This window comes from Sceloporus occidentalis, unplaced genomic scaffold (genome assembly GCF_023333645.1).
Source record: "Sceloporus occidentalis isolate IW3139 unplaced genomic scaffold, rSceOcc1.0.p SCAF_2, whole genome shotgun sequence".
Classification (NCBI taxonomy): domain Eukaryota; kingdom Metazoa; phylum Chordata; class Lepidosauria; order Squamata; family Phrynosomatidae; genus Sceloporus; species Sceloporus occidentalis.
The window spans coordinates 273,055,937-273,169,454 of NW_028316982.1; the positions used below are offsets into that span (position 1 = coordinate 273,055,937).

Here is a 113,518-nt window from a genome sequence, read left to right on the forward strand (position 1 = left end):
GGGTCTTCAAGGGAGAGATTGAGGACAGAAGAGGGTATCTCTCCCCCAGGAGGAAAGGAGTAGGTGCTGGCCTTCCCTATGGGGAGGTAGAAGGGTCCTGGACTTTGCCAACCCTACTTCAAGGGAATCTGGGACTGTGGGGATGTGTGGGAGGGACCATAACTCAATGATAACAAGACAAGACACATCCCTTTCATGCGCCCCCTCCAACATGCACATGTGGATGGTGCAGCACATGGAGGGCATCAGGGAGCACCCCTTATTCTTTCTCCTCCCCCCACATCCCACATCTATCCCTGCAGGCCCTTGCAAAAAGGCAAGAGAGTTGGGACCCCCAAATAAAGGGGCATGCAGCACCTGGGGTGCAGTCGGAGTTTAGGGCATCCCCACAGATGGGGCAGGGTGGGGTGTGGGGGCTTCTCAGGGGGGCCCGACACTGCTGACGGTGGTGTAGCTAAACTTGGAGAGGGAGGGGCCAGTGGCGGTGAGCTCCTCATCGTGGGGACGGTGGCGCGGGCGTCCGGTGGGGCAAGCCCCCCGGGGGCAGCAGGCGAAGGTGGCGGCAAAGGCCTTGCGGAACCGCTTGTTCATGAAGCAGTAGATGAAGGGGTTGACGCAGGCAGAAGTGTAGGAGAACAGGTGGATGAAGGAGATAGGGGTGCCGGTCAGGGCGCGCTGGGCCGCCTCTGCATCAAAGGCCCGCCAGGTATTGGCCCCATAGATGGGCAGCCAGCAGACAAAGAAGACCACCACAATCACCACCAGCATGCGGATCACTCGCTTCTTGGCCAGCAGCTTGGCCTCCGAGCTGTTGATCCGGGCCCGATCCTGCTTGGTGCCCTGCTCCCCTGGCGATGGCATTGGTGTTGGCGTTACCACTGACAGCTCCACGGCCCCCCCTGCGGGGTTGGGCCCCTGGATGTAGCAGCCATCCCCTTCCTCTTCCACACAAGGCTCCAGGGGCTCTGTGCCTCCGTTGTGCTGAGCTGAGTAAGAGAAGTAAAACTTCTTGTGAATAGGGGGTGTCACTGTGCAGCCCCCCACTCTCCAGCACAGATGGAGGGGGAAACAGCTCTAAAACAGCAGTTAAATCAGAGGGTAGGGAAAATGTCCACTTATACCCCCAAAAGACCCTGCAACATCTCCTCTATTTTAAAAAATAGTCATTTCAGACAGTTTTTTAAAACCCCAGATGGCTCTCAAAGAGCTAGAATAGGCTGCAAAACAATACTCCAATACCCCTAAGTCTGCAAAAGAAAATGGGCTGAAAATATAGTGGGCCCTTGGAATCTGCTGGGGTTTGGTTCCCAGACTTGCCGTGGATACCAAAATCCATGAATAATAAAGTCCCATTAAATACATGGGGTATTACTACTACTACTACTACTACTACTATTACTACAATGACCCTTGGTATCTGCTAGAGTTTGATTCCAGGACCTCCTGTGGATAACAAAATCCATGGATGCGCAAGTCCCATTAAATACAATGGGGTATTACTACTACTACTACTACTACTACTACTACTACGGCCCTTGGTATCTGCCAAAGTTTGGTTCCAGGATCTCCAATGGATACTAAAATCCATGGACGCTCAAGTCCCATCATATACAATGAGGTACTATTACAACTACTACTACTACTACAATGGCCCCTTGATATCCTCAAGGGTTTGGATCCAGGACCTCCTGTGGATACCAAAATCTGTGGATGTTCAAGTCCCATTAAACACAATGGCAGAGTAAAATGGTGTCCCTTATAGAAAATGGCAAAATCAAAGTTTGCTTTTGGGAATGTATATATTTTAAAATATTTTCAAGCCACTGATGCCTGAATGCGTGGATAATAATTCTGTGGATCTGGAGGTAGAAGTGTAGAAGCAGAAGTGCCTTTTAATGGAAGCAATGGACCCCCACATCTGAATTCAGCCCCCTTCCCTCCAGTGCCCGCCTCGCAAGGGCGCTTGTCCCTCTACATAGGCCACAGATAATGCAGCGTGACCAATACCTTCTGCCTTGGCAACAGCACATGGCAAAAATTCAAAGCAATTACTTCTTTATCTATATCTTGATTTGCTCCTAGTGTCGGACTCGCAGCAGCTTACAACATACAATTAAATCAGGATACGCCAGGAATCAGTCACAATAGGAAACACAGACAGCTGTCCAGCAGAACTGCCTTAATAGCTCCCAGGTTAATTTTCTCAGCTTTCTCCATCTCCCAAAGTTTCTCCTAACTCTTAGGAATTTATCACACAAAGGAGATCGGGAGTTTATCCCAGGAAAATCATGTAATTATGCGTAACGATTTCACACGACGTCACACAAAACCCGTCATTAAACTGATCACAAAGAAGCATTAATGCACATCTTTTTACTTTCAGGATTCTGGCGACAATGCATTTCCAATATCGCTTTATTTGCGATAAATCATTCGCACAATTATTCGCCGTTTCCACTTCATTTGTGGGATGCTTTAAATGCGCTTTAATCTCTCTTTAATGTTGAAATCTGCCCCAGTGTGATAAACCCCATAGTTAAAATAGTTCCCCTTGCTGGTTTCTAATTCTGCTGGCCAGAATGAGAGGGAGCAAGATAATTAAGAGGTGATATGATAGCCTTGTTTAAGTACTGGAAGGAATGTCACATTGAGGATGGAGCAAGATTGTTTTCTGCTGCTCCAGAGAAGAGAACCCAGAGCAATGGATGCAAGCTCCAGGAAAAGAGATTCCACCTGAACATTAGGAAGAACTTCCTGAGAGTAAGAGCTGTTTGACAATGGAACAAACTCTCTCAGAGAGCAGTGGAGTCTCAATTTCTTTTTCCCAATGCCCAGATTCCTTAAAGCTGACACACAATCTGACCTGCCAATGTCCTTGTCAAAATGGGGCAGCCACAGCTGGACATGATAGCCCCTCGTGCAGAATGCCAAGTGGGACTATTTTGTCCTGTGACCAAGGACACACCAGGGACCCTGTTATTAACAAAGTCCCAAGGTTAGAGTTGTGGATCAGGACTGGAAAGATCAAGTTTATGTCCTCACTGTGCCATGGAGCTGACTGGTAGCCTTGGGCTACACTCTCTCTTCTCTTGGCCCAAGCTTATAGAATCCTAGAGTTGGAAAAGGCCACAAAGGCCATCCACTCCAACCCCATTCTGCCATGCAGGAAGACACAATCAAAGCACAAAGATTGTTGTTAATTTGAGAACTGAGTGGAGAGAGCTGTGTATTCCATCTTGTTCTCAATGGAGGAAAGGTAGGACTAGAAATCATCAGTCAATAAGTAATGCAATTCTCTCCTAGTTTGTGTTATGTCTCCTCTCAACCCCCATCCAAGTCATTCCTAAAAATGCTCGACAACAGAGATCCACATACCAAGATGGATGGCTCTCCCTGCAAGACCCTGGCCAGTCTGAGGCACAAACTCCCTCACTGGGAACCAGTAGCTCAGCCACCTGAGGATCATCTCCCAAGCACCCACATTTGCCCATACAAACCCCTTATGTAGAACCATCAAAGGCTCCAGTCAGATCCAGTATCTGATGCCCACAAGAGGAAATGCCACAAACCCAGAGCGAGACGCCCCTGGCCTCTGCTTTGCCCCACAGTGGCCTTGTGGGCCTATGGCTGAGATCAGGACCCATGATCAAACTTGCCTGCCCTCCTTCCCCACAAACCAGGCTCCTCTTTCCCCATGCTTCCCAGATACATACCTTTGGCCTCCCGGGTGAGGTCCATCTCAAACTGGATGCCCCGGTAGAGCTCACGAGAAATGAGTCCATAGGCCACGATCATGACCAGGCCGGGAATAAGGAAGAGAGTGACCATCAGCAGCACGTACCTGGTGATGGTAGAAGAGAGAGACAGGTAAGGAGCCAGAAGGAAATGCCCTCCTCCAAATGCCCTTTGTGCCCAGCTACCTCCTTGTGGGCATCACCTCTCCTTGCCAGCACCAGACCCCTTGACCTAAGCCCAGTCCCTTCTGCCCAGACCACTATGTCATGACAGGGGATACTAGGGACCAGGATGCCCCCATCCTGCCCTCTTCCACAAGTTTCAACATGGCTCCATTTGGACCAGAGAAAGCCTATCTGAGGAAGGCACCTACTGGCCCTGGCCTGTAACGTCACCCTCTTGTATTCTGTTTATTGATTTCTGGCTGCATTTCATAAGTCGCCATATTCAAGCACCTTTGAGGCTCACTGAGGGGAGGACATTTCTCTAGCAGAAGCTTTCGTGGGCTCCAGGCTCCTTCGTCAGAGCCGACACTTGTTTAGGTTGACATGGGCTTGAGTCTGCGAAGGCTTAGGTCGGAAATTGCTTCTTCCCTGGGAGTCTCAAAGGCACTACTGGTCTCCTTCATGTTGTCATTTTGTAACCAGATGTCGAAGCTTACGTAACTGGGAGAGGGACTTGGAGACAGCTGAAATTAAACTAGTTCTGCAATGTTTTGAACAAGATGTGTGTGTATGTATACATGCACAAGCCTGCCCTTCCATACACACAGTTGCAATAATGTTCCTTGATTCGTGTTTGAACACTGCATTTGGTGGTCCCTATGTAGACTTGCTTGCAGCTGCATGGTATTCTGTAAACTCCTGCGCCTGTGAGAGGGTCTCTCCTGTCCTTCGCTGAGCTCAGCATTTGCTGGGCATCCAACTCAGACATCAGAGGGGCTGCCAGGCCCAGAAAAACCCAGAGCAGTGAAGACAAATAACCACCAGTTGTTTTAACCATACCATACATCAAACAAGTCACAGACAGAATAGGGAAAATGGTGAGGAAACACAACCTCCAAATGGTATACAAACCGACCAAGAAATCCAGCAAATCCTGCGCTCAGCGAAGGACAGGAGAGATCTTCTCTCGGCCGCAGTTTACCGCATTCGGTGCAGCTGCGCACACGTCTACATAGGGATCACCAAACACAACGTCCAAATACGAATCAATGAACACGAGAGACACTGCAGACTGGGTCAGCCAAAAAAACCAGCCCTAGCAGAACACATTATAAACCATCAGGGGCATTAAATGTTGTCCAAAAACACAGAAATTCTGACGATGCCAACAACTATCAGGTCAGAATGCACAGGGAAGCCACTGAAATCCACAAACACCAAGACAATTTCAACAGGAAAGAAGGAACCCTGAAAGTGAACAAAGTTTGGCTCCCAGTCCTGAAAAACACCAAAATCAAGACCCAGTAAATGCAAATGAAAAACCACCCAGGGTCAGGGGTTTTCCCAGCAAACAATGGATCTCTAATTAAACAGACACTAATTCTCTTTGCATATCCTCCCACCCTGAGGCCTCACCATTCAGCAACAGAACATTATACAGATCAACATGGAAATCACTCCTCCCAACCTAGAGTCACACAGTGTATGTGTGTGTGTGTGTGTGCGCGCACACACATACACCCCACTCACATCCATGCCAGCATTCTCTGAAGATGCCAGCCACAGATGCTGGTAAAACGCCAGGAACAGACTCTTTTAGAATGTGGCCACATAATCCTAAAAACCCACAAAAACCTATGGATGCCAGCCTTGAAAGCCTTTGACTTCACATTGGAAGCCCCTCTTCTTCTCTGGTTGGGAACAGAGCTCTGATCTTTCAGGTAGAGCAACTGGGAGAGACCTGATTTCAGACACCCCTGCACACCCTAGAAGATCTGAACTGGATCTTCCTACAACACCCGAGTATTGTGGGAAGACTGGTTGAATCTTGGGGGTCTCTTCCAGTTCTGTGGCCCAGGAGTGTCTCCCTCCCCATGATCCCCAGATGGTTTAAATGCCATTGCCTCCCTCCCTCCCTCCCTGTGCCACAACTCCACCCCACAATGTGGGACAAGAAAGGCTTTGATTCCTGCTTACCCAAGTCCCCAATGACATTTAGACCAGCTATGGATCAATGGGAGGGAGACAGTTCTAGAGCTGCAGAGATGGAAGGGACCCCTAAGGGCCATCTATCCAACTGCCCTAACATGCAGGAATCCATGGCTAAAACACTCTTCAGAGGGGCACCATCCAACCTCTGCTTGGAAAACTGTACATACTGAAAGAGAGCCCAGCACTCCTCTTGGGTAGTCTCCTCAGTCAAACAACCCTTGCTATGCGGATGCCCTCCCTAATGTTTTGTTAGAATCTCTTTTCTTGTAAATATGCATCTGTTGGCTCACATCCTACTTTCTGGAGCAGCAAAAAAAATCCTGGATTGAAAGGTTTGAAAAATGTCCCTGCCAGCTGGGCTGGTTGAAGCAACAAGCTACAAATCCCAGAACGTAAATTGATAGCAATATATTAATAAACAACAATTGAAATGCAGTGGGACCTTGGCGGGGTCTGGTTTCAGGTCCTTCTTGGATACCAGAATCCGTGGATGCTCAAGTCCCATTATAAAGACTTGCACAGTCAAATGGTGTCCTTTCTACAAAATAGAATTGGAATTTGTATCTTTTTGGAATATTTTGAAGCCATGGATGAATGTTGAATCCATGGATATGAGGGGCTGACTGTATGCAGTGTTAAATATCAAAACGTAGTGTGTGGGGAGGTGGGGGGCTTTTTTAAGGCAAGGGTGGGTAGGCTGATAAACTGCCACAATCCCGTCTTGCACACTTTTGCCCCAGTTTTGTGGAAGAGAATGATGGCAACCCTAGGCCTGCCCCTCGGACTGAGCACCCAGAAAGTGGACCCAGCCAGGAAAGAAGCAAGAAGAAATAGCAATAGCATTTACATTTCTATACTGCTTCATAGTGAACTGCACTCTCTAAGCCCTTTACAATCTCTAAACCAATTGCCCCCAACAGCTGGGTACTTATCTTCCTGAACTATGAAAGGATGGAAGGCTGAGTTAGCCTTGGAGCCCTGGGATCCCACTGCCCCCTCTGAAGCCCACCCAACTCCCCCATTAGTCTGCAGCTAGTGGATTTACCAGCAGACTGTTGTTGCTCCTTATCATCACCATCAACCCTGGCAACCCCGACTCCCGTTGCAAAATACCAAGACAGAGACTGCAAAGAGGCGGGTGGGGATGGGTGGGAGTCCCCCCCACCTCCGCACACAGTGTTTCATCCTGAAGCTGCCCACTGAGCGGCATCACAGAGGTAGGCGTCAGGCTGGCATGATCTGAAGATGGCTCCGTTCTGCACATGCAGGAAGCCACTGCAAAGCCTGACAGAGCCTGTGGGGGTGAACGAAAGAAGGGGTGTCCTCCCCCAACATTGTCCCTGGCAGGCACCCAATGCTTGGCACCCAAAAACCAAGCACGGCTCTCCTTAGGAACGCCTTCATCTCCAGGCGCAAGTGGCAAGATGTCAGCCTGCTGAAGAGACGGAGAGTTAATTAGATGCCTGCATCAGTATTAATTGTCTTTGGCATCAATATTCATGCTCTTTGGCATTTGGACAGCTTGCATTGTGCCACATTGCCCTACTGTGGCCAGAGCCGCAGGAGCTGCATTGGGGTAGAAGGACCTCAAGTCCCTCCCAGTATCCAGGAGGCATTTCCAAAAACATTTGCAAGTCTGGAGATGAGGGGTCCGTCTGAGAAGACAGGAGATCAGTGCTAGGTGGACTCAAAATCATGGAGTTGGAAGAGATCTCCAAAGGCCATCCAGTTCAACCCCATTCTGCCATAAAGGAATACACAATCCAAGCATCCCTGACAGATGGCCATCCGACCTCTGCTTAAAAACCTCCAAAGGAGGAGACTCCACCGCCCCCGAGGGAGCGTCTTCTACTCTGAAACGCTCTTACCATCAGGAAGTTCTTCCTAATGTTTAGGCAGAATCTCTTTTTGTTGGAAAATCATTGCCTTCTCTCTCCCCCTCCTCAAATAGATAGGATTTTCCTGCATGCATCTCTACTGTCTTCTATCTCTATTTGCATGTCATTTGGTCCTGCTAAATTCCAGGGGCAATAAATGCCTTTGTAAGTTGGTAAACAGATCATGGGATCTAAGTAACTTCCTTAGGAAGGTCTCACCAGAATAGATCTCTCCTGCTTCCCTTCGGTCTCTCCATCACCATGCATTGCTCTCTCAACTTGCCTCCAAAAGATGGTGAGATACAAACTCCTTCTTTTACCTGAACTATTCACTAGATAGGTGAGGATGTAGCTTCCATGGATATGGAGATTTAAGCCATTAGTAAAGTTTTGTTTTTAAACTACAAGCTATTTGTGTCAGCCTCAGTCCTTAGAGAAGCATCTTAAGGCAAAAGACCCTTTCTGCTGCTCTGCTGATTCTAAAGCAAGACCCTCACAGCCTTGGCTTTGATAGTTGTGATATTTTTGTTTCCTTACCAAGGGCTGAAGCTTTGGGAAACTTGAATTCCCCTACACTTTTCCTGTAGTTTCAACCCATTGTTCTGGGTCCTATTCTCTGCAGCACCAGAAAGCAAGCTTGCTCCATCTTCAACATGGTATCCCTTCCAATATTTAATCAGGGCTCTCATATTGCCAGGATAGCCAGGGTGGCATAGTGATTTGGGTGCTGGGCTAGGACTCAAATCCTGGCTCAGCCATGGAAACACACTGGGTGGCCTTGGGCAAGTCACACTCTCTCAGCCTCAGAGGATGGCATTGACAAAGCCCCTCTGAAGAAACTTGCCAAGAAAGCCTTATGATAGGTTCACCACCATGGGGTCACCCTAAGTTGGAAATGACTTGAAGGCACACAACAACAACAACATCATACCATGTTGAGGATGGAACAAGCTTGTTTTCTGCTGCTCCAGAGAATAGGACATGGAGGAATGGATGGAAGCTACAGAAAAAGAGAATCCACCTCAACATTAGGAAGAACTTCCTGACAGTAAGAGCTGTTCAAGAGTGGAACACAATCCCTCTGAAAGTGGTGGAATCGTCCTCTTTGGAGGTTTTTAAGTAGAGTCTGGATGGCCATGTGTCCCAGGGAGGGCTTAGATTATGTCTTCCTGCATGGCCCAAGAGGGTTTGATCAGATGGCCCCTGAGGTGTCATCCAGCTCTATGATTCTATGATATCACCTCCTTTTCCCTATGCTAAACCTACCCATCTGCCTAGCCTAGGGTCCTAGTCTATAAGAACTCTTGGGGCAGAGGCCCTCTATAACACTAGAAATTGCCTTGTATTCTGATGTACAGTAAACTCACATGTGCACACACACAAACCTGCACACTGGCACTCAAGGCCCCTCTTCCCCCACCCCAGATTTGGCCTCCCCCTTCCCACCCCACCACCCCAAACCCCAAACTCACCAGGCCTGCCGGATGTGGCTCCCAGGCCAACGGGGAGTGCATTGGAAAATGCCTGGGTGGTTGGGCACAGAGAAGATAGTGCTGTAGACTGGGTAGGGCAGCATGAGGAGGGCCGAGAGTAGCCAGGTTGCAGCAATGACGCGGTAAGCGTGGGAACGTGTCTGCCACACGCGGGACTTGAGGGGATTGCAGATTGCATTGTAGCGCTCAATGGCAATGGCCACCAGGCTGAAGGTGGAGACGCTCACCGACATCCCTGCAGGGTGGGACAAGCGGGAGGAGGAGTGAAACCGCAAACAGAGATCCCTTAACAGAGACAGACTCAACCCCCAAAAGGAAGCACCCCTAACATCTTTGGTGGCAGGGCCTGGTAAAGTTCCTTTTCTTGGGCTGCAACCCTTCCAAGTCTCCAGACAGCATGGCCACCATCCCTAGAGGATGCTGGAAGATGCAGTCTAAATACAAAGAGGTTTGCTGGGTTCAGAACTGCAAGAAATAACCTCCTTTAGTTGTTTGTTAGAGCCAGTGTGGCATAGCAGTTTGAGCATTGGACTATGACTCGGGAGACAATGGTTCGATTCCCAGCTCCCCCATGAAACCCACTGGTTGACCCTGGGTAAGTGACACTCTCTCAGCCTCAAGGGAAGGCAATGACGAAACCCCTCCAAAGAAACTTGCCAAGAAAACACCTTAGAACTGCCATAACTCAAAAACAACTTGAAGGCATACAGCAACAACAAAAAGTTATTTATTAGAACCAGTTACTAGGTTTGAGTGATTCTGGAGACCAAGGTTCAATTCCCAAGTGGGCCATGAAAACCCACTGGGTGACCTTGGGCAAGTTGCATACTCTCAGCCTCAGGGGAAGGTGATGGTAAACCTCCACCGAACACATCTTGTCAAGGAAACCCATGATAGAGCGACCATAAGTCAGGAACAACTTGAAGGCATGCAACATCAACAAAGGTATTTATTTCTTAACAGGTTGAGCCCTAAAAGACCCCTTGCCAGGTAGCCAAAAAAGAAACAAAGAAGGGGACCCCATGGCTCTCGCCTTCCCATGACCGGCAGAAATCCCATGGGGGAACAACATACCCATGAGGTAGGACATGGTCTTGCAGATGACCTTCCCAAAGATGAAGGTGCGCATGACGTTGGGGATGAAGGTGAAGGGCATGCAGAAGAGGGCCAGCATCAGATCGCTCAGGGCCAGGGAGAGCAAGAAGGAATTGGTGACGGTGCGCAGGCGCCTGTTGAGCACCAAAACCACGATTATCAGGGTATTCCCAAAGACACTCAGGAGGAAGATGACTGAGTAGAGCAGGATCCGCACCGTCAGGTCCAAGTCTGCGCAGAAGATGGAGATCAGAAAGAGGAGGAAGAGAAAGAGGCATCACAAAACCCCTTCCCCTTTGGGACTGGGACCCTTTGGGTTTTGGTTGCCACAACACTAGAGTTTTCTTGCAGGCGGGCTCTGGAAAAACCTTGTTGGCCTCCTCTCCTTTGGTATGGGGAGTATCCGGGTTTGGGCACCTTGACTTTATATATTTCCCTGCTCCACCTGGTCTTGGGCACTGCAGTCCAAGGTTGTCCTGGGGGTTTCCTAAAAGAATCCTAGCGTGGGAGAGGACCCCCAGAGGCCATCCATTCCAATGTTCCTGTTCTGCCATGCCATGCCTTGCCATGCCACCTCTACCTGCAAGTCTCAGGCCTCCTGCCTCCTATGGCAGAATGGGGCTGGAATGGATGGCCCTTGGGAGTGCCCTCCAGCTCTAGGATTCTATAATTCTATGAGGGAACACCCAGAAAAACCCCACATTTTCATAGACTCCTAGAGCTGGAAGGGACCTCCAGGGGTCATTTATTCCAACCCCCTTGTGCCCTGCAGGAAGACACCATCCAAGCCCTGATCAGGATGGGTTTTATTGGAGAACAGCTGTGGACAGGCAAGGGGACCGCTCTCTCCCACCTTTTAGGGGCCGCTTTTCTCCATCCCACCCCCCAATGTTTCCCCTCCCTGTGCCAGGACCTTCCCTGGCATCTGACTGCCAACCCACGCTTGCCACCGCCACCACCATGGAATTCCCTCTGGTTCCAGGAATTGTACAGCATGCTAACAAGGACATGTGCCCCCTTCATAGCCAATCCCACTGCCACTGAGCCCCTTGGCAGTTGTACCTCCCTCCCAACAACATACACATACCTTCCCTGTCTCCCTCCATCCAGAAGTCCTGCTGCTGCCCCTCCATGCCAAAGTGCCCAGGTGTGCCTTTCTCCCTTTCTCCCTGGGAAATGCCCGTGCTGTTTGTCCAGAGATAAGGGCCCCGTCACTCCCTGCTCCTCCGTTCAGCCGGGTGACGGTCAGAGATGGGAACGGAAATCCCTGGGGGAGGGTGGCACACACAGAGGGCAAGGCTGGCACTGGGCACCTCACGTCCACCAAGGGGACAAGTTGGAGCATTTCCAGAGGAAGGCCACCAAAATGGTAAAGGGTGTGGAAACCACAAAACCCTCTGAGGAGAGACTAAGGGAGCTAGGGATGTTTAGCCTGTAGAAGAGAAGGTTACAAGGTGATATGATAGCCCTGTTTTAATATTTGAAGGGATGTCACATTGAGGAGGGAGCAAGCTTGTTTTCTGCTGCTCCAGAGAACAGGAGATGGAGCAAGTGAGATTCTACCTTAACATTAGGAGGAACTTCTTAACAGTAAGAGCTGTTGGATAGGGAAACACTCCCCCAGAGAGTGGTGGAATCTGGAGATTTTAAAGAAGAGGACTGGATGGCCCTTGTGGTCTCTTCCAACTCTATGATTCTATGATTCCACCAGCAAAAAGTGATCATAGAGTTGGAAGGGACCCCAAGGGAAATCCTTGCTGCCTTCCTGTCCTTTGGGGTGGGGGTGTTTCAGTTTGGCCCCCTGACATTGATTCATTTCCCTACTCGACCTGGTCTTGGGTGCTGCAGCCCAGGGTTTTCCTGGGGGTTCCCTCATAGAGCCCAGTCCAACCCACCTCTGCCATGTAGGAAGACACCATCAAAACATCCCCCAAAAGATGGGCTGGCCCTTGGGGGTCTCTTTGATGATCCTATGAAATGCAATGGGGGTGTTGGGTGGGCTTCAGTGATGGTGGTGGGTTTCATCCTGCTCTCCTCGTGGCTCTAGGTGCAAAATCCAGGGGCAGGTCAGCAGATGGGCTCAAATGGGGGGGGGGGGGTTGCATTGTCCTCCATCTTGAGGTGGTCAGTTGACACAAGGGGGGAGGGCAGCAAATACATTCTGCTCCCAGAAATGGACCCCAGCAATGTTGCTTTCAGACCCTCCTTCCACTTCAGGAGGCTTGGGGTGTGGGGCAGGCTGCTCTGTATGTTTTTCCTACCTGATTATTTTTTGGAGGGGGGTAGGGGATGCTGTTGCCATGGCTCCCCCTCCCCAATATATATGGGCGTGGCCAGTTAGTTGCCCCAAACCCAGTGGTCAAAAGCCAGTGAAGACTTTCTTCTTAAGGGTAGTGCCTTCCCAGAGATGTGGGTGCTGAGCATGTGCTTCCAAGGAAGAGGGTCTATGAAGTATGATCACAGGAACTTATAGTTGGAAGAGACCCCAAGGATCATCCAGCCCAACCCCCCTTTGGTCATGCAGGAATTCACAGTCAAGGCACGCACACACACATACACCAGAGATGGGCTGGATTTGGGCTTGGACTGGATGGCCCTTGGGGGTCTCTTCTGACTCTGGAATTCTAGAAAACCCCCCCCCCCGGGTCCTCTACTACTCTTATGGAGAGGGAAGAAGAGGATGGTCCAAGACCCCTTTGCTCCCTGATGGATGGATGGAAGGAAGGAAGGAAGGAAAAAAGGAAGGAAAGGAAGGAAAGGAGGGAGGGAGGGACGGACGGAGGAAAGAAGGAAGGAAGGAAGGGAGGAAGGAAAGGAGGGAGGGAGGAAAAAAGGAAGGGAGAAAGGAGGAAGGAAGGGAAGGGAATAGGCGGAGGAAGGAAGGAAGGAAGGAAGGAAGGGTCCCATCCTCCAGCTAGACGCCTCCCTGCCAGGTTCTCCCTGCCCGCTGTGCCCTCTGTGCCAGGACCCGCCTGCCCTGCCCTCAGCCTTCCCAAACCCTCCCCCTTTGCCCCCCTGGAAGGCCCCCCACTCCATAGCCCCCTCTCCAGAGGAAGGGCTCAGGGAGGGGGCAACCGGGTGGGTGGGCTGGATACTATTACACCCCCCCCCCCAAAAAGGGACGTGTCTTTGGGGTGAAATGGGACCCCAAAGGCTCCCAATAGATCCCTCCCTCCCCCGACCCCGCTCCCCAAGCCCCAGCGGGAGGGCCCTGGGGGCGCTCTGTGCATGCTCAGAGGCTGCAGAGGGGGGTCCCTGGAGGGTCTTGGGGCCCGGGGAGGGGGAGAGTCCCAGGGAAGAGTGGGGCAGGGATCCCCCCTGCTTTGTCCCTCTCTGACCTCGGGCTCCTCGTGGGGCTCCTCTTCGGGAAGGGTCGCAGGCGGCCCCGGCCCCCGTCCCGTTCCAGGGGGGTCCGGCGGAGGAGGAGGCGTTGGAGGGGCGGCAGAGCCCCAGGGAGGCGTTCAAGGGCCGAGCAGCCTCCATCGCCAGCCCCGGCTCCGATCAGCACCACCAGCAGCAGCAGCAGCAGCCCCGGGCTCCCCTCCGCCTCCGCTGCTGCCTCCGCGGCTGCCTCTGCCGCCCATCCCCAGCCAAGCGCTCCCTCGCCCGCCCGCCCGCCTTGCCTTGCCTTGCCTTCCTCCGCCAGCAGCCCAACGCTGGCCAGCTCCAGCGGAGCAGCGACCCCTGGCGGTGGCCGCAGGGATTGCCCTGGCTGACCGCTCCTACAGCCAGGGCTCGCCAGCCGCAAGCAGCACCAGCAGCAGCAGGAACTCTGCACATGCGCCGGAGGAAGGCCGACAGCCAGTCCTACACTACACTGCGCTTTATCTTAGCTGAAGCCCCCCCATAGGATCCTATTGTTGGAAGAGACTCCCTGTCAAGGTCCATCCAGCCCAAACCCATTCATTCTGCCATGCACTATCCCAGCTTCTCGGTGCACTTAAGTAACTAGCGAGCAACTTGCAGCTTCATTTGTAGAATCATAGAATCCTAGAGTTGGGAGAGCCCCCAATGGCCATCCAGTCCAACCCCCTTCTGCCATGCAGGAAGACACCATCAAAGGACCATCCAGCCTCTGTTTAAAGACCCCCAAAGAAGGAGACACCTCAAAATCTCCAAAAAAGCATGTTCCATTGTCAGCCCTTACTGTGAAGAAGTTGTTCCTAATGTTGAGGTGGAATCTCTTTTCCTGCAGCTTGCCTCCGTTGCCCCATCTCCTATTCTCTGGAGCAGCAGAAAACAAGCTTGCTCCCTCCTCAATATGACACCCCTTCAAAAACTTAAACAGGGCTATCATATCACCTCTTAACCTTCTCTACTCCAGGCTAAACATACCCAGCACACTAAGTTGCTCCTCATAGGGCTTTATGGTTTCAAGACCCTTCACCATTGTAGTTGCCTTCCTCTGGACACCCTCCAGCTTGTCCACATCCTTTTTGAATTGTGGGGCCCAGAACTGGACACACTATTATTCCATGTGAGGCCTGGCCAAAGCAGAATAGAGTGGCACTATTACTTCCCTTGATCTAGACACTATGCTCCTACTGATGCAATAAGGAATTGCATTTGTTTTTCTAGCTGCCGCATCACATTGTTGGCTCATGTTCAATTTGTGGTCTCCTTATGGCTCCTAGGACTCCTAGATCTCTTTCACATGGACTGTTGCCAAGTCAGGTGTCTCTCATTTTATATGTGTGCATTTCATTTTTACTGGCCAAATGTAGTATCCTACATTTCTCCATGCAGAAAGTCATTTTGTTAGTTTTAGCCCAGCTTTCTAATCTGTTAAGGTCATATATCTTCTGGGAACAGGGTGAAGGGAGCAGTGCTCGGCTTTGGCTGAGCTTCACATTTCCTGGGCTCCTATCCAGAGAGCCTCTGAATGTCAGCAGAATTTGGGTCTCCCTTGCCTCCAGGAACACCAGGCACTTCCCTTGAGAATCCCCCCCTGAGCATGTGCAGAGTGGCTTTCTCTCACAGGGATGGGCTCCAAGGCTGGCACCAAAAGGCAACTTTGGCAGTGGACGGGGGATCCCTTCTGGAGCAGCCCAAATTCAGGGGTGACTGGGCAGGTCAGAGGGTGGAAGGGGCTTCCCAGAGGGATCCCAGTGGCCTCCAAAGAGGCCTCTGCCCCTCTAGTTTCCCTCCTGTGGGAGAACTGCGTCTCCCAGCAGCACCTGGCTGGAGAAGGTATGCCATGTTTGCTGGCCAAGGGATTGGCTTGCTCACCTGTGTTGAAACAGGTGCCGCTGTTTACCTGGCAAAGGTGGGGGGCACGTTGTGTGCACTGTGGGGCTGCCCACCAGGAAGGAAAGGGGGCCCAAGCATCCCTGTCTTGCAGCCCCCTCCACTGACCTCTGCCCCAGCCTCCCTACTTCACTTCTGGTTCTGGTTCTCTCTACCTTTGAAGGTACACTCTGGCCCTCCAGGTAGCCTTGCACAGCTGCTCCCATCAGCCTGCTAGCCAGCATGTAGCCAGTGGGGTGAGGGATGCTGGGAACTGGAGTCCAGCAACAACTGGAGGGGGAGGTACTACTCTTCAGGTGGGGCAAAGGAGAGTGAAGGGGAGACACCCCAGAGAAGTATGATGTGGAGAACCAGGTGGAGAGTTTTTGTTCTTCAAGGCAGAAGGGCACCAAAGGGGTCACAACCCCTTGAAGCTGAATGCAGCTTCAGGGGGTTGTGACCCCTTTGGTGTGGTGTCCTTCTGCCTTGAAGAACAAAAACTCTCCACCTGGTTCTCCACATCATGCAGGTGTGAAGAATGCAGGTCAGTTTGTAAGGAAGGGCTCTTTTGCACATGGTTATTGTTAACCTATGGAACTCTCTGCCACAGGATCTGGCAGGGGCTGCTTGGGCAAAACAATGAGGTGCACCTGGCATTGGCTGGGTCCATTCCCAAAAGGGGGCTCAGGGGGCCTCCTGTTTCCCAACCCAACTCTGGTGCTTTAAAAACCTCATGAATCTTGGCAATTGTGCCTTAACCCACTCCTGTTTTCCCTAGATGAGAAAGCTCTCCCCTTGGATCAAGGGAAGTAATAGCACCACTCTATTCTGCTTTGGTCAGGCCCCACCTGGACTATTGTGTCCAGTTCTGGGTACCACAATTTAAAAAGGATGTTGAGTAACAGGGACGTAGCCAGGATTTTAGGAAGAGGGGGTCCAGACTAAGTGCCACCATTATAATGGGGCTTGGGCGCGGCAGCGCAGCAGCACTCACCATTCATTTTTCTAATGGAAGGGGGGTCCGGACCCCAAGACCCCCCCCCTCCGCTACATCCCTGTGAGTAACTGGAGCCATGTGTCCAAAGGAGGGTGACTAAAATGGTGAAGGGTCTGGAAACCATAAAGCCCTATGAGGAAAGACTTAGGGAGCTGGGGATGTTTAGCCTGGAGAAGAGAAGGTTAAGAGGTGATATGATAGCCCTGTTTAAGAATTTGAAGGGATGTCATACTGAGGAGGGAGCAAGCTTGTTTTCTGCTGCTTCAGAGAATAAAATACGGAGCAATGGATGCAAGCTCTAGGAAAAGAGATTCCACCTCAACATTAGGAGAAACTTCCTGACAGTAAGGGCTGTTTGACTGTGGAAGATGATGCCTTCAAGTGTGTTGGAGTTTCCTTCTTTGGAGGCTGTTTTTAAGCAGAGGCTGGATGGCAATCTGTTGGGGATGCTTTGATTGAGAGTTCCTGCATGGCAGAATGGGGGTGGCCCTTGATGTCTCTTCCAACTCTGATTCTAAATACACACACAAACACTGACACACACACACACACATGAGCTAACAAAATGAATGAATGAATGAGATTTTATTTATATACCGCCGTTCCTTCGATCACGGCGGTTTACAAGATACTAATAAAATACAATACAGTACAAAACAAATTACAAATAAAAATTAAAACAGCAAAAATCCCCCATATTAAAACCGTACAATACAATACAATACAATACAACACAGCTGTAGTAAATCTTCAGAGATTGGTGCGACTTCCTTAAACCTTGGCTGGAGTCCCATCATTGCCCTCCATAGATCACAGGGATTATACTGGTCTATGGGGTGATCTCATTGTGGTGGGAGCCTTGTTTTTCTCCTTTGCTGGAGCCAACTGGTCTGGGGCCAGATGTCCACTGTGGGGGCATTCTTAGGTCACTCACCATTCACTCTCCTCAATGTCTCTTTTAATATTAATGGATGACGAAAAACAGACTAAAACTGAATCTGGATAAGACGGAGGTACTCACTGTCGGGACCCCTAATCCAGGCAGAGGAATATGTCAACCGGTCCTGGATGCGGTCACACTCCCCATAAAGGACTGTGTTCGCAGTTTGGAAGTGCTCCTTGACTTGTTGCTCCAGATGTCAAATCATGTAAATGGGACGGTCAGGAGTGCTTGCTATTGTTGATATTTTGGGTGACGAACCTTGCCCATGATTCCGGTCTGGTGCCAAATGGATGAAGATGCCGGTTATCTCTCCAACAGAGCGAAACTCCAAATACAAGCTTTCAGCTTGCTGGAACAATGCCTGGAGAAACAACTGCTGAATCAAAGAATCACTCTCCATCAGTTCACTCCTTAGAGGGCTTTATTGCTATGTTTCAAATAAACACAAGCTAGTCACTACTTTACAAAAAACCCTTACCGACACACCACGCTATCTCCAAACTCCCACAACCCACCAGAACAGCGTTTTCCTTATATACAGTATTACCATGAGGCAACCACTAAGTCCAGCCTCTTCTATACAAGTTGCTGTGCACCATAGACACCAATCCCTCTTCAGACTGAAGACATAGCCTATTGACATTTAGTCCTGCTCAGTTGACTTTGAGCATCCAGTTGCTGCTCTGGACTCCAGCTTCTGCAGCCATTGCCACATCTGAACATTTTCACCTTCAATATACTAACAGCTATCAGCTCCGGCTGATACGCCAGCTGCGTCCTTTCCTGGAACTGGAAGACTTGGAAACGGTGATACATGTGCTGGTAACCACACGACTCGACTTCTACAGTGCGCTCTATATGGGGCTACCCTTGTGCCTAGTCTGGAAGCTTCAGCTAGTTCAAAATATGGCAGCCAGATTAGCCACCGGAAAAAACAGAGGTGACCACATAACACCTATTTTAAAATTTCTCCACTGGCTGCCCATTAGTTTCGGGGCACAGTACAAGGTGTTGGTGATAACCTTTAAAGCCCTTCATGGCTTGGATCCAACCTACTTGAGGGATCGCTTTCTTCCATACAATCCACCCTGTGCGCTTAGGTCCTCTGGGAAGAACCTATGACAACCAATAAAGACGAGATTGGCAGCATTCACCCAGAGGACCTTTTCATCCGCCGCTCTCAAACGACAGAATGGGCTGTCGGAGAAAATCCGAAACATCACCAATCTTGACAGCTTTAAAAAGGCTATTAAGACGGATCTCTTCTGACAGGCCTTTTCTTTGCCACCTGCTGTTGATATAGACTATCTCTCCCAGGATGCCCATCTCTCTGTTGTTTGATGGCTTGTTTAATTAATTTAGACACTATTTTATTATTGTTTGTGGATTACCAGACGAAGACTCAGGCAGCCTTCCAAAGGGGAACGGAACGGAACGCAAAACCAATCCCTTTTTATTTATTCGTCCTTAGAGCGGAACAATCAACCCCTGGCACCCAGTCCCTCTCCATTAACAACGTCATTAGAGCAAATGCAGCCACGCAGGTGCATTATCAAATGAACTATAAATAATCTCCCCTCCACGTCTCTCCATATATAATGTCTCTTCTTAATTTGCCCTGTTTCTGTAGTGTATTAATAGACGCTAGCCAAAAATGAGAGCCAGCGTGGCGTAGTGGTTTGAGCGCTGGATTGTGACTCTGGAGACCAGGTTTTGGTTCCCAGCTCAGCCATGAAAACCTTGGGAAAGCCACACTCTCTCAGCCTTCAGGGGAAGGCAACGGCAAACAATCTCTGAACAAATCTTGCCATGAAAATCCCATGACCTTAGGGTTGTCATAAGGCCTTCAAAGCACACAATAGGGGTACTTTCAAAACGGAACCAGGCTTATGTATCTGGGGGGCTTTTGTATCATGCCAGCCCAGGACTTGTTTACCCTGCCACCCCCTTTTACACCAGCCCTGACTCCTCAGTCCCCAACTTTGTATGACCTACAAACCTCCAAATTTGTGGGTGGCCTATTTTGGGAGGCTTTGACAAAAAATTTGACGGCTTACCTGCCAGGGATGTTTTAGCTGAGGATGTCCTGCAATGGCAGGGAGGTGGCTTCCATGGTGTGTGCAAAGTGTTTTTGGCTCATAGGGGATGGTGAGGGGCATCTGGTTCAGTCCCATTCTGCCATACAGGAATATACTATGAAAGCATTCCTGAAAGATGCCCCTTTGAGCCAACCCATTCCATAGAAGGATAGATTCTATTGTAAAACTGCTCTTTGTTGTTGTGTGCCTTCAAGTCATCTCTGATTTATGGCAACCCTAAGGCAAACCTATTGTGGGGTTTTCTAGGCAAGTGTCTTCAGAGCAGGTTTGCCGTTGTCTTCCCCTGAGGCTGATAAAGTGTGCCTTGCCCAAGGTCACCCAGCGGGTTTCATGGCTGAGCTGGGAGTTGAACCTTGGTCTCCAGAGTTTTAGTCCAGCACTGAAACCACTGTTCCAGTGGGCATAGCTAACTAGAGGCCTGAAAGACAGTAAGCTTGGCTTCACTCAAGTGATTTCAGCGGAGCCCAAGGCTCAAGGATCGCAAGCTTGGAGCAGGCTGCTCGACAAGCAAGGTATCAGGTTTGGAACTCAAAGCTCAACAAGCCCACTGGAGGGTTGGAAGTGGGGTCCTTTTATACCCCTAAACATAACCTCAGGCTATGGCAGCCTGGCGAACAAAGGCTTGATGACTTTATCTTTGTCTAAGCTGAAACTTACACAATGGATACACAAAGAAGAGGTCTGGCACTTTTCAGGAGGGGACAAATATCTCGATAGCTGAGCCGTTAACCTAATCACTGGCTTTCAAAAGGAGGAAGCTCTGCTGTTGTCTTCCTGCTTTGGGGCAACCTGCGAAACTAGTAGGGCAACTCCCAAAACTGCTTGCTGAAAGGGGTCAGTCAGGGGTCATAGATTCAGATCGCATGGCACCCAAAATTTATATAAAACCAAACTTGGTAACACCATGGAGCAGCAGAGGGGAAGCTTGCTCCATGGTCTTCCTCCTGGCCAGCCACATGTGCCACAAGCAGCAAAGCGGCACATGCAAGTTGTTTGTGCCAGTTTTGACAGTGGGGGTAAAGGAAGTGGGGATGAAGCTCTCCTTCAGAACCAAGGAGTACCCATCCAGGTGAAGGCGCTTCAGTATCCACCTGGAACACAACCGGGTGGAGAAATTGAATTTTCAGAGACAAAATGCTACAAGGGGATCCAGCCCAACCCCATTCTGCCATGCAAGAAAACACTTCACGCATGCCTGGAAGATGTGATGGAAGATTTCAACATTCTCTCTTGCCCTTCTCGGATAGCTAGGATTTTCCTGTATGCAAACTGTTTTCTCCCCTCATTCAAACATGACATTTGTTCATAGAATCATAGGATCCTAGAGTTGGGAGAGACCCCAAGGGCCATCCAGTCCAACCCTATTCTGCCATGCAGGAAATTTCAGTCAAAGTTGGTGCAAGGGGGAGAGAAAGAGAAGGACAAGCCATTTGCTGATCAGAGGGGGCATCTATATGGGGCTGGGGTGGGGTGGGAAAAGGCAGTCATCATCCTGGCCTCCTCTCCACATTTATGCCCATCTCCTCTCCGCCTTCCCTCCTTGCAAAAAGCACCAAGTTGGGCAGAGAGTGCAGAACTGGAACTCTGCACAGGAGAAATGGCTTGCCTCAGCTTCCTGTTACCAAAGTCTCCTCTGGATTTCTGCTCCATTTGCAAAATTGGATGTTCCTCTGGCTCCCTTCCAAGCAGCACACCAGGGAAAGGGAAGCGTGACTTCTGGGACCTTCTGGGAACTTCGTCCCCTTGCTCATCTCGGCCCCCAGGGATCCAGGCCTCAGGACAGAAAGTGGGGGGCTTGGTATCCACTGGGGTTTAGGTCCAGGACCACCCCGCCCCCATGGGTACCAAATCTGTGGATGCTCAAGTCCCATTAAAATTTGTTGTTGTGTGCCTTCAAGTTGTTTTGGACTTATGATGTCTCAGGGGTTTTTCTTGACAAGATTTCTTCACAGGAGGTTTGCCATTGCCTTCTCCTGAGGCTGAGAGAGTGTGACCTGCCCAATGTCACCAGTGGATTTCCATGGCAAAGCAGGGAATTGAACCCAGAGTCCAGCACTCAAACCATTATGCCATGCTGGCTCTCCCCACAGAATATAATGGTACCCCTTATATAAAATGGCAAAATCAACTTTTGCTGTTTGGATTATACATTTTAAAAAATATTTTCAACCCATGGACGTTTGAATCTATAGATGCAGAATCCATGGATACAGAAGGACAACTGTATTTATTAAAATAGAATAATAGAATCACAGAGTTGGAAAAGACTCCAAAGGCTATCCAGTCCAACCCCCTTCTTCTGCCATGCAGGAACTCTCAATCAAAGCATCCCCGACAGATGGCCATCCAGCTTCTGTTTGAAGACCTTCAAGGAAAGAGACTCCATGACACTCCAAGGGAATGTGTTCCACTGTTGAACAGCTCTTACTGTTCCTCTTAATGTTAAGGTGGAATCTTCCTGTAGTTTAAATCCTTTGTTCCATGTTCTAGTCTCTGGAGCAGCAGAAAACAAGCTTGCTTCATCCTCAATATGACATCCCTTCAAGTATTTAAACAGGGCTCTCATATCACCTCTTAACCTTCTCTTCTCCAGGCTAAACATACCGAGCTCCCTCTCCTTAGAGGGCTTCATGGTTTCCAGACCTTTCACCGTTTTGGTCGCCCTCCTCTGTACACACTCCAACTTGCCCACATCCAGAATAGAGTGGGACTATTACCTCCTTCGATCTAAACATTGTATTTTTATTCATGCAGCCTAGAATCACATTGGCTTTTTTAGCTGCCGCATCACACTGTTGACTCTTGTTCAACTTGTGGTTTACTAGGAATCCTAGATCCCTTTCACATGTAGTCTTGTTAAGCCCGATTTCTCCCTTCCATCTTGCCTCTATGCATTTCATTTTTTCTTCCTAAGTGCAGTACCTTACATTTCTCTCTGTTGGAATTCATTTCGTTTGGGACATTTAAACAGGGCTCTCATATCACCCCTTAACCATCTTTTCTCCAGGCTAAACATACTCAGCTCCTTAAGTCTTTCCTCATAAGGCATGGTTTTCAAACCCTTCACCATTTTGGTGGCTCTCCTTTGGACACGCTCCTGTTTTTCAGCATCCATTTTGAATTGTGATGCCCAGAATTGGACACAGGATTATTCTGAGTGAGGCCTGACCAAAGCAGAAAAGAGTGGCATTAATACTTGCATGCTACTCTGCATCTAATTTAAGTGCAGCATGCAATAAAACTGACTATTTTTTAAAAGTGCACAAAAATATGTTGTTAAAAGGCTAAAAATGTTATTTAACACTTATTAACAAGTTAAAAAAAGAGAGTAAAACTGGTTAAAATAGTTTTCAGTGATCTGAAACCATGCACGTTTTAGTGTGGATTTGTGTCAAACCACTCCAAGGGTGAAGTCAAAGGCTTTCATGGCCAGCAGTTTTTTGTGGGTTTTTCGGGGGGCTATGTGGCCGTGTTCTAGAAGACTTTCTTCCTGATGTTTTGCCAGCATCTGTGGCTGGCATCTTTAGAGCATCTCAAGATGCCAGCCACAGATGCCGGTGAAATGTCAGGAATAAACTCTTCTAGAACATGGCCACATAGCCCCCCGAAAAACCCACCAAAAACACTACATAGGTGTTGTGAACGCTGCCATTTGGCACAAAAACCTATGGAGTGGTTTGACACAAATTATGAAAATGAATGTTAAAATCCTGACGTAACATTCTTAATACATTTTCAGGCTGCAAAGTAATTTGTTTTTTACTTCAGCCCCTTGCTGGGCAGATGCCAGTGCCAAGTGGGAGTTTTGGTGCCAACTGGCCGTGCGCGAGGGGAAGGTGTTCCAGGCATGAGGTGCCTCAGCAGAGAAGGCCCTCTCTCATGTCCTCCCACAGCCTGTTTTTGCACATATTTGTTCTGCATAAAAGACCTAATGGGATCTCTGCCCCCCCCCCACCCCCCCACCAGCCCAACTGGCTCACCTCCTTCTGCCTTCCAAACTTAAGCCAGGAGAAGGCCGGCTGATTCCAACAGGCAAGAGAGCGCTCCCTGATCGACTCTCCTGGTGAAATTATTGTGACTACTATGCACTCAGCTTTTTACAGTTTGTGTCCAAATTCTTTATTGACATCCTTAATGCATTTGCAGGCTGCAAAGTAGATCCCTGGAGCCCCTGGAGTGGGAGAGCGGGGTGCATTTGCTCTTGGCTGCAGTTGGGGCTTGGGCTCAAGGACATCCTTGGCAATGGGGTGCATTGGTCAGGAAGGCCTTGGTGGGGCAGATTGGGGAGGGGCAGATGCTAAAAACCGCCTGTATTGCCAGTCCCTCAGCATCTGCCCTGCAAGGAGCTGCTCTTTGGTACTCCAAGCAATCCAGGGTACATCTGGATCAAGCACAGGGAGGAGCTCATCTCCACCTGCTTCTTCAGATCTCTTTCCCCTCCTCCCTTGAAACATTGCAATGCGATTCTAGGCTGCATCAATTGGAATATAGTTTCTACTAGCGATAGTACCACTGTATTCTGCTTTGGTCAGGCCTCACTGGAATACTGGTCCAGTACATACTGCCAAAATGCAGCAGTCTGGGGCCGATTTTAGGATTTGGGATTGCAGAGCAACCGCATGGTTCTGAGCTCTACCACACGGCAGTGGCGGCGCCATCATGGCGTGGTCCTGTCCACGTGGGGTCCGCTATGATGATGCAAGCACGATGTTGTGTCCGCAGGTTGCGACGCCGCGCTTGCGTCATCAAAGTGCAACAGTGTGCCAATGGTGCGCTCATGGTATCTGCTGCACACACCAAAAAAGAACCCGCTTTTAGCGGAGGGAGGCTGCTGCGGCATCCCTCAGCAGCAAAAATGGGCGCTTCCACTCTGCGCTTTCGGGGCGGTCTGCTGAGCCCCACTTTGTCCATTTATGGGCACTAGAATTCAGAAAAATGATGATGAGAAGCTGGAGCATGTCCAAAGAAGAGCAACCAAAATGCTGAAGGATCTGGAAACCATACTTTATGAGGAGCCAGTTAGGGAGCTGGGTATGTTTAGCCTGGAGAAGAGAAGATTAAGAGGTGATATGATAGCCCTGTTTAAAAGGAGTGTCATATAGAGGATGGAGCAAGCTTGTTTTCTGATGCTCCAGAGAATAGGACACAGAGCAATGGATTCAAGCTACAGGAAAAGAGATGCCACCTCAATCTGAGGAAGAGCTTCATGAGGGCAAGAGATCTTTGTCAATGAGAGAGGCTGCTGCCAGGAATGGTGGTGTCATAATAATAATAATAATAATAATAATAATAATAATAATAATAATAATAGGATTTATTTATATGCCACCCAATCACTGGGAATCCGGGCGGTTTACAACAGAAGGGATAATAGACGGTTCCCTGCCCTCAGGCTTACAATCTAAAAAGACAGGACACAAAAGGAGAAGGGAATGGTGGGAGGGGAGGGGATCAGGTCCAGCATTCTTCTCTCCCTCGGAGGCCTGGACCAAGGCAGATGGACTGGAGGGAGGGCTTGGCTTCTTGGAGCTAGCCTGCCTCTCTCTCCCTTGAGATGGAGGATGAAGGGAGGGCTTGTCTTCTTCCAGGCAGGCCTCTTGGAGCTAGCCTGCCTCTCTCCCCCTCAAGATGGAGGATGAAGGGAGGGCTTGGGTGGAGTCTTCCTGCATGGCAGAATGGGGTTGGATTGGATGGCCCTTTGGAGTCCCTTCAACTTTAGGATTTTCTGTGTTCTTTCATGGCAGAAGGAGGTTGGAGCCTGCTCAGAAGACCCACAACTATGCATTTTGCCCTGCTTTTCTGAGGATGCAAGGGAGCAAAAATAATTCCCCTCTGTGCTTGTCTTGGGGTAACCTGTTGCGGGGAGGAAGATGCATCTAAAAATGCATAATGCAAGGCTTCCCCCTTCAGAATGTATGCAAACTTTCAATTCTGCTGTCTCAAGCACTTTCCCTGGGGAGAAGATGCCTTTGATCAGCAGAGAAGGGTGGAGAGGAATGAGTGAAGCTCATAGAATCCTAGAGTTGGAAGGTATCCCCAAGGACCATCCAATCCAACCCATTAGTGTCAAAAGGGGAGGTGTGGGGGTGCAGAGGTGTGGGGGGTGCAGACCGGTGACACCCGGTTAGCGTCCCCAGTCCCTGCCCCACACGGGTTTACTTTAGAGTAAAGCCACATGGACCAGGGATGGGAGTGCACAGGACAGGGGGAAGGCCTCTTTGGACTCGCCCCTGCAGGGCCATCCATTCCAACCCCCTTCTGCCATGTAGGAAAACACAACCCAAGCCTCCCTGGGACAGGTGGCCATCCACCATCTTTTTTAAAACCTCCAAAAATATATATATGCCACCACTTTCTGAGGCAACAGCATTTTCCACTGTTAAACAGCCCTTAGTGTCCCGAGGTTCTTCCTAATGTTGAGGCGGAATCTCTTTCCTGTAGTTTGCATCCATTGCTGTGTCTCCTAGTCTCTGGAGCATCAGAAAACAAGCTTGCTCCCTCCTCAACGTGACATCTCTTCAAATATTAAAACAGGGCCATCATATCAGCTCTTAACCTTCCCTTCTCCAGGCTAAACATCCCCAGCTCCCTAAGTCTCTCCTCATAAGACATGGTTTCTAGATCCTTCACCATTTTAATTACCCTCCTCTGGACACATTCCAGCTTCTGAATATCCTTTATGAATTGTGGTGCTGAGAACTGGACATAGAATTATTCCAGGTGAGGCATGACCAAAGCAGAACAGAATGGCACTATGACTTCCCTTGATCAAGATACTATACTTCTATCGATGCAACTTTGAATCACATTGGCCTTTTTAGCTGCTGCATCACACTGTTGACTCATGTTAAACTTGTGGTGTACTAGGACTCCTAGATCTCTTTCACACAAATAAGTCTCCTTAAGCCAGGTGTCCCCCATCCTATATCTATGCATCTCAGTTTTCTCCCTAAGTGTAGTACCACATCCTTCTTGGTGATGCCCAGAAGTAGACACAGGATCCCAGGTGAGGTCTGACGAAAGCAGACTAGAATCGGACTATTACTTCCCTCGATCAAGGAAGGTTTGCCCTTGCCTTCCTCCAAGGCTGAGAAGGTGTTAGTGTCAGTCTCCCTCCTTGAGGGCTGGCAATCTGTCAGGCGTGGAACATGGCTCCTTTGCCCGCTGCTTGGCCTCCCTGTTCTCACCTCCCCCCCCTTCTAGGCTTCCCCATTTCGGCTGGATGATCATTAGGAAGGAGGCAGGAGAAGGAGCTGGGCGCTCTTGCCCAGAATTAATGAGGCGGCTGCCTCCAAAGCTCTGCCTCACTGAACAAAGCCAACCCCGGTGGGAGGCCATGGCCTCTTGCTTGGCAGGCCTGCAGATTTCTGCAGGTGCGGCTCCTGTCATCACACTTCCAGGCTGTGGACTCGGGAGGAAAGTTGCATTGGCACCCCACACACATAGACTTCTGCAAAATGGCTCAAGGAATGGGGACTTTGTCCTGACCACTGGCTGTCCTACTCTGCAGGAGCGAGGAGGCATTAAAGGAGAGCAGGCAGATTAGGGGATGTCAGGATCGATGGGAAGGGTGTCCATGAAAGAGTCATGTCAGAGCGAGAGATGCACCCCGCAACAGGCAAAGTGCTGGCAGGGCTTCCTCGAGAGACCTAAGGAGTGCCGGGTTGTTCTACACCTGCATCAGCTGGAGTATTGAAACTGCCTCCCACTTTCCCATGCAAAGCAGGCTCAGGGTTGTGAGGGACACTGCAGGACTGGGTCAGCCAGAAAAAACAGCAGAAGCAGAAGACATTACAAACCATCCTGGGCATAAAATGCTGTTTGAAAACACTGAAATTCTGGACCATGCCAACAACTATCAGGTCAGAATGCACAGGGAAGCCATTGAAATCCACAAACACCTGGATAACTTTAACTAGAAAGAAGGAACCCTGAAAGTAAACAGTGTCTGGCTGCCAGTCCTGAAAAACAGCAAATTCAGACCCAGCAAATGCCAATTAAAAACACCTAAAGTCAGGGAGATTCCCAGCAGACAATGGATCTCTTATTAAAGAAACACAAATCCTCTTTGCATATCTTCCCACCTGGAGGCCTTGCCATTCAACAACAGAACAAGACACCCATTAACATGGAAATTGCTCCTCCCAACCCAGGGTCACACAGAGTGTGTGTGTATGTATGTATGTACACACACACACACTAATCTCTTCCATGCCAGCATTCTCTGAAGATGCCTGCCACAGATGCTGGCAAAATGTCAGGAATAAACTCTTCTAGACCCGAAAAACCCACAAAAACCTATGGATGCCGGCCATGAAAGCCTTCGACTTCACTCTCAGGGTTGCTGCTGCTGTTTTGGGTCTTCAAATCATTTCCAATTTATGGCAACCCTATCACAAGATTTCCTTGGCAAGAGTTGTTCAGAGGAGGTTTGCCATTGCCTTCCCTGGAGGCTTAGAGAGTGTGACCCGCCCAAGGGGTTTCACCCAGTGGGTTTCATGGATGAGCAGCAGGGAACCAACCCTAGTCTTCAGAGTTGTAGCCCAACGCTCAAACCATTATGCCAAGCTGGTCCTAAGGTGAACCTATCATGGGGTTTTCTTGGCAAGTTTCTTCAGAGGGGTTTCCCATTGCCATCCTCTGTGACTTGCCCAAGGTCAACCAGGGCATTCCATGGCAGAACAGGGATGTGAACTTTGGTCTCCAGAGTCATTGTCCAACGCTTAAACCACTATGCCACATTGGCGTTCAGAGTAGAGAAAGGCATAAGAGGTGAGGAAACACCCAATATTAAAACAACAGGAGGTTCAACTGGGGCCACACACTCCCCACCAGGAAGAAAGGGATAAAACAGCATCTACTGAATGGAAGCCAACCTGGGCCCAAGAAGGTCATCAAATCATAGAGTTGGAAGAGATCACAAGGGCCATCCAGTCCAACCCCATCCTGCCATGCAGGAACTCTCAATCCAAGCATCCCTGAATGATGGCCATCCAGCCTCTGTTTAAAGACCTCCAAAGAAGGAGACTCCACCATACTCCATCTGTTGGGGATGCTTTGACTGAGAGTTCCTGCATGGCAGAATAGGGTTGGCTGGATGGCCCTTGGGAGTCTATGATTCTATGAAAATGCTGAACAGATGGTGTGAGTGGAGTGAAGCTCAGTGGGAAGAGAAAGAAGAGGCTCCAGGATTTTTAAAAACAAAAATCACATTTCAAATTTCAAAGTTTAATTTTAAATTAATTTTTAAAAATTAATTTTTTAAAAAAATCACATTTTTCACTTCAACCTCATGAAACTATGTATATGTAAATACATTTATTCTGTGTGTATGATACCATAATTTAAAGGTATATGTTTAATTTTCCTAATTGTTTCTATCACAACTATTACCATTACAGTCAGTGATATAGATGGGAATGATGATTTATGAGTAAATTAGTACAAAAAACAAGTACTAAGGATTCTGTATGGGTGTGACACTGGAGGAGGTCAGTGGGGGTGTATGTCGCCATGCGTTACCGCACCGGGTGACACCAACCTTAGTGACGCCACTGCCATGCGTAATGCAAGAGAGAGGGCTAATGTGCAGACCTAACCCCTGTTCCTGTGTGTGGAGGGCAAAGTCTACCCCACCCCAAAAGCCCAGGAGGAGGACCTGGCCTGGTCTGGAGGAGGCTTTGCTTTGCTTTGGTCCAGTCCCTCCCGGCCATTGGACTAGGGCTGTGTGCTGTCCAGCTGAGCCCTGAGCTGGGCTCTCTGCCTGCTTTGCCCACAGGCTCACTTTGCAGCTGCTCCGCCACCATGTTTGGGAGCAGATCGAGTCCCAGAAGCCTCCTCGTTCCCCATACGCACTCAGCATCCCCATCGGCTGGGTCTGTGGGGCTCAGAGAGGCCCCACCCAAGCCAGCCTAATCCCAGGCTGTGAACAGGACCATCAAGACAGCTGTGCCTTTGAGCATGCGAGGAGTGCTTTTTCCCACCAGGTCTGTGTTACCCTTCTCATATTTGATACCAATTTAATATTAAAAGGGATGCTAAGGTGGGTAGCCAGAGGCACTCCCAATGCAGAGATTTGGCCATACAGTATTTAGAAATTCAGTTGGGTGTGAGTCCAGGAGGAAGCAAGAGCACCATGGCAAAGAGGTCACCCAAAACATCAGCCTAATCCCTTTTGCTATGGAGGGCGATGCTGGGAGTCTGACCTGAGAAAGTGCTTGTGAAAACAGAGACAAAGGGCTTTTCCCCAGCAGCAGCAGGAGTTTTGCCTTGTTTGAGATATTCAACCCAAACATTGTCCAAACATTTCCTCAATCTCACGACCGTTTGTCTCTCCTGGGAGCCACATTTAGCAGTCAGATAATCCATTCATTCCGGAATATGATTTTGGGTATAGAACCATAGACTCATATATAGAGCTTGAAGAGAACTCAAAGGCCATCCAGTCCAACTCCATTCTGCCATGCAGGAATACACCATCCAAGCACCCCTGACAGATGGCTATCCAGCCTCTCTTTTAAAACCTCCAAAGAAGAAAGCTCCACCAGAGTCTTCACTGCTGAACAGCTCTCACTGTCTGGAAGTTCTTCCTAATGTTGAAGTGGAATCTCTTTTCCTGTAGTTTGAACCCATTGCTCCGTGTCCTGTTTTTTGGGGCAGCAGAAAACAAGCTTGCTCCATCCTCAGTATGACAGTCCTTCAAATAAAATGCATGTTGGCCTGGAAGGCCCTTGTGGTCTCTTCCAACTCTATGATTCTATGAAAGAGGTAGCTGTGTTGGCCATTCAGTAAATTCAAACAAACATCCACCAAATATTGATACCTTTATTGGCCGACTGAAATGCGCAATATACTTATTGCAAGCTTTTGAAGCTCCACTGGCTCCTCCATCAGGCCAAGATGTTACATCCCAAAAAGGAGAAAAATTGGAGATGTTAGTCAGATGCCTGCATTTTGTTGTTTCTCTCCTTAGTTAAAATGGTACTTTAGCAGGCTGCTAAATTTCTTTTCAGGAAATTTATAGTTCATTTGCATCTCAACAGGGGCTCCTCTTTTGCAGACCCCTTCATAGGGCTATCATATCACCTCTTAACCTTCTCTTCTCCAGGCTAAACATACCCAGCTCCCTAAGTCTTTCCTCGTAAGGCATGGTTTCCAGTTTGGTTGCCCGTCCTTTGGACATACTCCAGCTTGCCCACATCCTTTCTGAATTGTGTTGCCCAGAACTGGACACAATATTATTCCAGGTGAGGCCTGACCAAAGCAGAATAGAGTGGCACTATGGCTTCCCTTGATCTAGATATTATACTGTGTGTGTGTGTGTGTGTGTGTGTGTGTGTGTAGTCACTACTTACACACTAGCAATTTGGATCTAGTCTGAAGCAGGACAGATCCTCAGTTCGACCTCTACAAGATCCCTCAAAAAGCCGTCCGTCCCACTTGCCTCTGCAGCCATGGACTCCCCTCCATTCTGGCTGCCCCTCAGTTGGAGCCAAGCTTTAGGATCAGTACAGTATTCTCATTAGCAAGGCCTCCGCTATTCCCCTTCCTCCCCCCGCTTTGCTTCATTAGTCCTTGGATGCGTGTGCGTCTGTGAATGCATGCGTGCGTTGATTCTTTTATTAATAAACCTACACAACCTATTTGGAGTTGCCTCTGGAGTGCTGTGTGATTTGGAACTGATATACACATGGAAAAGATCCCAGGCTGAATGCCAAAGGTATAATTTAATTCAGCTAAATTAATTCCCCTATTAAATATGATTTGTGGGTGCCTTCCTGGGAGCATAGAAGTTTGGGTAATAGTCTTCTTGCACTTTGGAGAGTAGGGACCAGTCTTCTCATCTTTGTCTTGCTCTCTTGGCTCCTGCAACCTGTTTTCCTGCAGTATATGGGGCACCACTGCATTGGGAGGGGGGTGCTCTGGGTTTTTTTTGGGGGGGAGGAGGATCCAGAAATTCCTCAGATTATCTTCCCCACCCCCACCTGGTGCAGTTTTGAGCCCCCCCCCCCTCCACTGGTTCCCAGCATGTAAAGGTCCAAGAAGAAAGGACTAGACCTCACCCCAGACCCTGCACCCCTCTCTGTCTGGAAGAAGAAAGAAAATAAAGGTTTGAGGACACCAGACCTGTCTGACACCCCCATCGCCCCCCCCCCCCACCACTTGCTCAGGCTCCCTTACAGATTTATTGAAATTCCAAATGCCTGGTAAGTAAATAAAAGTAAATGGATTTCCTGTAGCAACTCACAAGCACATAACTTGATTTCTCCAAGTAAGAAGCCTGGAAGCTTTCCAGCAGAGAAACTTGGCAGGGTAGAATCATAGAATCATAGTACCATAAAGTTAGAAGAGACCCCAAGGGCCATCCAGTCCAGCCCTATTCTGCCATGCAGGAACTCTCCATCAAAGCATCCTGGACAGATGGCCATTCAGCCTCTGCTTAAAGGCCTCCAAAGGAGACTCCACTACTCTCCGAGGGAGAGTCTTCCACTCTTGAATGGCTCTTACTGTCAAAAAGTTCCTCCTAATGTTAAGGTAGAATCTCTTTCCCTGTAGCTTCCATCCATTGCTGCATTGTGTCATATTCTCTGGAGCAGCAGAAAACAAGCTTGCTCCTTCCTCAAAGTGACAGCTTGATGAGACAATTGAAAATTAGCAGGGGACTAGCACCCAGAAAGAAAGAACATTAGAGGGAGGAGACCCCAGGGCGGTTGCTAGGTTCCTGAAAGCCTCCTTCTCCAATGACTGCACTAGCTGGGGATGATAGGAGATGTGTTGGGATATAGCAACTTCGCATGCTGAGATCCTCTAGTAATGCATGTCTATGGTATTTTATTGCTTACTAACAACCCCTCCTCATTGCCCCCCCCTCATTTCCTGTTTACCCAAAGAGAGCACACCTAACCTTTTGTCCCTGAAGAAGAAGGAGAATCCCCATTACTTACTAATCTCCTTGCCTTTGTCCAGAGTGATGGATGCATGCTGAGGGAGCATCTTTCCTAAGATGCATGCAGACTACCTTTTCTATCTCCTATTTCTTGCAACATCTCTTCATACACATGATTTTGTAAGTAAACTTGTTTATTTTTCACTTTAACCAAGTGACTGTGTTTTTATTGGGGACACGTGGGCTGGGAGAGAAAAGTGGAGCTAGTGAGTTTTCCTGCTCAGCCTTATATTCCACTGTATGTACTCTGCTAGTGAGATTAAACAATCTTGCTTGCTTTCCTAAGTTTCTAACGAACCTCAAGAAAGAACTACATTTCCCAACAAGATGTAGTCCAAGGAATACAGTTATAATTATTTGCTTATGCCTCTGAATGAGAGACCTGCCTTATCAAGTCTTGCAAACTCAGAGCAGCAACCAGGGCTCCCTGGATGGAGCCAAGTCCCACCTGTCACGGTGTATTCACTCACTTGGGAACCTGTGTCCAGCTCTGGGCATCAAGAGGGATGTGGAAAGCTGGAGCACGTCCAATAGAAATAGCAATAACATTTCTATACCAGTTCTATACTGCTTCTCAGTGCACTTAAGCACTCCCTACGCAGTTTACAAAGTGTAAGCTAATTGCCCCCAACAATCTGGGGACTCATTTTAGCGACCTCCTCGGAAGGATGCAAGCCTGAGTCGAGCTTCAGCCCTTTTCCTAATATTGAACTCGCAACCTTATGGTTCGTGAGTGAGTGGCTGCAGTACAGGCCTTTAACCACTGGCCACCGGACTGGTGGGCAACCAGAGGAGGGCAACCCAAATGGTGAAGGGTCTGGAAACCACCAAGACCTCTGAGGAGAGGCTTAGGAAGCAGAATGTGTTTAGCCTGGAGAAGGAAAGGTTCAGAGGTGATATGATAGCCCTGTTTAAGTACTTGAAGGTGTGTCATATTGAGGATGGAGCAAGCTTGTTTTCTGATGCTCCAGAGAATAGGACATGGAACAATGGAGTAAATCTATAGAACAAGAGGTGTGATGTTTCCCTGGGGCAAAAATCCATCGGCAAGACTCTTCAGGACCATTGTCTGTTACCCCTCTTTTTTGGTTTACATGGGAACCAATGACAGTGCCAGGAATATCTGGATATGTTTTGCCTGGAGAAGAGAAGGTTAAGAGGGGATATGATAGCCCTGTTTAAGTATTTGAAGGGATGCCATATTGAGGACGGAGCAAGCCTGTTTTCTGATGCTCCAGAGAATAAGACACAATGGAGCAATGGATGCAAGCTACAGGAAAAGAGATTCCACCTTAACATTAAGAAGAACTTCATGACGATATGCGCTAATCGATAGCGGAAAAGGTTGCTGCATTGGAGGCTGGTGGAGCCTCCTTCTTTGGAGGTTTTGAAAAGAGGCTGGATGGTCATCTGTCACAGGAAGGGCTTGGATTGTGGGGGTCTTCCTGAATGGCAGAAGAGGGTTCGACTGGATGGCTCTTGAGGTATCTTCTAACTCTATGATTCTATGACCATGTTGTCTCATGATGTATGCAAAGCACGACAACCTCCATTTAGTTGTCTTGGCTGAGATACTTCTGGCTGAGCTACAGCGAATTGCACACACACACACACAAAGGCTGGAAAGCACACCACAACAATAGGAATCCACAAAGAAGCCACAAGAAGCAAGTACATTTTGATACTGCTTATCGGTGCACTTAAGCAATCCCTAAGCGGTTTACAATATGCAAGCCAATTGCTTGCAACAAGCTGGATACTCATTTTAGTGACCTATGGAAGGATAGAAGGCTGAGTGGACCTTGGAGCCCTGCTTGAGGATCGAACTCACAACCTTGTGGCTGCCATATAGGCATTTAACCACTGCGTCACCAGGGCTCCCAAATAGGGAGGTAAAATACACTGTTGTGTAGAGATTTAGCAACTGACACACACTCAAAGTAACCATAGAATCATAGAATCATAGAGATGGAAGATACTGCAAGGGCCATCCAGTCCAACCCCATTCTGCCATGCAGGAACTCTCAATCAAAGCATCATCAGTAGATGACCATACAGCCTCTGTTTAAAGACCTCCAAGCAAGGAGACTCCACCAAATCTCTGAGGAAGGAGTGTGTTTCACTGTGAAACAGCCCTTACTGCCATGAAGTTCCTCCTAATGATGAGGTGGAATCTCTTTTTTTGGAGCTTGCGTCCATTGTTCTGTGTTTTAGTCTCTGGAGCAGCAGAAAATAAGCTTGCTCCATCCTCATAGAATCATAGAATCATAGAGTTGGAAGAGACTACAAAGGCCATGCAGTCCAACCCCATTCTGCCATGCAAGAACTCTCCATCAAAGCATCCCCATTGACAGATGGCCATCCAGCCTCTGTTTAAAGACCTCCAGGGAATATATCGTATATATCTTAACTTTAGCTCTTTAGAGCAAACTGGATAAGTCAGAAGTGAAACGGAAATAAAGGAAACATAGGGTTAAGACAACTCCGTAATTAAATAAAAAGAGAAAACTCATGATGTTACTGGATATGAGAAAACCAGTACACAGTCTGGTACAAACAAAGCAAAAAAATTTGGGAAAACAATGTGGAGAGATGAAGTCAGACATAACGGTACATGGAACGGGGAATGTGATATAGAAGAGCTGGAAATATATTAATCCTAATTGATATAGTAGTGGGAGGCGGAACCGGAAGACAAAGACTGTTAGAAAGATATATATGTAAGATATTAATACATTCAGTCTGTTTCTTTTGTCTATGAAGAAATACAGTAAAGCATATGTAATAAGCAAAAGTCTTGGGGATGGGAAAGAGGTATATGAGAATATGTTTAAGCTTCTTTTTCTTTCTGTATATACATATATGTAAAGACTATTTTGTAAATAAATAAAAAAAGACCTCCAGGGAAGGAGACTCCACTAAACTGATAGCATATAGACTGCAATTCCAGACACCTATGCAGTAAAAAGCCAAATAGGTCAACAGGAAAAATACTCACTATGCCAGCAAGGAACACTTTTTGTTCAATTTGTATGCAACTGTGCATATTTTAGTAACCTGGTGCAGGTGTTGGGATGCCCTGTATCTGGGGGAAGGCTGCCTCGTCTCCCAGTCTGTTTGCCTTCCATGTCACCTTGGCTGGACTGGGAAGGCCACCAGTCAGAATATGGAGGTGCATGGGTACCCTTCCCAGTCGTCTCTAGTCCTTCCCAGCCTGCAAAGGGGTGCTGGGAGTGGGTTCCCCATTGCATGTGCCCACCTCCACAGCAACAGGAGCACTCACAAGCCTCTCAAGGGCCAGGGACTTGTGGCTCAGACCGCTGCTGAACCAGGCTCTGCTGGTGCCATCAGGAACAAGACATGTGCTACCCATTGGCAGCATAGAAATGAACATCCCCACTGGCATCCTGTGGGAGTGATGAGTGATGAGCCCTGCTGAGCTGCCAGTGCATCTCTGCCAGCTTTCTTGGGGAAAGCTGATGCGACAGGGTGGGTCTCCTCTGACAGGGGTTTTCTGCCATCTGTGCCACTCTGGAATCATCAGATTGGCATGGATGACTGCCCAGCAGTCAAAGCAGGAGCCAGGAGTCCTGATCCCTTGCCCCTGTCTTTGATTGTCCCCAGAAGCCACCCGCTGTTTTCTTCTTCTGAGGGCTTCTCATCCCAGCTTCCCAAGAGCGTCTGTAACAAAACAGCCACATTTCCTGAAGTGGGAGAAAGGTGGGATCTAAATCTCTTAAATAAACAAGTAAAAATAATTAGTGCACAAAATGCTGGGTGGCCTTTCAGGTGCTCCAGGATCAGTGGCTAGTTTGGCTCAGAGCAGCTTAACAGGGCTGCAAACAATAGCAGTAACTATCTTGAGATCCTGGCTGGATGTCCATCTGTCAGGAATGCTCTTTTTGTGTCTTCCTGCGTGGCAGAAGGGAATTGGGCTGCATGGCCCTTGGGGGTGTCTTCCAATTCTAGGATCCTAGGATTCCTGCAATGGTGAGAGTGGGGCAGCCTTCCAGGTACTATCGGGTTACAATTCCCAACAGCTCTCAGCCAACATAGAAAATGGTGAGGAACACTGGAGGGTGCAGTTCAATTGGGGGGGGGGGTTGATTCCTACCTCTGAACCCATGACACATAAATAGATGTGCAACTTTTTTTATGGAAAAAAGATCCTCTCCTCTCCCCACCCAGGAGAGCACCGTAGGAGCCCTTTCCACCCAAACACAGTTCAGAAGGGACCCCAGTCCCAGTACTGCCTTCACCAAGACCCCAGGGACAGTGCACTCCCCCAAAGGCCCAGTCCGCCTGGAATAGCTCCCCCAAAGGCCTCTCTTGCTGTGATGCCCCCCTCTTGAAACCCCTTCCACACCACCTTCCTCTTCTCCTTCTCTGTTGGCATTGGTCTTCCTCCACTGCTCCCTCTTCGCCACCTCTCCTGCCATTGCATTTTGGAAGTGCCAACCCAGCCACCCACCTAGTGGCATCATTACAGTTGGTTTTACCCAGTGCAAACTGCCCTGCCCTCCCCCTGGCTGGCTGCTCGCCCAATGCCCACCCAGACCTTTGCTCTCAGGGGCAGCTCCGTGGTCTCCGAAGGGTCCATTCAAGGTCTGGCACAGCTGCTGGCTGAGTGAGAAAGGGAGGTGATGCCCTTTCTTACTTGCCCAGCAGCTGCACCAGTCCCACCAAGGAGACCACCCCACTGGGTGTACAACCCCCTTTGAAGTGTCACCCAGTGCAGTCCACACCCCTCACAACCTCTGGCCCATTACCACGGGCCATGTCCAAGTGAGATGCTTGCAAACCAGGGCCGCATTCCCACTATGATTTAAAGTTATATGACCGTCGTTCCCATTTGAAACTGGTTTGGATCCCACTGTGATCAGTTTTAATTGCGATGAAGTGAGGCAAATGCAAAAAACCCCGCTCTTTCCTGATGCTAGTTCTTAGGTGTTTTTTTTTGAAAAAAATCAATACCAGAGCATGTTCAACAAGTGGGAACGACGGATCTGAATCGCATTGTTCTGGAAGAGAGGGACTGATGGAAGAGGGGTACTTACTATCCTTCCTCAGTTTTTGGTAGATCCACCATCCCCCCCCCCCCCCAAACACTGCCTTTGTGCTTCTGATGTGACCGATGGGCGCATGACCTTTTGAAAAAATAAAATTGATAGAAGATTTGATTCATTGATTTTGCAACTACTTGCAATCAGTGAGGCTGGTAGTTGCAAAATCAATGAACCGAATCATCTATTAATTTTTTTAAAAAATATAGTTCCCAAGCCGGTCTGCCCGGGCTGCCACTTATTTGGCTGATGACGCACAGATGATTGACATGCATTTTGAAGCAGCACAAACTAGTGGGGATGACAATTGTGCCAAAAAAGTAGCGATTATAAGGGGATCCGCTTTCATAGTGGGAACATCAGACCTTTTGGAATTGATTTACCAACACGGAGTGAAGGCGAATTGCAAACCGGTTTAATGTAAGTGGGAATGAGCCCCAGGACTTCTGATCTCTGTCTCACCCTCAGCTGAACCAGGACAAACCTCTACACAACCTCCCTTTGCCTTTTAGCTGCTTCTCCAGCTCCAGGGCATAGGACCTGATCCATGCTTGCATGACTCAGGGGAGGACTTTTGAAGCTAAGAGGGATCCACCCTTTCTTTTTCCCATTTGCTTCTTTCCCAGCTTTCCTGGCTCACAGAAAGATGCCAGCATTGCTGCCAGGCAAACACACAATTCCTACCACCGCCACCTTAGTATGGTTTGACTTTTGTCTGTATTTGTTTGAGGGCAAAGGTGGGATACAAATGAATCTCCAACAATGATGTACTTAAAAGAGGCAGCAGTTTGCAGGACATCCATTCTTTAGAAAAGCAGTTTGTCAAGTGTAACTTAGCCGAAAGGGCCCTTCTGCCACAGAAGAGCAGCCCCAGCTGCATGGAAGAGGATCAGATCCAGCCTATCCTGTTGGCCCATCCTGGGAGCTGGAGCACCTGGTAGATTAGAGATGTCTATCTGTCTAGATTTGGGGGGAAGCCATGATGAAAATGTCAATGGCCTCTTCCTTCTGGAAAGGGAAGAGGGTGTCCATTGGAATTCCAGAAGGGTGGTTGCTAGACACAGGGGGTGGGAAGCAGGCCCCCAACTTTGCTTGCTCCCCTTTCTTTCATACCCATCTGTCCCTGTATGAGGTGGTCTTCCTCCAAGAGACCAAAGGAATATGTGAGAGAGAAGAACTGGGAGAGGGAAAGCCCTGAGCCCAGAGGAAGGCACCTAGGAGAAGCATCTGCCCCACAAGAGTGGCACCAAGATGTCCACATCTTCTGGGACCAGAACCAGCCAGATCCTGACTGAGGGCAAGCAGCTGCTTAGGAACAACCCCCCCCCCCCCCCCCGAAATACAGCTATAGCTTGGAAGAAAGGAGGAAGAGAGATGGGCCCACCATGGAAACTGGGTGCTCCTCATTTCCTCTGGGGTGGCAAAGTGTGGGCACTGGGGGCTGGCAAGACACAATGTCTCTACTCCTCCTTGCACCTTCTGATTATATATTCCTGCCAGAGTAGGATCCTCTTTTTTTTGAATGGGGCAGCCTTCTGTCTCATCTTTGTTGGGCTTACTGCCACATTGATATATGCAGGTGGGTTTCCCAGCACTGGCACCCAAGAGAATCCTGCTCCCCATCAGGTCTAAGAAAGAACCCATCAATGCCATGAGTCTTTCTGCTGGGCATCTGGGTCTCTCTCTTTCTCTTTCTCTCTGGCACACATGCATGGATGGATGGGCACATAGATAAGCTCTCCTTGCTGCCTTAATTAATGCATTCTTGAGTGATGGAGGGGGAAGACTGTGTGCATATATGGAAGGGGGGGTCATCCTCCTTCTGCCATCCCCTTTGGCATCACCTTCTTGATTGAGCCCATTATAAACACATCACTGGAGGTGCAGCTTGAGAGTGGGCACTGCATCCTCAACGGCCTTTCTGGATCTCTCTGGGGGAGTCTCAGAACAGGTTCCCTTCACTCTGGATCAGGACATAAGGCTAAAACCAAGAGGTAACCAGCAGAGAAGGCACTGGCTGCCCCTGGTTGGAAGAGAGCCTGGCTCTCTTGATCCAACAGAGTCAAAACAGCTGGGAGGGCTCCAAGAAGGTCATTTAGACCAGCCCCAAACCCACACTAATGTGGAGAAAGAGGGGTGGGAAGGATAATTACACCTGGGAACCTCACAGGCCAGGAGAATGGCTTTTGGTCTGCACACAAGAGGACCGGCCACCTTCTTGTGAGTAGGAGGAGGTGGCCTTCTTTGCTGCAGGGGCTCAGTCAGGGGACTTCAGAACTGGGGATGGTGAGGGTGTGGGGTGCGGCTGGAGGAGGCCTAAGGCTCAGTTGGGGTCCCTTCCTCTTCCTCTTCCGCCTCCCTCTCCTCCCCCAAGTCCCGCATCTGCCATTCCAGCTGCTCCAGTCGCAAGGCCAGCTTGAAGGCTCCAGACTCTAGCCCGGCCAGCAGACGGGCCAGCTTGGTTTGAAGGGCGTCCAGTCCATCCTCCAGGGCCGCCGTCCGGCGCTGCTCCTCCTGCTGCTGGGCAATTTCCGCAGCCTCAGCATTGACATCCAACTTGTCCATCTTGAGCAAGATCTCTCGGCCTTTGGCCTCCAGAGCTGCCTTGGCACTGGGGAACTCGGCCAACACCACCGCTAGGTCCTCCTTGGAGAGGCAGAAGAGGTCCGAGTAGCCAATGCTTCGGATGTTGGCTGTGCGGCGGTTGCCAGACCTGTTCCCTGGAAGATAGGAAAGAAGCAAGGGGACTTTAGGCTGGGACAAACAGGCCTTGACAGCCCAGGATGGCCAACACTGACCGGTATCTGACAGGGCTCTCCAGAGAGTCTTTAAGGCATGATTCCCATTTCTTGACCTTCCCTGGGTTTGTTCCCTCCTGGTAGTCTTCCATCGAAGGACTGACCAGGCCAGACCCAATTATGTTGTCATTATGTGCCTTCATGTCGTTTCCAACTTATGGGGTCCCTAAGGTGAATCTATCATGTGGTTTTCTTTGAAAGATTTGCGAAGGTCAGCCAATGAGTTTCATGACTGAGCTGGGAATCGAACCCTGGTCTCCAGAGCCATAGTCCAACACTCATGCTGGCTCTGGACTTTCGAAATCAGGCATAGGAGTCTGCCCCAAACTTGGGGGTGGAAAGGGGCCAGAATCCAGGGGAGGAGTGGGGCAGAGCACAGAGTGCCCTGGACCCAGAGTGGAGCAGAAGGGCACAAAGCAGACTCTGAGGAGCTGGGAAACCCTGGGTGAGGCTGACTCAGCCCAGAAAGAGGAGCTGAGGGGGAGGACCACCTCCATGGTGTGTGTTGGGGGAGGAGGGAGTTGGTGGCCAGACTGGACATCCTCTCAGGCCCCAGACTCACCTGTGAGGTCTCTGTGAAGATATGATAGCCCTGTTTAAATATTTGAAGGGATGTCAGATTGATGAGGGAGCAAGCTTGTTTTCTGCTGCTCCAGAGACTAGGACCCAGAGCAATGGATGCAAGCTACAGGAAAAGAGATTCCAGCTCAACATTAGGAGGAACTTCCTGACAGTAAGGGCTGTTCAACAGTGGAACACACTCCCTCAATGGAGTGTAGTGGAGTCTCCTTCTTTAGAGGTTTTTAAACAGAGGCTGGATGGTTGTGTTTTGTTTTATTTCATCAGCTAGAATTGTTTATGCGAAGTGTTGGAAAAGAAAGAGAGTCCCTTGCACTGAGGAATGGCTTTTAAAGCTATATGAGGCGTTAGAATTAGATAAACTAACTAGAAAGTTGAGAGATGAGAAATCTGATAAATTCTTAGAAGTTTGGAACAAAGCGATTAAATACCTAGAAAATGAATGAGGCCACCTGACTACAAAATGGATAAAGATTTGATTTATCCAGAATAAAAATTTGATATGGTGGTGATGCTTGATAGCCATCTGTCAATGGGGATGCTTGGACTGAGAGTTCCTGCATGGCAGAATGGGGTTGGACTGGATGGCCCTTGGGGTGTCTCCCAACTCTAGGATTCTATGATTTGAAGAGAACATTGCTTTCCTCTTGCCCTCTTTGCCATCCTCTAAAAGGGCTGGCACAAGAGGCCATGAGTAGGGGGTGCCCCAAGACATTTCCCTGGAAGATCCTCCACCTGGCCTCCCTGCTTTGCCCTCTTGGACCATCTGAGTTGACCCTGATTTGCCTCAGTTTTTTTTGGCCTCCAGGCTCCTCAGGAAGGAAAAGGCTCTTGTGCAAACTTCCTTGCACCCTCTGGATGCTTTGGACTGTGACTCCCATCATCCCTCCCCACTGGTCATGCAGGCTGGGGATTTCTGGAGAGCCAAAGGTTCCCCAGGGCTGTTGCAGTAGCTCTTGCTGTTCTTGGTAGCGTGAGACTGGCTCTCCAGCATAACCTGGCCAAGGATAACTTCTGCTGGACTGTGCCAAGGTGGCATTGGTCTCTGACAGAGAGAACCAGGTGGAAACATCTCCCCTCAGGTCCTGGTCTTTAACCAAGTGGCCTCTGTTTGCAGCCACTCTGCAAGGACCACTCAGAACTGGGGCAGGGCATCCCCTTTACTCTCTCCCTGGCTGAAAGGCCACAATCCTGTGCTAAAGAGGAGCTGCCTCACATCCTCAGTGCTCAAGGGGATATCGCAATGCCATACAACACACCTGTCGGGGAGGCCAGCATGGCTGCCCTTCCCACTATCATCACCACTGTTAATATTTCTACTTTCATCCTCGGTTTCAGCCCTCCAGATGTTGTTGGACTGTAGCTCCCATCCACCTTGGCCACCACAGCCCATGGTGAGGAGTTCCAACTCAACAACATCTGGGGAGCACATGACCTCCTTTGCCCACCAGATGTTACCACTGGCTGGAATTTTGGACCATAAGTGGTATGGAGTCCACCCTAGAATTTAGGAACTGGGGAGGCATAGTCTGATCGTGCGCCCTGCCCACAGCAGCGCCACTTTTGATAATGGTGCCTATGGGATCCTATCTTTGGCGATTTCATCCAGATGTTTTGTCTGTCTGTTCAGAACTGCTTTCGCAGTTTTTGAACGGATGTTTAACCTGCCTTTCAGGGTATTTTCCCAACGGCTTTCCACAAAGTCAATAAATAACAGTAAACTGATTTCACATTTCTAAAGTAACTGAAGGGAAAACATACATGGACATAGATTAGGACTGCAGCCACTGGAAAGGAAGGGACTGTTTTAACTCACTGAACTGTGAAATTGTCCAGATAGGAAGTGAAAGGGGAGGAGGGTAAAGTGAGGCTGTAGATGTGGGTGAATTGGAAGGAAGGAAGGAAGGAAGGAAGGAAGGAAGGAAGGAAGGAAGGAAGGAAGGGTCAGTCTGGCTAGTCTGGCATTCAGAGACTGTCTTGGGTCCATTCTGAATCATTGGTGGGAGTCTCAGCCTCTCAGCCCCTCATTATTGCCCCCACTCTTGGGGTCCAGGCCAAGGGAGATGGGCCTGGCTGAGGAGAGCCCCATCCCCCCCCCCAACTGGCTCACCCTTGATGTTGATGATGCTGATCTCGCCAAAGTAGAGCCCTTCCCCGAGGATGGCGTACTGAGTGACCCCATCGTCGCCCACCACGGCCAGCTGCCCTTCTCGGATGAAGTACATCTCGTGGCCAATGTCTCCCTTCCGGCAGACATACTCGCCGGGCCCATAGACCTGGGGCTGGAGCTTCAGGACCAGCTCCTCCAGCAGGCTCTGCTCGCAGTGCTGGAAGATCTGGACCTTGCGGAGAGCGGGCAAATGGACGCTGACCGCCACCTGGGCCCGCAGGCGCCCGGGCAGGTGCTGCAGGATGAGGCCTTCGTTGGTTATCTTCTTGTTCATCTGGAGGTGCTGGTACCAGTTCACCACTCGGTGCTGGAGGCAGCGGGAAACCTGGTGGCTGTGCAGGTACTCCTTCACCAGGTCCTGGTCGGGGTAGAAGACAGCATTGGCCTGGTTCATGTTGGCCACCACCGAGATAATGCTGCCCATGATGGTGGCAAAGCCCATGACGGCCAGGAGGAAATCAGCAGACATGAAGAGGAACTCTACCTCTCGTTGGGGTGTTGGGGTGTCACCCACCGTGGTCAGGATGAGGGTGGAGATGTAGAAGCTGTACAGGTACTGGCGCCGAAGTCTTTCAAAACCTGGGATGCTGGCATTGGGGTAGACCCACTCGTCCGTCCCATAACCGATCCACCCTGAGAGGGCAAAGTAGAGGCAGCTGTTCCAATGGATGGTGATGAAGATGTAGAGCATGAGCTTGGCGATCCGGAAAGAGTTGGGGTGGGCCGTGCGCGTCTCGATCCGGTCGAAGGCCTCGAAGAGACGGGGGGTCCGCAGGAAGCGGTTGGCCCGCACCCCCACCGGCACCCCCATCCCCACCAACAAGTACAGCAGGTCTGTCGGGAACACCGAGGCGAGATCCCACAGGAAGATGGAGGAGAGCCGGTAGTGATGGGAGATCTGGGAACGGTCCCAGACCAGGACCCCTTGTTCCAGGAATGCTGGAGGCCAGAAGCAGGGAGGGGAGGGAGATCAACACAAGGGCAAAAGATCAGCACAGGGGCAAAAGACTAGATGGCCTTTAGGATACCCCTTGGCTCTTCTAGGACTCATGGCCAGCCCCATAGGCAATCATTCCCCCTTCCTGATCCTTCTCTGCCTCACCTTTCCTGGGTCATTAGGGACTATGGAGAGCATAGAAGCATAGAACCATCGAATTGGAAAAGACCCCAGGGCCATTCAATCCAGCTCCCTTGTGCCATGCATGCATACACAGAATCTTAGAGTAGGAATCCTAAGGGGCCATCCAGCCTTATTCCCTTGTGCCATGCAGGGACACACAATAAAAGCCCTCCCTGTAACAGAGGGCCATCCAGGCTCTGTTTAAAAACCTCCAAAGGAGACTCTATCAGTACTCCGAGGAAGTGTGTTCGACTATCAAACAGCTCTTAATGTCAGGAAGTTCTTCCTAAGATTAGGTGGAATCTCTTTTCCTATAGTTTGGATCCATTGCTCTGTGTCCTGGAGCAGCAGAAAACAAGCTTGCTCCATCCTCAGCGTGACACCCCTTCAAATACTTAAACAGGACTATCATATACTGTATCACCTCTTCACTGTCTCTTCTCCAGGCTAAACATCCCCAGCTTCCTAGCTTTCTCCTCATAGGATTTTATGGTTTCCAGTCCCTTCACCATTTTGGCTGCCCTCCTTTGGACACCCTCCAGCTTGTCCACATCCTTCTTGAATTGTCGTGCCCAGAACTGCTCAATATTCCAGGTATTCAGCCCCCTATTCTTTCATTCAAGTCATTGACAAAGATGTTGAATAGCAAACTGGGCTGAGGACAGAACTCCACTGGACATCACACTGGTCACTTCTCTCCAGGATGAAGAAGAGGAGCCATTGCTGAGCACCCTTTGGGTTCAGCCGATCAACCAATTGCAAATCCATCTAACAGTTGCATTGTCTAGCCCACATTTTACTAGCTTGTTTGATGGTGATGATGGTGATAATGATGATGATGATGATAATGATGATGGGATGCCTGCAAGGCCACCCACCCACCGCAATTCAAATGGTACCTATGCCTGCACTGTGGGCACTTCCCACCTGGTGCCCCTTTCACCTATAATTAGCAAAGTGGCACAGGGTGCAGACAGACCTTGCAAAGGACAAGGCCAGGCAGCAACCTAGAGTCTGTTGGCTGCCCCGCTCAGCTTTCTCTCTAGTGACCCCCATTGCCTGCTACCCCCCAGTCCCTTCCAGTGGGCATCAGATGCCAGTGGATGCCTCCTGCCAGAAGAGAATGCTAAGGGAGACAGAGGAAGAGGGTAGGGAAGCGCTCTGGCCTTGCCTCTGGCATTTCAGAGAAAGAACAGAACCTTCTCAGGTTCAAGGACAGCTGAACCTTCCCAGCATCACAAGCAGGCACCTCTCCTCTTCTCCCTTTTCCTGGCACTGCCCTGGCTTTTGAGAAGAGGAAATCTCACACAAAATGGAGGTTCTCTGGTAAAAATATGGTCCAGGTGGGATGGTACTCTTTGCCCCTTTGCCTGTTGCCCACCTTCCCAGTCACACCTGGCACAGCTCTGGCCTGATTGTGGGCAGGCTTCCTAAGAGACCCACTGCATTCTTCCTGGTGTGTGTGTGTGTGTGTGTGTGTGTGTGTGAGAGAGAGAGAGAGAGAGAGAGAGAGAGTGTTTTTGGCCTTGCACTAGGCACAAGTGAGCACACCTCAGTCTCAGAGGAAAGAGGGGTGCCCTTTCTGACCCCCAAACTCGACTGCCTCCCTTTTGCTGTCCTGTGCCCATTCAGCTCAGGGCCATGGTCAAGCAGCATCTATGGACTTAACACTCTTTAAATACGTTTGTGTTGGTCCTTGTTTGGCTCTTTATTTACACTGAGAATCAGTGATTGCCATTTGGTTAATTACCAAGTATATAATTACTTGCGATGATCAGGTTCTGTTACCTGTTTATGTGAGAAAGGTATAATGCATATTGCAAATGTAGGAAAAGTATAATGCATATTGCATATGTAAGAAAGGTATAATGTATATTGCATATGTGAGAAAGATATAATGCATATTGTATTTACAATATTGCATTATGTATATATATTATATATTAATTGATAGTTGGATACTGACACTATTTGTAAGTTGTCTTTTATGTAGGTTTGTCATAAAATGTACATCTTTTCTACATATTGTATCTCTATTAGTGGTGTGTCTTGTTATATACACTTATAGTTTATATGAACCATTACACTAGTAATATTACTACAGAGAGTAGCAATATAGAACTCACTGCATAATTAGTTTCAGACTTAAGGCTATGCCAGGATTGGTACTGTTTATACATTTATTGTCAGGTTGCTTTGTTGTTGCTTAGCATAGCCCACAACTCGATTGCCTTCCTTTTGCTGCCTCTGTGCCCAGCCAGATCAGGGTCATGGGGTATGTGGTCTCCCTCTGTATATGGGACTCCGCTTTTTTGTCTACAAACCCTCCTCTCTATTCTTGTTCCAAAACAAAAATGCAGATCCCAGGACCTTTGATTGTGAGTTCCTGCATGGCAGAAGGGGCTTGGACTGGATGGCCCTTGTGGTCTCTTCCAACTATGATTCCATCACCCTCTGGCTTTCATACACCTTCCGCCAAATTCATTATCCTTGTCTGATGAAGAGGACTGTGAGTTTCAAAAGCTGGTGCAATGGATTTTGCACCTTGCCCTTGGCTGAATACAGCCATTCCCCACCAGGCTTCATCTTGCAGCTCTGGGCACCCGCTGCCCTTCACTGAAAAGCCCCTTCTGGGGCTTTTGTGGCACCACTGCCCTGCCAACTTCATGCAGAACAATTGGGGTGTGTGGATATGGTGGGAGTCCAAATGACCACCACCTTCCACCTATTGCCCTTCTATGATCTCCTCCTGCTTCTTCCATCTAATGACAACCCCTTCACCTCTCCTCATGTTGCAACAGTTTGGCCTCATCCCCACTACATTTTAAAACAGTTTGCAAATCGGGTTAAGTGGTTTAAATGACCCTGGTTGGCGCTTGAACTGAATCGCTGAAGCGATTTGGAGAGGAGAGCCATGTACTACTAGACCATTTAACCGGCGACTTTTTTATGCTGATTTTCCCCGCGTCTTTTTGGATAAATCAATTCCGCACAAGTGTGAACCAGATGCGGATTGGAATATTAATGTAATATAAAATTTTATTTATATCCTGCCTCTCTACCAGAGATAGAGTTGAAGAATCGAATCGAATCTCAGTGTGAACGAGATGCAGATCAGAATCGATTTACTATGACATGAAGTCGCCGGGTGGGGAAGCGGAAATTAACAACCTGCGTCCACTGCCCTTTGCCCCTCATACGGAAGTACGTCAAGGCAATTCCATTGATGGACAGGGGGGGGGGGAAACCCTGCTGAAAACTCTCCAAATTGAACCCATTCATTTGCCAATGTGAACCACAAATGGATTATTTTGAGAGACTCCCGCAGGAAACGGTTTAAATTGAATTGATCATTCGTCATGTGAACCACAAGTGGGTTATTTCATTTTATTTTACAGCAAGAAAATGAGATCGGGGCAAATGTTGTGTGAACCACACTCTGCTGCCGAACCGATCCATCAATTCAGATCACAAAGCAATTTATTTGTATGTGGGAATGAGGCCTTTGTTGCAGGTCCTCTATCCCTGCCAACCAAAGGGGGAAATAACCCACATGGCTGCTAGGAGAGATGATGCTGACCAAGGTGAATCCTTATTTATTTATTTATTTATTTATTTCGTTTTTATGCTGCCTTTCTCCCAGAAAGGGGCCCAAGGTGACTCACAAGATAAAAGCACTTAAGGTGCCCTGAATGACCCCTGGCTTTGTGTTTGCCACTGAAGGGACATCCTTCCTTCCATTAGCCAAGGCAGCTCTCTTCCCTGTCCAGTTTGGTCTTGTGGTGTTGGGGTGAAAAGGCTGCTCTGCCGTGGGGAGGGGGAGAGAGCCCATTTGTCCCCTCCAGCCCACATCTCAGGGGTCTCAAGGGCTCTCTGGGGACGGGTGTCTCCCACTCCTGCATCCTCAAGCCAACCTGAGCAGGACCCTGCAGGTGGGATGCTGCTGCCATCCAGTGGACAGCTTTGGGACTACAAGTTGGAGCACGTCCAGAAGATACTGACTATCTGGAGCGTATCCAGAGGAAGGTGATCAAAAAGGGGAAAGGTCTTGAAACCAACAAGCCCTAGGAGTTTAGGCAGCTGGGCTGTTTAAATAGATGAAGGGATGTCATATTGAGGAGGGAACAAGCTTGTTTTCTGCTGCTCCAGAGACTAGGACCCAGAGCAATGCATGCAAACTGCAAGAAAAGAGATTCCACCTCAACATTAGGAGGAACCTCGTGACAGTAAGGGCTGTTCGACAGTGGAACACACTCCCTTGAGTGTAGTGGAGTCTCCTTCCTTGGAGGTCTTGAAGCAGAGGCTGGATGGCCATCTGTTGGGAATGCTTTGATTTGGATTTCCTGCATGCCAGAATGGGGTTGGACTGGATGGCCCTTGTGGTCTCTTCCAACTCTATGATTGTATGATTCTGAATCTATGATTCTATTCAGCCTGGAAAAGAGAAGGTTGAGAGGTGGCATGATAGTAGCCGTGTTTACATATTTTTAGGGGTGTCATAATAAGGATGACTAAAAAAAAATACAGTGGACCCTTGTTATCTGCTGGGCTTTGGTTTCAAGATCTCCCATGGATAACAAAATCCGTGAATGCTCAAGTCCCATTAAATATAATGACAAAATGCAAAATGGTGTCCCTTATACAAAATGGAAAATGAAGGCTTGATATTTGAAATTTATACTTTTTTGAACATTTTCAAACCATGGATGCTTGAATCTGTGTATTAAATAATCCGTGTATAAGAAGGGCCGACTGTAGAGGGAATCATAGATTTGGAATAGACCCCAAGAAGCACCATCCAGTCCAAGCCCCTTCTGCCATGCAGGAACTCACAATCAAAGCCCTCCCTGTGACAGATGGCCATCCAGGCTCTGCCTAAAGACCTCCAAGGAGGGAGACTCCACCACTCTCCAAGGCAGCAATGTATTCCACTGTCAAACAGCTGTTACCATCAGGAAATTCCTCCTAATGTTAAGGTGGAATCCCCTTTCCTGTAGTTTGCATCCATTGTTCCATGTTCTAGTCTCTGGAACAGCAGAAAACAAGCTTGCTGCATCCTCAATGTGACACCCCTTCAAATACTTAAATAGGCCTATCATATCACCTCTTAATCTTCTCTTCTCCAGGCTAAACATACCAAGCTCCCTAAGTCTCTCCTTGTAGGGCTGTATGATTTCCAGACCTTTCACCATTTTGGTGGCCCTCCTTTGGACATGCTCCAATTTGTCAACATCCTTTTTGAATTGTGGGGCCCAGAACTGGACACAGTATTCCAGGTGAGGCCTGACATCAGCTTGTTGGATGGAGCAAGCTTGTCTTCTGCTGCTCCAGAGAACTGGGCACATTTGGCCTAGAGAAGAGAAGGTTAAGATGTGACATGATAGCCATGTTTAAATATTTGAAGGGGTGTCATATTGAGGAGGGAGCAACTCCAGAGAATAGGACCCAGAACAATGGATGCAAACAATAGGAAAAGAGATTCCAGCTAAACATTTGGAAGAACTTCCTGACCATAAGAGTTGTTGGACAGTGGAATAGGCTACTGCCTTAGAGTGTAGTGGAGTCTCCTTTTTTGGAGGTTTTAAACAATGGACATCTGTCACAAGGAGGGCTTTGGTTGTGCATTCTGCATGGTAGAAGGGGGTTGGACTGGATAGCCTTCGTGGTCCCTTCCAACTCTATGGTTCGATTATTCTACAGCCTGCCAGGTAGAGAGAAGGGAGGATGTATGAAGAACCCCTTTTACCTTGGAAGGGCAGCAAATTGGAGAGGGGAGTGAGGAGAGAAAGCACAGGCTATAAGCCCTTAAGGGTGTTTTAGAGGCAGGGAGATCACTGACCGGTGTGGAAGCACACCCCAATGTCCAACAGGTACAGCAGGTCAGAGAGGTAGTCCAGGGCCAGCCACACCTGCAAGTATTTCTGCTGGACATCTGGGAAGCAGGACCTGGAGAGGAAAAGGAGAAGGGAGGTAAGAGAGGGAGCATTTCAGTCTCCAAAAGGCTGTCCCTCCTCCTGGGTCCCTGGTGCAGAATCCAGGCTCACTCCCCAGCTGGGTCTTTCCAGCACATCTCAGCCTTCCAGCTGTTCTTGTCTCTTTTTTCCTTGCCCCCAAATTCCTCCTCTTGCATTTCCTTCCCTGTGGTGGCCCCACCAGTCTGGAGATCTCTCCCAAGGGACAGCTGCCTGGCCTCGGTGCTTTCACCATTTCCTTCTTAACTTCCTCTCTGCTCTGGTATTGCATATTTATTTTATAGCTATGGGGTGGTAGTAAAGTGGACTACAGACAAGATTCCAGGATTCTGTCCAGAACCCCTCTCGCTCTCCTTCTTTCCTCTTTCTTTCCTCAATGGGGTTAAATAGATTTTCTAAAGAATTAAAGATTGATGCTTCTTAAATGAGGAGGAACTGGCAGAGGTCAGGGAGCCAAATTAGTTCCGCAGGGACCTTGGAAGGCCCCATCCCACAGGGAAAAGTGATTCTTTTTCATACTCCAGTTTTGGCTGCATTTTTGCCCTTCGATATCACTACAGCTCAAGGACGAAAGACCTAAGGTAGGTTTAATGCTGAACCTTAAGAAAACAAAAATGATGATCACAGAAGATCTGCATGAATTCATCCTAGATAATGAGAAAATCGAAGTAGTCAAAAAATTCCAAACTTTGGATCAAATATTGATCAGAATGGCAACTGAAATCAAGAAGCTAGAAGAAGACTAGGACTGGGAAGGGCAGCTATTAAAGAGTTAGAAAAGGTCCTAAAATGTAAAGATATAACTATGAACACTAAAGGGAGGATTGTCTAAGCCACTGTATTCCCCATCGCCATCTACAGATGCAAGAGCTGGACAGTGAAGAAAGCAGATAGAAAGAAAATAATGTAAATCCATTGGAGATGTTACTGGAGAAGAGTGCTTAGGATCTCATGGATGGCCAAAAAGACAAACAAATGGGTCCTTGAACATAGAATCGTAGAGTTGGAAAAGACCGCTAGGGCCATCCAGTTCAACCCTCTTCTTCTGCCATGCAGGAAATCTAAATCAAAGCATCCCCATTGACAGATGGCCATCCAGCCTCTGCTTAAAGACCTCCAAGGAAGGAGACTCCACTACACTCCGAGGGAGGAATGTGTTCCACTGTCAAACAGCCCTTACTGTCAGGAAGTTCCTCCTAATGTTGAGCTGGAATCCCTTTTCCTGTAGTTTGCATCCATTGTTCCACGTTCTAGTCTCTGGAGCAGCAGAAAATAAGCTTGCTCCCTCCTCAATGTGACATCCCTTCCAATACTTAAACAGGGCTATCATATCCCCTCTTAACCTTCTCCAGGCTAAACATCCCCAGCTCCCTAAATCCTTCCTCATAAGACATGGTTTCCAGAACTTTCACCATTTTAGTCACCCTCCTTTGGACACGCTCATTTCTCCACATCCTTTTTAAATGGTGGTGCCCAGAACTGGACACAATATTCCAGAGTACAGTGGCACTATTACTTCTCTTGATCTGGACACTATACTTCTATTGATGCAGCCTAAAATAGCATTGGCCTTTTTAGCTGCCGCATCACACTGTTCACTCATGTTCAACTTGTGGTCTACTTGGACTCCTAGATCCCTTTCTCATGTAGTTTCATTCAGCCAGGTGTCACCCATCCTATATCTGTGCATTTTATTTTTCCGCCCTAAGTGCAATACCTTACATTTCTCTGTGTTGAATTTCATTTTGTTAGCTTTGGCCCAGCTTTCTAGTCTATTCAGGTCATTTTGAATCTTGATCCTGTCCTCTGGAGTATTAGCTATTCCTCCTAATTTGGTGTCATCTGCAAATTTGATAAGTATGCTCCCAATTCTGTCATCCAAGTCATCGATTAAGATGTTGAATAGTAGACTGGGCCCACGACAAAGCCCCACTGGACACCCCACTGGTCACTTCTCTCCAGGAGGAAAAGGAGCCATTGTTGAGCATTCTTTCGGTTCAGCCAGTCAACCAATGACAAATCCATGTAACTGTTGCCTTGTCTAGCCCACCTTTTACAAGCTTGTTTGCAAGAATGTCATGGGGAACCTTGTCAAAGGCCTTACTGAAATCAAGATATATATATCCACACCTGTGTGGATCAAGCCAGAACTCTCCCTGGAAGCCAGGATGATCAAAGTGAGGTTATTGTATTTTGGCTACATCATGAGAAGACATTATTCACTACAAAATAGGTGATAATGCTTGGAAAGGTAGGGAGCAGCAGAAAGAGACAAAAACCGCATGCCAGCTGCTTAGACTTGAGCTGGGAGGCCATGGGCATGAATTTGCAGGACCCAAAAGGAGTCTTGGAGATGCCTCATCTGTGGGGTTGCCATGAGTGCAGCTAACAACAACAATGATTAATGGAGGCATACATATGCAAAGGGCAGAGTTCCACACGGTCCATTTGGGCCATTCTGTTACAATCTAATTCATCCATGTCTTGTCACAACAAGGAAAGCCCCCCCAAATGCCATTCCCCTGGGCATGTCATGACAAAGTTGCCACAGATCTGCAGCTGGCTATCTGTCTCAAAAGACCCCCACACATGCTTAACAGGGGTCTTCCAGCTGAGTCAGCCCAGTCTCCCATCCCCAACACCCCCATCACCTGCAGATGAGGATGATCCAGTTGTACATGATGGGGACAATCATCACAATGAGCCACCGGTAATACCAGTCTCCAGAGGGGTCCAGGATCCAGCTCTTCTCTCCAGGCCCATTGCTGCAGAGGAAAAGAGAGGAGGCTGAAAGCAGGGCCAACACCCTTCAACATTCTTATCATGATAGGTTACATGACGGCTTGGAGGGAGTCTTAGTAGACCACAAGCTAAACATGTCAACAGTCTGGTGCAGCAGCTAAACTTCCTGAGAGTAAGAGCTGTTCGACAGTGGAACACACTCCATTGGATTCTGGTGGAGTCTCCTTCTTTGGAGGTCTTTAAACAAAGACTGGATGGCTATCTGTCAGGGGTGCTTTGATGGCGACTTCCTGCATGGCAGAAGGGTTTGGACTAGATGGCCCTTGGGGTCTCTTCCAACTTTATGATTCTGTGATCACTCATGGCAAATGGCCACCCAGCCATCAAACAGCTCTTACTGTCAGGAAGTTCCTCCTAATGTTAATAATGATAATAATAAAAACATTTATTGGTTTCCCCGCCTCTCCCGGCGGATTGAAGCGGGATTACAGACTAAAGCTGGAATCTCTTTTCCTACAGCTTGCATCCATTGCTCCATTGTGTCCTATTCTCTGGAACAGCAGAAAACAAGCGTGCTCTATCTTCAAAATGACAACCCCTCAAATACTTAAAAAGGGCTATCATATCACTTCTCAACTGTCTCTTCTCCAGGCTAAACATACCCAGCTCCCTAAATGTTTCCTCATAGGGCTTTATGGTTTCCATACCCTTCACCATTTTGGCTGCCCTCCTCTGGACGTGCTCCAGTTTCTCAACATCCTTTTTAAAATTGTAGTGCCCAGAACTAGACACAGTATTCCTGGTGAAACCTGACTAAAGCCGAATAGAGTGGCACTATTACTTCCCTTGATCTAGACATTATACCTCTATTGATGCAGCCTAGAACTGCATTGGCCTTTTTAGCTGCCGCATCACACTGCTTCCCCTTGGTTTGCTTCCCAGGCAGCCCATTCGCCCAGGCGGTGCCCACTTACCATACAGGTCTGGGGGCATTCCCACTACCACCGTGGCTACTCTCCCCTGTCTGGATGAGTTCTGTCTTCCCCTCATCCTTGACCCTTGGCCGGAGGACCCGGATGACCAGACCATTCATCTTGTCAGCCGAAGCAGGCAGAGGCTAGGGGTCCAAGTGCAGCAGTTCCCCTCTTTCTTTCTTTCTTTCTTTCTTTCTTTCTTTCTTTCTCTCTACTTTCCTTCCTTCTCTCCCTCCTCCCAACTGCTCTAGCTCCTGAGCTGTGCAACCAGGTAGATCATCGTAGCAACAGAGCCTCCCAGGAGGTCTCAAGCGCACACCTGAGCCAGCAGGTGCAACCCTAAAGGGCCCAATCAGGGAGGCAAAGGCCCCTTGGCTGGCTTGATGAGGGCCCCAGGGAGGAGCAACAGCCAGGCCAGGCGGACCACACAGAATCACAGAACCATAGAGCTGGAAGAGACCTAAGGGCCATCCAGTCCAACCCCATTCTGCCATGCAGGAACTCACAATAAAAGCATCTGTGAGAGATGGCCATCCAGCCTCCGTTTAAAGACCACAAAGAAGGAGACCCCACCGCACTCCAAAGCAGTGTCTTGCACCACTGAACAGCTCTTACCCTCAGGAAGTTCATCCTAATGTTGAGGTGGAATCTCTTTTCCTGAATCCATTGCTCTGTATTCTACTCTCTGGAGCAGCAGAAAACAAGCCTGCTCCATCTTCAATATGGATTCCCTTCAAATATTCAAACAGGGCAATCATATCAGCTCTTAGGCAATGCAGGCAAGCAAGTGGACGCTGGATTTAGGAGCTTTGCCATTTAGGATCCAGGCATAGGTGTTGCTCACCTGACTTTTTCTGGTCCTGGGGTTTGCATCTTCTACCCAATCAAAGAGGAGGAAAAATGAGTAGCTACTTTTATTTATTGTTATTTTATTATATTGTATTATTTTAATATTAGAGAGCCAGCGTGGCATAGTGGTTTGAGCATTGGACTCTGACTTGGAAGACCAGGGTTGGAACATGTCCATGAGAGGGCAACCAAAATGGTGGAAGGGCCTGGAAACCATGCCTTATGAGGAGAGACCTAGGAAACTGGAGATGTTTAGCCTGGAGAAGGGAAGGTTGAAGAGTGATATGATAGCCCTGTTTAAGTATTTGAAGGGATGTCACATTGAGGAGGGAGCAAGCTTGTTTTCTGCTGCTCCAGAGAATGGGACACAGAGCAATGGATGCAAACTACAGGAAAAGAGATTCCACCAAAACATTAGGAGGAACCTTCTGACGGCAAGAGCTGTTTGACAATGGAATACACTCCTTCCTTAGAGATTTTGGTGGTCTCCTTCTTTGTAGGTCTTGAAACAGAGGCTGGATGGCCATCTGTCAGGGGTGCTTTGATGGAGAGTTCCTGCATGGCAGAAGGATGTTCATAGAATCATAGAATCGTAGAGTTGGAAGAGTCTCCAAGGGTCATCCAGTCTAACCCCCTGCCAACCCCCTGCCACTCTCAATCAAAGCATCCCTGACAGATGGCCATCCAGCCTCTGCTTAAAGACCTCCAAGGAAGGAGACTCCACCAAAACCTCCATTGAGAGAGTGTGTTCCACTGTCAAACAGCTTTTACTGTCAGGAGGTTCCTCCTAATGTTGAGGTGGAATCTCTTTTCCTGTAGCTTGCATCCATTGTTCCGGGTCCTGTTCTCTGGAGCAGCAGAAAACAAGCTTGCTCCCTCCTCAATATGACATCCTTTCAAATATTTAAACAGGGCTATCATATCACCTCTTAACCTTCTTTTCTCCAGGCTAAACATCCCCAGATCCCTAAGTCGTTCCTCATAGGGCATGGTTTCCAGACCCTTCACCATTTTTGTCGCCCTCCTTTGGACACATGGCTCCAGTTTCTCAATGTCCTTTTTGAATTGTGGCGCCCAGAACTGGACACAATATTCCAGGTGAAGCCTGACCAAGGCAGAATAGAGTGGCACTATTACTTCTCTTGATCTAGACACTATACTTTTATTGATGCAGCCTAAAATTGCATTGGCCTTTTAGCTGCCGCATCGCACTGTTCGCTCATGTTCAACTTGTGGTCAACTAGGACTCCTAGATCCCTTTCACATGTAGTTTCATTCAGCCAGGTGTCCCCCATAATCCTATATCTGTGCATTTTATTTTTCCGCCCTAAGTGCAATACCTTACATTTCTCTGTGTTGAATTTCATTTTGTTAGCTTTGGCCCAGCTTTCTAGTCTATTCAGGTCATTTTGAATCTTGATCCTGTCCTCTGGGGTATTAGCTATTCCTCCTAATTTGGTGTCATCTGCAAATTTGATAAGTATGCTCCCAATTCTGTCATCCAGGTCATTGATAAAGATGTTGAATAGCACTGGGCCCAGGACAGAGCCCTGTGGGACCCCACTGGTCACTTCTCTCCAGGATGAAAAGGAGCCATTGTTGAGCACCCTTTGGGTTCGGCCGGTCAACCAATTACAGATCCATTTAACAGTTCCTTTGTCTAGCCCACATTTTACAAGCTTGTTTGCAAGAATGTCATGGGAAACCTTGTCAAAGGCCTTACTGAAATCAAGATCTACTATATCCACAGCATTCCCTTCATCTACCAAAATGGTCATTTTATCAAAGAAAGAGATCAGATTTGTCTGGCATGACTTGTTTCTCTGAAACCCATGTTGACTTTTTGTGATTATGGCATTGCCTTCTAGATGTTCACAGACTCTCTGTTTAATGATCTGCTCCAGAATCTTTCCTAGAACTGATGTCAGACTAACTGGAGGATCATTGTTGGGATCCTCTTTTTCCCCCTTTTTGAAGATGGGGACAATGTTTGCCCTCCTCCAGTCTGCTGGCACTTCTCCTCTTCTCCAGGAGTCCTCAAAGACTATTATGGCCAATGTTGAACTAGATGTCCTTTGTGGTCTCTAGGATTCTATGATTGCATGGTTCAAATCCCAGCTTATATGTAGAATGGATGTTTAATAATGGGGAAGAAGTGGTATATAATTAAGTATAATTATATTATCTATTATATTATATTATATAATTATTATTATTATTATTATTTTTAACATGAAAGAAATAAATTAAAAAATCTGCCTGCTTCCAGATTCTATGATTCTAGTAATGGGAAAAAGTGGGATATAATTATAATTAATATAATTAATTATATCCCAATTTTTTCCTCATTGCCTTCTTCTCCCCACAGATCTATATTAACTATATAATTGTATTATATTATAATGTGTGTGTGTGTGTATGTGTATATATATATATATATATATATAAAGTTATATATTATATTGCATAATATTACATTATATAACAACAACAATAATAAAAACAATAAAATTATTTTTAAAATAAAAAAATTCTTATTTTCTTCACCAGCGAAAAACAAAGTAAGTTCTATTTCTTATTTTTCAAGTCTTTTAAATATTAGAGATAAAACAATTGTAATTACTGAAATATTGTAAATAATTTGAAGTAGATCAAAACAAAATCCAGGAAGTCACTTTGTCTACTTTCCAATTTGTTCTTCTGCTTCTTTGTTTTTCCTCTTTCCCTTTCCTTTCTTTTTGTATCTTTCTCTAGGTATTTATGTACTATTGAGTATTTGTTATTCATCCCATGTTTATTGTGTGTCCATTGCTTGTATTGTGTGATGATTGTATTCTCTGTATGTACATTATATGTTTAATAAAGAAAAGAATTAAAAACCCGCCCGCTTCCAAACATCAGGACGGTTTCCTGAGCATGTGCAGAGCGCCAGGAGCACCTTCACCCCTGGGCTCCTCCCTTGGGCGGGGCCTGCAGGTGGAGGGGCGTGGCGTGGGCGGAGACTGCGGCGCCGGAGAGGGAGCGAGGGCCACGCCTCCCGGTGGGCGGGGCCTGTCCGGGCGGCGGCGGCGGAGACAAAATGGCGGCCTCGGCGGCGCTCAGGTGAGGCGTCGGGAGCGCGCCTGGAGGGGGGCGGCGGAGTAGCCCCCAGGGGAGCTTGGGGGCAGCCAGGGGGCTAAATCGGGGCTGTCCAGCCCCAAGGCCCCTTCCCTCACCTTTGGGAGGGTGGCTCCGTTACCTCCTCTGACCTCCTTCTCCCCACACAGCTCCATCCTGGGGGCTGTCCCTGTGGGGAGGGGTTCCCTTGTTACCCCCCCCCCCCACACTCACACACACACCGTTGTGGGAACCTCTGAGGCCCCCACCTGCCCCTACAAAGCCCCCCTGCATTAGTGGGGACATTCCCCTCCTCTCTCCTCATCATTCAGTGGGGATAAATGGGGAGGGGGCACATCAGACCCCTCCCCCAAATACTTGGCTCTTTTAGAGCTTGTCACAGACAGATAAGGGGGGTCCCTTCCCTTGTTGGGGGGCTACAAGTAGGGGTTCCCTGTCTTTTGGGGGGCTATAAGGACTCCCCCTAAGCCTTATGTGTGTGTCCCCCCCACAGATGCAGGCTCAAGGAGACATGAGCTCTTCCTCCTCTTCCTTTGGGGCTGGACACTGCCTTCCTCTTCCTCACTCCAAGGTAAGGGGGTATTTGGGGGGCATCTATGGGGAAAACCCATACAGGCCCATGGGGGGATGAGGGAGTTGGGGTGAACATCTCTTCCCCCAGGCTTCCTCCCCCCCTTGCAATGGCTGCCTTTGAGGAGGAAGGCAGAGCATCCCTGAGGCCTCTTGGATTGGGGGGCACTGCCCCGGATGGGCACCCACTGTCCACATTGGGCATAAGGGGGTTGGGGACCCCTGTGCTGCTGGTGGTGATGGACCAGGGGGTGCCAAGGTGGGTTGTTGGGGGCCTGGAAGAAAGAGGGGACCCTCACCCCTCTGGGAGGGTGACTGTGTGTTGGGGAGCAAGGCCCGTGGGGTGGATATTGGGCATGGGGTGGCATTCAGTGCCATTCAAACAGGTGGAGTAGAATCACAGAATCATAGAGTTGGAAGAGACCCCAAGGGCCATCCAGTCCAACCCCCTTCTGCCATGCAGGAACTCTCAATCAAAGCAACTCCCCCCCCCCCCCCCCCAATAGATGGCCATCCAGCCTCTGTTTAAAGACTGCTAAGGAAAGAGATTCCTTGACACTCTTTCCACTGTTGTTCCACTGTTGTTCCACTGTCCAACAGCCCTTACTGTCAGGGAGTTCCTCCTAATGTTGAGGTGGAATCTCTTTTCCTGGAGCTTGCATCCATTGTTCCAGGTCCTATTCTCTGGAGCAGCAGAAAACAAGCTTGCTCCCTCCTCAATATGACATCCTGTCAAATATTTAAACAGGGCCATCATATCACCTCTTAACCTTCTCTTCTCCAGGCTAAACATCCCCAGCTCCCTAAGGCATTCCTCATAGGGCATGCCTTCCAGACCCATCACCATTTTAGTCGCCCTCCTTCGGACACGCTCCAGTTTCTCAATGTCCTTTTTAAATTGTTTTGCCCAGAACGGGACACAGCATTATTCCATTTGGGGCCTGACCAAAGCAGAATAGAGTGGCACTATTACTTCCCTCGATCTAGAGACTATACTTCTATTGATGCAGCCTAAAATCGCATTGGCCTTGTTAGCTGCCGCATCACACTGTTGACTCATGTTCAACTTGTGGTCAACTAGGACTCCTAGATCCCTTTCACACATAGTCTCCTTAAGCCAGGTGTCCCCATCCTATCATTTTTCCACCCTAAGTGCAGTACCTTATTTTTCTGTGTTGAATTTCAGTTTTGGCCAGCTTTCTAGTTTATTCAGGTCATTTTGAATTTTGATCCTGTCCTCTGGGGTATTATCTACCAACAAGGGGCTTACTTGACAGGCAGGTGCCACTGGGCTTTCCTGCATCCCCCTCCTCCTTTTGGCTGTGAGGTGTGTGTGCGTGCGTGCGTGTGCAGCTCCTCAGTCACAGGAATGCTGAAAACCAGACCTCCGAGGTAGGCTCTTGCCTTGGTCCGGGAGACGAGGCCTGTGAATTCTGTTGTCCCCCAGCTGGATTGGTCTTTGGGTCTTGGCACCACTGTTTTGGGAGGCCATCGGAGCCCTTTTTGTTGCTCCTAGGGGATGTGTGCCCACCTGCGGCCCCTTCTTCCCCCTTCTGTGGGGCAGCTCTGTGTGCCGTGGTGTTTCTCTCTCTTTCTCTCGGTCAGAGGGGCCCTGCCAGTGGAAGGGAACTTAGAAGCCCCTCAGAGTTCTTCCCCAGTTAATTCTGGTTCCACCTGGCCAGTAGCCGCTGGCACCTGGATGGCACCTGGTGGGGCTCTCCTCCGATCCTTCTGCCCTAGGGCGAATGGGTGCATTGGGCATGGACACACACACCATGGAGATAAGGGTCTCCTATCTTGTCGGAGGGAGGCACAGCCTTACAATGGTACACACCTGAGTGGGTGAAGAGGGCATTTACGTTGGCAGACAGGAAGGGCACACGAGCATCTGTTTGCCTGCCATTTTGGAGCAGAAGGGGGCACATCAGCAGCAGCTTGATCCACCCTGATCTGCGTGCCTTTGAGGGCATAGTCAACAGTGGGAATGACTGGATTTGTAGTCCAGCATCATCTAGTGGAGCACTTCTGTTGCTCTGACCCTTTTTCAGGGAGCTGTCCAGGGCCAGCCGGTCATGCCAGTGTGATTGGAGGGATGTATGTCTGCTTGGGCACAAGGTCGTCTTTTGGTGATGAGGGAGGAGATCAGAAAGGACTGCTTCCGTGGCTAGGATGTTCATGAGGTACCAGACTTTGGCTGTACCTTCTTGCACCCTTCCCTCCCCTCTGAATGCCCATTGCTTGTCTTTGTGGTCTTCAGTGTGCTCTCTTGTGCTGCCACAATAGCCCTGTGAGGCTGAGCTCTTGATCTCTGGTTTATTTAGACAGGCTGTGAACTGTTATGGCTCCCATGGCGTAGTGGTTTGAGCCTCAAACTATGACTCTAGAGAGCGGGATTTGAATCCTGGCTCGGCCATGGAAACCCACTGAGTGACTTTGGGCAAGACACACTCTCTCAGACTTAGAGGATGGCAATGGCAAACTTGCCAAGAAAACCTCATGATAGGTTTGCTTTAGGGTCAAAGGCACACAACAACAACAGTGAGTTGCTGCTGAAGGGGGTCTCTCAAGGGGTGCGTGTGTTTCATGAGCATTGCTGTCAATAGGACTTGATTGATTTTGTGTTGGCGAATTGGTTTCTGAGTTGTTGCAGTTTTCTTCAGCTGGCGCTGAGAGACTCCTGGAGTCTCATGTATGCACATGGGGGCTATGTGTGGGTATGCATGATCCTGGTTTTTCAGGGAAGACCCCTGTTTTGGAATCCTCTTCCATGGATCCCAGTTCCCCCCAACCCCTATCTTCTTGGTCTGCCAGGAGGGTAGGTGCTGGGCACCATGCCCACCAGGCCTCCAGCTGGGATTCTGTGCCAGCATCTCTGGAGCTTTGCCAGCTGGGTTTCATCTTACAACTTCCCCGCCCAGCCTGTGGACTCCGATGGCGAGGGCAGCAGCCTGTGGAAGGCCTGCCACCTTGCAGAGACTGTTGCTTGGGCATTGCAGCCCCTGTTATGTGTGTGTGTTAGTGTGCCTACAAGTTGGCAACCCCATGAACTGCATAGGGTTTTTTTAGGCAAGCAATTCTCTGAAACACAAAATCATAGAGTTGGAAGAACCTCAAGGGCCATTCAATCCAACCCCCCTGCCATGCAGGAACTCACAATCCAAACATTCCTGACAGATTGCCATCCAGCCTCTGTTTAAAAACCTCCAAAGAAGGAGGCTCCACTACTCTCTGAGGGAGCGTCTCTTAATGTCAAACAGCTCTTACTATCAGGAGGTTCTTCCTAATGTTGAGGTGGAATCTTTTTTCCTGTAATTTGCATCCTAGTCTTTGGAGCAGCAGAAAACAAACTTCGTCCATCCTCAATATCCCTTCAAAGCCAACATCACCTGGTATTCCTTGGTAGTCTCCCATCCAAGAACTACCTGGCGCTGACCCTGCTTATTTTCCAAGATCAGACGGGATCTAGTGCCTTCAGGGTTTTTCAGTCCCTGCCCTGGCAACACTTTCCCCACCTGCTTGCATTTTCTCTGAGAAGGGTTGGTGTCTGTGTGTATGAGGGAGATGGAGCAAGCGTGCCCGCGTCAGCCTCACGTGTCCCAGGGTGACTAAGAGTTAATCTGCCTCTTCCTTGGCAGCTGGTTTGGGGTTGGCACATCACTCTCCCCAGAGCTTTTGGGTGAAAAGGAGCAGCAAGAGGCCTGTGTGGGGTGCAGAAGGCAGTGTGCCTCCTGTGTTTTCTTAAGTGTGTGAGAGTTTGGGGGGGGACCTCCTCATCCCACTTCTTCCTGCACCCACTTCATAGAGGGTAAGAGCTGGGCCTAGCCAGGTTGAGCAGCTTTCCACTGTCCCAGGGCAGCCTGGTGAGCAACACGCTGTTCCTGCAGAGAGGCACAGAGCAGCAAGGGAGGGATGGGGGACTCTGGGTGGAGAAGCAGCTTAACCTATGTTTGGCGAAGGTGGTCCTGGGACTTGTTGTTTTTTGCCTTCCAAGTCGTTTCCAACTTATGCTGACCATAAGGCAAACCTGTCATGGCAAGTTTCTTCAGAAGGGGTTTGCCATTGCAGTCCTCCGAGGATGAGAGACTTGCCCAAGGTCACCCAGTGGGTTTCCAGGGCTGAACAGGGATTTGAACCCTGGTGTCCAGAGTCCTAGTCCAACACTCAAACCACTACACTGCCCTGGCTCTCTTGTGGTCCTGGGGCATCCCTTCCTTTTTGCCTTCAGGCCTCATTGCCACTCATGGTTTTTTTCTCCTGTTTGGTCTCTTTTCCCTTTCCTTCTTTGTAGGGTTGGTGTGTGTGTGTATGTGAGGTGAAGCTGAGCCGTGGTGTCGTCTTGGGTTACTGGGGCGTTTGCAGTTAGGTTTTCCAGGGAGACAACACTTGGGGAAGGAGGAGGCTCTCCTTTGGCTTCCATCTCTTCCAAGACCAGGCTTTGTAATGCCTGAGGAGCACCTGAGCATGTGCAGAGTGTTTTTCTTTCCAGCTGCAGGGGCAGTGGTCCCAAATCAAGCAGGGAAAATGAGATGCAGAGACGACAACAACTGTGCAGCTGTTGCATGTCATATGTCAAAATGTTGACCAGGAGGGCACAGGCCATGTTGGCGGCTGTGGTGATCTCTCCACTCCCAATCTTGAGAGCCTTTGGAGAGGTCAAGCGCCATCTTCCTGGTAGCCCAATCTCTTATTAGCCCTCCCATTGGCAAATCTGGAATTGCCTGGGCTGGGCAGAGAAACTCTCCTCCTCCCACCTGGGGCTGGTTTTCCTGATGCCTTCTTTGCCCACCCTGACTTGGCACTCCCCAAGTAGGCAACCAGCCTGTGCCCCCTTTTCTCTCCCAAAAGCCAGAGCCTGGCACTAGCCCGCCGTTCCCCGGGTGCCCTTCCCTGTTCCCAAGGTCAGCTGGCCCCAAAACGGCCCTCTTCAGGGACTCTAAATTTAGCCCAGAGGCTGCAAAGAAATGCCAGCCTGCCAGGCAGCATGTGTTGCCACCTCCTTCCTCTCAATCTGGTCTGGGCTGTGAGGAGCCCAAATGTGGAAGGGAGCATGGGCATATTGTGGCCTGGCTTTCCCAGTCTTCCTTGACAACTCCATTCCTTCCTGGGCCTTTTGCCCAGCGGGCGCAGTGACCCAGCGGGTAGTTTTAACTAGACTTTGATCTGGCAGCCGCTTGGCTGACCCTGGGATTTGCCCAACATGGGCGGCCGCCTGGGCACTGCCAAGGATGCCATTCTACATTGGACTTGGCCTGGCATTGAATCCCACTTGCCTATTTTCTGCAGTAAGGCTACTGCTTTAGGCCAGGCACCATCAATGGTCCAGGAGCAGAATTGCAAGCTGCCAGGGTATCTCTGTGGATCATACTAGCCAAGTTGCCCCCCTGCCTGTTCTACCTTTTCTTAATCTCTTTGCTTTCTTATCTTGGGGCTCAGCCCTCCCAAAAAGTTTGGGGGTGTTTTGTTTGGAATGGAAACCATTTTTCAGGTTTTCTGGTGGTCCAGAATTTAGTGGGGGGGGGGAAGGGACATTGAGCTCTATGGGTGGCCCATAACTTGAGGGAAAGTGCTCTCCTGTCCCCCAAGGAGGCTGAGAAGTGGGCAGATTGGGGCAGGAGGCAGAAGGCACTTGCCCTGTGCATGAAGATCCATTGAACAAGCACCTTCTCCTTCCTGTCCCAATCCTGGAGGTCTTGAGCATCGGCTGCCTTGAAGGAATTATGGGGCAACTGCTGATTCTAATGGGGTATGACAGACCACAGTAGCCCCCATACTGACATGACTCCCCCAGCAAGGAAAATAGACCTTTCTCCTTGGGTCCCTTCCCCAAGGATGTTGTTAGCCCAATGTGCTGCAGCATTCTCTTGGGAGCATACAAATAATAGCAGGGTGTGATCTTGGCATGTACCTGTTCCCTAATCTGCATTTGCCAAGGTAAGGGCAAGGCAGAGGAGGAAGGGCTGCTCAGTGGGGAAGGCAGGGTGTGAGTGTGCTTGTTGGGAGGGGGTGCCTACCATCCCTTGTGCCCCTCAGTTCCCTTGCCAAATGCATTGCCTACAAAAATGCTCTCCCCAGACAGGCTTCTGACTTCAGAGCCTGGTATTATGGGAATGGGCATGAGGTTGGCATCCCTGTTTGCTAACCCACCCTGCCCCTGCATTTTTTATTGTAGTCTTGGCCAAAATAAGGTTTCTGAGTTCAGAGTTGTGGAGTCAGATGCAATTTTGGGTGGAGTTGGGAGTTGTTCAAAATGAACCAATTGCAACTCCAAAATAATAGCATATCATATTCAATAGTTTGTTTATTGCATGTTTACTATTAAAGGAAAGTCTTGGAAAGTTTCCTTGTTCAGAAATTTTAATCAAATACAGGGGTCCTTTGATATCCGTAGGGGTTTTGTTCCAGGACCCCCTGTGGATACCCAAATCCATGGATGCTCAAGTCCCATTAAATACTTTGGTTGATACGCTAACTGCATCCTTACCTGGACCAAAAGGACCTTGAAGCAGTGGTACTCGCACTGGTAATCTCTCGTTTAGATTTCTGTAATGCGCTCTACATGGGGCTACCTTTGTACCAAGTTCAGAAGCTTCACTTGATCCAGAACACAGCAGCCAGATTGGTCACAGGATCATCTAGGTTTGACCACATAACACCAATATTAAAATCTCTTCACTGGCTGCCCTTCAGCTTCTGGGTGCAATACAAGGGGTTGGTTATTACCTTTAAAGCCCTACATGGCTTGGGCCCAAGTTACTTGAGGGAACGCCTCTCCCTACACAATCCGCCCTGCACTCTCAGGACATCTGGGAAGAAATCATTAAGAGTGTGCAAAAACTAGGTTAACAACAACTTCCCACAGAGCATTTTCCGCCATAGCCCCCAAGTTATGGAATGACTTGCCGGAAGAGATCCGCCTTATTACCACCTTAGATGCCTTCAAGAAGGCACTCAAGATGGATCTCTTCCGGCGAGCCTATCCGCCAAATTTGCTGTAAAATATCCCACCTCCATTAGTACTGTATGTTTTATGAAAGTTAATTGTATTTTATTAAACTTATTGTACTGATAATATGCTATTGTTTTTATTGAATGTATTTGATATGTTTTTATTGCTGGAATAATTTGTTTGTTGTAAATAAAGAATTATTATTATTATTATTATTATTATTATTATTATTATTAAATACAATGATGTAGTAAAATGGGGTCCCTTTTATAAAATGGCAAGAATCAAAGTTTGCTGTTTCAAATTTATTTTTCTTTTGAGTATTTTCAAGCTGTGGATGGTTGAGTCCGTGGGTAGAGAATCCATGGATATAGAGGGCCAGTTGTAAATATATATTTTATGTTCTCTCAGTCTAAGTGGCCTAAGGATTCACTTGGTGGACACAAGGAAGTGCCTTGAGCTACAATTTTACTATGGATTGATAAACATTTGCTGTTTAGAAAGTTGGAGTCAAAGATTTTGCTTGCCTATCCCACAGCCCTGTCCAAAAGTGGCATTTGAATTATGCCTGGCAGAGCTGGGAAGAGAGAGGGTGTTGCATTCTTCAGCCCCACCAGCCAGTGGGCTCTGCGGCCCCCTTTGCTTCTGGGCCTGAGGCTGACAGGGGGCATTTGGAACCCCAGTGCAATCCCACCTTGCCTTTGGAGGCAGTGGTGGCACAGTGGTTAAATGCCAATACTGCAGCCATTCACAGCCACAAGGTTGTGAGTTCGATCTCAGGGGCTCCAAGGTCCACTCCACCTTGCATCCATCCGTAGCTTGGTAAATTGAGTACCCAGCTTGTTGTGGGAGCATTTGGCTTACGGATTGAAAACCACTTAGGGAGTGTTAGTTCAATGATAAGCGGTATAGAAATATACTTGCTATTGCCATTCCTATTTGGAGGGGGTTGTTTAGTCAGTGTGGGTTGATTTGCCTGGAAGTAGGGGGGCTTTCTTGCAAACACTCATCTTGCAAACACTCTCTTGATGGTGGCATGAGGCTTATGGCCCTTTATGGGGTGGTCACTGCATGGCACAGGTTTCTGGGACAGATGGACCACCTTTCCTTTCTCCCCCTTTTGCTTGTGAGCCCTTCATTCAAATAAGTCATTTGCCTCCATCATAATGCGGGGGTGGGATTTCTTGCACTGCCCCTTCCCATTGCAGGCAGGAGAGACCCCCCCCCCTTTGTTTTTTTACCTGCTAGTGCACTGGGGGGGATTTACCCTTTGTTTCCCATCTCCTTTCTTATTTCTCCCTCCTCCCAATTGCAAAAGGTTATTTCTGGCAGCGGAGAGCCAAGGAAAATGTGGCACAGCAAACAGGGGAGGAGGGCTGGAGGCTGACTCACTGGCAGCGGGGAGGGCTGCCTTCCTTCTCACCCTCCTTCCTTCTTTCCCTCCTGCTCTCCCTCCCTCCTTCTGTTGCTTCTCTGGCTGTCACGTTCCCCACGTGGATCCGGCATGTCCTGGGGGGGGGGGTGCACTGGCTGTACCCCGGGTCCAGAATGTGGCTCCCTGTGGCCAGGAGCTGGTGATGATGAGGGGCTTCCAGGGCCTTGGCTCCTGCTGGAGTGTCCATCTTCCATCTGGTGTCTGTCCATTGACCTTTTTTGTATTCCTTGCAGGAGCAATTGGCAGCAAAAAGGACTGAGAGGGGCCCCTCAAAGACAGCACATCACCTCTTAACCTTTTCTTCTCCAGGCTAAACATACCCAGTGCTTTTTTGGGGGGAGGGGGAGGGGGAGGGGGAGGAATGGTTGGTGACAGTGTCCTTGACTTGGCACTTCTGCCCTCTCTGGCGTTGCCCCCTCAACCTCCCATAAAGAAGGTTTTCCTGCTTGAAGTTCCCAGGAGCCTCTTCTGGATGGCAGGAGCAAGGGAAAGGGATGTGTTCTTCTGAACATGTACAGAGAGCCCTCCATTTAGCCTGAGAAGCTGAAGTCCCTCTTTGACTGCAAAACTTTTTCTGGGAAGGGGGCCACAGCTTGCAGGCTGCCTTGTTCACTTGCCCCATCATCATCATCACCATCGTCATCGGCTTGGAGTGCTTCATTGGACACTGTCCCATTCTCTCCCCCCCCCCCGCTTCCCCTCTGGCCCAAGCCTCACTTGGCCCCCTGCCCAGACCAGCGCTTGTGGAATGTGCCGGAATTCCTGTGGGTTTGGAGTTCGAGGCTTGGGTGAGACTGGCTCCTGCAAGCGTCTTCAGCCACCTCTTCATTTTAGCGCCCCCCCCCCCATCAATTCTGGCATGTGCCCTTTGGGATCAGGGGAGGGAGGGGAGGAAGCACTGTTGGAAAGCCAGCCTGACCCATAACCCTCCGGGCCTTTAGTGCTGAGGGGTTGGGGAGTTCACAGCCTTTCCCCCCCTCCACCAGAGTGAGCATATTGGCTCCCACCCTTGCCACCTGTTTGGAGCACCAGTTTGTGCAGGGGGCTTTTTGTGGGAGGGGGCTTGCACTAGGAGCCCCTAGCTTGCGAATCAGCTCTTGGCAAGGGTACAGGGGCCTTGGGTATGCAAGGGGGAAGAACTGATTGTGACAGGCCTTTGTTGTTTGATGGTAGTGGCAGAAGCCCAGAACTCTTGCAGGGATAGGGAATAGATGAAACCCCCCCCCAAGTCCTTGTATGAACAGGATTCTCCCCCCCCCCAACCAATCCCCAGAGCCTTCATGCTTAGCACTGCTGGAAAGCCTTCCCTCTGCTTGCATTTGCACCCTCTACCATGGAGGTTATGAAGGAATCCCATTGCAACTGGGATGGGGGCAACTGTTGAGTTGGGTCCTATCCTGCAATCACATATACACACACAGAGTACTCTACCTCAGGATGGACTCTGCCATCTTCCCCGCCCCCCAAAAGCTGGCTCCCCTATCTCCCAAGCTGGCAAAACTACATTTTTTTTCCTGCGCCATCCCTGGATGGTCCCAGAATGGGGGTGGGCAGGGAGATTCCTTGAATCCTGGGTGTGCTTTTGACTCTCTTGGAGTATTTTTAGCCAGCTAAGTATCCAGTTTTAGACTAGGGGCCAGCCAAGATCAGGTTTCAAAGTTCAGTGTAGTGGAGTGTGTCTGTGTGTATGTTTCATTCCTCTCTTGCTTGCTACCCAATCATATATCCTGATTCCTGTCTCCCCCCAATATCACAGGAAGGGGATCTACTTTGGAGGAGGAGAACTGGTCATACAGCTTTGCAATCCAATATCCTGTTGGCACGATGCATGAGGGGCTCCATAACTGTTCAACCAGCACACACACCCCTTAGAGAAACTCAGCCACATGTGTATGTGTACATCTTGTGCCTGACCACCAGAAGCCCCCCTGCTTCTCTGCTTCAAGAATGTCACTGGAATCCTATTCCTCAAGGGTGTTTACCTAGCAGAAAGCTCCACTAATTTCAGTGGGGGTTCTTGCCTCCTGGTTGTACCTGGGATTGCTGCTTTTGTCCCCCCAAAATGGGATGGGACAGAGTCAGCCTCAAGGGGAGAATGACCAGGCAGAGTTCCAGATACTTGCATCCTGTCCTTGGCCTCCCTCACAGCACAGTCCAGGGTGTCCTGGGTTTTGTGGACCTGGTTGCAATGCCAACTGGGCCCAGTGGGCACCTGAGAGTTATGCTTTTAGCCTGGGTGGTCCAAAGGCAGGAGCAAGAGGGAAATGCCAGGCCACATTGGCTTGTGGGCAAAAGGATGGAAAGATCAGCATACCTGTCGCTCAGCTGCTAGCAATCCGGATACACAGTGCTCTTGCCCGCCCCATTTGACTCCAGTGGGCCAGGGGTGCTCCTTATCTGGAATGTGAGGCTTGTGATAGCAATAGCACTTAGATTTTTACATCACTTTATAATGCTAAGTACTCTAAGCAGTTTACAATGTGTTAGCCAGTTGCCCCCATGTGTTTACAATGTGTTAGCCATTTGCTTGGGTACTCATTTTACTGACCTACATGACTGGAATCCAGTAGGCCCCTTCTTTTGAGTTCTGCTATTTCAGAGCTAGGGTGCATCTTGTAAGGGATGGACAGGGGTGGTCCTTCTCCTGGAGCATATGGGGTCATAGGTGTTGGGGCTGTCTGCTTGCTAGTCCCAGGGCCTTTGGCTATCTTTGCCTACTTTTGTGTTGCATGCTGTTTGTTGTATGAGACAAAGCCTAAGTTCTTCCAAGAAGGAAGAGGGCTGGGGGAGGAATGCTCTGAAAAGTGGGCTCCTTCCACCCGTCCCACCCTCACTGCCTCCTGTTCCTCCCCCCATGGGGGTCTCAGGTTGCCCTTCAAGGGCCACCCCAGGTGGAGAGCACTGCAGGAGCCCAGTCGGGACCCTTGAGGAGGCATGCTTGGGGAGGAAGGCAGCCAGGGCACTGCCCTCCCTAAAGTTGTGCCATTATACCCATGAGTGTCTTGCAGTCCTGGTTTGTTCAAGATGGTAGTGGTGATATTTATCAGCAGCATCATTGTCGTTTATTTATATAGCACCATCAATATACACAGCACCTAACTAGCTAGCACAACAACTAAAAACAATAGGTCCTTCCGGAGGTGGACAGTCTAAAATGTGTGTGTATGTGTGTATACATACATACATACATACATATATATGCACAGAGAGAGTGATGTGTTTTACCAAGTTGTTATACTTTGTTCTTACTTCTGTATTTGAGAATCACCAGCTGTCTTGAGTGCCTTTTATTTTCATGAATTGGGTCAACCGTTGCATCGTTGCTTCCTTCTTACCTCTTTTTCTCCCCTGCCACCCTTCCCTCCTGGTGTCACCATGTGGGCTTAATCCCATTTTGAGGGAACATAATGCAGGATCTGGTGGCCCTGGGTGCTTTCTACAAATCTCTTGCAGATGAGATGCTGGTGGGTGGACTGGAGCAGGTTATTTTGGGGATGGTGGTGGGAAGAGAAAAGGCCTGGGCTTGGGGGGGGGGGTAGGTGTCTTTGCTGGAGCAAGGCTCAAGAAACCTTGGACATCACTATTGACCGTGGGAAGGTGGCCAGTGGTGGGCAGCTGAGTTGGCCGAAGGTCTGAAAGCCACCAAGTCCCCTGAGGAATTTGGTTGCGAGAATCAAGCATGTTCAGCCTGGAGAAGAGAAGGGGAGGATTTACTATAGAGCCCCCTTCACATTTCTGAAGGTTTGTTGGTTGGAAGATTAGTAGAGCTTCTTTTCTACAACTAGAGGAAAGGCGCTAAACCAATGAAATACAGTTGTCCCTCCATGTTTGCGGCTTTTGCTTTTGCGGATTTGATTATTCATGGATTTGTTTAATATGTTTTATCTAGCAATAGCAAGTACATTTCTATCCCTCTTTTCAGTGCACTTAAGCATTCTCTAAGCAGTTTACAAAATGTAAATTAATTGCTCCCAACAAGCTGGGTACTTATTTTAGCGACCTCTTTGGAAGGATGCAAGCCTGAGTTGACCATGAGCCCCTGGCTGGTATTGAACTTGCAACCTTGTGGTTTGTGAGTGGCTGCAGTACAGGCATTTAATCATTGTGCCACCAATGCCCCTATCTAGAAATCTCTAGGTCCTCCAGCACAACACTATGGTCATCATCCATCAGAAGTTGTACTACTGTACCTGATGATTCCTAGAGAGAGCACTTCTCTAGGTATTTGTAGGTTCTTCAGAGCAATTTTATGGCCAACTTCTGGCAGATGTTAACCATAGAGTTGCACTGGATGACCTGGAATATTCAAGAGGTGTTCTCTCAGGTTAAAAAAAAGTGTTTTTTTAATTTGTGGTTTTCCCATTTTAATGGGGGTCCTCTGTCCCTAACTCCAGCGAATGTGGAGGGACCACTGTATTGGGAAGAGCATCTTGTCAAGAAAATTGGTTTGACTGGGTAATGTGGATGGTGGGTGGCAGGCTCTCCTTCTTCCCTATTTCTTTTAAACAAAGGTAGATTGAGCATCTTTAGGGCATGCCATTAGCTGTGTATTCTTGCCTGGCAGGGGGTTGAACTAGGTGGCCCTTGGGGTCCCCTCCATCTGTGGGATTCTGTGAAGCCATAGATTAGAGCCAGGACCCAGTCAGGGAGAAATCTCCATCCAGTAACGGTCAAACAGTGGGTTCCCACCTCACAGGGGTGCTTTGGCAGGGGCTGAACTAGATGACCCTTGGGATCTCTTCCAACTTGTTGATTCTGTGACCTCTTAGGGTTCTTGAGTTTCACAGAAAACCTCACCTCAGCATTAGCTGTAGGACTCAGCTTGCATTTAATAGCACCAGCATGGCATTGTGGTTTGAGTGTTGGGAGTACAACTCTGGAGACCAGGATTCGAGTTGCCGTTCGGCCATAGAAAGCCACTGGGTGACCTTGGGCCAGGCACACACTCTCAGCTCCAGAAAACCCCATGATAGGTTTGCCTTAGGGTCCCTATATAGAAGACAGGACTTTGCATTCACAGTTTTAACAATCTGAGTTTGGGATTTTATCATTTCCTTCAGGGAGATAATCTAATACTTTACAGGGCTGAAACTGTGTGTATAGGATGTGGGATGGGGGGGGGGGGTTGTTGCTGGGTCAGAACAGCACACCTGCCTTTTTCCTAGGGTCGTAGTGCTGGAAGGCATCCCAGAGGGCATGTAATCCAACCCCACCCAGTTTCCTCCTTTCTTGCTCTGCCAGCCCTGCCTGCCTCTTCCCTCTTGTCCCATGCGGCTGGTTCAGGCATGTTCCCTCCTCCACCAAGGTGCACCTTGCGACTCTTGAGTTATTCCACTACTTCCTGGCCTTTGTAGAGGGGAGAGGACTCCGTTCTCAGCTGGGGATCGGGTGGCCACGGTGGGTGTGTGCCTTGAACAATCTGGGCGGGGTATGTGCCTGATTCCTTTTGCATTCTTGGATGGGGGAGGACACTTCTTTATTCCCACATATTATTGCACCCCTGCCATTCTCCCACAATGCCCCCTAAGAGCTGCTCTCAGCATAGATTAAAATACAGTTGGCCCTCCACATTTGCGGCTTTGACTTTTGCAGACTTGATTATTTGTAGGTTTCATGAATACTGTATATTATTTCTAGGAATCTCTAAGTCCTCCAGCGTGACTCTGCCAGAAGTTGACCATAGAGTTGCAATGGAAAACCTAGAAGTTCCTAGAGAAAACACTTCTCTAGGCATTTGTAGGTTATCCAGCATGAGTCTGTGATTAATTTTTGGCAGATGTTGACTATAGGGGTGCAGTGGAGGACCTGGAGATTGCTGGAGAGGCGTTCTCTCAGGTAAAAAGAATAGTTTTTTCTTATGTGTGGTTTTTCCACATTCACAGGGGTCCTTCACCCCCAACCCCGGCAAATGTGGAGGGCCAGTATAGATGGCAAAAGGCCAGCTTGCCCTCCTAGACAATGCAGTGGCGTGGGGAGGCTGGGTGTCCTGCCTTGTCCTTGAGCCCTGCCTGCCTTCCATTCCTTCCATAGAGAGGGGGAGAGCGGGTGCGCACATGATGCATGCTCCAGCCAATGCACAGGGTGTGGCAAGTCCTTGGCTCCCAGCCTCCATTCTGCAAGGAGCCAAAGTCCTGGGGGTGGCGTGGGGAGGCGGTGAGGAGCCCTGCTTGCCTGTCTGGCTTCCTGCCTGGCTTCCTGGGGCAACCCTGGCTGGGTGGGGCTGCCACAGCATCCTTGGCCAGGGCTCTGGCGAGGCTCCTCTGCCAAGTAGGCCTCATATTTCCTCATATGGGGAAGGTCGGATTCCTTCCCATGGGAAGTGGAGGAAGGGGGAAAGTCCCCTAAAGGCCAGGGCAGGCTCTATACTGCTCTGCCTTGGCACTCTCCTTTGGCATGTGCCACCTCTGGTATCCTCAGTAGCTGCTCCCTATCCATCCCGCACAACCCAGGAAAATGGAGATGGTCTCTGTAAAATGGTACAGGTGAAAAGGACCCCCTGTGGTCATCTAATCTGACCTCTTGCCTATGCAGGAATCCACAGAATTCATGGGCTTGTCCCATTTGTAGTTTTCTTCTGGTCTTGAAGGCTTGGGAATAGTTTCTACCTCTTGGTTGTGGCTTTGGATGCTTTTCCCAACGCTCCTAGGGGTGGCCTTTGGGCAGGCATTTCCTGTTGGTTTCATTTCTCTAGTGCCAAAGCCCAGGTGAGACTGAGACCGTCCCCCTCCCCGCCCCTTCATGCCCCTCCTGGCACTGCCTTCCTCCTCCTTCCTGGCCAGGGACAGAGTCCAACCGCACAGGGAAGTGGCTGAGGGGTGTCTCATGAGCCCTTCCACCTTCCTGCCTCTCCCTCTTTGGGCAGCTGACTGGTCCCTCTTCATTGGGGGTCCACAGGTGAGTGGTATTGAAAGCAGGGCCAGGCCCCTCAGGGTTCTGGGGCAGGGCTAGGAGTTCTGGAGCCCTTCCCTGGGAAGCAGGAGGGTGGGTGGGTGAGTTCACCTTGCCGTTTATTGAGGGAGTGACAGCTGTGTGGGGTGGCTTGTGCGTGACAGGTACTGTCACTTGCCATTTGTTTTGACTATACACACCTGGGACTTTGTGCCAGCCAAGATCAGCACAATGTGGACCAGAGGCTTCCCTTGCCTAGTGCAGATGGTGGGTCCATTACCTTAGCAGAATGGGAAGTTAAGCTAGACAGACCTCTGCAGCCTACTGGATGGCCCTGTGGTCTCATCCAATGATTTGATGGCCAAGGTGGCCACCCTTCCTGGTCAGAAAGCAGGCAGTTCAGAGGAACTGGTAGGTGAGTGGGGAGCGGGCTTGGGTATCCAAAGGACAAGTTATGCCAGACCAATTATATCTGTTTTTCTGGTGGATTTACAAGTGTGGTAGATGAGGGGAATGCAGTGGACGTAGCATATCTTGATTTCAGTGAGGCCTTTGACAGGGTTTTATATATCCTTGCAAAAAAGCTAGCAAAATTTGGACTAAACAGTGCAACTGTTAGGTGAATTTGTAGCTGGTTGACTGACCAAACCCAAAGTGCTCAGCAGTAGCTCCTCTTCTTCATTCTGGAGAGAAGTGACCAGTGGGGTGCCACAGGGTTCTGTCCTAGGCCCAGTGCTATTCAACATCTTTATCAATGACTTGGATGAAGGAATAGAAGGGCTGCTTATGAAATCTGAAGATGACATTAAATTAGGAGGGCTAGCCAGTACCCCAGATAATAGGGTCACAATTCAAAATGATCTTAGCATGTTAGAAAGCTGGACCCAAGCTAATAAAATGAATTTCAACAGGGAGAAATGTAAGGTACTACATTTGGGCAGTAAAAATGAAATGCAGAGGTATAGGATGGGTGACACCTGGCTTGATTGCAGCATATGTAAAAGGGATCTAGGAATCGTAGTGGACCACAGACTGAACATGAATCAACATTGTAATGTGGAAGCTAAAAAAAGCCAACGGGATTCTAGTAGGAGTGTAGAGAGATTGAGGGAAGTAATAGTACCATTCTATTTTACTTGGGTCTGACCTCACCTGGATTATTGTCTCTAGTTCCTGGCACCACAACTCAAAAATGATACTGACAAGTTGGAGCATGTCCAGAGGAGGGCAACCAAAATGATGAAAGGTCTGGAAACCCCCAAGCCCTATGAGGAGCAGTTTAGGGAACCGGGTAAGTTTAGCCTGGGGGGGAAAGGGTTAAGTGGTGACATGAAAGCCATGTTTAAATATTTAAAAGGATACCATATTAAAGATGGAGCAAGCTTGTTTTCTGCTGCTTTAGAGATTAGAACATGGAGCAATGGATGCAAACTACAGGAAAATAGATTCCACCTAAACATTAGGAAGAACTTTCTGACAATAAGAGCTGTTGTACAGTGGAAAGTGCTTTCTCGGAGAATGGTGGAATTGCCTTCTTTGGAGGTCTTTAAACAGAGGTTGGATAGCCATCTGTCAGGGATGCTTTGCTTGTGAGTTCCTGCATGGCAGAATGGGGTTGTACTGGATGGCCTTTGGGGTCTCTTCCAAACTATGAGTATATGCTGCTCCCATCTCTGCTGGGCTGCTGGCTTTGGCTGGAGGGTCTATGATCTTGCTTGCCCCTTGGACTAGATGTCCCATCAAGAAGTTCTCTGGTCCACCAGCTTCTGGGTTTTTTCTTTTGTCTGCAGCTGGGCACAAAAATGGACAGTAGGAAGAAAGTAAGAAGTGTAGCTTGAGAAATGATCATGTGGAAGTGCTTTATATTTGTAGTATTTTTAATTATCTGTACTTTTTATTCTGCATTGTGTGTGTGTGTGTGTTTTCATTGTATTTCAGTATTGTGTTTTATTATTTATATAATCAGAATAGTTAGAAATGTTCTACTCTGTCACTGTTGGTAAAACGCCATGTACATGGATGGCACTATATAAATAAATGGTGGTAATAACAGGTGGAAGCATGTGAGGGAAACCAACATATGAGGTGTTCCCTGAGCTCTTCAGGATCTGCGTTGATCAGAAAGTTTTCATGAAAATAGGAGAAGCCCAATTTTGGAGAGATGCACGTTTTGGCAGCACAACTTTGACAAGGAAGCAGGACTGATGGCTCTTGCCCTGGAATAGGAAGCATCCCTGAGTGGAGATTTGTGTTGCTGCAGGAGATGTTGTTGTTGTTGTTGTTGTTGTTTTGTCAGTTGTTAAACAAAGATGGTTAGTGAAGGAATCGTTGCTGTATGATTTGTAAGATCCTCTGATTCCCCTGGAGAAGCTGGCTTTGACTTTTGCAGATTTGATTATTCACAGATTTAATTAATCTGTTCTCTGTAGGAATCTCTAGGTCCTCCAGTGCCACTCTGTGATCAGCATCTGCTGCAGGTTGACCACAGAGTTGTGCTGGAGGACCTAAAGATTCCTAAACAGAACACTCCACGAGGCATTTCTAGATCCTCCAGTGTAATTCTGTGGCTAACTATTGGCAGAAGAGGGCTATAGAGTTCTGCTGGAGGACCTAGATATTTCTAGAGAGCTGTTCTCTTAGGTTAAAAAAAATAGTGGTTTTTTAATTTCGTCCACTTTCATGGGCGTCTTGTGCCACTAAACACAGAGAATGTGCTGGGCCTACTGTAATAGGGGATTTGAAATAGGGAAGCGAGGAGAGGCTGCATTTCCCACTAGCTGAGGTCTCCCCATGGCCATTGGGATATCAGCTGAATTGCAAGCGCAGAGAGGCTGCCCGGCTCCTTCCTTCCCTCCTAGAGGGGGGAGCCTCCGATCCCAGACCCATCAGACCCACTGCAGGTGGGTGGTTCCTGCAGTCCCATGGAGACCCTCTTGTTCCTCAAACCATAGTGAATCTGCCACCTCCTTCACCCTTTAGTCCTCACTGTGTGCCTTCTCCCCATGCATTGCTGTGGTTCTGGATTCTCCATTTGTTGATGGAGAAAGTGTGTGATGTTGGCTTGTGGTGTAAAGGGCATAGAATCATAGAGTTGGAAGAGACCTCAAGGGCCATCCAGCCCAACCCCTTCTGCCATGCAGAAACTCAATAAAACACCCCTGAAAGATGGCCATCCATCCTGTTTAAAAACCTTTAAAGAAGGAGACTCCACCACATTCCAAGGGAGTGTGTTCCACGGTTTTAACAGCCCTTACTGTGAGGAAGTTCATCCTAATGTTGAGCTGAAATCTCTTTTCCTATAGCTTGCATCCATTCATCCATGCCCTGTTCTCTGGAGCAGCAGAAAACAAGCTTGCTCCATTCTCAATATGACACCCCTTTAAATACCTAAACAGGGCTATCATATCACCTCTTAACCTTCTTTTCTCCAGGCTAAACATAACCAACTCCCTCAGTCTCTCTTGAGAGGGCTTTATGGTTTCCAGACCCTTCACCATTTTGGTCGCCCTCCTCTGGACACGCTCCACCTTGTCTACATCCTTTTTTAATTATGATGCCCAGGACTGGACACAGGATAATTCCAGGTGAGGCTTGACCAAAGCAGAATAGAGTGGCACCATTACTTCCCACCTGTTGGGTGTGTGAGAATGTAGGCTTTAACAATTATGCTAGGTTCTGCCTTTCTGCTCCACTTCTTTTGGATCCTCTTGATAATATAGTGGGCCCTTGGTATCCCCTGGGCTTTAGTTCCAGGACCCTCCATGGATATCAAAATATATGGATGTTCAAGTCCCATTAAATGAAATGGTGGCGAGCCAGTGTGATGTAGTGGTTTGAGTGTTGAACTACAATTCTGGAAACCAGGGTTCGATTCCCTGCTCGACTATGAAACCCACAGGGGTCCTTAAGCAAGTCACTTGCTCTCAGGCTCAGCAGAAGGCAAACCTCACCTGAAAAAATCTTGTCAAGAAAACCCCAGGATTCGTGTTAGGGTCACCATAAACTGCAAACAACATGCACATAACAGCAAAAACATGCAATGGTGTCTCTTACATAAAACAGCAAAATTAATATTTGCTTTTTGGCATTTATATCTTTTTGGAATATTTTCAAGCCAGGGATTGTTGAATCCGTGGATAAAGAATCTGTGGATATGAGGGGTCAGCTGTAGTTCCTTTAAACCAAAGTGTGTCTCTCCAAAGCCAGACAGCCTCAGGTTTCCTTGGGTTTGTGTTTGTTCATCTTGTGTGTGTTTTTGTTGCTAATATTTTGGAGCAAAGTCTCACAACCCAGCAGCTGTGTGACACTTTAAATCCTAGGTAGGAGAGAAGGAGGGCAGAGGAGACAGCAAGAGAAAGCAGTCCTCAGTTGCCAGGAGGAACCCACAGTCAACAGGCTCCAAAAGCTTGCCCTTTGGACCTCCCTTGACAGCTTTCCTTTGCAAACTCATTGCTGAGGGTGTGGTTGGATTGGTGCCGCACCCTTCCTCAGAGGGGCTCAGGGCAACGGTCCTGCCTAGAAACTGTTAAAATCACGCAGCACAGATACCTCAAAGTTTTAAATCACAGGAATCAAAATATTTCCTAAAATGCAAGCAGTGCTGTGCAAACAGAAGTAGTCAAGATGCAAATTAAAACATGTCCATATTGTCCCAAGCCTTACACAGAGTTATGGTTTTAGCTGGTGCTTGAAAGACAGAACTACGAGGGGCAGCTGGGTCTTATGGAACAAGGGAGTGCCATAAAAGCTGGGTGCCACTGTCCAGAAGGCCCTGTTACCCGTGGCAGCCCTATGGGCCATGTAATTCCCACCTTGATCTTGAATCCCATGTGAATCAGAACTGGAGTCTGGCAGCCTTTTATGTTCCTATCTCCTGAGCTGTTGAAGGTTTTGTAGTCTCAAGAGACCAGGGTTCAATTGCCAGCTTGGATATGAAACCCACTGGGTTTGCTTGGACAGGCCACGTGTTCTCAGCCTAAGGGGAAGGCCATGGCACACCTCCTTTGAACAAATCTTGCCAAGAAAACCCCATGATAGTTTTGCCTTAGGGTCACCATAAGTCCGAAATGACTTGAGGTCAAACAACAACAAAGACAGCTATCCCTTTGAAAACTTTTTTTTATAAAATTACCATCTTGGTGGTATACAAAGGGAATGCTGTAGATACAGCATATCTCAATTTCACTAAGGCCTTTGACAAAGTCCCCCACAATATTCTTGCAAACAAGCTAGTAAAATGTGGGCTAGACATTGTGACTGTTAGGTGGATTTGTAATTGGTTGACCGGCTGAATCCAAAGGGTGCTCAACAGAGGCTCCTCTTCGTCCTGGAAAGAGGTGACCAGTGGGGTGCCACATGGTTCTGTCCTGGGCCCAGGGCTATTCAACATCTTTATCAATGACTTGGATGACAGAATTGGGGGCATACTCATCAAATTTGCAGATGACACCAAATTAGGAGGAATAGCTAATACCCCAGAGGACAGGATCAAAATTCAAAATGACCTTAATAAGATTAGAAAGCTGGGCCAAAGCTAACAAAATGAAATTCATCACGGAGAAATCTAAGATACTGCACTTAGGTAGAAAAAAATGAAATGCATAGATATAGGATGGGGACACATGGCTTAAGGAGACTTATACGTGTGAAATGGATCTAGGAGTCCTAGTAAACCACACGTTGAACATGAGTCAACAGTGTGATGCAGCAGCTAAAAAGAGCAATTCGATTTTAGGCTGCATCAATAGTAATATAGTGTCTAAAAGGGAAGAGGGGTGGAGTCTCCTTTGGAGAGGCTAGATGGCTATATGTCAGATATTATTGTGATTGTTAGGGAGCTCCTGCATGGCAGGGGGTTGGACTGGATGGCCCTTGTGGTGTCTTCCAACTGTATGATTCTGATGTCATATTGAGGAGGGAGCAAGCTTGTTTTCTGCTGCTCAAGCGAACAGGACCCAGAACAATGGATACAAGCTACAGGAAAAGAGATTCTACCTAAACATTAGGAGGAACTTGCTGACAGTAAAGGCTGTTCGACCGTGGAACACACTTTCTTGGAGTGTAGTGGAGTCTCCTTCCTTAGAAGTCTTTAAACAGTGGCCATCTGTCGGGGATGCTTTGATTGTGATTTCCTGCATGGCAGAAGACGGGGTTGGACTGGATGGCCCTTGTAGTTTCTTCCAACTCTATGATTCTATGAGAGTGGGTGCCTGTTGTAAACAGGGCTGGGCATGCTTCGGAACTGGGGGTGGGGAGGCTATCCTCATTAGCGCTGTCTGGGTTGGCCATAAATGTGGACAGCGCCCACATGGTGCAATGGTGTGAGTGAGTGGGAGAACAGGCTTCAAATCCCTACTTGGCAAGGAAACCCAGTGGTGTCTTTCAGCCTCAGAGGAAGTCAGTGGTACCAAAACTCCCCTGAAGAAACCCTGCCAAGAATACCCCAGGAGACCCAGCATGGTGTGGTAGTGTCTATGTGCTGGACTAGACATCTGCTCATCCCTGGAAGCCATCTGGGTGACCCTGAGCAAGTCACAGTCCTTTCATCCTAGAGGAATGCAGTGGAGGCAAACCTCCACATAATAAAGAAGAGGCAATGTCAATGTTTAGAGAGCCAGCGTGGTGTAGTGTTTTGAGCATTGGATTATGTTTCTGGAGACTAGGTTTCGGATCCCGGCTCCTTCTTGTAAGTCCACTGGGTGACCTTGGGCAAGTCAAACTCTCCACGTCAGGATTGCAGTGGCAAACCACTTCTGATGAAATTTGCCAAGAAAACCCCACAATAGCTTAGCCATAAGTCGGCACTCAGCAACAAGTAGTTGACAAGACTCGCATTTAGACCTCCCCAGATTTCTTGGTGTTGATAATGGCAACCAGCTTTCTCAGCAGTGGGGAAGAGGAGGGTTATAGATGGCATGATGCCTAGGACCTGGTGAGCCACACTGGCATTGTCTGTCTGGTGTGGTGGTGGTGGTGGTGGTGTGTGTGTGTGTGTACCTTGTTCTACTATGGGGACTTCTAGCATCTGAGGATTGGGGCCGGTCACTCATGGAACCACTGCATGAACCGTGCTGGGTTATATGTCCAAAGTCTTCCAGGGTTTTAAAAACTTCTGCTGAATGTGCATATAAATACTGATAGCAACCATATTCATTTATATGTGAAATTATAAAGGTGTTGGTCCTATTTACGGTGGCATACAAAGACTGCAGATTGCCAGATCTGCCCCCACCCTCCTACCCCACCAGATCCTGAGCTTGGTTATCCCATTATCTGTCCTGCAGTGATGAACAATATAAGAAAGGGGTTGAGTTTTGCAAAACACCATCTCCTGCATCCAAGGTTTGTTCTTTAACACAAAGTCCGTTGTGTGTTTTCCCAAATGGTTAGGGCTGTGTCCTGCATTGCAGGTGACCTTCCAATGGGTGGGTGGGTGGGAGTAATATTTATACATTCCCTGACACTGATTTTGTGCCCTGCCCATGATTGCCAGGCATTTGGCCTCTGGGCATAGCAAGAGATGTGGTGGCCCCAGAAGTGCCTAGAAGCAGCTCCTCCTCCTCTTTTCATCCGGGTTAAATTTGTTGTCATCATTGTCGTCACCAATGTGATAATTACTATGGGCACGTCCATGTGGTTGTATCTCTGCAGTCCTCTTTAACGGCTAACAATGAGGGGACACTTTTTCTCTGTGCCGGTTTCCTTTGCAGACTGATAAATATTTGATTAAGCTTCTCAGGCTGTCACCATCCATTAATGCAACATTGGTGTCGACATGGCAACTTCATAATCCCCCAGTTAGATAGTGATATTTCTTGGTGCTCGGAAAGAGCAGAGGTTTTTAAGCAGAGGCTGGATGACCATCTTTCAAGATAGCTTTGATGGTGTCATCCTGCATGGCAGGATGGGGTTGGATTGGATGGTCCTTTGGGGATCTCTTCTCACTCTAGGATTCTTGGGTTCTATGATTAGTGGCTGAACAGGGGAGCTTTGGGGGATGTGGGAGGACAGAGTGGTGTTGCTACATCTGGGGGGCATTGTGCCCCCTGGTTTCCCATTGCCACCCCACTTCTGTTGCAGCTCACATTTTGTCCCTTGCCTTTCCAGAGTGGTGCCCCCTCTAGAGCACCATGGTGCCCTCTGCCCTGTGGACCAGCTGCCTCTTCTTGCCTGCACAGCCTCCTCACTCAGCGCCAGCCGGGGTAACCACGAGACTCATACTAGGGGGCCATCTGTGACCTCTGACTTGCCAGCAGCCTTTCTGTTTCCCCTTTCCGTGTGGAGTGTGGCCCTTCCCGATGGAGAGGATGAGCTGGCTGAGCAAGCTGAACCCCCGGGCAACAGCCGGGCACCGGGCCAGTCGGGCGCCCAGCCTCCAGAGCCCTGTGATGGCTGACCCCGAGACCTGCCTCATGGTCTTCAAGAACCACTGGGCCCAGGTGAGTGGCTGGCCGGGGGGGGGGGCGGCTCTGAGCTCAGCACTAGCAGGATGAGTGTGTGTGTGCCTACATAGCCCTAGGGTAGCTGCCCACAGCACACCCATGTGGTCGGCTGTGGGGCAGATACCTCTTTCGTCTCCTCCTTACCAAATCCTTTGTCTCCCAAACTGGGACTGGAGGCAGCTTGCAAACATTAAAACAGCCACAAATAAAAGTACAAATAAGACATTATAACATTCAGGAAGTGCCTCTTAAAATATGGTGGAGGGGATGGGGTGGGGGTTTGCCACCTGTGGCTTCTGCTTTGTGGCTTTGGGGAACCAGGCCCTACTCCCAGAGGGCTGCCTTCCTACTTGCCCAGCTCTTGTTCCTGAAACCCCTATCCTGAAGGGAACTTTGAGGGGCACCTGGGCTGAGGGTGTTTATCTAGACCCTTCTCCATGGCTGCCCCATTGCAAACTACTGTCCTTCTCTCCCTGCAGGTGTTGCGGATCCTGGAGAAGAGGGGGCCCTCCTCTTCCTCCTCACGAGGGGCCCCAGGAGGCAGCGGTGGGGCAGCAGATGACCTGAGCGCTGTGCGCAACAACACCTACCAGATGATGACACTTTTGGCGGAGGAACGGCCACGGGGGGAGGGCCCCGGCATGGGCCCCATCCTGGAGCTGGTGGTCTCAGAGGGAGTGCTGGAGCGCCTGGTGGGCTGGCACCTGCAGCGAGAGATCCCCGAGGAGCGGAAAGTGGAGCTGCTGAAGCTCTTTGAGATGCTGATCAGCCAATCCCACCAGCCCCTGCTGCAGCATAAGCCCATTCTGGCCCCACTCCTACGGCTGCTGGGTCTCTGCGCTGGGTCGGCCTCTCCACTCCTTGAGAGCAACCTGGTGCTTCTCCTCAACCAGCTCTGTGTGTCTGTCGCCCGGGAGCCGGCCCTCCTCGACCTCTTCTTCCAGGGCCCCTCAGAGCAGAGCCCCCCCAATCTCCTGGTCTTTTCCCTCCTCATCCCCTTCATCCACCATGAAGGGGTGGTGGGCCAGCAGGCGCGTGATGCCCTTCTCCTCCTCATGGCCGTCTCCGCCGGCAGCCTCACCGTTGCCCGCTACATCGCTGACAGCTCCTACTTCTGCCCGGTAAAAAGGGGGTGGCATTGGAGGAGGGGCATTTTCTAGGGGGGGGGTAGGAATGCTTGGGGGGAGATGAGGTAGGTAGGCCAACTGGTCATGTGTAGGCAGACCAGTGCCTCTTATCAAAGTGCCTATTTGCTTCCTGGCATCCTGACCTTGCTGTCCCAAGAGCAATGTGGCATAAGCCGCACTCTACCCTCCACCAGAGCCTAATCTCATCTGGCAGTAGTGAGTTCCATGGTTTAAGTGTGTGCCATGTGGTCCTCCCTTGTCATATGTCCTGAATCCTTCAGTTTTCCTGTAGATATGACCCCATTTCTCTACTGCATGCATAATGTTCTACTCGGAAGCCACAGAGAGAGAGAGACACCTTGCCATCAAAAATATTGAGTTCTTTTCCTTGTGGAGGAGCTGATCTTTGGGTTTTCACTCCCCTGCTAGGTGTCTGTTTCCACCCGCATCCCTGGGTCCTTCCACACATCCCTAACTTACCCATTCAGCCATGCTCAGATTCTGGGCAATATTGCCCAGTATTGTGGGTTACTTTCTGATGCCAGCCTTTCTCAACCCTCTGTCCTCCTCCCCAGGTTCTGGCCACTGGCCTGAGTGCCCTCTACTCCTCGCTGCCCCGCAAACTGGAAGTCCGGGGGGACGACTGGCACTTCCTTCGTCGGGAGGACTGGATCGGGGTCTCCCCTCTTGTCCTCTTTATGAGCTCACTGGAGTTCTGCAATGCCGTCATCCAGGTGGGGCAGCCTAAGAGGGATCTGAACAAGCTGGCACTGTGGGGGGGGAGCATGCCACCCACTCCATTGCCATCTCATTGTCTCATCACCAACCATCTGTCCCTCTCCTTTGAGGCAGAAAGAGGAGTAGGTAGGGGCAAGTTGGGGGAGAGGAGCATGATGTTGCCAGGTGTCCACTTTGGCTTTCTCAGGGTAGCCTCCTACTCCCTGGGGCCACCAGCCATGCCTGGGGACTGGTCAAAGACTGGTGACTTTGCTTGCTGCTGGAATCCCAAAGGTCGGGGATAATGGAACCTTGGTGGCAGTGGCAACTGTAGGGATGGAGATAGTTCTTCATTGGCTAGCATTGGGATCTGCTGTGCTGCTGCACTGTAGATGGGCTTCCTGGCTATGGAAGAATCAGAGTCTGATGCTTCCTCACTAACCCTAACCCAACCTTCTCTCCCTCCAGGTGGCCCACCCCCTGGTCCAGAAGCAGTTGGTGGACTACATCCACAGTGGGTTTCTCGTGCCAGTCATGGGCCCGGCTTTGCACAAGGTAAGGTCCAGCTGTGGGGGATTGGAAAGGGAGAGTGTCCCCCAAGCTAGGGTCAGCCCCTTGGTGGGGAGGGAGGGAGAGAAAGAGGTGATGCCCCCTCTCTCCCTCTTGGGGTTCACCAGAACATGTGTGTGGAGGGGGGAGGTTTAATGCAGGGGAAGCATTCTGCACATAAGGGCCAGATCCCATCTAATCTAGAGGCAAAGCAAGGTCAATCTTGTTTAGTACTTGGATGGGAGACCTCCATTCTGTATGGTGTGGTATGGGAAAGCGTCAGTGGCGGAGGGTGACACCGTGAGTTACCGCTTTGGATGATTCCAGCCCTAGTGGCACCACTGGGGAGAAAACCTGTGCATGAAAATGAAATCTGCAAAAGCTTTCCAAGTTGCTCCTGGGTCAAAGCCATACTGTGGACTATAGACATGGGAAGTGGCAGCTTTACTAGGCAGCCCCCACTAAGCACCCCTCCCTGCCTCTTCCTTTTCTCCCCTTGCCCAGACCTCCATCGAGGAGATGATTGCCAGCACTGCCTACCTGGACCTTTTCCTGCGTAGCATCAGTGAGACCCCCCTGCTCAAGACCTTCCTCCGCTTTCTCCTCCTCCACCGCCACGACAACAGCACTATCCTTGACACACTGGTCGGGCGCATCGCCAGCAACTCCCGGGTGAGGAATGGCAAGGGGAGCATTGGTAGGGGAAAGTGGAGGAGCTTCAAGCTTTTGTAGAAAATGGGCATGAATGAAGTTTGGGCTAGGTTTCTCCTATCATGGGTACAACTGCCCTGGGAGTTTGGGGTCAGGGATGGTGAGCCTAGCTCTGCTCCTTTCAGTATTTGGGGTCAGTAAGGAATTCCCCTCTCTTGGCAGGTGAACTGTAGTTGGGGTTGGGTGTCCTTTGGTCTGATTCTCAAGAGAGCCATCCTTGCACTCATTCTCTCTCTCTCAGGGACTCTCAACCAGATCAGGGCCAGGCAGCCTTTCTTTGGGGACACTTTTGGGGTGCCTGTGTTTGGCCAGTTTGAGCAAACTTACTTTGCCAGAGGGTCTGTCACAAAATAAACAGAGGGAAAGGGATGGGAATCTAGGGGGGGCACACGTTTAAGATGTGCTGATCTATGTCAGCTGGAGCTTTTCTGAACATGAGTCAACAGTGCAGTGTGGCAGCTAAAAAGGCCAATGCAATTTTAGGCTGCATCAATAAAAGTATAGTGTCTAGATCAAGGGAAGTAATAGTGCCACTCTATTCTGCTTTGGTCAGACTCCACCTGGAATACTGTGTCCTGTTCTGGGTACCACAATTCAAAAAGGACATTGAGAAACTGGAGCGTGTCCAAAGGAGGGCGACTAAAATGGTGAAAGGTCTGGAAATCATGAAGCCCTATGGGGAAAGACTCAGGGAGCTGGGGATGTTTAGCCTGGAGAAGAGAAGGTTAAGAGGTAATATGATAGACCTGTTTAAATACTTGAAGGTATGTCATATTGAGGAGGGAACAAGATTGTTTTCTGCTGCTCCAGAGACTAGGACACAATGGAGCAATAGATGCAAGCTCCAGCAAAAAAGTTTCCGCCTTGGGAAAAACTGCCTGACAGTAAGGGCTGTTCGACAGTGGAACACACTCCCCCAATGGAGTGTAGTGGAGTCTCCTTCCTTAGAGGTCTTTAAGCAGAGGCTGGATGGCCATCTGTCAGGGATGCTTTGATTGTGATTTCTTGCATGGCAGAATGGGGTTGTATTGGATGGTCTCTCTTCCAACTCTATTATTCTATGGTAGGTTACAAACCACCATTAGGGACGTCCTGAGGACGTCCCAGTTTGAAAAAGGGGCGTCTTTTCTAGACGCCCCTTACCCTATCAGTCCGTACAAAATGGCGGCGCCCTGTTCATATGGGCACCGCCATTTTGACGTAGCAGACGCTCTGCGTCCGCACGTGGCGCACTGGAAGTGACGCCGCGAGTGCGCCCTTTGGCACTCGCAGCGCCTCTTCGGGGGTCTGAGAAGGAGCACGATTTCCACGCTCCTTCTCTGCAGTGTCTGGGAGCCGCACCATTTAAAGGCTGCGGTTCCCGGATGCTGCAAGCGGAGGCAGAGCCAGACCGCTGCTTCTCAGCGGTCTGTAACGTGCCCAAGATTCATTCTAGAGTGGGTGTGAAATCCACAGAAGCTCCTGCTGAAATAAACCAGTTCATCTTAAAGGTGTGCCCCATGGTCCACTCTTCCCCTTTTTATTGTATCTAAGTTGTCCCAAGATAGGTGAGTGGCAGTGACAAGAGTGGGATGGCGGTGGCAGAGGGGTAGAGACCCTTCCCCATGGAATAGTGCCCCTGTGAGTTTGTGGGAGGCCCTGCCACCTCTTCTACATACCTCTCCTCTTCTTCCCGCTCCCTTAGCTCTGTATGGTGTCACTTAGCCTCTTCCGGACTCTGCTCAGCCTCCACTGTGAAGACGTCATGCTGCAGCTGGTGCTCAGGTACATCTCTTTGCTTGCCTGCACCCCACTCCTGACACACACCACACAACTACCTCTTCCCCCATAACAGACGCCCTGGTTTGGAGCTCCCTCTCCTGACCAGAGTTGGGAGGCGCAGGATGCTTTTTGTATGTGTGTGGGGTGTGTGTGCAAGAACCCTCTCCTCCTACTAACTCCTTTCCTAGCCTCTGTGCATGGCTCCAGAAAGATCCATGGTGCTTATGCCCCAAAAGATCTGGATCCAGTTCAGCACAGGAAGTCTCCCCACCAAACTCTGTTTCTGTAACTGGGGGGGGGGGGGGACCAGAACCTCCCTGGCTGCAGGATGAGAGCCTAATAAATGTGTGACTGTGTTCCTGTAGGAATCACTTTTGCTGTGTACAGTGCTTTGACATCTCTACAGAAACACTAGGCTCCTTAGAGTGCCGTTGTTCCTGCCTTGTAGGAATGGGGAAACCCAAGATGATGCTGGCATTGTTCCCCTCCTCTGGGCTTGTCTGGTTCCCTTCTTAAGCCTTCCAGGGTGGCAGGCAGCCCTGCCATCATGTGGCTGTGAGTCCCAGAGGCCTGCCTTTAGAACTGTCTGGAATTCTGTGCATGGCCTCCACTTGGGGTGCTGGAGGGAGGAAATCAAAGGAGGTTCCCTGCCTCCTGTGGTAGAGGCCACCTGGTAGAGGGTTTTTAATAATAATAATAATAATAATAATAATAATAATAATACAGTTTATTTATAGACCGCTTTTCCAAAATAGATCAAAATGGTGTACAACAGAAGAAAACAAATCAATTCAAAATAAAACATAACATATTACAATCATAATCAAATGATAAAACTACTAAAATTACAATTAAAAACTATTAAAACCATACAACTATTAAAACCCAATACAAACTAGCTGGATAAAACAATGTGCATATCGAGGGAAAACAATATCAGGATACATGGGGGGAAAGCTTGTTGAAAAAGAAAAGTCTTGAGTTTCTTTCTAAAAAGGTCTAGGGAGGCAACGGAACGGAGCTCGTCGGGGAGGGTGTTCCAAATCTGTGGGGCTGAGATGGAGAATGCCCTTTGTGAGGTCGATGTATATCCCGTCTTCGAGACCCTCAACAAATGCTTCCCAACCGACCTGAGAGTGCGGGGCGGATTGTATGGGGAGAGGCGGTCCTCCAAGTACCCTGGGCCCAAGCCATTTAGGGCTTTATAGGTAATTGTTTTCCCTCGATATGCACATTGTTTTATCCAGCTAGTTTGTATTGGGTTTTAATAGTTGTATGGTTTGATCAGGTTTTGGAAAAGCGGGATACAAATAAACTATATATATATATATATCCAACACCTTGTATTGTGCTCGGAAGCGAATGGGCAGCCAGTGCAGATCTTGCAGAATAGTTGTTATATGGTTAGCCCTGGAACATCCAGTGACCAGCCTTGCTGCCATATTCTGTACTAATTGAAGCTTCCGGGTTTGGTACAAGGGTTGCCCCATGTAGAGAGCATTACAGAAATCCAATTGAGAGGTTACCAGAGCATGTACCACTGTTTCAAGGTCCCTCTGGCCTAGGTAGGGTCGCAGCTGGCATATCAGCCGAAGCTGATAACAGGCGCTTCTGACCGTCGCATCCACCTGAGATGTAAGGTGGAGCGACGAGTCCAGGAGCACCCCCAGGCTGCAAATAGAGTCCTTCAGGGGGAGCGTGACCCCCTTCAGGACAGGTGGACAAATTTCCTTTCCCGGGCCAGGAGAACCTATCACAAGTACTTCCGTTTTCTCTGGATTCAGGCTGAGTCTATTTTCCCTCAGCCAGCCCATTACCGACTCCAAGCAGGCATTTAGAGGAGAGATGCCATCCCTAGTCACTTCATCAGTCGGAGACACAGAGAAGCATATTTGGGTGTCATCAGCATACTGATAACACCGCGCCCCGTTTCTCCGGATGATGTCTCCCAGCGGTTTCATGTAAATGTTAAATAGCATGGGGGTCAGAATAGCTCCTTGAGGGACACCAGATGTAAGCCCCCTCATATCGGAGCAAACGTCCCCCAGCTGCACCATCTGGAATCTGCCCGAGAGATAGGAACGGAACCACTGGAGCGCAGTGCCCCCGATACCTAACTCCCTCAGGCGCTCCAGAAGGATACCGTGGTCGATGGTATCGAAAGCCGCTGAGATGTCCAAAAGCACTAACAGGGACACACTTCCCCTGTCCATGCCCAGACGGAGATCATCAAGTAAGGCGACCATGTCAGTCTCTACTCCATAGCCCGCCCAGAAGCCGGTTTGAAATGGGTCTAGAAAATCTGTTTCATCCACGATCCCTTGTAGCTGGAAAGCAACTGCTCTCTTGATCACCTTCCCCAAAAAAGGCAGCAGCGAAACTGGCCAATAATTATTCCGAATTAGGGGTTCTAGAGAGGGCTTTTTTAGCAGCGGTTTTACTACTGCAGATTTTAGGCTAGATGGAAAGCGCCCTTCCCCGAAAGATGAATTAATTATACGGTGTAACATCGCAGTTACCGCCGTCCCCCCTGAGCCGCCAGCCATGAGGGGCAGGGATCGAGGGAGCATGTTGCCTTCCTAACACTTCGAAGAATCTTGTCCACTTCCTCGGTACTCACAAACTCAAAATGATCCAGTTTAATGGAGTCCACGGACGCACTGGACGCCTCTCTTCTAGGTTCTGACAAAATAGTGGCGTCGAGATCAGCCCTTAGCCGAGAGATTTCATCCGCGAAGAAGTTGTTAAACTCGTCACAGCAGGCTTTCGATGGTTCCAAAATAGGGTTCGAGGAGGGAGGCAGCTGGGTAAGCTCCCTCACCACCCTGAACAGCTCTGCCGGACACGACTCCGCGGACGCAATACGTGCAGCATAAAACGAATGTTTTGCCGCACTTATTGCCACTCCGTAGGCCTTCAAAAGGGACTCTAGGAGTGCCTTGTCGGCTAAGTGCTGGTGTCTTCGCCAGTTGCGCTCTAGTCCTTGCACAGCCCGCTTCCTTTCCCTGAGGTCTTCAGTATACCAGGGTTGTTTTTTGGAAGCAGGCCGGAAAGGACGCTCGGGAGCGATACTGTGTATAGCCCTGGAGAGATCTTTATCCCAGGTGTTAGTCAGGGCCTCAACAGAATCGCCGTCAGTTCCAACCATAACCCCTTCTAGGGCTTCTTGGAACCTTTTGGGTTCCATCAGCCTTCGAGGGTGGACCATCCTAATAGGTCCGTCACCCCCGGGAGGGATTTGGGTGGATGCCTTGAATCTAGCCTCGACCAGGAAATGGTCCGTCCATGATAGGGCAGAGACATTGGTTACCTCTACCCTCAGAGTCTCCATGTCTTTACTGGGAGAAAGTGGGAATAGAAATCAATTGAATGGATTGAAGCCAGGGCTGGCATCTTTCCTTCATGTAACCCCCATATGGAAGCATACACAGACAGGCAAGGGACAAGGGAGCAGGGACAGGTTGTGTCTGGCCTCAGGATGTGGGAAGTAGAAAGGGTGAGTCAGGGAGGGCAAGGCTTGGCTGCCCTCCAGGAGAGATGTTTGGGGTGGTGGACAGCCCTGGATGCTCAGGGATGAACATGTCTGAGGGTAAGGAGTACCAGTGGGGAACAGTATCCATGCTGCTCTCTTGCACCCCTGTCCCCAGGAGATGGGTACCCTTTGGTGGGGCTTGTAGGCACACAGCAGGCAGCAATGCTACTGGTCCATTGAGCATTCTGAGCCTGCTCTGTGTCATTGACTTCACCCCTGCTCACCCGCCAGGTACCTGGTCCCATGCAGCCATGTCATGTTGAGCCAGAAGAGAGCAGTGAAGGAGCCCGACCTCTATGGCAAGGCAGCAGGCAAGTTTCTCTCGCTCATCCCTCGATGTTGTCGTCCTGAGAGCCTGCCCCCGCCCGAGCGTGAGGAGGAGCAGCACGCCGCCTGGTCCAAGGGTAAGCTGGCTAGGAAGGGGGACAGGTTTGGGTCTGGGACCCCGTGTGAGCCAGAGTGATACAGCCCATCTGTCTAAGGGTCCTAAGGGAGAGGTCTTACCTCCCCCCACCCCCACCCTTTTTTTTTTGCGGGCGGAATCTCTGTTTTCAGCTGCATTTAAATGCTGACTGGGGAAGAGGCAGAATGGAGGCTTCCTATAAATGGCATTCTGCAGGGCGCTTTGCTTCTCCTGGGCTCAGGATGGCACTGATGTTTATCACACTATACCCTTAAAGTGCCACAACTCCAGTTTGACTGTTCTAGCTGCCTCCTGTTGCATTCTGGGATTGGCAGTTTTAAGGAGGGGTATTTAGAATTCTCAGGCAGAGAAGTTCTCTGCCTGAGAATTCTAAATACCCCTCCTTAAAACTGCAAATCCCACAATGCCACAGGAAGCAGCTAGAGGAGTCAAACTGGAATTGTGGCACTTTAAGGGTATAGTGTGATAAACATCACTGTGACACAACTCCGTTGGTGGTCTTTCCAGCAGAAAGCCCCCAACCCAAAGTCCTGATTAGGACTACACCAGTATAATAGCAGCCCTGATCACACTTGTGGGTTAGTTGCAGCCAAATCCTGTATGACAGTTACTGTTCTCCCACTTTGAATGGCCATTGTTATGCACCATCAAGTTGTTTTGATCCCATGAATGAGAGAATTTCAAGTATGTCCCCTGCTTTTGCCCTGCTCAGGTCTTACAAACTAAGAGCAGCCAGGAGGGCTTCATTGATGGAATTTATCCACTTCTAATGGGATCCTCCTGTTTTTCTACTGCCTTAGACTCTGAATATTACTGTTCTTTTCAATGAGTGATGTTGTCTCTTATGTCCAAAGCACAACAGCCTCAGTTTATTCATCTTAGTCTCTGAGGAATATTCAGGCTTTAACAACTATGAGGAAACTGTTTTTCCCCATCCGCCATTTGATCAAAGATGGCCTTATTGGTGGAAGGGGAAATTGGGCAGAACTGACATGGTTGTGGTGGGCAACAAAGTATGTGGCTGAATTCAAACACAAGCCATGTTAGTCTGTAAAATCAGTATGGAAAAAGATTTTGTAGCATATATGAAACTAACTGAAAGGAAGAAGCTGGCAGCATGAACTTTCATAGACTTGAGCCTACTTCCTCAGATGCATTTGGTGGAATTGGCTTTCCACTCCACCAAATGCATCTGAGGAAGTAGGCTCAAGTCTATGAAAGCTCATGCTACCAACCTCTTTCTTTCAGTTAATTTCAAAGATGCTACAACCTGAGCCCACAATCTCAGGTTGCACACATGAGCAGGCTCCAGATGGGAGGAGAGCCAACTCAGAGGACAGAATGCAGGGTCCCCATCCTGTCATTTTGCCAACCTCTGCCCCACATGTACACCCCATGCTGGGGCAGAGCCTCAGGTACGGCCTGGGCTTCCTTGGTGGCATCTGGGGTCAGAGTCTGGAGAGGAGGTAAAGACCGGTATTGAGCCGTCCCTACTCTGCAGCTGTCCATTTCAGCTCATCTTCCTTCCACTTCTATGCCACAGGCCATGGCAGCCCCAGCGTGGACTCTTCATCCTCCGTGGTGACCGTTCCCAAGCCTTCTACGCCATCTCGGATCTCCTTTTTCATGCGCCAGTCCAGCTTCAGCGCCGAGGCATCCAGTCCCACGCCTCGTTCTCCAGGGACACCCACAGGCAGCCCTGCCCACCGTCCTGGCCGCTGGGAGGAAGTGGGTGAGCTGGAAGGGAACTACTTGGAGTACCTACGAGATGCTCGGATGAATGTGGACCGCTGCGTCTGGGCCTGCCGCATCTGGTCAGCCCCTTATGATGGGGAAGAGCCCAGCGCCAACAGCATGGCCCCAGGTGCTGGGACCTCCCTGCCCCTCCACAGTGACTGCTTCAGCTACACCTCCTTCCACCCGAGCGGGCATCCTGGCCCCGTGCCTACCTCCCCCCGGACTAAAAAACGGGGCCTGACAGAGGAAGTGGCTGGCCCAGAAAAGGCTCCATCTGGCACAGGGCCAGGCACACGCTTGTCCCCAGGCCCCCAGGATGCAAGCAACCTACTCAATGGAGCCCACATGGACACGGGTGTCAAGAAAGTTCGTTGGTGCGCACAAGGGGGTGTGGTGCAGAACGGTGCGGCCTCAACCACCACGGGCTCTGCCGCCACTGCTGCCATCTCCTCCTGCTCTGGGCCAGGGCCTGCTCGACCACCATCACCCTGTTCAGACTCACTTCTGGATGAGCTGCTCTCCCAGGCACCACTGGTGGAAAATGGATCTGCCTCAACAGTGGAGAAGTTCACAGCAGAGCTGAGCCGGCTCGAGGATGAAATGGAGAATGGGGGCCGAGAGAGGGAGGAAGAAGATGCCCTGCTGCTCACCCAGAGAGCCCCTCCAGAGCCAGAGCCCCTCTCTCATGAGGAGGAGGAGGCTTACCGCAGCTTTTCCTCCCACTTGGACAGCACGGGGCAGCCCCGGCCACCTGACCCCCTGGCCCAGCTCATCAGCAGCCCCCCGCGAACTCCTGGGCAACCCGTGAGCCAGCCCTTCACAGGTGAGCCTTTCTCATTCCCTAGGGTCTGGGTCATGGTGGTCCCCTGGCTCCTCTGAGTTCAGACCCTCATTCACTGGCTGGCCAGTCACCTGGCCTTCCATGCCTGCTTGGGCACCCTCTGGCCTTTCCGTGGCTTCTCTCGGTCAGCCTGTGGGTCCTGGCTCACCCCTTATCAACATGGGGTGGAAGTAGTATGGTCCAGTATTGCAGATATCTCCTTGTATTTACTTTTGGAATACGAGGCTCTTTTCTAGGCTGTGGAGATTGCCAATAGAATGCAGTTGGCTATCTCTCACACTGTGCAAAACAGCCAAGCCCGAGCACTTGCCCATGCAGGCTATCTTCATACACCCCTTCTTGCTGATCCCTTAGCCATAGGAATGATGAAATGGGGGTCAGTTAGCAATAGCAAATAATTTCTATACCACTTACTGATGTACTAAGACGTTTACAAAGCATAATCTGATTGGTCCCAACAAGATGGGTACTCATTTTCGTGACCTACGGAAGGATGCCAGGCTGAGTCAACCCTGAGCCCCTGGCTGGTATTGAACTCACAACCTTCTGGTTTGTGAGTGAGTGGCTGCAGTACAGACATTTATCCACTGCACCCCCAGGGCTTTTGTTACTAGTTAGTCCTAATAATTGTGGCTGGCATCACTTGGGAGGGGCTGTACCTAAGCCCTTCAAGGGTTAGCTAGACCAGGGGCTTTTGTGACTGCCGTGCCCCTGTTGGCATGGTCTTTGGGGGGGGGGGGGTTAGAGGCCTGGCTGCCCTATCATGATCACTTCTTCCTCTGTTCTCCTCACTTGCTGGTTGCAGGGCCTTTTGTGGCTGTCCTCTTGGCCAAGCTAGAGAATATGCTGCAGAACTCACTCTACGTCAACTTCCTGCTGACGGGGCTCATCTCCCAGCTGGCCTGCTACCCACAACCTCTTCTGCGGTCCTTCCTGCTCAATACCAACATGGTCTTCCAGCCCAGCGTCAAGTCCCTCATCCAGGTAGTCAGGGGAAGGCAGAATGTGGAGGGGGGGGGTGTACACCAGCAGTAGGCCTTGGACCTGCCCCCTCAGCCCAGGCACCTTTTGACCATGCAATGATCTTCCTCCTTTTCCTCTTCCCCACCTCACAGGTCCTTGGCTCAGTGAAGAACAAGATTGAGAGTTTTGCTGCCAGCCAGGAGGACTTTCCTACCCTCCTCTTCAAAGCCAAGAAGTATCTGATTGCCCGTGGCAAGCTGGACTGGTCGGACACCCAGAATGCCGTCCCCTCTCTGCGCCGGTCAGAGACTCTTGGTAAGGAAAAGCCCTTATTGGGCATCAAGATGAAGGTTGTGCTCTGAGCTCCCTTAAGTTTTGGAGGGGAGAGTGGCCCAGAAAGTTTTGTCTGGTTCTTGGACGGAACTCTGCTGGCACTCAGTAGGACTGTGTTGGGCCCCTGGTCGTGTGCCAGAAAGGCAACAGCAGGGGGTGAGCCAGGAGGATGAGCCCCCAGCTGGCCAGGACAGGGGTTCCACCAGTAGGAAAGCTGTGCTCCCAGTCTCACAGGAAAGAGGACTGGCCAGGGGCCTTTACCAGACCTGGTACTTCTGGGAGTGTTCATGAGCATTGGTGTCCTTGGAAGAATCAGGGAATTGGTCATTTTGAGGTCCATCCAGTCCAACCGCTTTCTGCCATAAGAAGTGGGCTTCCATTCTCCATTGGAAATCTGTAGAAAGTTGGCTGGTATGACTGGTAGTCACATGCCCTGAGGGAGATGGGCAAGGATGCCCATGCCCATACTGAGGACAGCCATTTGGACTCTTGACCACTGTTGTCTGACAGTGCGTCTCTTTCAAGGTGGCTGGGGATGAGGCTGCGGGGTGGGAAACCATTGATTGGAGGGAGGCCAGTGTGAGGGGTTTGTGTGTGTGTGTGTTTGTTTCACTTCCCCATCCTACTGCCATTCCTGATGCCATGCCCTCTTCTTTCTGTCTCTCCCATGCCAAGCAGTGAAGAGCCGGAAGCCCTCCCTGGGGGAGTTGATCATGCGCCACACCAACAGCCCTACTCGTGCGCGCCAGGCAGCCCAATTGGCCCTGCAGCACATGCGTGAGGGTCCGGTCATGCACGCTTTGTCGGGGGCCTCCCTTTTCCGCAGCTCGGCTGAGAAGCAGAGCGAGGCCCTGCGGGTCAAGAACGCCGTCTACTGCGCCGTCATCTTCAGCGAGTTCCTCAAAGAGCTGGCGGCCATCGCCCAGGCCCACGCCGTCACCTCCCCCTTCTTTCTGGAGCCCCCCGAAGAGTGACCGGGAGTCATTCCCCATTCCCTCCCTCAGCTTGAGCAGGATTGGGGCTCTCAACTGGAATCTCTTCCCTCCGTCCCTCCATTCCTCCCTCCACTCCCTTCGGCTTGGCGCTGCCAGGCCTGCACTAATGAGGGAGGATGGGGAGCGCCCTGCTAGCCGCGGGCGACTTTTTAAAACTCCACGGACACAGACCTTTTTAATTTATTTGGAATGAATGTTTTTCTGGAGAATTCGTTGCAATATGTATAAAGGAAGCTCTCTCTCTCTCTCTCGTCTTCATGTGAGGTCTGTGTGCCTTCAGTGGGGAGGATGGTGCCTGTCCCCCAATCCCCCACACACACACACAGCAGGGCAAACTGGCTCTTGCTCTGTCCATCCCTTGTTGGTCATTCTGACATGGGAAGTTTGTAAACCGTTGGTTCCACAGGCCTTGAGTGCAGGTCACTGCATTGCACTCCCCCTAAGAGTTGGAGGAAGACAACAAGGGGCACCCAAATTTGCCCACCCCAGTTCCTGAGGCTGAGGAGTCTCAAAGTGGGGTGAAACAGCAAAGAAAGAGCCCTATGCACCCCACACACACACCCCACACACACACAGAGACTTGTAAGACCAGTTGTTTTCCTGTAGTGGAGGAAAATATCCTCATGATGGGTTGTTCCAGTTTGCTCTGATAGGCAGCAAAAAGGAACCAAAATCATCATCATCTTATTGCTTTATTTCTATCATGGCATTTCCCCAGTTGTCAATTTAAGCACAACAGGTGGGAAGGAAGCAATGCATGCCAGGCCTCATTGCAGGGACACATGGGCAATAAACAAGCGCCATCGAAGGCAGCATTGACCCAGTTGGGAAGACCGAAAATATCTAGTTGTGCCCCTCCCAAGGAAAAGCAAGCCTTCAGGCCCAGGGAAGCCATCAGGGTGCCTCCCTTTCATTCCTCCCCACATTCTTCAGAAGAGGAGGAGGGATGGAAGACTTCCAAAACATAGGCCCCCAGTTCTAGGCTTCCTCTTTATGCCAGATTTGGTAAAGATACTCTAAAAGGCCAGGAGGATAAATGGATAGAGCATGCCTTTAAAAAGCTATGCCGCCTCATTTTCCATCTACTCATCCTCGGCTGCTTCCATCATGGACAGGGCTTTCTATTTTTTGGTGGAGGAATTTCTGTCTGCGGTTCCAGAGGAGAAACATTAGACTCAAACATGGCATTAATAAGCTGTGAAAGATCTCACTCAGCCTTTGCATCTGATGCTATTCTAGACTATTCTGGTTTTGCATCGGGGCATAGCTGGCTGACGTTCCAGTTTGTAGACAGCTTTGACAAGCCAGGTCTAGGGCTTCGTCTGCGACTGCTTCAGAAGCAAAAAGCTTTTTGGAGACTCCGCGGAGTCGGTCCTGGTGGAAAATCTGGCCTAACATTCCAAAGAAACAAGCCTTTGCTATTTCCTCTGCCTTCCAAGGGCATCCTGGGAAATCCCTAGCTGTCACCTAAAACCATTGCCCATCCATGGTTTTCTTACCTGGGACTTACTGTAAATAACCATAGAATTATAGAGTTGGAAGAGACCACAAGGGCCATCCAGTCCAACCCCCTTCTTCTGCCATGCAGGAACTCTCAATCAAAGCATCCCCATTGACAGATGGCCATCCAGCCTCTGCTTAAAGACCTCCAAGGAAGGAGACTCCACCACTCTCCATTGAGGGAGTGTGTTCCACTGTCAGGAAGTTCCTTCTAATGTTGAGGTGGAATCTCTTTTCCTGGAACCTGCACCCATTGCTCTGTGCCTTTTACTCTCTGGAGCATCAGAAAACAAGCTTGCTCCCTCCTCAATATGACATCCCTTCAAGTATTTAAACAAGGCTATCATATCATCTCTTAACCTTCTCTTTTCCAGGCTAAACATCCCCAGCTCCCTAAGTCGTTCCTCATAGGGCTTCATGGTTTCCAGGCCCTTCACCATTTTAGGTGTCCTCCTTTGGACATGCTCCACTTTCTCAACATCCTTTTTGAATTGTGTTGCCCAGAACTGGGGACATTATTATTCCAGGGGAGGCCTGACCAGAGCAGAATAGAGTGGGACTATTACTTCCCTTGATCTAGACAATATACTTCTATTGATGCAGCCTAAAATCACATTGGCCTTGTTAGCTGCTACATCGCACTGTTGACTCATGTTCAACTTGTGGTCTGCTTGGACTCCTCGTGAAACCACAGCCCATGATCCAAGAATCCAAACCGGAGTGGGGTGAGTGGGGAACCATCTGAAGACCTGGCTGGGTGGGCATGGGGACCACCCTGGGGATAAAGTCAATAAGTTCCTTAAGAGTTTCACTCAAGTGCTTTCAAAGCTCTGAAGAGAACCTCGCTAAGGCATCTCACATGGAAAGTTTTCTGCCATGTGAGTGTCAGAGCTAGGGCCACTTCCTATACAAACTGAATGGTGTATATTTAGTAAGGATTCAGCCTTTCCCTCTCTATTCCAAAGCTGAATTCCACCTTCCATGGATCTCAGCATCTCCAAATGCCATCCTTCTGCTCCTGGCCATGAGCAGAGATGTGACATCTCTGGAACACTCTCAAAGTGTGCTGCTGAGCCATTGAGATTTATGCGTGCGGTCTCTTCCAACTCTATGATTCTATGATCTCAATCACTTGAGTCCCTTCCAGGTTTCAGATGTGTTCTTTTGTCTCCTTCCAGTCAAGAACAATGGGACAATGTATTCCCAAGGACACCTTGGCCGGGTGGATTAAGACCTGTATTTCCTTTTTGCTACAAGTCTGTTGGGGCTCTGCCTCCGGCTGCCTCAACGCACAGTGCCTCCACATCAACAGCCTTTTCCACCAAGGTTCCCCTTTCTGAAATCTGTGGAGTAGCCACAAGGAGATCAATTTCCACCTTTGTCAGACACTGCCATCAAGACACCGAGTGGCTGATGCTTCCTCTGGTAGGTAAGTTCTCTGGCAGGTGGCCAGTTCAGCTGAGAACAGACTCTTTCTTAAGGGAGCCCCAATTGGCAACAGACCCTTCCTATGCTACTCGGCTCTGCTGTGTCCCATCATGGAGATGTCTTCCTCCACTGCAGGGGACATTACCATGGAGGAATCACAGTGGTAATACGGTTGTTTCCTGTAGTGATAGGGACACATATCCTAACCACCCGGGTGTTGTGTAAACATTGTTGGTCTTCCAGGGGCAGGGAAGAATGCATGCCTTCTCTCTCCTCCTCCCTCTTCATTCCTGACCTCTTATTCCTGCACTCTTTTTAGTTTCTACAAGTTTTACATGCCTTTGTCTTCTTAATTTTTCCTTTCCTCAGTCATCCTCCAGCTAGAATCATAGATCCTAGAGTTGGAAGAGAGCACAAGGCCCCTGACCCAGTCCAATCCCATTCTGCCATGCAGGAGCTCCCAATCAAATCATCCCCTGTCACAGATGGCCATCCACCTTCTGCTTAAAGGCCTCCAAAGGAGAAGGCTCCATCACTTTCTGAGGGAGTGTCTTCCACTCTCAAACAGCTCTTACTGTCAGAAAGTTCTTCCGAATGTTAAAGTGGAATCTCTTTTCCTAGAGCTTCCATCCATTGCTCCATTGTGACTTCTTCTCTGGATCAGCAGAAAACAAGCTTGCTCCCTCCTTCATGTGACAGCCCTTCAAGTATTAAAACAGGGCTATCATATCACCTCTTAACTGTCTCTTCTCCAGGCTAAGCATCCCCAGCTCCCTAGGTCTTTCCTCATAGGGCTTTATGGTTTCCAGATGTTTCACCATTTTGGTCACCCTCCTTTGGACATCCTCCACTTTCTCAATGTCTTTTTTGAATTGTGGGGCCCAGAACTGGACACAGCATTCCATTCTTCAGCCTTCAGTGGGACTCAGGAGGTTACCCTTTTACTAGACGGGGAAACTTGTACCCTCTTAGTCCATTATTGTTGTCCATCAGCGCAAAGTGGGACGACCCATCATGAGGATGCCTATTTGTTTATCTATTTAGCATGAGTTCAGAGGGAGGGCGACTAAAATGGCAAAGGGTCTGGAAACCATGCCTTATGAGGAGAGACTTTGGGAGCTGGGTATGTTTAGTCTGGAGAACAGACAGTTAAGAGGTGACATGATGGAGCCCTGTATTTGAAGCAGTGTCACTTTGAAGATGAAGCAAATTGTTTTCTGCTGCTCCAGAGACTAGGACCCAGAGCAATGGATGGAAGCTACAGGGAAAGAGATTCCACCAAAACATTAGAAGGAACTTCATGACAGTAAGAGCTTTTCAATAGTGGAAGGCTCTCCCTCGGGACTATAGTGGAGTCTCCTTCCTTAGAGGTCTTTAAGCAGAGGCTGGAGGGCCATCTGTCGGGGATGCTTCGAGTGAGAGTTCCTGCATGGCAGAATGGGTTGGACTGGATGGCCCTTTTTGGGTCTCTTCTTCCAACTAGGATTCTATGATTCTGCAGTTCATATAGTGTCTCCAACCGGCTTTTCCTTGGACAAACTTTTCACTCCCCCTCAACCAGTTTGGAATGGAGGGCTCTTGCCTTCCTCCCTTTCTGTCCATCCCTTAATGTTGCAAGGCAAGCCCTTGGGAACAGGTACCATTTTGAAAATTTCAAGTTCTGCTTTAACAAGGGAGAGCATCCAAGCCCCCAGACCTGCCTTTCCTCCACTCTCCCCAACAATTACAATGAGCCCTCCACATTTGCTGGTTTTAGGGGAGCAGGATGCCCATAAAAGTGGAAAAACCAGAAATAACCCCCCCACACACTTTTTAAACCTGGCCAGCCTCTGCCAGACATTGACCATAGAATTGCACTAGAAGGCCCACAAATGCTTAGAGAAGTGTTCTCTTTAGGAATTTCTAGGTCCTCCAACACAACTACAGTCAACTTCCAATGGAGGTTGACCACAGAGTTGCACTGGAGGACCCAAATATTCCTAGAGAGAACATAATGATCAAATCCACAAAAGTCAAAGCTGCAAATGTGGAGAGCCAGCTGCATTGTTCTCATGCCAGTTTGCGCACTTGGAAGCGACCTTCTCTTGTAACACTCTGAATGTGACCGGTGCTGGCTTCCTGGGGTCCCTCATTCCTCATTGCTCACCCTAGACTGAGCAGGTGCCTGGGCATGGCAACTCTTCCTTGGCCACTGCTGAGAGGGAAGGGCTGCCTTTTCCCCAGGCTATTTGTGAGCCCCCACCATTGCCACCCTTGCAGCCTGACCTCCCTTTCTGCCCCTTAGCCAGACCCCAAGCCTTGGCATCGCATGCATACAGCTTTATTGCTGCAATGAGAGAGATTCTGCTCTGCCCCCCTCCAGATCACTCTTCTGTGTCGCTCTCCACCGTCATGCTCTGCAAGAGGGGCAGCGACATGGAGTGTTTCTCTGGGTCAGTCAGGCTGCCGGTCGAGGTGCCCAGCGTGGGTCGGGGCTGCGGGAAGAGCCATTTCCCTGGAATAGATATGGGACCCATTACAAACTGGCTTCTCTATATTTCTCCATAGTGGTGGTGGCAGGGAGACATTCATTCATTCATTCATCCATCCAGCCATCCATCCATCCTTCAATCCATCTCTCCCTCCGTCCATTCATCTTTTCATTCATCCCTCCATCCACCCATCTCTCACTCCCTGCCTCCTTCCATCCATCCATCCCTCCATCCATCCCTCCAACTGGGAGATTTGTCCCTCTCCACCAGCATTCCCACCCAGCCCCATTTCTTGATTGACATTCAGGGCTGCTGGTGGTGTATCAAAGGCCCTTCCAGCAGAGACTATAGAGGATGGGAGTGGGTTCAGTTCTGGGATGGTGGTGGTCAGTCTTCAGCAGAGAAGGGACAGGAACTATGGTGGGAACAATGAGTCATAGGGGCAGCAACCCACCCCCAACACCAGCTTCTCCCCACCCCATAAAGGCAGATGTTGTGAGAAGAGGCACTTCCTAATAGCTTGAGACCGCAGGCAGAGGCAACTCTGGGAGTGGGGAGTCAGTGGGGCAGCCAAGCTGCTCCAAATTCTGAGTCTTTAAATGAAGTCATATTGGTTAGCTCTTTTACAGTTTGGACCAAACCCCAAAGTGGATTCATCCCCACCCCACTGACTCTGTGACCCTTTGTTCCTCCTCCCCCTCTCTTGAGGGTAGCAGCTAGCCTCCATGCCGAGTTTGGCAACATCCGTATTGGGGTCTGGTTGCTGGCAAGGGGGAGGTGGCCTCTAAGGATGGCGCACATGGGCAAGAAACAGGGCAGTGTGGGCATGGTGATGCTGGAAGGAAGAGGGGCTGAGGATTGGCTGGGCCTGAGGATGTCAGGGATGAGCTTCATTGGCCCGACAGAAGGGCATGTGGGGTTGAGCCCAAACCTGGGGTGACTGCCTAGGAGTAAGCCCCAGCCAGCTAATGAGACTGACCCCCAACGTGGCTCACAAGCTTCCAGGATCAGAGCTGGGTGCATTCCACGTCTCCAACAATGAACCCAGGTGCCCCTTCAGAGGGAAGGAAAAGGATCCCTACTTGGAGCATTTGGGGGCTGAGAGGGGGGTCTTTGGTGCTTCTCTCTTGCTGCAGTGGAGTGAGTGGGGAACCATCTGAAGACCTGGCTGGGTGGGCATGGGGACTCCTCCATTGTCGTCCGTTAGCCTCCATTGCATAGAGCTTACCCTGGGCATTGCTTGTAAGGCTCCCTTTTTCCCAGCCAGGCCTTCCCAGATACCAAGTGGCTTCTCCCCAACTTCCAGCCGTGGCCCTGTGGGTCTCTCACCTGCCAGAGTCCGTGGGGGCCTGCCCAGGGTTCTCCATCGCTTGCGTCCGGCCACAGTCCCCTTCTCCCTGGCCAGGAGCGGATCCTTTGTGGGCATTGCGGGCATTATGGGAGTGGCAGTGGGGGGCTCTAGCACCGCCATCCTCACCCAGGCGGCTTTGGCGGGAAGGCTGTGGCCCATAGGCTTCTGGGAGCCCAGCACGCCCTTCCCACTGAGGGCAAACTTGAGGCAGGAGAAGGCCACCGGGAGAGGATACTCGTGGGTGAAGATGCGGTGGGTCTCCCCTTGGGTGATGGCCAGGCTGAGGCTGCTGCAGTAGAAGACCTCGTAGACCACGTAGATGCTGCTCTGTGAGCGCAGCCACGGCAGGTCCGGCCGCAGGGCCACCAGCCCCGGCCGCAGCACCAGGAAGGCCACCTTCTTGTGAACACCAGCCATGGTCAGACGGATGTGCCGCAGGGCTCCTTCCACCAGCCGTGTTTCCTCGTAGCGGGACTCACCCCGCACCCGGGCATTATACTCACGGGTGCAGTGGGTCAGCTCCCGGGGGCCTGTGCCCGCCTGCAGCAGGTTCTCCAGGGGCCCGACGGGCACCAGGCACCGCTGGCGACGCAGGAGGGTCTGCCCCAGCTGTGGCTTCTTGATCAGCACCGTCAGCAGGTCGTAGGAAGCGGCATCTTCCAGGAAGGGTACGGGAACCACTGTAGGCCCAAAGCGCTCCTCAATGACCTACCCAGACAGAAGAAGACAGACATCACCATCCGGTGCATTGACACCCAAGACCCTGTCCTCTCCCACATATATCCTCAGTGCTGCCACTGCAGAGGGAGCTGGGTATGTCTAGCTGGGAGGAAATAAGAGTGAAATCAAAGGCTTTCATGGCTGGCATCCATAGTTTTTTTGTGGTTTTTTGGGCTATGTGGCCATGGTCAACAAGGGTTTATTCCTGACATATTGCCTGCATCTGTGGCTGGCATCTCAGAGATGCCAGCCACAGATGCAGGCAAAACCTCAGGAATAAACCCTTCTAGAACATGGCCATATAGCCCGAAAAAAACACAAAAAACTATAGATATGATAGTGCTTTTTAAATCTCAAAAGGGATGTCATGTCAGAGATGGAGCCAGGTTGTTTTCTGCTGCTCCAGGGACTAGGACCGGAATCGATGGATTCAAACAACAAAAAGAGAAATTCCACCTAAACATTGGGAAGAACTTCCTGATGGTAAGAGCTGTTTGATAGTGGAAGACACTGCCTCAGAGAATGTGGACTCTGCTTCTTTGGAGGTTTTGAAACAGAGGCTGGCCATCTATCCCAGGGAAGGCTTTGATGGTGTCTTCCTGCATGGCAGAATGGGGTTGAACTGGATGGTCCCTTGGGGTTCTCTTCCAACTCTAGAATTCTATGACTCTATGAGTTGCATGCAGGGGAGGTTTGCTCTGTTATGACCCTTCCTTCCCTCCCTATTGAGAAATAGAGGATATTCTTCCAAGGTTTTGCTCAGATCTTCGCCCTCCTTTCAAAGGGGTGCCCCTTGGGCCCCTGCTTGGTCCCCTTCCCAGCCCTTTTGGAGGGACTCATCCTCTCACCTTGTCTCGAATCAATTCCCAGTTGGCATCGGCCTCGCCAATCTCCAGGCTCTGAGGGCAGCTACCGTCCATCTTGCTCACAACTGGACGAGGCCTCTGGGGGTCCAGGGGGGTGGCTGCAAAGGATGGGCATGTGTCCTGGCATGGGCGAGGAGGAAGCTGGGTATCCAGTCAGTCAACCAGTTGGTCAGTCAAGGGATGATGGGAGGATGTGTTTGCCTTCCCCAGCCTGGCAGGTAGCAGCAGAAGCTCTGGGAGTGGTGTATCTGTATGTGTATGTGTGCCTGTGAGGTCACAAAGAGTAGCCTGCCTGCCCACCCATTCCCCCCCCCCCCTTGCATAGGGCTTTATGGTTTCCAGACCCTTCACCATTTTAGTTGCCCTCCTTTGGGCATGCTCCAGATTCTCAACATCCCTTTTGAACTGTGAAGCCCAGAACTGAACACAGTATTCCAAGTGGGGCCTGACCAAAGCAGAATGGAGTGGCACTATTACCTCCCTTGATCTAGATACTATATTTCTATTGATGCAGCCTAGAATAGCATACCACAACGTTGTGAGTTCGATCTCAGGGCTCCAGGGTTGATTCGGCCTTCCATCCTTTTGTAGGTTGATAAAATGAATCCCCAGCTTTCTGGAGGCAATTGACTTACAGATTGCAAACTGTTTAGAGAGTGCTGAGTTCACTATGAATGAAATGTAAATGCTATGGCTACTTTATTTGGTAACATTCTACATTTTTCCAGAATGCCCTACGTTTCGCGGTGCCTTGTCCTTCTTTGCAGTGATGACGTCTGGTCACCCAGAGTGCGACGTGCCCCCAGCCATGTTGCCTCCCAGGGGAACAGACTTTGTTCTGCATTGCCACAGAACAGCAACCGTGAAACATGAACCAACCTCATTGCAAAATATTGGCTGTAAGCAGCAGCTGTGCCAGCCCAGCCTTCCTGCACCCAGGGGCCAGCGCTGCCATCTGATCTGGCAACATGATGCCTCTCAGCTTCATTGCTGCTCCTACACACACACATGCATGGCCTCCACCTTCCATCTCATCTGTGTCGGTCTGGGGCCCAGCAGAGCATCTTTCCTGAAGGTCTAAACAGTCTCCTGGGGGCCACAGGGACCGGTGAGTGGCTGTTGGGGCTCGGGGCCCGATTGCCTGATTTCTGCTCCCCACCACAGAGCCCCACAGGGAGGGCAGCCCAGAGGGCAGATCCTCATGGGATGTCATCCATCCTCTTGGTGTCATCCAAGGCGGCCGCAGCTGCTGCTTCTCCAAACATGGAAGCCCCTTGGGGCTGGCAATGCAAGGGAGGTGTTTTATGGAAGGAGAAAGACTATTAAGTGAGGGGGAAACCCAAATGTGTGTGGGCAGTTTCCATCGCCAGGTGAGACGGTGCACCTGCTTCACCTGTGGAAGGTGCCCTTTTTCCTCTCTTTCTCCACACTGGCATCTCCATCTGCTTCTCTGCCTGAGGCTCTGGGGCAGAGAGGAGGACTGACGGTTCAGACAGGGTTTGTTTGTTTTGTTTTGTTTGTTTTGTTCTTCGTTTATTAAAGTATTTTTCTCCCACCCTCTTCTCCTGAGCAGATAAAACAATATAAGCCATTTAAACAGTTTCGAATTAGAATTAGTTAAACAATTGAGGTGGTTTAAGTGAGTGAATTAAATTGATTAAATTGATTCTGAATGAATCTTGAATTAAAGTAAACTAAGCTAAAAGGGAATTGAAAAGACAGAATTGGGAGAAAGAAGTGGAAATAATTGTAAAGAAGAAAAGCTTTTAGGTACAAGACTTACAAGCAAACATCAAGACTAAGAACCTTATCGCACTCACAATTTTAAACATTTTGGGGACAGAAGGAGGATGCTCGTGTGCACGCGCGTCCGGCAGAAAACTGAGTTTACTGCACACGAAGACGTCCTCCAAGAGGCCCCGTTCCGTCCCCCAGTGCGCACCCGTTCACGTCCAGTTCTGACAGGTGTGATTTTTGCCTGATGGATTACCAGCAAAAAATGGCACCCATCAGGACTGAACACGAACGGGTGCGCGCCGGGGGACGGAACGGGGCCTCTTGGAGGATGTCTTCATGTCTGGTCAACTCCATTTTCTGCCGGACGCACGTGAACACGAGCGTCCTCCTTCAGTCCCCCAAACCTTTAAAATTGTGAGTGCGACAAGGTCCTAAATGATAGTAACGAGTAATATAGGAAACAACAAGAACTCATGTCTTGACCCAGTGCCAAAAAGAGACCAATGTTGGCTTCCAAGGAAGCTGAGAAGACCTTCTTCCATTGTATTGCACCTTGCGATGGGACCAGAGGAGGGTCCCTCTGTCAGATCTCAGTTCTCAGGTAGGTCTGTTTAGAGAACCCAGCCAAGATACCGCCAAATGGGATGAAGCAGGATCTGCAGGGGGACCATCCTGAAGCAAGACATGGGAGATGAGAGAGTCCTGCTTGCCTGGATCAGACCCCCGTCAAGGTCTGCCTGACCCACGAAGGCTAAGCTTCCACAGTCAGCGCTGTGAAGAGACCACCCCATTTCATCCCCTTCCCATTCATAGCATCCTAGAGTTCTTCAGCCACAGCCCCTTCCCTTCCCATTCATAGCATCCTAGAGTTGGAAAGGGCATCCAGTTCAGTCCCATTCTGCCATGCGGAAAGAAAACAATCAAAGCCCTCCCTGTGACAGATTGGAATCCAGCCTCTCTTTGGCAGTGGTGGTTCTTGGCTACATCCTAGAACCCTGGAAGTCTTCAGGAAGACACCGCAAGGGTGGCCCTGTTGTTATTAACCAACCTCAAGTCAACCTCATGGCAACCCTGTGGATGAGACATCTCCAAGCCTCCCTGTCCTCCACTGCTCTGCGTAAGCCTTGTAGATTCAAGCCTGTGAACTCCCTGATTTGAGTCTATCCATCTGGCATACAGTCTTCCTCTCTTTCTACTTCCCTCCACCTTTCCTAGCATTATTGTCTTTCCCAATGATCCATGCCTTCTCAGGATGTGGCCAAATTACGACAGCCTCAGTTTGATCAACTTGGCTTCCCAGGAGATCTGTTCAAGGACCCATTTGTTTATCCTTTTGTCCGTCCACGGGACCCTCTGCACTCTTCTCCAGCACCACATCTCAAATGAAGGGCTTTTCTTCCTATCTGCTTTCCTCACTGTCCAGCTTTCACATCTGTACATAGTCATGGGGAATACCATGGATGATACTAACTTGAGTGTCCATCTATATAATCACTTTAAGATTGTTTCTAGTTCTTTCACAGCTGCCCTCCCCATTCTTAATCTTCATCTGATTTCTTGACTGCAGTCCCTGTTCTGTTTGATCCAAGGTATGAGAATTCTTTTTACTATTTTGATTTCCTCATTGCCTAGGCTGAATTTATGCAGGTCCTTTGTGGTCATGGTTTTTGTTTTCCTTATGTTCAGAAGCAAGCCGGCCTTTGCACTTTCTTCCTTGGTAGGAATGAAGGTCCTACCATTAGGCAAAAGCAGAAGGATAGGAAGCAACAGCAAAGTCCTGGGGAGCAGCAGAGCCCAGAGGTGCAGCTGCAAGGGGTCAGAATAAGAGTATTGCACTCCTAAATAATAATTCTGCCCACACTGCAATGGAACCTGGGCAGAAGAGGAGGTGGACCCCAGTATGTGGGAAAGCCATGACCTCTTCATTAGGATATGTTCTCCCTCTCTTTTTCTTCCTAGCTACCTGCTGCTCTGCCTGCCCACCATACAGAAGATGGAGCTCGTCCCTCCAGATCACAAGTCCTTGGTGTTGGCACTAAGCTCAGCCCGGGATCGGCTGAAGGCCCTGAGGAAGCAGGAGGTGGCAGGGCGGGGTGCTGCCCAGGACTCCATGGAAGATGCCTTGGCTGCCATCTTGCAGGCAGAAGAGCAGCTATGGGCATGTGCCCGGGCGACGAGGGAACGGCTGCAGAGAGAGCTGGTGGCCATCCAAGAGGCCAATGAGGCGGCAGCACGTGCACACGGGGCTCAGATCCAGACCCTGCAGAACCGCCTGAGCACCCTTCATACCCGCCTTCTAGCATCACCAGAAGCTGTGCTGTCCGTGGAGATGGTCCAGGAGGTGGCAGACCTCATTGCCTGCTGTGCCCACCTCACCCTTACCTTGACCTGGGTCCATTTCATGCCCCAGTTGGGGGACCTGGCCCTGGGGGAGCTCCAGAAGGAGGATCGAGCCCTGAGCCTGCCCCCAAGCAAGAAGGAAATGGGCAAGGCCAGAGAAGGGCAGGGAGACTCCCCAGTGCCCAAGGAGGTTGGCAAAGGGTCTCAGTCCCAACCAAATGGCACCTGGAGTGCTCCCCAGGCAATAGACCCCCCTGAGCCCCTGACTGAGGCTGGTTTGGTGGAGACGAGCAAAGCAGAGGAAGCACTGCCAACTACTGAGAAGGCAGAGAAAGGTGAGATGGATGGAGAAGACCCCAAAGGAGCACTGTCTGGGGCAGTGAATTCCACCACTTCCTCTGCCACTGAGGAGATGCCAGGGAGATGCCTTCTGGTGGCTGGAAGCGCTGATAGGGCAGTATCACCACCACCTCCACTGAATCTAAGGGGGGCACAGAACCCTGCTTCCTGCCCAGCCAGTGCCCCAGGCACCTTGCCCCTTGAGCCTGGCACCCTCTTCCGTGCCACCCCAGTCTGGGTCCAAGAAGACAACTCTGATGCCAGCAGTGTGGAGACAGGGGCATCCAGGCTCTGCAGGGACTTGGCCGTTCTGAGCAGCCGGGTGCCCTCGGCCAGAGAGCTGCCCTTCCCTCGATGGGCTTCGGCAGAGTGCTTGGGGAGACTGTCAGGAGGGGGTACCAGGAAAGGTGGAGGGTCCCGCTTGGGGGGCAGTTGCATGGAGCTGGTGGAGAGGGGCTTGGCTGTATCCCTGGGGAAGACCCATCCAAGTGAACTGCTCCTGGCATTGGTTGTCCCTCCCAGTCAGGATAAGGAGCAACAGCCGGAGACCCTAGGCCCTGCCAAGTGGGTGCCCACCCAGCGCCCACAGACCCTGCTCCGATGCCCACCTGCCCCAGCCCCACCCTGTGACCAACTGGTGGGCCAGTGGGGCCAATGGGGCAGCCAGCAGGGGCAACTCAGCCTCCCACATGGCCTCTGTGCGGTGCCCGCCGCTGGCACCCTCTATGTGGTGGACTTTGGCAATCGGCGGCTGCAGGAGCTGGGAGGAGGCGGCCAGGTGCTACCCCTGAGAGGCAAGGCCTACTTCGACGTAGCCCAGGCTGGAGCGGGTGGCTTGGCACTGACCAATACCACTCAGCGCTGTGTGGAGCTCTACAGCCCCCAGGGCCATCTCCTGCAGGCCCTGAGCGAGGGTTTCCAGAGCCCCCGGGGCATCGCTACCAATCCCCGGGGGGAACTGCTGGTGGCTGACACTCGCTTGGGGGTCCTACATGTCCTGGTGGCCTCAGGGAGCCAGCTGGTCCGGTGTGGCACTGTGCCTGGCTTCCACAAGCCGTACCTGGTGGCCACCAACAGTCAGGGGGAAGTGGCAGTGTCGGAGCGGGGTCTGGACGGCGGGTGCTGTGTCAAGGTGCTTGGGCCCACCTGGCAGGTGCTGCGGGTGCTGGGGGTCCGCAGCAGCCCCCCTCTGCTCACCAACCCCTGGGGGGTTTCCCTCGACGATACCGGGAGGGTGCTGGTGGCCGACTGGGGCCGCCACGTCCACTCAGTGCTCTGCTACCCGCGTCAGGGGCGAGGCTGGAGAGTGGTGACCAAAGGTTTAAGCAGTCCTCGGGGGGTCGCCTTGCTTGGGAAGCATCTCCTGGTAGTGGCAGACAGCATGCACCACTGCCTGAAGACCTTCCAGTACTGCTGAGGGGGGCTTTGAGGTGGCTGCTCCCCCCGAGGGTAAGTGGAACTCCCTGCCACTGCTTCCCTTCCTCCAGCAGCAATAGCAATAGCATTTCCATTTCTATACCTCTTAATAGTGAACTCAGCACTATCTAAGCAGTTTACAATCTGTAAGCCAATTGCCCCCAACAAACTGGTACTCATTTCACAGACCAACAAAAGGATGGAAGGCTAAGTCAACCTTGGAGCCCTCTGGGATCGAACTCACAACTTTGTGGCTGCAGTACTGGCAGGCAGAGACCTTGTTATTACTACTGGCCTTTGAGTGTTGCATACTTGTTCAAAGTGTTGGGATTTTAAACTCTGTGTGTGTGTGTGTGTGTGTGTGTGTGTTATGTACCTATCCTGCAAGAGCTACATTGGCTGCCTATTCGCTTCTGGACGCAATACAAGGTGTTGGTTACCTATAAAGCCTTAAATGGCTTGGGCCCAGGGTACTTGGAGGACCACCTCTCCCCATATAATCCGCCCCGCACCCTCAGGTGGGTTGGGAAGCATTTGTTGAGGGTTCCTAAGACGAGATATATCTCGTCCTCACAAAGGGCATTTTCTACCTCGGCCCCAAAAATCTGGAACTCCCTTCCTGACGAGCTCCGCTCTGTCCCCTCCCTAGATCTTTTTAGGAAGAAACTTAAGACCTTTCTTTTCCGACAAGCTTTCCCCCATGTGTCCTAATGTTATGCAAATGTTTTTATCCAGCTAGCTTTGTTTTTGTGGTTTTAATTATCTGTAAGTTTTATAGTTTGTAACTTCTAATGGGATATTGTTACTATTTTGTTGGTAATACGTGTTATGTTGGGTTTTTATATTGTATCACTTCTTGCTATACACCGCTGTGATCTAATTTGGAATAGCAGTATATAAATAAATTATTATTATTATTATTATTATTATTATTATTATTATTATTAAAGTCATTTCCAGTTTACAGCAACCCTAAGGGTTTCCTAGGCAAGTTTCTTCAAAGGGCGCTTGCTATTGCCAGCCTCTCAGCCTGAGAGACTGGGACATGCCCAGGGTCACCCAGTGGGCTTTTGTGGCTGAGCAGGGATTTGAACCCTGGTCTCCAGAGCCTCCTTGTGCCCCTTGTCAGCAGAAAAAGTGGCATTCAAATCAATAAAGACATGCTGCACAAAGCCACAGGTGCAGGCGAAATGTCAGGAATAAATTCTCCTAAAACACGGCCACGTGGCCCAACCCCCCCCCCCCCCACACACACACACACAGACACAATCTCTTACGAGTGAGTTTTAATGATTGTGTTTTAACTGTGCGTTTATGTGCTTTTAACTGCGTTTTGTATTTCAACACGCTGCACCCCACCTCAAGCCTTGAAGAGGTGGGAAAGAAATAAAATGTATTGTTGTTGTTGTTATTATTATTATTAATCAAGGATCTTGAAATTCTTTTTCAGCTGGTTTGAAATAGTCTTGTTTTGATTTTTCAACTGGTTTGAGATCTTTGGGGCCTAATGAAATGACTTTTCCCGCTTTGAACTGCTTGGATGGAGAGGATGGGATGGAAGCGTTTTCGTTAATACATGATTAATTTCCATCAAGAACAAATAATATCCTCCAGCAACTCTACTCTAGCTGTGGCCAGCTCTTCTCTTGGGGAAAAAGCCATGGCTGCTGTCTCTGCCGGACATTTCTCTCAGTCCAAAGTGCATTTGTGTGGCATTGGGCTTGATTTGGTGCTTGATGCATGAGACTGATGTCAGGGTAAGTGCCATCTCACCTGGAGAAAGGAAGGGACCTGCAATGACTGAGGAGATTTAGGAGAAGGAAGGTTGCAGGAGAAGAAGGGAGGCAGGAAAAGGGGGGCTCTTTGGGGGCATTATCTCAGAGCAGTGTGATTCAGTGGGCACAGCATGCACTTTGAGTCCCAAAGGCTCCTGAATCCAGACCCAAGGTGGCACCCGCAACAGGACAGACGGATGGGGGGATGTGTCCTGCCCTCCAACCCCCCAAAAATCCAGGAACCCCTCAGAAGAGATCGAGGTGACCAGGTACTCTAATCGCAAAGGAGGGCAAGGCACCGTAAAATGTAGAGCAATCAAGGAAAATGTCGGATGTTGCAAAATAAAAGCTAAAACACTCATAGAAATATAAACTGATGCTTCTTGGGTAATACTTCACATGGAAGACATCTTGGAATTCCTCCTGGACAGTTGGTTGAAATGTAGGCCCTGTCCTGGTCATCCTGAAAGAGACCACGCTGGGCTAGGGCAGGGTGCGAAACCTGGACTACAACTCTCAGGTCCCCTCGCCATGGACTTTTCTAGTTAGAGGAGGATGGGTGTTGCAGTCGAACTGCATCTGGGCTGGAGGGAGACCAGGTTTGTCCAGGGCAGCTTCCCAGCTGGAAGAGGGCAGGATGGTGGACGGGGAAGACCCCTCTCCTGTCCTCAGAGACACACTAGCCGCTTAGTCCAGCAGGGCTCTGAGGGGCAGGACAGGCCTTGGAGCATCAGTCTCCACAGCATTTCCTCCAGGCGCCAACTCCTTTCTGCCAGAGCTTCCTCCTGCTCCCTGGGACTCAACCCAAGCAGGCCGGCCACACTGACCTCCCTCTGGCTTGCTCCGGAAGAAGGGTCCCTTGCTCATGCTCTGGCCTTTCCTCTGGAAACTGCAACAAAAATGCCTCCCTGGTGGGATCTTCAGCAGCTCCAAATCCTTCTGTGGGGAGAGGAATGAGCCCCTTACTTTCCAGTCGCTTCTCTATTCAAAGCCTCCCTGGTTTTTATTATTGTAAATGTCCAGAATCCTCTATCACAATCCACAATGTTGTTGTTATGTGCCTTCAAGTCGTTTTCAACTTATGGCGATCTCAACCCAAACCGATCATGGGTTTTTTTGGCAAGTTTCTTCAGAGAGGGTTGCCTTCTCCTGAAGCTGAGAGAATGTGACTCGGCCAAGGTCACCCAGTGGGTTTCCATGGCCATGCAGGAAATCGGACTTTGGTCTCGGGTCACAGCCCAACATTCAAACTACCGCACCACACTACGATACACAACTTGGATTTCGACAGGGAAAAATGTAGTGTACTATACTTGGACAGTAAAAATGAAATGCATAGATAAAGGATGGAGGACACCTGATTTAACAGGACAACATGTGAAAGGGATCTAGGAGTCATAGTAGACCACAAGTTGAACATGAGCCGACAGTGTGATGCATCAGTTAAACTGTCCAATGCGATTCTAGGCTGCATCAATTGAAGCCTAGTGTCTCTCAAGGGAAGTCATTGTGCCACTCTGTTCTGCTTGGGTCAGGCCTCAGCTGGAATAATCCTGTGTCCACTTCTGGGCCCCACAATTCAAAAAGGCTGTGGACAAGGCCACTCCCACCCACAGCCCCCCTTGCATTTGGGCATGCAGCCTTGGGCACTTAT

General features: G+C 49.7%; 4 protein-coding genes across 7 annotated transcripts in view; 1 reads left to right on the plus strand and 3 right to left on the minus strand.

Annotated features, from left to right (window-relative positions):
• Nucleotides 1–13,889, minus strand: part of CCKBR (cholecystokinin B receptor) — a 15,510-nt gene extending 1,621 nt beyond the window's left edge. The window contains exons 1-5 of the mRNA XM_089513153.1: nucleotides 13,695–13,889; nucleotides 10,336–10,587; nucleotides 9,241–9,496; nucleotides 3,714–3,841; nucleotides 1–986 (exon numbers count right to left, since the gene is read on the minus strand). The exon at nucleotides 1–986 is cut by the window's left edge and continues 1,621 nt beyond it. Of these exons, the coding sequence (XP_089369279.1) occupies nucleotides 421–986; nucleotides 3,714–3,841; nucleotides 9,241–9,496; nucleotides 10,336–10,587; nucleotides 13,695–13,839 (1,347 nt within the window). The 5' untranslated portion in view covers nucleotides 13,840–13,889 and the 3' untranslated portion in view covers nucleotides 1–420. The remainder of the gene's footprint in view (nucleotides 987–3,713; nucleotides 3,842–9,240; nucleotides 9,497–10,335; nucleotides 10,588–13,694) is intronic.
• Nucleotides 13,890–39,946: 26,057 nt separating this feature from the next.
• CNGA4 (cyclic nucleotide gated channel subunit alpha 4) lies at nucleotides 39,947–58,106 on the minus strand. The gene is made up of 7 exons (XM_089508488.1): nucleotides 58,073–58,106; nucleotides 57,779–57,956; nucleotides 54,201–54,244; nucleotides 52,921–53,020; nucleotides 50,137–50,243; nucleotides 43,118–44,116; nucleotides 39,947–40,350 (listed from the first exon to the last, which is right to left on the minus strand). Exons 1-7 carry the CDS (start codon nucleotides 58,104–58,106, stop codon nucleotides 39,947–39,949), a joined length of 1,866 nt encoding a protein of 621 aa, XP_089364614.1.
• Nucleotides 57,861–96,175, plus strand: FHIP1B (FHF complex subunit HOOK interacting protein 1B). Of its 4 annotated transcripts, none has more exons than XM_089513154.1 (13): nucleotides 57,861–57,936; nucleotides 58,445–58,522; nucleotides 81,897–82,228; nucleotides 82,711–83,352; nucleotides 83,934–84,092; nucleotides 84,544–84,630; nucleotides 85,129–85,296; nucleotides 87,020–87,099; nucleotides 90,860–91,032; nucleotides 92,596–93,612; nucleotides 94,436–94,614; nucleotides 94,746–94,908; nucleotides 95,602–96,175. In XM_089513154.1, the coding sequence occupies exons 3-13, from the start codon at nucleotides 82,088–82,090 to the stop codon at nucleotides 95,898–95,900; spliced, it is 3,108 nt and encodes a 1,035-aa protein (XP_089369280.1). In that variant the 5' UTR covers nucleotides 57,861–57,936; nucleotides 58,445–58,522; nucleotides 81,897–82,087; the 3' UTR covers nucleotides 95,901–96,175. The 4 variants fall into 4 exon arrangements, with proteins under 4 accessions (XP_089369280.1, XP_089369284.1, XP_089369282.1 ...); XM_089513158.1 differs by having other exon boundaries at nucleotides 95,605–96,175; XM_089513156.1 differs by lacking the exons at nucleotides 57,861–57,936; nucleotides 58,445–58,522 and adding an exon at nucleotides 74,944–75,081.
• Nucleotides 96,176–101,212: 5,037 nt separating this feature from the next.
• On the minus strand, nucleotides 101,213–104,311 carry CUNH11orf42 (chromosome unknown C11orf42 homolog). The gene is made up of 3 exons (XM_089508299.1): nucleotides 104,240–104,311; nucleotides 102,650–103,379; nucleotides 101,213–101,343 (listed from the first exon to the last, which is right to left on the minus strand). Exons 1-3 carry the CDS (start codon nucleotides 104,309–104,311, stop codon nucleotides 101,213–101,215), a joined length of 933 nt encoding a protein of 310 aa, XP_089364425.1.
• Nucleotides 104,312–113,518: the final 9,207 nt, after the last annotated feature.

What these genes read in the sequence shown, in the direction of transcription:
- FHIP1B (XM_089513154.1), top strand. Translation starts at nt 82,088, where the DNA reads ATGGAGAGGATGAGCTGGCTGAGCAAGCTGAACCCCCGGGCAACAGCC. An exon ending in TGGGCCCGGCTTTGCACAAG is followed by an intron (nt 84,631 to 85,128) that starts GTAAGGTCCAGC and finishes CCCCTTGCCCAG; the next exon opens with ACCTCCATCGAGGAGATGAT. An exon ending in GCGCCGGTCAGAGACTCTTG is followed by an intron (nt 94,909 to 95,601) that starts GTAAGGAAAAGC and finishes TCCCATGCCAAG; the next exon opens with CAGTGAAGAGCCGGAAGCCC.
- CUNH11orf42 (XM_089508299.1), bottom strand. Translation starts at nt 104,311, where the DNA reads ATGGACGGTAGCTGCCCTCAGAGCCTGGAGATTGGCGAGGCCGATGCC. An exon ending in GGGAATTGATTCGAGACAAG is followed by an intron (nt 103,380 to 104,239) that starts GTGAGAGGATGA and finishes CTGTCTGGGTAG; the next exon opens with GTCATTGAGGAGCGCTTTGG. An exon ending in GCCCCCACGGACTCTGGCAG is followed by an intron (nt 101,344 to 102,649) that starts GTGAGAGACCCA and finishes TATCTATTCCAG; the next exon opens with GGAAATGGCTCTTCCCGCAG.
- CNGA4 (XM_089508488.1), bottom strand. Translation starts at nt 58,106, where the DNA reads ATGGAGCTGTGTGGGGAGAAGGAGGTCAGAGGAG. An exon ending in GGAGAAGGAGGTCAGAGGAG is followed by an intron (nt 57,957 to 58,072) that starts GTAACGGAGCCA and finishes GCCCCCCTCCAG; the next exon opens with GCGCGCTCCCGACGCCTCAC. An exon ending in CAGCATCATCAACATCAAGG is followed by an intron (nt 40,351 to 43,117) that starts GTGAGCCAGTTG and finishes CCTATCTTCCAG; the next exon opens with GGAACAGGTCTGGCAACCGC.